Source organism: Ambystoma mexicanum, chromosome 11 (genome assembly GCF_040938575.1).
Source record: "Ambystoma mexicanum isolate Mex_15411 chromosome 11, UKY_AmexF1_1, whole genome shotgun sequence".
NCBI classification, from domain to species: domain Eukaryota; kingdom Metazoa; phylum Chordata; class Amphibia; order Caudata; family Ambystomatidae; genus Ambystoma; species Ambystoma mexicanum.
Window position 1 is genome coordinate 192,845,736 of NC_090934.1, and position 132,185 is coordinate 192,977,920.

The 132,185-nt window shown below is 45.1% G+C and overlaps 1 protein-coding gene across 1 annotated transcript; it reads left to right on the forward strand.

The window, feature by feature from the left end:
• The first annotated feature begins 55,493 nt into the window (after positions 1 to 55,493).
• Positions 55,494 to 116,824, forward strand: PDIK1L (PDLIM1 interacting kinase 1 like). Its single transcript, XM_069622805.1, has 3 exons — positions 55,494 to 55,633; positions 80,475 to 80,776; positions 113,334 to 116,824. Exons 2-3 carry the CDS (start codon positions 80,492 to 80,494, stop codon positions 114,072 to 114,074), a joined length of 1,026 nt encoding a protein of 341 aa, XP_069478906.1. The 5' UTR covers positions 55,494 to 55,633; positions 80,475 to 80,491; the 3' UTR covers positions 114,075 to 116,824.
• The last annotated feature ends 15,361 nt before the right edge of the window (positions 116,825 to 132,185 follow it).

A 132,185-nucleotide genomic window follows, 5' to 3' on the forward strand; every position in this document is an offset into this window, starting at 1 on the left:
TGGTTATGTGTGTCACGAGCCACAGCATGCAGGTTTTGGGAGAGTTTGAAATACATTGATTTTGGATTCAATCATATGGATGTGTAGTGCTATGGAGTACCTAAAATTAAGTGACTGATATTGGTTTGTCTGTGTGACACTTTGGTGACGCGCGATTATGCCGACATTATTGTTGTTCATTGTGGAGTGAAAATTGCACAGCATGTTACACAAGTTTCAGTGCCGTTTGCGATGAAGGAGGCACTTGCCCAGGTTATGCGTCTGTTTCCGATCTCCTGCATAACTTTCTATCGCATTACGCAAACACTGAGTTATTTTTCATTTGTTCCACAAATGGAGAAAGCATTGTACATTGCAAAGAAGCCTATTTGTGCCTTTCTATGACATGTGCCAATGGCGTACTTCACACATAGGAATATGACGTTTCACAGCACAAACAGTTTTCCCCACCAATAACATTCATCTTACTATTCCTGCCGCCCCGATTTCTGCACACCACATCCAAATTGCCTTGCTGCCCTTCTTGAAAGTAGTGGAAGCATTTTTGTAGTAAGTATTCCGCACTTAAACTCTTCAAAACGCTCTGCAACACGTAAAGAAACCTCTTTCTACAACGAACCACTTTCTACCTGATTACACTACAGTGTTTTGCACAGTGGCATGCCTCCCTTGATTTTGCGCACATTGTGTGCAGCGTATACGTGTGCTCCGCCCTGCATCCGTTCATTGGCAATTACATTGTTCATCTCTGAAAGGAGCTTTATTTATTTCCTTTTTTCCTTTCCCAGTTAATTTCTATTTATTTTGGACTTCTAACACACGCCACAGAAGGAACAGCAGGCAAAGCCTAGTAAGGAAGGGGCAGAACCTGCATGGATACCATAGGGGACGTGCCGAGAGACGGAAATATTGGGTGGCCCTCAACTACATAGGCGCCAGTCATTGTCAAGCTCCCGGACTGACCCATCCGACGCACTTCCAGGCACCTTCCCTGTTGAGTAGCGTGTTGCAGTACATGCACAATACAATGCCCTTTGCCGGGTAAGGGTCTGTAGCGCAGCATATGGTCTGCAAAGAGGTTTTAGAGCTCAGTTGCCCTACAGGAGTGCCCCTGTTGTTGGCCGCAGCAGATGTGCAAAATGCTGTACATTAAATTACCCTACTGCATTGTTGGAAGGGCAGTAGACTGCCCACCGGTCCCTTGTGTTTCCATTTCAGTAGTCGTTCAGTAGTCGTCAGTTGCTAGGTTTTCTTAGGGCAACTGAAGCATAACGCCCCTTCACCAACGTGTTTTCACGGAAGGTAGGCCTCTGTAACCAGACACTTCCTTTAGCATCGTTTTTTCAGTAAAGGGGATAGGTTTGATAGGTTTGTAGTAGTGCATTTTAAGCATAACGTCCCTTTAACAATGTTTTTTGTTAGTGAATATATATATATATATATATATATATATATATATATATATATATATATATATATATATATATATATATATATATAAAACAACTGATACGTCAAAAATAGTGCTCAGCCTTCACGTAGCTGGTGCTAGGGACAGAAATCTTGGCCGGATTTCTAAATATAAAAAAATACACATGTGAGAAGGAAAGTTGTAACACTTCAAAAAAAAAACAACCACAACATGTAGAAAATGAACCCTGCACACACGACCAAACCGCTTGCTACAAAAAACGTATTTTATTGCATTTCAAAAAGACTCGTGCAACCAACATTGCCAAATGGCTTAAAAGGGGCAGACATAATGACCATGCCTCCCTTGCTGACAATCAGGTAAAAAGAACACTCACCCCACCAGGATGGAAACCGCCACGCGTTCCGCTTGATTAACAAGCTTCCTCAGGCTATTAACTTCCCAAATACATGAAAACACATTACTTTTATAAACAGGAAACGGGTCAGCATCGGTATTAAGCTCCTCCCATTTGCTTTTAAGTAACCGATCATGTGATCGCAAAAGGCTGTGGTGGTAAACTCACAAATTTGCGGCCATCTTTGAAAGAATTCAAAGTGACTAAAAAGACGCATACCAGATGCTATACCCTATTTCCTGACAAAACATTAAAAACAATAATGATGTGTTGCTGAGCGCCAGTGCGCTAAAATATCATTAAATGGTTTGGTTTCATCTTACATGATGAAAACCGCAAACCATTACACTCCATGGTGCGGAGTGTCCTCTACCGAAGCCAGAGAAAAGTGCAGCGCATCCCTCTGTTCCCTCAAATTATGTAACATGACCTTCCTATACACGTAGCATCTGCTAAAAAAGAACTGCACGCTAGTGGTACACGAGCAGCTCAAACTGTAATAGTATTCAAAGAACTCAACTAATTTGACCTCACATGTGCAAAATAAATGCTTAAGTAAACAGCAAACCGGAAAGTGCATGGTGTATATCTAGCAGCAATGATTCCCCCCTTAAAAGGAGGAATACTCTTAATAAAGAGCCAGTACATCATGATAGAGTCACGACATGTCACATAAGCATGTTTAGTAGCCCAGGCCCACAATAAAAAAAAAAAATATATATATATATATAAACAATATATATATATAAGATTGAAAAGTGCATAGTGCATATTCAACAGCAATTACTCTGAGAACAGATCTTGCTTAGTAAAGAGCCAGTGCATCTTCATAGATTCAAACATATCACATGAGTGTACATAATAGCATCCATTAGTTCAAGAGCAAGCAGATGCAACAGTGTATCTACAAATGTCATAATATGTAGTTGTTATAAAAACACAAACATCTCCGGGTCAATGTTTAGTCCTAGGGGCCTCAGTGTGTCAAATTTACAGATTAATGTGGCTTCTAACTGCCGCAGTTTTAGCTCTCGATTCCCCAGTCTTTTGTGTACTGGGATATGGGCAAGCCCCACAAATGTCATAGCATTGACATCACCTTTATGTTTTTAAATAAAGTGCCCCGTAAGGGGATTAGTGAGGTCCCTGTTTTTGATAGCTCTATAGTGTTGAAGTATACGCAGTTTAAGGGCTCCTATAGTTGATCCAATGTAGTGTAACCCGCATTCACATGTGATTGCATAAACTACACATTTTGTAGTACAGGTAATTTTGTGTTTGTGTCTCCATTTCAGACCATTACAACTTATAAATGTTTTTTTTGCGACAAAATTGCACATTTTACAGTTAGCACATTTGCGGAACCCGCCAACCTCTTGTGTCATGAAATGACTTTCACTCATGTTAGTGTCTGTGATGACCATGCTAGGGGATAGAATGTTTTTGAGAGTGGGGGCTTTGCGATAAGCAACACTCGGGCCAGTACCTAATACTTTAGAAAGGTCTGGATCAGATAGAAGTACCTTCCAGTGTTTTCTCATTATCTGTTTGATATTATTAGCCTGATGGTTAAAATTGGTGATGAATCTAATATCATCATTCTTCTTGATTACTTGCTTTTTAAACAGATCAATTCTGTTGGTCTGTTTAGCTTTATCAAAGCAATCAGCTACAACGTTCCTTTTGTAACCCCGATTAACAAATCTTTGACCTATATGTAGGGCTTCTTCATTGTAGTTTAATTCTGTACTACAAGCTCTCTTCGGTCTCAAGAATTCTCCATAGGGAATTAAGTTCTTGAGGGTAGTAGGATGATGGCTCCGGGCATGGAGCGTGGAGTTGGAGCTAGTTTCTTTGCGAAAAAGTTTAGTGGTCAGTGTGTTGTTGATCACAGTAAATCTAACATCTTGGAAGACTAATTCCTTTTTGTTAACAACAGAAGTAAGTTCAAGATTCAAATTGTTCTTATTAAGTATATTAACATAGGTCAGTAGTAGATCTTCAGTCCCATCCCATATCAAGAAGAGATTGTCTATAAAGCGGTACCAAACCACTATATGTTCAGTGAATCTTTCTTTTTCTTCAGCCCATGCTAGCCTGCCGGCAAGCCTTACGGTACAGCAAAAAATGGACAAACTTGAAAAAATAAAGAAAAAAGAAATTTCCAAATGGTGGGAGGCAATGACACTTCAAACTTATTTGGAGGTCCAGCGCATTCCGAGAGGGCTGAGAATCCTCACGATCCCCACTTTTGAGGACATTGATCCTAGGCTGATAGAGGAATGGACACAACACACTAATCAGTGTGCCTTTAAGATGATTGAAAGCATTATGAAATATGCCAAATTGGACAGAATCAAGCTCCTGAAAGACATAGAAGAAATGGAAGAGCATCTCTTCTCATCAGAAGATGGAAATGAATGTAATGTACTTCGGTGACGTGAAAAAAGCATTTTTCAAGCTTTGCAAACAAGTGATGTTGACAGAGCTTGGTGAGGACTGAACGAACGTGCCTCACATGATCTTGTTCGGAGGCTGAGTATACTAAGATGTTGTCTATGTACACTAAGGCGCACACATCAATAAACTCCCTTAAGACGTCATTCATGAAATATTGTAATGCCGCAGGAGCATTGCATAACCCGTAGGGCATGACTTGATATTCAAACAAGCCGTACTTAGTACGGAAGGCGGTTTTCCATTCATCTCCTTTTCTGACTCGGACCAGGTGGTACACTCCTCGAAGGTCCAATTTGGTATAAATCTGGGCATCTTTAACTTGGTCTAGCATCTCAGGGATAAGTGGCAAGGGGTAGCGGTTCTTCACAGTGATCTGGTTAAATGCGCGGTAGTCAATACAGGTTCTCAAGTCTCCTTCCTTTTTCGGTACGAAGAACAAAGGACTGGCTGCGGGGGACTTCGAAGGACGGATAAATCTGTTTGCAAGGTACTGGTCTAAATAGGATTTCAAATGAAGGTTTTCTGGTTCTGTGAGACTGTAGATCCTGCCGCAAGGGATTTGTGCACCAGGAACAAGGTCGATCTGACAGTCATAGGGCCTGTGCAGTGGCAATGTATTGGCTTGGTCCATTCGGAAAACATCCTGAAAATCATGGTATTCACTTGGCAAGGTATTAGTTGCTCCCAGGGTTGATACTGTTGCTCTGGGAGTCATGGGGATACAGACGTCGGGTTTCTCCTCTTGGTAATAGCAGGCAGGGGAGCAGTCACCAGGGAAGGTTAATTTTCGTGCCCGCCAGTCTATCAAAGGGTTGTGAGCAACCAACCATGGCATCCCTAGTATTAGCCTGAACTGAGGTACCTTGATGAGGTACCTTGTCCATAGTTGGCTTAGAACACAAAGGAAGCCCCATCTCTGCTGCCAGTTCTTTATCAATATAATTTCCAACTGCTCCGCTATCGATGTATGCTTCAACGGCATGCGTTCTTGACGACTGTTGGTGGTTAATTAAGATCACTGGTATTGCAAAGTGCGAGGTCAGCAACTCTTTCTTCTCACTCAACAAACTGACCTCTACGTTTGTCGAGCTTGGTAGTTTTCCAATTCCTTAGCTTCATCCTTCTCTGTGGCCCCGACTGTTCTTCTTGGGGGTTTTACTGGACAGTGCTTCGGAAATGTCCTGGTTTCCCACAATACAAACAAAGCTGTTGTTGTCTTCTTTTGTCCCACTCTTGTTTTGTTAATGGAGGTCGTATCCCTCCAATCTGCATGGGTTCTACAGCATTTTCAGGTACACAGGGTGTGTTTTCCCTTGGTCGAACAGCCACGGTCCGAGGGTCCGTCTTAGACCGGTCTGCCTTTCGGTCCTGCAACCGGTGGTCTAGCTGCACTATCAGATTTATAAATTCTGCACAGTCTCTGGGTGGATCAACCACCTTGCTAAGACGTCCTTCAATTCACCTCGTAAGCCTCAATGGAATAACGTGGTTCTTTTGTTTTCTGGCCACCTAGCTTCAGAAACCAGTCTGTTGAAGGTAGCAATGTACGTTAACAAGTCCTGATTCCCCTGTCGGAGGGACAAGAGTTCATTGTCCACTGCTTGTTCCTGGGTATGGCGAGCAAAACTTTTTTCCATTTCTCTCTCAAACCCCCCAAAGCCATGTAATAGAGGATCGTCATGGGTTACCAACGACACCGACCAATCTGCTGCACTACCACTCAGGTATGATAAGACAAAAGCTACCCGAGCTTGGTCGTTTGGAAATGCTCCAGGCCTACTAAGAAAATGAAGGTGGCACTGATTGATGAATGCTGCATACTTCCATGGGTCGCCCGAGAACCTTTCTGGTGGTGCCATGGGCACTGTGTTGGGTGTTCTGACCCAAGTTTGGACTATTATGCTACAACATTTGGTGCTGTGGGCTTAGGAAATCCAAGATGGCCGAAAAAGCCCACATGTGCGCCAGAATGTATGTATGAAAACCGCGCAGTTGTGCGCACACCAAAATGGTCGCCTGACTTGCCACCCCCCGGTGCGGGTGTGCTGGGTCAGAAGAGCCATGAGTGAAATGGGGTGCCAAAGAGAAAAACAGCAGTGCCTGTTCGCTAGAAAATCACCCTTTGTTTCTCTGAAGGCAAGCTCAGAATGCCCATTTCAAACATTGCAGAATATCCAACAATCTCACTGAACACCAGCAGACATTTGACAGAATAAAGTCTTGTGGGCATACAAAATCTGGAAAGAGGATGAGCCTAAAATAATGTTCATAGCAAAACTGGCTGAGCTGTGGATTTCAGCAATTTAAGTAAATTTGGACTGAAAGACACTAAAAATCTAAATGTTTAAAAGAAATGAGTGACCTACTTTTGAGTGTCACATAGGTTGCAATTGTTTAAATGTCATAGTTAAACTAAGAATCAGCATTCTAGCTGCATGCGTAAAAATTGGAAGTTTGATTTGGACAGGAAAACTGGCAGCCAAAGAGACATTTAGCTGAGGCCTGGCTTAAAAAGAGAGGGAATTTTGCCCACCAGCTACCCCCGAAAGGAGTTGAGACTTGCACAACAGCTGTGTTCCCAGGCCTAGCTGCCTTTTGCTGTTCCCACCAAAAGGGATATGACACTTCTCTGATTGAATTACCTGGGCTCTGCAGGAAATTGAACAAAGCCCTGTCCTGACTCAGGCAAATGTTTTATTGGGGGGGCCGTAAAAGTGGCTTCCTCCTGGAAGGAAAGGGGAGGAGCACTGCCTGTGAGAGCAAGCTGGCTTGGCAGAAACTGGATAAACTGGTTTCTACAACATGTGACCTGGGAAACCACACCCCTTTGAGGCCGGATCATTCATAGAGCGGACTTGTGAAAATTTTATAAGTGATATCATTATTCTTGTGATTTTTCTGTGCACATTTGAAGACGTGATAGGACCCGGTGGTATGTTCAGGGGGGGTTTTAGCGGAAAAGAGGATATTACTCTAAATGTATGTATGTTAATGCCCACATGCTTTGCGAACATTTGTGTAAATGCGGGGACAAATCCAATATTGGTAACCCGACCAAAAAGTGAAATATGTTGCCATTTTTGAACCCAAGCTCCTAGAAACGACAGAATTGGAACAGGGGCTACCATCAGTAAATGCATGATGTGTGTATGCAATGCCAAACAACTGTCTATCGGGGAAGTATGTATTTGGATCAGATATAGATTTGGGTGTAAAGTTGACAGGGGTGGGTTCTCTGTCACATAAAAAGACCTCATCATGATGACACATCATTTCATTCCCCCAATCAAGGGGAAGAGGAGGAAGTGGCCAATGACAAGTGGAGAGGGGTAGGGCCTAGAAAGCTAGCCTCTCCACCCACTTTCAAAACACATAAAAGCAGACAGTCAGGACAGATAGGGACATTCTATTCCATCTGCTGCGGGACGCTCTGCCGGGAAAATCCATACTTTACCTCCATCAACCTCCAGAGAGCCAACATAGAGACTTCAATCTATCCACCTTCAGAGACCAAGACTTTACTTCAGAATTTGTAGCAGTGAGGTCAACTACAAGCTAAATCCCTCTTTAGCAGGCCTCAAATCATTGCAACTATTCACAGCCAGGCGAGCTGTTTGAATTCTTTGCAAGAACTCTTGCCATTTGCCAGAAAGCAGTGTTGTATCCAGAGAGAGACCAGCTGAACCGGAGACCGCTGTATCCGGACCCACAGTCCTGATCAGAACCAGGGACCCAGACCAGACCAGCAGAGTAGAGCTGACCCAGACGCTGTGTGCAGAGACCGTCCGTGGCGAGTGAAGAAAACCCACTGACCAGATCGTAACGAGGCCCAGTCCTTCTAAAAATTAGGAGTGAGTATCCGCCAAAACTGTGCAGAGCCAATCTCTTAGTTAAAATAATCTAATCCAAACTATTTTAATCTAACCAGAACTTCCTCCTAACTGTCACCTGTCATTTGCAAAGCTGTCACCTGTCATTTTCTAGCTGCAAGCTGTAACCTGTCGCTTTGAACTTTTAAAATTTCAAATCCGAAAAACTACCTTTATTTAATCGTCCGTATCTCTGGAACCGTTTGGGCTAGGAACTTGGTTTAACTTTCCTCTGAAAGCTTAGAACTCAGCTTTTCTACAAGCTTAGAACCGACTTGCTACTTTTGGTTAAAAATCCAGCCACGTGTGAAAACAGCAGCTTCATTGCTTTCCTTTGCCAAAAATGTGTTTAACCTGCTAGTTACTCCTAGATCTTTGCTAAAGTGAGCCTGAACTCATCCCAAGTATATTTCACTCACCCTGAACCTCCTGAAGGGAATTAAAAGCATTTTCAGCATATTTCTCACTGCATTGTCACCATATTCAAAGCCTTTTGCCTGTGTTTCAAAACTCCTATCTGTTGTATACGCTGCTGGGGGGGAATTGAACTGAATTCTATTTGATTGCATTCCTAAGAACTGTGTCATCTTCATCTCCTTACAGTGCATAAAAGGAGGGGTGAATTGTCCAAGAAAGTGATCACATTGTCTTTTGCTGAAATCCTATCAAGTTATTTTCTGTACTGCATTTGATTCCACATTGCATCCATTGAAACCATAAAAGTATTGTTGCTATCTTATCCATCCTATAACCACTCATCATTGATTATAAAGAAGTGTGCTAGTGCCAGACGATCCATTATTGATTACTGCTCAGATTAAGTGTGATATTCAATTATTAATTTATTATAAAGTGTGATATATATATATATATTGTTTAAATTATCAAATAAACCGTTTAAACTTGCAAAACAGAACTACTTCGTGGCTCAGTGGGGTCAGGGGGATTCCAAGAGAGGGGTGTTATATAGGAGTAGTCATCCAGACCTCATGAACTGGACGTAAAGATATATCAATAAGGGTTTCCATTCAGTATCCCAGACTAGGCATTGACTTAGCTGTAGTGTTGAATTGAATCCTCTTACAACTGTTCCAGGTAACGTGATCTCTACCGGAGTGGGTGGTATGGCGGGGTTTTGCATCGTTGGATTGCTTCCAGGTAGAGGCATCTGTCCTGCCTGTGATTGCAAGTATTGCCTGCTAATCTCTTCAGTGCATTCTTTGGTCACTATTAGGTCTCTCCGGAGGGCATTAGTCTCTTGTCGGGCAGAATGAACCTCAGCACGAAGCTCTCCTAGTAATTGGGCCAATTGGTCCATTTCTGATGTCACCATGGCGCCCAAGTGGATTTGTTATGGTAGGCTTTGCGTTCTGTCTCGCTCACCTGGTATCCACAGGGACGCCACCCAGTCGGGTTACTCGCTGGTATGCTTCTCAGCTTTGCTCTGATGTGGTCTGCGGGGCAGGTTCTGCCTGAAAATACAGGTGGACTGTGTTCAAGACTGACCAACTGGGGTAAGTATCCTCTCTCCACCCCCGTATGATTTCAGTCCCTTTGGCGCCCTCTCCTCACCTTGTGGTAGAATTAGGCATGCTCTCCGTCCTGCCTTCTTTGCAGGGGCGCGTTGTCTTACATGGGTGAGTGCTGTCCAGTTACTTCACTGACGCCGGCCCGTTTGATATTGTTCAGGTAGGTCTTATTGCTGTTCTTTAGTTTTGTTGCTATCCTGCATGCCTTTCTTTGTTTAAAATGTCTCTTTTTTCTCCATTAGGTATGCGGAACTTCAGCGCGAGGAACTGGCTTGGATGAGCCCCACTGGTAAATGATGGCGCATTAAGAGCACTATGATGCGGTAAGTAAGCACTATGCGCAGCGCTGCGAAGTCTTGCCTTTGCTAACCTGTGTTTTCCTTCCTTGTAGGTCGCGGTGTTCTTCAGCGCGAGTGGAATGTCCGGAGTGGTGCCAGCCGAGAGGCGACCAGCCAGCTAAGCCTTTTGAGCAGTTTGTAATTTGTAAATGTCGCTACTGCTTTCTTTAATGTTGCCTTTATCTTCTTCTTTCAGGTCATTCTGTCCGGGAGGCGTGCAGATTCGAGGAAGCTGTTCTCAGTAGCTGCGAGTGTTTAAAGATGAAGACTGCAGGTAAGATGCTGCTGCTAATGATGTTCCTTTTGTCTCCTTGCAGGTTCTGCTTCTCCGAGGTTCGAGGGAATAGCTGGACACGGTGAGCGTCACGTTGCAAGCTGCAAAGTAACGCGAAGCATGTTGTCTTGCTCGGGTGTGGTTTAAATAGCCCCAACAAAATAGTCCAGGTAAAGTAGTCCCTAGGCTACCACACCCAAAACATTAGACCGCATAGCTTGGTTCTTAGGAACCAAGCTATGTGGATGCCTCCATGTTGGCTGACAATACAATAAAGTAGTTCCCAAGCACATTGTTTTTCATGGTGTATGAGCCTGGCCCCATGAGGGCTTTTGAAGAGGATGCCAGGCTCTAGAGGCCCGAGTCCTGACTCCAACTGGCCAATGGGTTTGCCAGAGGGGGTTTTGGGCGAGGGTCGTGACAATAGTATGGGACTATTCCAATGATTCCTGTCACCAGCCAGAGGTCGGAAGGGGTCTCATCAACAGAAGCATGTGTTACTTCTCGAGTGCTGCTGGTATGTTCTCCTGTGAGAATGAGAACATTGGTCCTCAATATATAACCTTTTCAAAGCATATGGCATGTCTTTGTCAACCAGTGGCAATGACATTTTGTTTCACAATCTACAGGCTGCACTGAAGAGCCTATGGTAAGAATGTGAGCTGACGTACAAAACAATACTTATAAAAACTGCAAAAATGGTGTTTCTATGGAGCACCTTTAAAAAATAAATAAAAAAGGCTCTTTTCAGAGCTGTCACAACTAACAACGTCCCCTACCCTGGTTGAAAGTTATTCCCCCTCTCCCGAGCGCGCACAGCACGAACAGTCTGTGGTCATCGCGATAGTTACAGGGTTGCACGTGTTACATATGCCCTTTAGCAGATGACGGCCATAGGAATGGGCCTGTAGAAACTACGGGATTGGTCAATAAGGTTTCCGGGTGTGGTGTGTACGCTTAGATTGTGGTACACAGTGTATTTGTCGATAGAAATGCATTGGGTGCGATATGGTTATGTGTGTCATGAGCCACAGCATGCAGGTTTTGGGAGAGTTTGAAATACATTGATTTTGGATTCAATCATATGGATGTGTAGTGCTATGGAGTACCTAAAATTAAGTGACTGATATTGGTTTGTCTGTGTGACACTTTGGTGACGCGCGATTATGCCGACATTATTGTTGTTCATTGTGGAGTGAAAATTGCACAGCATGTTACACAAGTTTCAGTGCCGTTTGCGATGAAGGAGGCACTTGCCCAGGTTATGCGTCTGTTTCCGATCTCCTGCATAACTTTCTATCGCATTACGCAAACACTGAGTTATTTTTCATTTGTTCCGCAAATGGAGAAAGCATTGTACATTGCAAAGAAGCCTATTTGTGCCTTTCTATGACATGTGCCAATGGCGTACTTCACACATAGGAATATGACGTTTCACAGCACAAACAGTTTTCCCCACCAATAACATTCATCTTACTATTCCTGCCGTCCCGATTTCTGCACACCACATCCAAATTGCCTTGCTGCCCTTCTTGAAAGTAGTGGAAGCATTTTTGTAGTAAGTATTCCGCACTTAAACTCTTCAAAACGCTCTGCAACACGTAAAGAAACCTCTTTCTACAACGAACCACTTTCTACCTGATTACACTACAGTGTTTTGCACAGTGGCATGCCTCCCTTGATTTTGCGCACATTGTGTGCAGCGTATACGTGTGCTCCGCCCTGCATCCGTTCATTGGCAATTACATTGTTCATCTCTGAAAGGAGCTTTATTTATTTCCTTTTTTCCTTTCCCAGTTAATTTCTATTTATTTTGGACTTCTAACACACGCCACAGAAGGAACAGCAGGCAAAGCCTAGTAAGGAAGGGGCAGAACCTGCATGGATACCATAGGGGACGTGCCGAGAGACGGAAATATTGGGTGGCCCTCAACTACATAGGCGCCAGTCATTGTCATGCTCCCGGACTGACCCATCCGACGCACTTCCAGGCACCTTCCCTGTTGAGTAGCGTGTTGCAGTACATGCACAATACAAGGCCCTTTGCCGGGTAAGGGTCTGTAGCGCAGCATATGGTCTGCAAAGAGGTTTTAGAGCTCAGTTGCCCTACAGGAGTGCCCCTGTTGTTGGCCGCAGCAGATGTGCAAAATGATGTACATTAAATTACCCTACTGCATTGTTGGAAGGGCAGTAGACTGCCCACCGGTCCCTTGTGTTTCCATTTCAGTAGTCGTTCAGTAGTCGTCAGTTGCTAGGTTTTCTTAGGGCAACTGAAGCATAACGCCCCTTCACCAACGTGTTTTCACGGAAGGTAGGCCTCTGTAACCAGACACTTCCTTTAGCATCGTTTTTTTCAGTAAAGGGGATAGGTTTGATAGGTTTGTAGTAGTGCATTTTAAGCATAACGTCCCTTTAACAATGTTTTTTGTTAGTGAATATATATATATATACATATATATATATATATATATATATATATATATATATATATATATAAAACAACTGATATGTCAAAAATAGTGCTCAGCCTTCACGTAGCTGGTGCTAGGGACAGAAATCTTGGCCGGATTTCTAAATATAAAAAAATACACATGTGTGAAGGAAAGTTGTAACACTTCAAAAAAAAAACAACCACAACATGTAGAAAATAAACCCTGCACACACGACCAAACCGCTTGCTACAAAAAACGTATTTTATTGCATTTCAAAAAGACTCGTGCAACCAACATTGCCAAATGGCTTAAAAGGGGCAGACATAATGACCATGCCTCCCTTGCTGACAATCAGGTAAAAAGAACACTCACCCCACCAGGATGGAAACCGCCACGCGTTCCGCTTGATTAACAAGCTTCCTCAGGCTATTTACTTCCCAAATACATGAAAACACATTACTTTTATAAACAGGAAACGGGTCAGCATCGGTATTAAGCTCCTCCCATTTGCTTTTAAGTAACCGATCATGTGATCGCAAAAGGCTGTGGTGGTAAACTCACAAATTTGCGGCCATCTTTGAAAGAATTCAAAGTGACTAAAAAGACGCATACCAGATGCTATACCCTATTTCCTGACAAAACATTAAAAACAATAATGATGTGTTGCTGAGCGCCAGTGCGCTAAAATATCATTAAATGGTTTGGTTTCATCTTACATGATGAAAACCGCAAACCATTACACTCCATGGTGCGGAGTGTCCTCTACCGAAGCCAGAGAAAAGTGCAGCGCATCCCTCTGTTCCCTCAAATTATGTAACATGACCTTCCTATACACGTAGCATCTGCTAAAAAAGAACTGCACGCTAGTGGTACACGAGCAGCTCAAACTGTAATAGTATTCAAAGAACTCAACTAATTTGACCTCACATGTGCAAAATAAATGCCTAAGTAAACAGCAAACCGGAAAGTGCATGGTGTATATCTAGCAGCAATGATTCCCCCCTTAAAAGGAGGAATACTCTTAATAAAGAGCCAGTACATCATGATAGAGTCACGACATGTCACATAAGCATGTTTAGTAGCCCAGGCCCACAATAAAAAAAAAATATATATATATATATATATATATATATATATATATATATATATATATATAAACAATATATATATATAAGATTGAAAAGTGCATAGTGCATATTCAACAGCAATTACTCTGAGAACAGATCTTGCTTAGTAAAGAGCCAGTGCATCTTCATAGATTCAAACATATCACATGAGTGTACATAATAGCATCCATTAGTTCAAGAGCAAGCAGATGCAACAGTGTATCTACAAATGTCATAATATGTAGTTGTTATAAAAACACAAATATCTCTGGGTCAATGTTTAGTCCTAGGGGCCTCAGTGTGTCAAATTTACAGATTAATGTGGCTTCTAACTGCCGCAGTTTTAGCTCTCGATTCCCCAGTCTTTTGTGTACTGGGATATGGGCAAGCCCCACAAATGTCATAGCATTGACATCACCTTTATGTTTTTCAATAAAGTGCCCCGTAAGGGGATTAGTGAGGTCCCTGTTTTTGATAGCTCTATAGTGTTGAAGTATACGCAGTTTAAGGTCTCCTATAGTTGATCCAATGTAGTGTAACCCACATTCACATGTGATTGCATAAACTACAAATTTTGTAGTACAGGTAATTTTGTGTTTGTGTCTCCATTTCAGACCATTACAACTTATAAATGGTTTTTTTGCGACAAAATTGCACATTTTACAGTTAGCACATTTGCGGAACCCGCCAACCTCTTGCGTCATGAAATGACTTTCACTCATGTTAGTGTCTCTGATGACCATGCTAGGGGATAGAATGTTTTTGAGAGTGGGGGCTTTGCGGTAAGCAACACTCGGGCCAGTACCTAATACTTTAGAAAGGTCTGGATCAGATAGAAGTACCTTCCAGTGTTTTCTCATTATCTGTTTGATATTATTAGCCTGATGGTTAAAATTGGTGATGAATCTAATATCATCATTCTTCTTGATTACTTGCTTTTTAAACAGATCAATTCTGTTGGTCTGTTTAGCTTTATCAAAGCAATCAGCTACAACGTTCCTTTTGTAACCCCGATTAACAAATCTTTGACCTATATGTAGGGCTTCTTCATTGTAGTTTAATTCTGTACTACAAGCTCTCTTCGGTCTCAAGAATTCTCCATAGGGAATTAAGTTCTTGAGGGTAGTAGGATGATGGCTCCGGGCATGGAGCGTGGAGTTGGAGCTAGTTTCTTTGCGAAAAAGTTTAGTGGTCAGTGTGTTGTTGATCACAGTAAATCTAACATCTTGGAAGACTAATTCCTTTTTGTTAACAACAGAAGTAAGTTCAAGATTCAAATTGTTCTTATTAAGTATATTAACATAGGTCAGTAGTAGATCTTCAGTCCCATCCCATATCAAGAAGAGATTGTCTATAAAGCGGTACCAAACCACTATATGTTCAGTGAATCTTTCTTTTTCTTCAGCCCATGCTATCTGCGACTCCCACCACCCCATATATAGGTTGGCTTAGGTCGGTGCCATACATGAACCCATGGCCGTGCCTTCAGTTTGCTTATATATGGAGGCCTTGTGCAGAAAATAATTATGTTCTAAACAGAACCGCAGCATTTTCAAAAGCATATCATTATGTTGTTTATAACTGATGGATCTCGTGTCTAGGTAAAATTTACATGCCTGAATACCTGCCTCATGCTTGATAGACGTATACAATGAAACCACATCCAGGGATACCAGCAAATACCCTGGTTCCCAATTGATGTCATGTAGTTTCATAAGCAGGTCTGAGGTGTCATGTATATGTGAACTAAGGCTGATCACAAATGACTGCAAGAAATGGTCTAAAAATTTCGAGGTGTTTTCGAGAAGGCTACCCATTGAGGATACTATGGGACGTCCTGGGGGGTCTACAAGACTCTTATGAATTTTGGGATTAAAATACATTAATGGGGTAACTGATCAGTTCATCGTCACACCATTTACGTAACATAGAAAAGTATATGGTCTGTGTTTCCATTAATACTCGGTTATCTACCACCACATAGTTCTCAGTCATATTGAGTTGCCTATTGGCTTCTCTCTTATAGTTAACACTGTCCATGACAACTATTCCACCCCCCTTATCGGAGGGGCGTATGACTATGGAATGATCATTTTTCAAGGTCTCCAGTGCTTTATATTGCATGAATTTCAAATTTCTGGAGGCTGGCAGTATATTACCGGACAGTTTTTTCAAGTCTTGCATGACAAGATTCTCAAACGTGTCTATCGGTCCACATGCAATCTTAGGGCAGAAGATCGATCTAGGTTTGAGATGGCTGGGACAGGCCAGGTCCGTAGTTATCCCAAATTGCTCTTCCAATATAGAATTGCCGTAAATTTGTGTCATCTCTCTTTCCAGTCCCATTGGCTGTTCCAAGTCGGCTAGACAGATTAAACTGGCCATATCTTTACCTGTTAAAGGAGATGCTTCTTCTCTCGGCATGTCCTTATATCTAGGTCCCTCATTGACCCTGGTTGCATAAAATTTAGTCAGTTTAAGTTTTCTGAGGAATTTATAGAGGTACACCCTAGTGGCCGTATAGTCATAGCTGTATGTGGGGCTGAAGGAGAGGCCTAGAGATAGTACTGCTGTCTCATCCTTAGATAGAGTTCTGTTCGAGATGTTGAAGATCTTTATTTGTAGGCTTTCTGGCTTCTCGGCCTCCCCCTCGGTTTGTTTCCAGAACGCGAGATCATGCTGGGGGGGTTGTTTGTGTTGGCATCCCCTCCTTGTCTTGTTTTTCCTGCTTTGCCCATAGTACCTCTTCCTTGTCCGGACGGCTGGCCTCACCCTCTCTTTTCCATTCTGCTGCCTAGGTGCAGTAGTTTGAATTCTTCTAAAAAGTTGAGCCTTTTTGATGAAGACCCCTCTGTTTCTGAAATGTCCACATCGGAACTACTAGGTTTTTTGGTGCGATAGCTGGAGGATGGTTATTTGTAGCAATTTGTTCCAGTCTATTTTTGATGGGGGCATCAAAGCGTTTGGCAAACGTGTATATTCTACCTTGTTCATAGTCCAAACGGTCACGTTTAAATTTATGTTGCTTTCTCATCCGGATTTCCCCCTCATGCCTTTCCAAATTTTCTTCAACTCTAGACATACGTTTTTTACATTCATTTCCATCTTCTGATGAGAAGAGATGCTCTTCCATTTCTTCTATGTCTTTCAGGAGCTTGATTCTGTCCAATTTGGCATATTTCATAATGCTTTCAATCATCTTAAAGGCACACTGATTAGTGTGTTGCGTCCATTCCTCTATCAGCCTAGGATCAATGTCCTCAAAAGTGGGGATCGTGAGGATTCTCAGCCCTTTCGGAATGCGCTGGACCTCCAAATAAGTTTGAAGTGTCATTGCCTCCCACCATTTGGAAATTTCTTTTTTCTTTATTTTTTCAAGTTTGTCCATTTTTTGCTGTACCGTAAGGCTTGCCGGCGAGGATGGTTATTTGTAGCAATTTGTTCCAGTCTATTTTTGATGGGGGCATCAAAGCGTTGGCTTTAAGGCTTGCCGGCAGGCTAGCATGGGCTGAAGAAAAAGAAAGATTCACTGAACATATAGTGGTTTGGTACCGCTTTATAGACGATCTCTTCTTGATATGGGATGGGACTGAAGATCTACTACTGACCTATGTTAATATACTTAATAAGAACAATTTGAATCTTGAACTTACTTCTGTTGTTAAGAAAAAGGAATTAGTCTTCCTAGATGTTAGATTTACTGTGATCAACAGCACACTGACCACTAAACCTTTTCGCAAAGAAACTAGCTCCAACTCCACGCTCCATGCCCGGAGCCATCATCCTACTACCCTCAAGAACTCGATTCCCTATGGAGAATTCTTGAGAGCGAAGAGAGCTTGTAGTACAGAATTAAACTACAATGAAGAAGCCCTACATATAGGTCAAAGATTTGTTAATCAGGGTTACAAAAGGAAGGTTGTAGCTGATTGCTTTGATAAAGCTAAACAGACCAACAGAATTGATCTGTTTAAAAAGCAAGTAATCAAGAAGAATGATGATATTAGATTCATCACCAATTTTAACCATCAGGCTAATAATATCAAACAGATAATGAGAAAACACTGGAAGGTACTTCTATCAGATCCAGACCTTACTAAAGTATTAGGTACTGGCCCGAGTGTTGCTTATCGCAAAGCCCCCACTCTCAAAAACATTCTATCCCCTAGCATGGTCATCACAGACACTAACATGAGTGAAAGTCATTTCATGACACAAGAGGTTGGCGGGTTCCGCAAATGTGCTAACTGTAAAATGTGCAATTTTGTCGCAAAAAAAACATTTATAAGTTGTAATGGTCTGAAATGGAGACACAAACACAAAATTACCTGTAATACAAAATGTGTAGTTTATGCAATCACATGTGAATGCGGGTTACACTACATTGGATCAACTATAGGAGCCCTTAAACTGCGTATACTTCAACACTATAGAGCTATCAAAAACAGGGACCTCACTAATCCCCTTACGGGGCACTTTATTGAAAAACATAAAGGTGATGTCAATGCTATGACATTTGTGGGGCTTGCCCATATCCCAGTACACAAAAGACTGGGGAATCGAGAGCTAAAACTGCGGCAGTTAGAAGCCACATTAATCTGTAAATTTGACACACTGAGGCCCCTAGGACTAAACATTGACCCGGAGATGTTTGTGTTTTTATAACAACTACATATTATGACATTTGTAGATACACTGTTGCATCTGCTTGCTCTTGAACTAATGGATGCTATTATGTACACTCATGTGATATGTTTGAATCTATGACGATGCACTGGCACTTTACTAAGCAAGATCTGTTCTCAGAGTAATTGCTGTTGAATATGCACTATGCACTTTTCAATCTTATATATATATATATTGTTTATATATATATATTTTTTTTTATTGTGGGCCTGGGCTACTAAACATGCTTATGTGACATGTCGTGACTCTATCATGATGTCCTGGCTCTTTATTAAGAGTATTCGTCCTTTTAAGGGGGGGAATCATTGCTGCTAGATATGCACCATGCACTTTCCGGTTTGCTGTTTACTTAGGCATTTATTTTGCACACGTGAGGTCAAATTAGTTGAGTTCTTTGAATACTATTACAGTTTGAGCTGCTCGTGTATCACTAGCGTGCAGTTCTTTTTTAGCAAATGCTACGTGTATAGGAAGGTCATGTTACATAATTTGAGGGAACAGAGGGATGCGCTGCACTTTTCTCTGGCTTCGGTAGAGGACACTCCGCACCATGGAGTGTAATGTTTTGCGGTTTTCATCATGTAAGATGAAACCAAACCATTTAATGATATTTTAGCGCACTGGCGCTCAGCAACACATCATTATTGTTTTTAATGTTTTTAATGTTTTGTCAGGAAATAGGGTATAGCATCTGGTATGCGTCTTCTCCCGCGCTTTCCATTCATTTTCCATTATAGCATTAGCTGATATCGGATTAGCGCCACTTTAGTGACTTTGACTTTCAAAGATGGCCGCAAATTTGTGAGTTTACCACCACAGCCTTTTGCGATCACATGATCGGTTACTTAAAAGCAAATGGGAGGAGCTTAATACCGATGCTGACCCGTTTCCTGTTTATAAAAGTAATGTGTTTTCACGTATTTGGGAAGTAAATAGCCTGAGGAAGCTTGTTAATCAAGCGGAACGCGTGGCGGTTTCCACCCTGGTGGGGTGAGTGTTCTTTTTAACTGATTGTCAGCAAGGGAGGCATGGTCATTATGTCTGCCCCTTTTAAGACATTTGGCAGTGTTGGTTGCACAAGTCTTTTTGAAATGCAATAAAATACGTTTTTTGTAGCAAGCGGTTTGGTCGTGTGTGCAGGGTTTATTTTCTACATGTTGTGGTTGTTTTTTTTTTGAAGTGTTACAACTTTCCTTCACACATGTGTATATATATATATATATATATATATATATATATATATATATATATATATATATTTGTGAAAGTATGTTTGCATGTTCGGTGTTGACTCCAGCCTCATAACAGTTGGTGGGCTAAAAATGTGGCCCAAGGCCGGCACACCAGTCTGGGGTGCACTGGCGATGGTGAAATATGGCCAACACCACCCATAAACCCTGCACAGGGCAGGGTCAGGCCCTGTGGTATCAGTATAGGCAATTTAAGGAGGTTTTTTAAAATTAGGAAGTTATAACACAATAAAACATACATAAGGCTATAGCAGACCCCCACGTGCATGTCAGTGTCAGACCCGTGCAACACCGGGTGTTACCGCTAATACTTAATAATATCTGCTTGACTTTTGGCAATGCTTGCTTGACTCTTGGCAATGCTTGCTTGACAATTGGCAATGCTTGTTTGTCTCTTGTCTATACATTGCTTACTTCATTCAATTTAATGGCTTCTTTATATCTGCCTCTTTAACAGTTCTCGGCCCCTTTTCCTCTGACTTTAAATAGTTTTTTAGCTTTCTTTGTGAAATTGACATGCCCCAGGGTCCCTCTGCCTTCTAGGCACACTCACCGGTTTCCAGTCGTGTGCCTGTCGGCTCTGGTACAGCGCTAGAAACTCTCAGTCGGTACTCGTTGCTTTGCGCCACCATTCCACAGCCTCGAGTTCCTTTCAGAAGGACTTTTCTTCGTCCTGCTGCCTTCCTTGGAGCACCGGTAAGCACTGTCCTCACTGGTCTGCATCTGCGAACACCCAGGGAGCTGCCCTCTGCTCCCGGTGTCTCTGCAGCTTCCACAACGCCAGTTCCGCTTTCACTCGCTTACTCGTGAGTCTCGACAGGGCTTCTCTCTGGTTCGCTCTCCTCTACTGCTGCAGCTTCTCTGGGTCTCCAGGTCTCGTCCCGTGTCCCGCCATGTTCCAAAGAGGAAGGAGTTGCCTTCTTGCCCTCGAGTCTCCATTTTAAAGTTACTAGCATCAATTAAGGTTTTAGAAAGGCTAGACTGCTCCTTGTCAAACAAATAGTCTTTCTTCAGTGTTTGATGCCTCTTCCTCGACCCAGTACCTTTGTGTGTAAGAGTCAATAAAGAGAGGATGTATGTTTCTGGTGTGTCGCTTCCTCATCCCAGTACTTGACTGGTTTTTACTGGTGGATGTTTTACTGGAAAGTTAGGGAAAGGGCTAAGAATAAGCTACACCAGCCTGTGGGATACTGAGTTAATTAGAAAAGTGAAATGGGGGATACTGTGTCTCAACCAAGGGTGCCTCATCCCCACTCCCCAATTCTCCTCCACCCAGGTGATCCTCCCTCGCATATCCACCCCCAGGATCAGGATGTGATAGTGACAGCCTTCCCTGGACACCTGGCCACCTGGCAGGAGGATATATTGGGAAGTGAAGTGAGGATGCCCTCATATTCCTCACAGTGGCCATATTGATACATAGCTCCCTTAGGATCCACCTCCTAGAAGACCAGGATGGTAGGGCATTGCTGTTAACTGTGTACATCAAAGGAATAAAGGTATCATTGTTTAATACCTATGCACCGAACATCAATAACCTGTGGTTCTTTGATTGGTTACTAACCACTTGTCCCTGGTGCCGGATCCCGTTGTCCTCTGGGGGGGGGGACTTCAGTACCACGTTAAATGATGACATGGACAGGTACACGGGGGCATACACTGGCAATCTAGGGATGGTCGGAGGGTGATGGATAGCTGTACCCTCTATGATTTGGTGACTGTGTGGCAGGTGCAACATGCAGCGCAAAGGGACTATACATTCCATTCCTGGGTGCACACACGGCTTCCAGGATTGACCTTATTTTGATTTCCAGATTATCAAAAAGACACCTGCGGTCTTGCAAGGTTATGCCACGGACGCTATCGGACCACTCACCAGTGATGCTAGAGTGTTTCATTCAAGAGCCGAACTTCACTGGCCCTTATGAGCTTGTGTATGCAACACCCACCACAGTAAAAATACAACAAAGGATTGCATGGACTCACATTTCCGATGTCCGCAAGGTCACAAGCAGCACCACGGGAGGAGAAGAGAGAAATGCAACTTGATGGGAAGTATTACCCAATTATCATTAATATTTCATACAGCAATAAGCCTTTACAGAAAACACACAAGTGGGGAAGGAGGTGGGCAGGACACAAGTGGGGGTATTGTAAGTAAGTATTAACACGATGTGAAAACTATAGTGATAGGATTAATTTTGTCTCTTTCTTGTTTCTCTTATCTTCTTCTGGCTTCTATCGTATAAAGAACGTAGGGGTGTGCCCACTGACAATAGAAAGGGGGCATGTACTAAGAAATGTATATTTAGCACTGGGAAGTTTTATGACTCCATTGGGGAGAGGGAAGGCACTGCATCTGGAAACATATGGTATGACAAGATGAAAAGGGTGGGGCAAGAGAACACTAATGGCAGTTGCTATGTGTGCTGGCTAATCCTGCACGTTATAGGGACACCAAACCAATTCTTGCCACAAAAAGTATCAGCAGAGAAGGGGGGATGTCTGATGCACGTGTTCTTATGTGGAGCTCAGGCTTGTTTCAGGGGCATAGAGTAGAAGTACAATGGATAGACGAAGGGGAGGAGGTATATGCAGATAATTATATACTGCTTGAAAGCATGGCCTGGTAAGATGCAATAAAGCAAGTAATATTGGAATACAATATAGAAGGGGCACAAAGGGGGGAACAATTGGCCAGGACGAACAGGAGAATATATTGTAAAAACTGAACAAGCAATGATATTCTGTGGTGCCACACCAGAACCCTGATGTGGATAGGGGGTTCAGTGTTTCACGATGGGAATTGGAAACGGGATGGTGCAGTGCTGCACAGAAGGGCTGGTGGGATATGAGGAAGAGGTGGTAAAGAAAATAAACAACAAATGCAAGGGAATATGGAATGTCAATGTACATGCTTTGACATGGATAGACGAGAGACACCGTACAGTGTGCATAAAACCACTCACACAGCATTCCCTGTGTTTCAGAGCAACAGGGATGATCGTACTGTGGATGAACACTGGCTTTGAGAAGTCTATGAGCATGCCGGCGTCGAAGAAAGGGATTGCGGCAGAGGTGTACTACTGGTGGGCATGTGGATCCAAAGCTTATGTTCAGCTGTCTCCAGACTGGGGAGGGGTGTGCGCACATTGACCCCACACAACCCTGCTACATTTCAATGGACTTCCTACATGAACTTCCAACACAATGGCAGAGGAAGAAGGAATAAGAGCTGAAGGAGGTAAGAGACAAACAAAGGCAAGTGGTGAGAAAAAAAGGAGCAGTAATTATATCTCAGCCAAATCAACATATAGTTTGGACGCAATCCCTCAGCACTTAAGACTTTTTAACCAGGCATTGTTTTTCTTCACATCCCTACTACTTCCTGGGGTGCAAGCAGCCACAAATACCAAGTGGCTGCAGATTACACGCTACAAGGCACTACAATTGGCAAATGCAATAGAAGGGCCTGCCTGACCCTGTCCTCAAAGGTGCCTGACTCTCGCACGCCGGGCGGCACGAAAGCGAGGCTGATCCTCGCTTGTAGCAGTGTAAAACTGCACTCATCCGCCAGTAGGCGGAACCGCCGGTGGCCAGCATGAAGGCCACACAAAGGCCTGTTCCTACGCCTGTTTCGCGCATGGGAGCACGACGTGGCCACCCCCCCTGCTCAATTTAAACTTCCCTGACCGCCTTCCGCAAAGTCCGGAACCAAGTATCCAAATATCTCCATTCATACAAGGTGAACTTACTGTAAGTACTTTGCCCCTGTCCTTGTAAGCTACTCGTATTTGCTTAAATTACTGACATTGCAATGATACGACTCCCCCTCAGTCGGCATATATCGGTACTCCATTTACTACGTGGACCGTCATATCAAGGAGTATAATCACGCATGCCAGTACCGGGGACACTACTGTAAGCATGTACTCTGAGCCACTACTATTTGAATGTGTTTCAGGCCACCCTTGAAACTCTCGAACCTAAGCATATCATAAGTATTTTGTGCCTTATGGTCACTAGTAGACCACATCTTGATTGCGCTGTACCTTATGGTCACCAACAGACGACTTTTATGGCTGTGTGGTGCATTATGGCCACTAGTAGACCACCTTATAACTGTATTGTGCCTTATGGTCACTAGTAGACCACCTTATAACTGTATTGTGCCTTATGGTCACTAGTATACCACCTTATAACTGTATTGCGCATCATGGTCACTAGTAGACCACCTTATAACTGTATTGTGCCTTATGGTCACTAGTAGACCACCTTATAACTGTATTGTGCCTTATGGTCGCTTACAGACACCATTTCAATTGTGTTGTGCCTTAAGGTCGATGACACAGACCATTTCAATTGTGTTGGGCCTTAATGTCGCTTACAGACCATTTCAATTGTGTTGTGCCTTAAGGTCGCTTACAGACCATTTCAATTGTGTTGTGCCTTAAGGTCGCTTACAGACCATTTCAATTGTGTTGTGCCTTAAGGTCGCTTACAGACCATTTCAATTGTAATGTACCCTATGGTAGCCCACTGACCACTTCAACGGTGTTGTGCCTTAAGGGCGCTTCAAATTGTATTGTGCCGTGCCTGACTTGGGTCACGTATAATCTAGGTGTACCACTGCCCTGGGCGACAGCCTGTGATTACGCTAATCTAGGGCTGCCCTGACCTGTGCATTCCAGCCATTGGGTTATCCCTACCTAGGTGCCCAGGCTTCCAGCCATACCATAGCATCCTCACTCCCTTCCATTATCTCACCAGTCCCACTCAAGGAGACCCTATCTTGTCCCTGTCAACAAGCTCATAGGGAACCTATTCTGGCAGCCAGCACCACCATCATGCACATCAGCGTGCGCCTTCTACTGCACTACCTCCTAGCCACACACCTTGCCCTATTCACTCAACCACCCAAGTCAACAACTCCTACCTTTGAGGTTAATAACCTGGCCTGCCCTTACCTACGTGACCCATCGTCACCCACCATGACTTTGACACCCTCAACGAGTCCTTCAGCAACTACCGTTAACGCTCACCACCCCTGCAACCAGATTAACCAATAACTTAATGACCCAGCTCTCTGGCTCAAACACTTTGCCACAAAACCAACTCCTAACCAACCTTGCCCCCTCACTCTCAGGAACAAGAGACTAGGCACCAGATTCCGCATTTGTCCTTCCCGCACCAACACGACTAAGCAAGCCCCACGCACACCTCCCAGCCCGCCTTCGCCCACCACCACTTGCAAAACTAAGACCACAGGGGTTAAATTGCCTGTGTTCAAGGGTGCCCTCATCAATGCTAGATCTCTCACAGCACACGCTCTTCACATAGCCGACCTTATCACCACTGCCGACCTTGACTTCATTGCCATATCCGAAACCTGGCTACATGCCGCCTCTGGCCCTTCTCTATCCTTGGCCTTACCGCCTGACTATGGCATCACACGCTGTGACCGCTCCTCTGCCCATACTAGAGGTGGCGGCGTGGCATTCATCCGTAAAAACTCCCTTGACCTAAGAGTGGTATCCGACTCCAAACTTGAATCAGCTGAACTGCTGACAATAAAATTACTACTAACACCTAACCAAACGGCCACCCTTCACCTTATCTACAGGCCCCCAGGGCCGGCACCCACCTTTGTCAGTGAAATTCCCACTCTTCTTCTTGACAAAACAAAAAACAACTCCCAAACAATAATCTTAGGTGATTTCAATCTAGGTCGCGGCGACCCTAAGGATCCTGTAGCAACTGATCTGGAGTATGCTCTTACTGACCTTGGCCTCACCTTGTACATACAAGAACCGACCCATATTAAAGGCAGGACCATCGATTGGTTAGCCGGTTCTAATTGCAACATCCAGGTCCTCAATAACTCCCCATGCTTATGGTCTGACCATCACATCATAACATTTAACATTGAAGCTACCCCGCGAGCCCCAACACCCATAGCCCCAGCCCTCCCCACCCGCAATAAAAAAAATATAACAAGAGAACAACTCCTCCCACTGTTACTCCCCTCTCTTAATGCGGCGACCAACGCCTGCTCTGATGCCACCTCCCTAGCAGACATCTACAACCAAACGATGCTCACGGCTATTGACACTATAGCACCAATCAAACCTAGGAAGGCTAAACCACGAGCACATCTCAACTCATGGTTCACTCCACAGCTAAGAATCCTCCGCAAAGCCAAACGCTGCGCGGAAAACCGTTGGAAAAGCCACCCATCTGATGAGCATAAATACGGCTTCCTCCTCGCTTCCCTCACTTATAAAGACGCCATCATCACTGCTAAAAAAGAATCGCTTAATAATCGTATCATGCAAGCTGACTCTAATTCCAAGGAACTCCTTAGAGTCCTAAAAGAGCTCGAAACCCCAGTCTCCCCACCAGACACTTGCACGAAAGACAGCAAATGGTGTGCTAACATTCAAGCAGCCCTCCTAAACAAAATCTCTATGCTCCAATCTAAAATAAAAGAAAAGCAGGACTGCCTGAGGCGTGACAACAGCTCACTCTCCCCTACTAGGCCCACCCTCTCCAACTCTGCCAACATCAAACCTTTCACCTTTTCACCGCTCACTGTCATCGAAGTAGAAAACATCATCCTCAGGATGAAACCATCCAACTGCCAAGGTGACCCGTGCCCAGCTCCCATCATTAAGGACGCCGCCCATGACTTAGCCCCATTCATTACAGCCTTCATTAACTCATCCTTTGAAACAGGTATTGTCCCGGACAACCTTAAAGACGCCTGGGTGATCCCGCTACTAAAAAAACCTTCCCTTGACCCAAGCACACCCACGAACTTCCGACCTATTACTACAGTACCATTTCTGCTGAAGATACTGGACCGTGCAGCTTACCTGCAGATCCAAAACTACCTTGAATCAAACAATCTGTTAGGTCTACGACAATCCGGATTTCGGCCCAAACATGGGACCGAAACGGCTCTATTAGACCTAAAAACCCAGATCGAAGTCCTGAAGGACAAGGGCAAATTAGCAATGCTATTACTCCTCGACCTTTCCGCCGCATTTGATTTGGTTAACCACCAGATCCTTTGCAGGCACCTCCACTCTGCTGCCAACTTCTCTCCCTCCGCAGAGGCCTGGATCAAATCCTTCTTGAGCAACAGATCTATGAGGGTCTTTGCACCTTCCGCTGCCGCAGATCCCTCCCCTATTCATTGCGGTGTTCCTCAGGGTTCTTGCGTGTCACCTACTCTTTACAATATCTTTACGAAACGACTCTTTGATGTGCTTGATTATCTGGGTGTCTCCTACACCAACTATGCGGACGACACCCAGATACTCATTCCCATCTCTGGTGATTATCTTGCTGTCACCAAGGCCCTCAATGACGTCTACTTGGTCATCCAAGCCTGGATGGCCCATCACCAGCTATGTCTGAACGACAATAAGACGAAGCTACTTATCCTGGGTACATCACAACACCTGAGCAAACTTGAGCCATCCTATCAGTCATTCATCATAGACAGCAACTCCATACAAGTCTCAAAAGACACTAAAACACTAGGCTTTTACCTGGATTCCACCTTATCCTTGTCAAGACAAACTAATGCAGTCAGGTCCACCTCTGCCTACATGTGCAAACTCATTTCAGCCTGCAGACCAATCCTCACCACCCACAATAGCGTCACACTAGCAAGAACACTTATCATGGCAAAAATAGATTACTGCAGTGCTCTATACTTAGGCACCAGCCAAGAAAACCTGTCCAAACTCCAAACCACCCAGAACAATGCAATTCGAGCGGACCTGAACATCCCTCGTAACCACCACATCTCAGAAGCCAGAACTAGCCTAAAGTGGTTACCCGTGAAGCAGAGAATTTCCCTAAAAACGCTTGCCCTCACGCACAAATGCCTGGCCAACAAGGCTCCGATCTATCTCTGCAGTCGGCCTTCGCGCCACTCCACTGCCCGTCCACTAAGAACTGCTCAGACTCACTGCCTTACTAGCCCTAGGTTTAAGCTCCAAAAAGTGGGAGGCACTAGCTTCCCTGTCCTAGCCTCCAAACTTTGGAACACCCTCCCCGCTGCCATCAGAGCTGAAGACACCTTCAACACCTTCAAGAATAATACCAAATCTTGGCTCTTTGACCAGCAATAGTTGTGTTAGACATCTGTCCTACTTACTCAGCCCGCCTGTTCCCCAGCACGATTCCCGGTCTGCTACCTTCCCAACTACCTCAGGGATACTTCCTCTGTGGAGCCTAGGGACACTGTACCATGTGTAATATATGTAATTATTAAGATTGTTATTATGTTGTATTGGTATACTTTTATTATAATCTATCTGCCTGAATGTTCTTTTCTTGCAACCCTGTACAAATTGTGCCCTGATGCCCCCGGGCCTGATGGTCTGCGCGTTATAAATAAACAAATACAAATACAAATACAATGCAGTGTGTGCAGAGCTCTATGCCCTGCGCCTGGTGGCCCTTGAGAATAGATTTGTTCTTGATCTCATGGCTGAAATGGAGGGTGGGGTCTGCCATAGAATGGGGAGCAGCTGCTGCACAGCAATACCTGCCATTGATGCTGCCAATGGAACACTCATGGAAGCTGTTGAGGTGATACGTACACTACAAGAAAACATGATAAAAGAAACATATGATACCGCCTCGCACAATTGGCTGGACTCATTATTTGCCTGGGTACCAGAGTGGCCCATCTGTAGAACTGAATTGTCCCTAGTCTCAATCTGGCATGACCTCAAAAGCATTGTAGACACAGAAGGCTGTGCTGCACTTATCCTCCTCGACCTCTTGGTGGCCTTTGACATCTTCGACCACAGCACCCTCACCGACAGCCTACACTCACTCGGCATAAGGGTTGCAGCGCTAAGGTGGATTTCGTCATTCCTTGCTAAAAGATCACCATCCTTCATCCCCTCACCTCGGCACCGCCACCCTGTCACCAATGTGGTCCCACACAGCACCCCCTTTCACCCTACGCTTCAACCTCTGCATGAGCCCCCTTCCTGCCCTTATTTGCTCACATAACAGAGCCTGCTACAACTATGCAGACGACACACATATCATCTTCAAGATCCCTAAGGCCTCTTCCATCCTCAGACTGAACTTGCATCCTGCCTCACAGACATCGACCACTGGATGACGACTAACCACTTCCTCCTCAACCCAGGAAAAAACAAAATCATTATCCACAAGAAAACGGCTCTCATTCCCCAACCCACCCCTTGGCCATCCGGCCTAGCCCCGCCCCCACCGCATCCAATGCAAAAAAGAACCTTGAATGCACCATGGATGCTGATTTGACACTCTCATGCCACATTATCTCTGAGGCTCAATCTTACTATCTACACCCCCTCATTCTCAGATGCATCTTCCCTTACCTCTCCTACCCTCTCAGAGTCAATGCAATCATGGCCGCCTAGACTACAATTCCCTCTGCCTGGTGGGCCCCGCATATCAACGCAGAATGCTCCAACGGGTCCAAAACACTGCAGCTATGCTTCTCCTTGCCTTTGGTCCCAGAAAGCACATCATACCCACCCTCTGTGTCCAACACTGGTTCCCTGTTGGGCGACAGGCCACTTGCAAAGTCCTGTGCATCATCCACCGTGCTCTCCACAAGGCAGGCCCAGAATACCTTCAACAGAAACTCATCCACTACCAACCCAACAGAAACCTGTGATTAGGCACTGCAGTTATCTTTGTGATCCCTCCCTTCAAATCGACTGTAATAGGGGGATCCTCCTTCTCTGTCCAAGCGCCCTCAATCTGGTAACTCAATTCCCCTTAGCGTTCGACGCATAGAGGATCACCTTGTCTTCTGGAAGGCCCTGAAGGCCTGGCTTTTCCCCCCTGCATCCTTACAAATCCATGCTCCACTTCTGGTTATTTAACCACCTCTCAGGTAGGCCGGGCCGCAATGAACTCACCATGAAATGTACCGGACAATGGACAGAATAAACTCCAGCATACCACAGGACATAATCCACGCCACATCTACTAAACCAAGAAACCAGCCAGGGCACATGGATATGTATCACACTGCATGCTTATGGAAGATAGCCGAAGGCAATGCCACCCACTGCACGCAACAGCTATCACACACCACTTTTAAGACATATCGCACTACACCTCTGCCATAAGGATGCAGCTATCCCCCACGACAGACATGTGGTCTAGCTGGTCACATAATGAATCTCCTGTACTCGCATACTCTCCAAACAACCTCACCACACCCATCCACATGCCAGCTCGATATGGGCAGCTAGTAGGGACTTGGCCACCCCTACCCAACTTCATATTGGCTAAAATGCGCAAATACCTTAGACATCGGTCCCCCAAGGGCATTCACCTTACGCGCATTGAGACCATACGATGGGAAAAGGCACTAGACAAATGACAAATGACATTACATTTACCTTGCCATCAATTCGACACTGAGTGCAACAGTGCCTGGTACAACACCTGAATCCACTTCTGCACTACCAAACATATTTAAAGGAACAAATTCCTACCCATGCACATTTTTCAATGTGGCTGCCCTCACCATGCCTGATACCATCTCTGTGGGAAGGTTAAGTACTAGGGCCTAATTTTATGCTTCCTAATGCTGCAGGGATGTGGTTGTGTGCAATGCTGCTTTGCAAATGATTGAGATAGCAAGCTATCCAGCTACAATCCCCAGCTATCATGCTGGTTCTTACTCAAAATCAAAACCTGGCGTGTTGATTGTTAAATTCTACAATCTATGAGGCAGCACCATGTATGTAAAACAGGTGTTGGCTGATTGAAATGTAATACAGGTTATGTTATATGGCATCTGTATAGTGCCTACTGCCATTGATATGGCCTCAAAGCGCTGTGGGGATGAAAACCCTTTCCAAAACTGTAGTCAGAGATATGAGATGTGAAGGAAGGAATTCTAAAATGCTTGTGTGCATTTTTAGCCAGCATGAGGTAGGTTGGGCATGGCTAGGTCCCTAATAACAGCCCATAGATATCACATGAGAGGATGGGTGCTGTGACAGATTGTTAGGGGAGTAGATCAGTCACTTGACTGATTATGTGAAGGGCTGTACCACATTTTACTGTGGGACTCAGATGTATTGTATTGTTGTATTGAAAGTGGTTGTGTGTTAGGTTGGGTGAAGTAGAGCTGTGTCTATTGCAGGCATATGGATGTGTGTGGGCCATGCCCTAAGCATGATACAGCTAGGTTTCATTCTGATCAAGTGCTTGACGTTCAAGCAAGAAGGTTGACACCTAGGTATATGAAGACTTAGAGCTTATCATAAGACCTGACTGAGATTCATTCTGTGGGGGACGGGGGGGCAACCTTGTTGACTCCTCAGGCGCCCCTGCATATCTGTCAGGGTTGGGTAATTGTTCACCCAGAAGAATAACTAAGCTTGTGTGGATGCTGAAGGGAAGATCCAGGTTTTGATTGCCTTCCTGAAGGCTAGGTGATCTTCTATGCAGCGGATGGTGAATGGGATCGAGTTCCAGATGGTGGGGCCTTGGACTGAGAAAGAGGAGCCCCCTTTTCAATATTGACAGGCTATTATGTATGACAACTTTCCGGAGTTCCAACATCCCTGTAGACTGTGGGAGGTGTGGACAATAAAGATTATTTTGTACATTAAGGGGAGTGAGTAGATATGCATACTTCAGCGATACTGAGATGTCATCACATCTCCCCGATGGGGAGTCCCTTCCCATGAGGCCAGGGTGGTGAGCCCACTATCCGATAGTCCCCCTGGGGGTGGTGCACAGCATGAGGATCTCATGGGGAGAGACTCTCCTGTGGCCACAAGGGAAACATATCAGGGTAACGTGGTATGCCAACCCTCCACCCACACCCTATACACCTTGCTAATCCATAAAACCCAATTCCATATCCCATACCTCCATGTATGTCTTGTGAGGTTGACATCATGGAAGGAGACACATACAACAGATTCAATGTGTAACAAACATATTTTATTAAAGCAAATGTTAGGATGGTGTAAGGCCTAACTTCCCCTATGCTAAGGTGGGCGTTCCCTACCTAAAGAAACTAAGGGTAGTCTGTGTCATTGAGTTCAACTGAAAATTCTGTCTGTGTCCAAAACCTGTGCTTGCCCTCACAACTAGACAAAATAAATTGAAGGGATGACAACCATAAACTAAACAGTGTTCCAAAAGTAACGTTCTGAGCTATTTCCAGCTCAGGCTTAATCTTCAGCTTCCTTTCCCCAAATATCAACAAGTTCATCATAATGTTCAAATTACCTTCTCTTGGACTTAAAATAGTAAGGTTCCACACCTTAATAAATGTCAGAATGCCCTTCCCCAAATCCAATGCAATTCCATTTCAATATCAAAAAGATGGTACATAAGAAGTATCTTGAAGCTTTCTCTTTAAACTGCCTTTCAGCGCTTCTTCACAGCTCAGGGTTCCCTTGCCAAGTCTCACAGGCATCCATAGTAATTTTCCTCTCAACACAATAGCAGGTCTCCTTGTTCGCATATAGGGGTTCTCTGGTCTTGGTGTAATTGGTAGACCGCACAGTCTACCCATTATCGGTCCTTACATTATTTTCCAGCCTTTTATTATTCAACATACAGGAGTTTTTTTTGTGCAGTTCAAAATTCAATAATCAAGTAATTACTTATATGCTGCTTCTTGCTGTTTCATTCATTGCAATATTCAATAAGCAAGTTGTTTCTTTAAGGCAGCTTCTTGCTGTTTCATTCAATATGCAATAAACAAGTGGTTTCTTAAAGGCAGCTTCTTACTGTTTCATTAAGGTCAATATTCAAGATTAGTAGTTTATATATTTTCATACATTTTGGTATTCAAGATTAGCAGTTTGTTTATTCAGTTTGGTATTCAAGATTAGCAATTTGTTTATTTTCATTCAATTCAGTGTTCAAGATTAGCAGTTTGCTTATTTTCATTCAGTTTGGTGTTTCTTGGGGCATTTGCTCATACTACGCCTTTCACGTGGCTCCCCTGCTTACAAAAAAGGCTTTCTTTCTTTCCAGAGGCTTTTGAGAATGCATCTTTTGAAATGCTACCACTCTTTTACTTAGTATCACTTAGCCTTCTATTTTCATCATTTTTCATTCATTTAACATTGTTCTGAGATTAAGGACGTGTATATGTTCACACGCAGTTAGTCAGTTACATTGTATTCACTTGCGCCATTCACATACAGGTTTCCTATTAGTTGAATGTCACCGGTTGCGTTCTTGGCTTAACGCTGGAAACAAGTGAAGCGTCTTTTCCCTGCTGGGTCAGGGCCTCGCCTTCGGCCCCTCAGACACTCCTGGGCTCCCTTCTAAACCCAGGGGAAAAGAGCATTTCTCTGAACAACTTCACAAGGGATCACCACACCTTTGGGCTCCCTTCTCTGGACTTCTCCGGCTCCATAGAGACACGGCTCTCTTGCCACCTTTCTTCTCAGGGCCTCACTTTGTAAACTCTCTGCGTCTTGCGGACTCGTTCTCCAATCACTGGTCCTGGGTAACTCTGGCTTCTCAGCTGCTCCCCCAACTCACTTGTCTTCCTTCCAGTGACTACTTATACTTTCCTGAGACTTTCGTAGGTTGCAGGTGAGCATACTTTATTTCAATTGCCTGACTTTGCCTGAATCTATTAGTGGGACATGGCTCTTCAGTATACTGGTGTGCCTCTTTCATCATCTTCGTCCCAGTACCAAAGTGGTGAGAGTAAGTAGTGTTCATTACTCTCAGTGGTTTCTTCCTCGTCTCAGTACCAGAGTGGAGAAAGTGTGGATGGTGCATTCTTCTAAGTTGTTTCTTCATTGTCTCAATACTGACATGTACCCCAAGAGGAGAATACAGGGGAACTGTTCTAAAATGACCTCTAAATGTAAGCGTGGGGTTATGCTGGTTATTACAAGGATAAGGGGAATATTGTGTCTTGTCCCAAAGTACCTCATCCCCAATCTTTCTCCTCCTCTTCCTAACACATCTGTGGTGATAATATCTCTTGTTCAATTTAGGTCCAAGAGATGTAGAACAATATCCCATAACCACCTATGGTATAGGGGTTCCTTCCTGACAGTAGCGTGCCGAATACTGCGTCTTAACTAAGGGCATCCCAATTCCAAACTCCAAGGAACCTCCATCCAGGCGGCCCTCCCTCACTTGTCCACCCCCTTGGGCAGGATCCAAAAGCGATGGCCTTTCCCTGATCACCTGTATAGAGGATCCAAGGGGAGTAGATGTGAGAACGCCCTCAGATTTCTCACATACCCTTCCCCAATGCGGATTGGACCGCTTTGCTTCATGAGGAAACCGGGAAAGAAAGTCTTCATTACCTTGTTCTTGACCTCTCCAGTTTCCACTGTGGAGTAGTTTCTAACACGGTCCAAGGTAACCTGCATACCCCTTAAGCTGGTTTCCTTCCACGGAGATATTAGTGTCCCTTAACCATTAATGTTCTCCTTAGTTTTGGGGAACTATAATTTTCTTTTAGGAAACAATATCAGTTCCAATAGGGTTGGATTTTACTTGTGCAATCCGGAAAACCATTGATCAAAATGAGGTACCTCTGTTCCTAAGACTGCTCCTGTTGGGAATTACGGCCTCTACCAGATGGATCTCTTTACCAAGTATGGAAATGGTTATTTCGACTTCTGGGTAGGTTTCAACATGATCTCATTGTAATGTGGGCTAGTATTCCACTGCGCTGACCACAAAATAACCACAATAATTTGTTGAACCTGGCACTAATAGGCTGCAAAGAATGGGGAAGTGGAAGGCTTCAAGCCCAATGAAGCTGAAGAAATACAATATTAAACAACTTTTCCCATTTGCGCCAATGCCTGATTAGTATTTACCAACACACTAATAGTTTTTTTTAAACCATTTAAACTTTCTCTTGAGAATAACTTTAATTTTCAATATTCAAATATCAAGTGGACTTTGCTGACACGTGTTTCGACCTTCAAAAACAGAGGTCTTCCTCAGGGATTTTGCCACCACAACAATAATTATTAGTCATCAAAAACAGAAAATTATAATCAGAATTTATACAGACCATTGGTAAACCAGTGGTGTGTCGCAGCATTGTGGAGCGTGGAAGCAATACATGAGAGTCAAAAAATAAAAAATGTGGCCAAATAAGAGAAAAACAAATGCAATTCAGATATTTCTTGTAATTACATGTGCAATAAAATTGGAATAATCCATATTTTATTATGGTTCATCTTAAAAATATGTCTTGCACTTGGAACCACCAACAACACTTTAAGTAAATTAAAATAATCATGTTGCAAATACTAGTTGGAATTAGCCCAATAAATGAAATGAAGTTCCAAACATTTCTTTATGTATCACTTGATCAGAACTGTACCATATGGTTTCTCACCCAATATTTCCAACTGCAATCGTCTAGTGTACACTAATGTTCTTCACCAAGTCTTCTAGGTCTTGAAATCATAATCTAAAATGAAATAATTTCTTCACCAGACATGAATTCGAAAGCATTTTATCTTTCCTGATTCTATTGTACTAACATTTCGATGAGACATAATATTTCTTACCAAAATTGCTACGCGACCCCTTCTCCAAATAACCAATCCACTGACTTCCAAATAGTCACTACCCTTGCTTCTTTGTCATCAATCCTGGAAGCAGAAAAAATATGTTTTGTGTTTTTAAAAGTTTTGTTTATTCTTATACCAGTGTAGCACTTCTTCTCTTAACCACAGATGCAAATTACCTCAGCTCGAATCCTAATGCTCTTGTTACTTTGAACCATGGCATACGCTACAATTACGTTATATAATTAAACGACATGAGCTCCTCTACAATTACCACAACACCAATAACCAATAACCCAGAACACATACGTGAACCTTACCTGCTCTTATATGAAAGGTTACCTGTTGCTGTTGCTGCTATTCATAGATCACATCATTCCGTGTGGCGTGAGGGTGCATTTTGAATCCGGCCTCATTATAAAGGCATTCATGCAGCATGTGATACATTGACCACGCCCCTTAATTCCATATATAAATAAACTCACGAGCTATGCTTGTAATTCACCCTTAATCACTGCTTTGTTTTGCTGCCCCTCATTTTCCATGTATAAACATCCTAATGAACTGTACTCGTAATTCACCCTCGATCACTGCTTCCTTTGGCTTCAACCTGATACTTACTTCCCCTGCTAATCTTTATCATACTTGCGCCCCTGATTGGTACACTCAATGTAGTTTACATTATACTGGCTTATTAAAAAGAATGCTGTCCTCATTCTTTCTGTACCTAACCTCACATGTACCAGCCACAAAACACATGAGCCAACCTTGCCTACTCTTATATTCAATGTTACCTGTGAAGTTGCTGCTATTCATGAATCACGGCGTTCCGTGAGGTGCAAGGGCGCCATTTTGAATCCGGCCTCATTTTAAAGGCTCTCAGGCAGCGTGTCAACCATTGACCATGCCCCTCATTTCCATATATAAACAACCTCACAAACTCTGTTCGTGATTCACCCTTAATCACTGCTTCCTTTGGCTGCCCCTCATTTCCATATGTAGACATCCTAACGAACTGTACTCGTAATTCACCATTAATCAGTGTTTCCTTAATCAATGTTTCCTTTCTATTAATGTTGTTAATAGGGAAGGAAACACAGTAGTCACTGGTCCACCAAGAGAGGTGAAACAAGTCTCTGCTCTGTCTATGGTGGGGGGGAGGGTTAAACATCAAAATGATATATGAGGCAGAGCTCGAAGAGTCCATTAATGTAATGTTGATGATCATTTATGTAATGTTGAGGACCTTAATACTGTGAAATGAAGGACAGCTTGTTAGACAAGAAAATAGAAATAGACTTATTTAGTTTGACTTTGAAAAATCAGAATGCTCTATGTTAACAGTAATGGAACACTGAGATGAGTTTTGTAATTCCCATACAGCAAAAGAAACGATCCTTCAAATATAAAATGGATATGCCCTATTTTTGTATATCTAAATGATGATGGTCCATGCATACGAATGTAATGATACAATAATATCAAGCACTTGCCGTCTAAATAGAATGTGTTATCTCTTTGCACTGTATAATATTGATGACAATTATGTAGATACAAATGTAGATACAAATGGAGGCTTCTTCTGTAGTTCAACCACAATGATAAAAGTGTGGGATAACTTTGGCAGAATGTGTATAAGTACATTGCATTCCCCATAATGAATAGTATGATTCCTCCCAAGAGGTGCAACATAGAGAGTTATTCCACCCCTCCAATAGAGCTAGACATCCAAGTAGCGCAATGGCAGTATTTTTGACATCGTATAGAATTTATTTTTCTGGCCATGCTACTTCCTGAAATTTGCTATATAGGGATCTATATTGTACAATTCATGACCACGCCACTAATTAGGGCTCGATGTCCTGAAAATTACCTCGGATATGTCCAGATATTGGGCGTAAATTTAAATTTTTACTATTTCGGACAAACTATGTAGGATGTATAAACAGTTATTATTTTCCATTTTTGTCCAACTACAATAAAGCCTGCTGGCATAACACAAGCAATATACTACCCGGGTCAGCTATACTATTTACCAGCTTAAGATTGCCGAACTAATGTCGAAGCAAGACAACACTTCCTGCTTCTGAATGGGACCACGTACCGTTCCTATGGTTACACATAAACTCTAGCTGAGTAGCCGCGGCCCTTTTCACCAAAGCGCAGATCCTGCCTGCAGATTTTCGGTTCTCTGCGTACCATGTGGATGCTTCCATATTGATCTCAGAGGTACGTTTTTCCTAAGTAGATCGGACTTAAGTTTTTAATGCCTCGAAATAGGAAATGCCACAAGGCTTCGTCCTTCACAGTTATAATGTTTTATTTTAATCACAGACCTAGACTTGAGGAACCATTAGCTGCAGATGTACAGTGCCTATTCTGGCGGGATCAAATTACATGCACTAATAAGACCTGTTCAATACACTAGGCGGTAAGCCCGAGCTCTGTTAGATAGTAACACACATTCGGGTGTTTGTTTGGACTACGCTATACACTAAAGCTAATATCTTGCTGTGGCACACCAACTAACTATAACAGGTCACCTGTCTCAGTGTGGCTTTTACTTTCGCTCACTGTCCCAAATAAATACCTATATATGAACATCTTTATATATATATATTTGTTCATTTAATTATGTTCGCTCTAAGTTTCGAGCTTGACTTAACCATTAATGGGATATTTCCATGCCTTTCTATATGAACGACCCATGTGAATTATCAAGAACTTGTAGTAACGCTAATCCTATTCCATATAAGTCGGAATGACTCGTGTTTTGTGCCACTTGGGAGCTAACACCTTAGGGATTAAACCTAGCGGTTCTTCTCTTTCAGGGTAGGGGCTGCGGATTCCTGCCCTTATGGATGGAGATGTATAATGTATCCATCTTCCCTAATGGCTTCGTACCTTTGAGTAGAATGACAATTAAGGATGACCTCCTCTCTCTCCTTGACCATATCGTAATTAAGGACCTACAGGTGAGCCACTGTTTATACATATCCAAATGGATATTTATCCCCTTTTTGATGTAACTATTGAAAATGTTGAGCTGATTTTTAGCTCATTTGAAAAACACTCAAAGAGGTTTTTCATGTATTGGTTACAGGTGAAGAGCTATTCGGCAGCCTTTGCCAAGGGGAATATTCCACGTTGAGAGCCCCCAAAAGCACCACATAGGGAATATGACAAACGCAATTCGCTATAGATTTAGCTCCTCATTTGTCCCATTTTCTTTTAATCCATAGGTTGCATGGACAGACTACAACCTTCTTCTTACGAAGCAGTCGATTTTTTATATTGGGATTTTCGTAATATTGACTATCCTCCTGGTGAATGTTCTCTAAGTAATCCTATAAGAACAGAAACATGTCGAGACATTTTTCCTGGATTAGTACAGGGAAAGAGCAATCTATGTTATCTAACAGAGATTCGAAACTGATACAATACCAGATAGAGGTTGTATGTATCTGTCAATCTATGTTAATCAACCATTTGATTGTTAATAACGAAATCCTATGTTTTTATAAGGATCTAGAGAGATCCTTATACATGTATTCAACACTTGTATAATGAATGGTAATATTTATTATGTGTTTTACTAATTTCTTAATGTGTATTAAATTAAAATGTGTTTATTGATTCCTTTGGAATTTATTAAGCCATTCAACTTCTTTATCGAGCTCTGCCTTCTTTCTATTAATAACAAATAATTACATCTGCCATGCTTGCCTTTATCTTTATCATACATGCGCCCCTGATTGGCACAATCAATGTAATTGCCATTTTAATGGCTTATTAATTCTAACGTTGTGTCATATCCAGATTCTGCCAACAATCCATGTGGAACAGATGGCGAAGGATTAGTACAATTCTTCAGACCCCGTCTCAAGATGGCGTCCAATGCTCCACACACCAGTCTAGCTTTTTCTACCAACATGGCGCCTAGAATGTGGTGCAGTTGTCTAGTATTCAGGAAACCTCCGGTCTCCTGTTTGCTCCCGCCCACACCTAGAATCAACAATGTATTTATTCGAGGGTGAACTGAAGTTCAGTGCATCGCTACTCCCCAACACTGTTTTCCTTTACACGCTTTCCTGTGCTTCCCTCCTTATTCAAGTACTTATTCAAATCCACACTGACTCTCCTTTCACTCCTTAGCAACTACGGGAAGACGCTTCTGTCATCTCACTCCTGCACTTTACATCTCCGTTACGAGCAACCACTCAACCTGGTATGTTATAACACTTCATCCCAACATTGTCATATGCCACACATCCCGCTACCCAGTCACATACTCACCTGACTTCCTTTTCACCAGTACGCTTCCTACCCTTGCTCTCTCAGACAATTAAAGAAACGTACCCGAACCTGTAGCACCCCGCAAGAGAGTCACGTTATGTCTCTTTTCTTTAGAGTTTCATTACACTGTTGACTATCTTCAGGACTCATACTTACTTCTATTTCACGTTCTCCTTCAGCCGAGCAGCAGCATCCAATCATCCTTCTGCTTCTTGTGACGCGATCGTGCTCCCGAACAAGGACTGCTACAAAAACCTGCTCTGCAACCAACATGCCAGGGTTCTTTACCCTGGAGTGTTTCCCTGGAGCCCTTGTCTTCCCCCAGCAGGATCCATCTTGGACTGCAGAGGAATCAAAGGTTGCAGGGGGGGATTGTCTCTTGCCGCACGCTGTTGCATCACTTAAGGTCAGTGATTTCTTGTGGCTATAAGAAAGTTGTAGTTTGATCCCTGGTAGATGGCAGATAGCGATGCCCAAGGAGAAATAGCCATGGACCAGATGCAACAGTTAGTGTCGGCTGTGCAGTCTCTGACTATGGAGGTCCAAGGTTTAAAACAAGAGAACGCTTATTTAAGGCAATAAATGAACCGTCCACCTATAAGCCCTGAGTTACCTCCGGGACCACTTTCTGAATGCAAATTAGACGGGAATCCCTATAAACTAAAGGAATTCATAGAGGCATGTACAGTACAGTTTGCTTTCAAGGCAAACATTTTTCCAACAGACAGAGGCAAAGTGGGACATATGATTTAACAGTTAACTGGGGCTGCTTTAGCGTAGGCTACTCCGTTAGTGACCACTAATAACCCAATTTTGGATTCACATCCAGCCTTTGTGAACAGTCTGAAAGCGATGTTTGGTCATAAGAAAATCACAATCTCCTCACAAGAACACCTTTTGGATTACAAACAAGGGTCACAGGACCTTCTGACTTATATCACTAGGTTTAAAGAAATGGCTGCTGATACGGCTTGTCCCGATGATGCATTGATCACTCTATTTTGCAGAGGACTAACAGAGGAACTTAAGGATGAGTTTTCCTGAGTACTTCGTCCTGTTAACTTTGCCGAAATTATATCATTGGTAATGCAGTTAGACTATAGGATGCAAGAACGTCACGGGGAAAGAAGGAAGGGAAAACCTATAAAGGCATCCGTAGAACAGCCTCACTCCTCCCCTACAATGGCAGTTTCAGAGGAACCCATGCAGGTGAGAATGGCCCGTGGTCCTCTGTCTCCAGAAGAATGTACCTGTAGGCTCTCTATGGGATTCTGCATGTACTGTGGTTCTAAGAAATATCTTGTTCGCAGTTGCCCAGTGGCCCCTCCTAGGAAACAAAGAAATGCCAATTTCCGATCGTAGGGGGAACCACGATCTGGGAAGACATGTTTGGCTCCCCTGAGGCTAGCATGGACCCCACAAACACTCTTATGGGGATTGTGCAGGTGAAATGTGTCCTTTCGGACAAGGAACTACACAACGTTCCAGCAATGATAGATTGCGAGCGCAGCAGGTAATTTCATAGATGACCAATGGGCAGAGAGCAAGGGCATACCAGGGACAGTTAAGGGTGTGAGTATTGCAGTGGAAAGTGTAGGTGGCAGTCCATTGACATCCGGACCCATCAGAGAACAAACTCTCCCACTTCGGATTTCAATAACTTCCCATACCAAAAGGATCATTTTCGACATCATCAAAGCAGCCCATTATCCCATCATTTTAGGACTCCATTGGTTACGTCAACACAACCCTTACATCAATTGGACAGAGGGTACTATGTTTTTGGGGTCAGAACACTGTTTAAGGCATTGTCTCTCAGAAGGATTGGTGGGGTCATGCACATCCATTCCCCAGTTTAATATTCAAAACCCAGAAAATACTTACTCACATACAAGGGATTCCGAACGCATATCAGGAATACCAAGAGATCTTTTAGACTCCACTTTACGCAATCCTACCCCCACATCGTAGGGATGATTGTGTCATCAAATTACTCCAGGACCAGCCCATTCCGTTCAGAAGAATTTATATCCTCTGTGAGAAGGAAAAGAAGGTTTTGAAGGAGTACCTACTTTCCAATCTGAAAAACAGACTCATTACTGAATCTTCTTCTCCAGGCAGAGCCGCTCTTTTCTTTATTCCAAAGAAAAGCTCAGAGGAGCACCGCCTTGCATTGATTTTCGAGGCCCAAACAAGATCACCATCCCGGATGGATCGCCACTGCCTTTAATCCCTGACATTCTTGAGACCGTTAAGGGGACTTCCGTTTACACCAAACTCGATGTCCGAGGAGCTTACCATCTTATCCACATTAAAACAGGCGACGAGTGGAAGACGGCATTCCGAACACCCTTCGGTCATTACGAGTATAGTGTGATGCTCTTTGGACTATCCAATGCTGCAGCCATATTTCAACAATTTATGGATCATTTCTTTGCTGATGTCTTATTATATTGTGTTGTAGTTTATCTAGACAATATCTTAGTCTTCTCCTGCTTCTTGTCGGAACATATACGACACATCCAGGTCTTATTGAGTCGGCTCAAAGACAATCACGTCTACTGTAAATTGGAAAAGTGTGAGTTCAACCAGGGCCGGGTTACCTATCTGGGACACGTACTATTCACTCAAGGCATTTCGGTGGACCCTGCCAAGGTATCCGCAGTCAGGGATTGGCCTTCGCCATCAACGGTCAAAGAATTGCAAAGATTCCTGGGATTTGCTAACTTTTACCATAAATTAATTCCCCATTTTTCCCCGGACCATCCTTCCCCTTAACGGCGTGGACTGGTGGAGATGAAACTGCCCTTGGAGAATTGAAAACCTTACTTTCCTCGGCTCCCATTCTGCTTACCCTGGATCAGAACAAGGGTTTCATCGTTGAATCCGATGCCTCTCACTATGCTTTAGGGGCAGTCCTTATGAAACTGCCAGAAGAAAGTCAAGAATGTCCTGTGACTTATCTGTCCAAAACACTGTCTCCCTCAGAACAGAATTATTCTGTGCTAGAAAAAGAACTGCTAGACATCTACTTCTGGGCATCATATACCCGGTAGAAGTCCGGACAGATCACCAGAACTTAAAGAGCCTCCAATATGCCGAAACCCAGAACAGTAGACAAGCTCGATGGGCCCACTTCTTTTCACCATATAACGTTACTTTCTTCTACATCCCAGGAAGGGTCAATTTGAAATCCGATGTGCTATTCAGGATGGACTCCCATGTACTACCCCGATTCTGTTCCGAACAGATGTTCCCTAAGGCAACAATCATGCAGGTAGTTTCAGATTTCTTACTATATGTTCAGGAGGAAACTCAAAACCTGTATGACCAAAGCAAACTAATGTTAAAGAAATATGCTCTACAACCAGAAGTCACTCTTTAGCAACTATGGGAAGACGCTTCCGTAATCTCGCTCCTGCACTTTATATCTCCGCTATGAGCCACCGCTCACCCTGATATGTTATAACTCCTTATCCCAACATTGTTATATGCCACACATCCCACTACCCAGTCACATTCTCACCTGACTTCCTTTTCAGCAGTAGGCTTCTGACCCTTGCTCCCTTAGACAATTACAGAAACGTATCTGAACCTGTAGCACCCGTAAGAGATTCCTGGTATTGCGCTTTTCTTTAGAGTTCCATTACACTTTGGACTATCTTCTGAACTCAAACTTACTTCTATTTCTCGTTCTCCTTCAGCCTAGCAGCAGTATCTGATTATCTTTCTGCTTCTTGTGAGGCATGTGTGATCCCGAACAAGGACTGCGACAAAAACCTGCTCTGCAACCAACACACCAGGGTTTTTTCCCCAAGAGGTTTTCCCTGGAGCCCTTGTCTTCCCCCAGCAGGATCCATCTTGGACTGCAGGGGAATCAAGGGATATCGGAGGGCTTGTCCGTTGCCGCATACTGTTGCATCACTTAAGGTCAGTGATTTCTTGCAGCTATAAGAAAGTTGTAGTTTGATCCCTGGTAGATGACATGTTGTCCTCATTCTTTCTATAACTAACCTCACCGGGAAATATGATTGTGAATTAAATACAGACTCATTTTGGAATCATGCAAGTGTCATTTCTGTATGATTATTAATCATTTGATAAATCAAGAAATGAAGATTAAAAAAAATTCAGAATATTGTTGTGGACATCCCCAAACTAATTTTACAAATGTTTCTTCGCAAAATGATCCTAACTTTAACAATTTTGGAAACTGTCTCACATCTAAGTCGCGTGAAACCTCCAAACAACCAAACCTTTGCTTAATATTATGACCAATGAATGCCAATCCTTCCCACAGTCCTACTCCAAATAGTACACACAAAAAAAATGTCTGTGTCAGAATTTAATCCCTTCAACATCGTTCTGTGTTTTCAAATAGGTTTGGCCTCCAATTTCCTTGAGTCTTTCTGTCTATCGCCACCTGATTTTAACCATGTCGTCCATCTGATGATGAACCTTTCAATGTTCAGATAATGGCAATCTCATGTCTTCCTCGTGTAATGAGCTCACATGCTAACAGATTCTTACAAAGTTCCCCACTATCTCACCCCTGTTGATCATTATGGGAGAGGGAGATAATTTAGCAGAACAAATCTACAGGAGAGAAGGGGTAACGTTGTAAATTTCTCTCTCTGCATGGTATCATACGGATGGATATATTAGCTCGAAAATGTCTTTGTAAACCCAAAGATATCATGATCTTATCTCTCTCTGCATGAGACAATATTGGGGGACTCGAAGGGTTATAAGTATTTCCTTCCACCATTTCAGGAAAAATACCCTGTGGGGCTAAAGGATGAAAGGGGATCACCATTCTATAGTGTGGGTACTTGTGCATTTGGTTAGGTTCTTTCTTGTGGGCGAATAACTTTCTTTCTCTTGGAGGGATTATTTCATCCCTACTGCTACAGATATCAAATTCGATAGAGTCCTTTGTGGCTACTGAGGGATCTGAGGCTCTGCTATATCTTAGGGTGCCCCCACTTTTATCAGTTGAGCCACATCCCACTCCTGACAAAATGTATGAGGTTGGAATCATGGAAGAAAACATAGACAACAGATTCAAAGTATAACAAAAGTCTTTCCTTAAAGAAAATTTCAGGATGGTGTAAGGCCTAACTTGCCCTATCCCAAGGTGGGATTTCCCTACGTAACGAAACTGAGGAAAGTCTGTTGTATTGAGTTCAACTGAAAAGTCTGCCTGTGTCCAAATCCTATGCTTGTCCTCACAACTAAGACAAACAAATATGAAGGAATTTCAGCCATAAACTAAACAGTGTTCCAAAAGTAAAGTTCTGAGCTATTTCCAGCTCGGTCTTAATCTTCAGCTTCCTTTTCCCAAATGTCAACAAGTTAAATCACAATGTTCAAATGACCTTCTCTTGGACTAAATGTAGTAATGTTCCACACCTTTATAAATGTCAGGATGCCCTTCCCCAAGTTCAATGCAATTGCAGGGCAGCATGTTTGAGGGTTCCCTTCCCCAAGATGGATCAAAAGAAGTATCTTGAAGCTTGGTCTTTAAACTGACTTTACACACTTCCTCACAGATCAGGGTTCCCTTCCCCAAGTCTCGTAGGCATCCATAGTAGTTTTCCTCTCAACACAATAGCAGGTCTCCCTCTTAGTATATAGGGGTTATCTGGCCTTGGTGTAGTTGTTAAACCACATGGTCCACCCATTACAGGTCATGCAACCAGGAACCCTGAATTCCCTTCCAGCCATTTATTATTCAACATACAGGAGTTATTTTTGGGTAGTTCAATATTCAATAATCAAGTACTTTCTTAAAGGCAGCTTCTTGCTGTTTCATTCAATTCTATATTCAATAAACAAGTGGTTTCTTAAAGGCAGCTTCTTGCTGTTTCATTCAATTCATTGTTCAAGATTAGCAGTTTCCGTATTTTTATTCAGTAGTGTGTTTCTTGGGGATTTCTTTCATACTTCGCCTTTTGCGTGGCTTCCCTGCTTATAAAAAGGTTTCTTTCTTTGCACAGAAGCTTTAGAGAATTCATCTTTTGATTTGTTACTTAGTATCACTTAGCCTTCTATTTTCATCACTGTTCATGTGTTTAAAGTTGTATGGAGATTAAGGATGTGTATTTGTTCAGGTGCGGTTATTCAGTTACATTGTATTCACTTGCACCTTTCACATACCGGGTTTCCTATTAGTTGAAACTCACTGGTTGTGTTCTTGACTTCCCCACTGGAAACAAGTGAATATTCTTTTCCCTGCTGGGTCAAGGCCTCACCATCGGCCCTTCGGACACTCCTGTGCCCCCTTCTGAGCCCAGGGGGAATGAGCATTTCTCTGAACAACTTCACAAGGGATCAGCACGCTGTGAGAAACCTGACAGTATATTCCCACCCACTCCGTCGTGAACTTCCATTCGGGTGGCCTGGGAAGGGCCCTCGCTTTTGAATCCTGACCCTGGGGATGGACAAGCGAGAGTGGATCACCTGAGTGGAGGGTATTGTATTCACTTGTGCCTTTCACATACCGTGTTTCTTATTAGTTGAAACTCACCGGCTGTATTCTTGGCTTCCCACTGGAAACAGGTGAATATTCTTTTCTTTGATTGGTCAGGGCCTCGCCATCGGCCCCTCAGACACTCCTGTGCTCTCTTCACAGCCCAGGGGGAACCAACATTTCTCTGAACCACTTCACAAGGGATCAGCACACTGTAGGAAACCTGAAAGTATTCTCCCACCACTCCCTCAGGATCTTCCATTCAGGTGGCCAGGAAAGGGCCATCGCCTTTGGATCCTGAACCTCAGGGTGCACAAGCCAGGGCGGATCACCTGAGTGGAGGGTCACAAGGGATTAGGAGGAGGATACCCAAGGGTGAGACATGGTATTTCCACATCTCAAAACCTCCTCAACCTACTCTCCCTCAACCTTTATGGGGCATTTCCAATGTCACCCCAACTCCCCGCCTCCCGCCCATGTCCAACAAATACTGAGATGAGGAACAGGCAACTAAAATCAGTAAAGATTACCCATAGGAATAACATGGGGGAAATGAGCGAAGCCTATCATAGAAACAACTCAAGTTGTCCCACTAATAGTGTCAAGCAGGGTCAGGCATTTGATAGTAACCATTCACACTTGACTCCACTTGCCTGATCTTTTCATTATCAATGGTGTGGTCCGACAGAGATGTATGAGCGAGTCAGAGAGCAAGCAGGAAAGCAAGCAGAGAGGAGAATTGAGGGCCCAGAGTTGCCCAGGACTGGAGGCCAGGGACCGGGATCCCGAGATGCTGAGGAACTGTGATGCAAGAGAGCAGATGTGTGGCGAGGGAGTCGTGTCTCCAGGGAGCCAAGAAGGGTCCGCGTATGGGAGCCGAGAGGTGTGCTGGTCACCTGCAGAACCTGTGTATGCGAGTGCTCATGCCCCTGGGCCGGTGAGACAGCCCAGGAATGTCCAAGGGAAAGGCGGTGAGACCCTGACCGCAGAACGAAGTGCCCCATGGAGCCAAAGGGCAGAAGTCTGCCCGGGAGTCTGAAAGCATTGCAGAGCCGGGTTGTGAAGAGCGCAATAAGAGGACCGCGTTTGAGGTGGTGATTAATTGAAGCTAACGGGAAGATTTCAAGAGTGTAAAGACATTGATACAAGTAACAATGTAAAGTCTAAGCGCAAAACTGGGGAGACGCGCATGTGTGCAAGAATAAATAAAGTAAAAATGGACAGTGGAGTCATGTGAATGGAAAGGGGGCCAGATGCCCGTGGAAAAGGTGCAAGAGGCACAAAAGGAAAGGGTAATGCAAAAAGGGTGCGATTGATTTGGAAAGACAGAAAAAAGCCCAGGGGTGCGTGAAAAGTGGAAGAAGGGTGCAAGAGGCACAACAAACAAAAGGAGTAAAGGAGAGTGCAAGTGTGCATGACAAAGGGAAAGGAGCACATGGAAACAAAGAGAGAGGCAAGAGGGTCAGAGTGGTCATGCTGAGGAAATGAATATTTGAAAAAGGCACATCCTAAGCAGATACATTGGTGTTTGGAACTGGAGGGGCCTGAGCTTGGGGACTGGAACCCTGAGAGGCCTATTGGGAAACGAAGACGTTGTGTTTTATGTTGAAAGCTGCAAGAGGCTTGAGCTTGGGGAAGAGTGCACTGAGAGGTCTATTGAGAAAAGTAGACCTTGTGTTTTGTGTTGAAAGCTGGACGAGGCCTGACCTTGGGGAAGGCAACCCAGAGAGGCCCGTTGAGGAAAGTAAAGTGAACAAGTTGAAAGTTGGGTAAGGGAACCCCAAGCAACTCAAAGACATCAAAGGTATGGGAATTCACTGTAAGGGCCCTGTGGAGAATCTCTCTTTTGAGCAGCCCTGTTCATTGAGTACATTTTTGTGACTTTGACCAAATTGCACCTGGTGAGACCACTTGAAACTAAGTCTGGTTTTGCCATATTTGTTGAACCACTATTTTTCCTTTTCAAAAAGACTTCCTATCACATTTTTGTAAACCGTGAGGGCAAGCATAGGTTTAGACACAGACAGACTTTTGTTTTGGACTATTAGACAACGACAGCCATTAGAAACATCAGTTAAGGGAACCATCCCTTTAGAGTTAGGGCCAGTCAGGCATTCCACCAACCTAGGAACCTTAGTAAATAAAGGTTTTAAAATTAACACTTTTGAGTCTGTGTCTCTCTTGATACCATGCCTGCCTCATAACGCCTTCCGGCTCCCTTCTCTGAACGTCTGCGGCTCCATTGAGATACAGCTCCCTTGCCACATTTCTTCTCACTTCGTAGTCTCTCTGCTTCTCAGGGTCCTGTTCTCCACTGACTGGTCCTGGGTAACTCTGGCGTCTCAGCTGCTCTCCCAACTCGCTCGCCTTCCTTCCAGTGACTACTCCTTTTATACTTTCCTGAGACTTTCATTGGTTGCAGGTGGGCATAATTGATTTCAATTCCGTGGCTTTGCCTGAACCTATTAGTGGAACATGGCTGTTCAGTATACTGGTGTGCCTCTTTTGTCATCTTCTTCCTCCCAGTATCAAAGGAGTGAGAGTAAGTGATGTTCATTACTCGGTGGTTTCTTCCTCGTCTCAGAATCAGAGTGGAGAAAGTTCATTCTTCTAAGTTGTTTCTTCATCGTCTCAATACTGTCATGTACCCCAAGAGGGGAATAAAGGGGAACTGTTCTACAAAGACCCTTAAAGATTGGGGGAGGGTTGCTGGTTGTTACAAGGACAAGGGGAATACATTGTCTTGTCCCAAAGTACCCCATCCCCAATCTTTCTCCTCTTCCTAACACATCTAGGGTGATAATACAGGGATGCCATTTGGGGGACACTGGGGACGCAACTGTGACCCCTGAGTTCTCCCTTGCTACCCCTAAAAGAAAAAGAATAAATAAATGATTTTTCTTTTTTTTTAAGTCTTGCTCGGGTCTCTTTAAAAAGAATAGGGGGTTCCACAAGTGTAAGTGACCCTAAATGAGAAAGAATAGGAATAACAAATAGTCTTTCTGGAAATCTATACAATAACTGCTAGACTCATTAATGGTTTATTTTAGGCATACTTCACGAGATGAGTCACTGATTTAGTCTGTATTAGTCTGTTCTTAAACACCTCAAATTCACAATGCAGACAATGCAGACAAAAACTATATGGCTCAGGCTTCCCTGTCCTAGCTTCCAAGCTTTGGAATGCCCTCCCCTTCACCATTAGATCTGAAGAGTCCTTTAGCGCTTTCAAGGCCAAAACGAAAACCTGGCTCTTCAATCAGCCTTGAAATATGGCTTACATATGTACCTGGAGCCCTGTCCCAGTAGAGGGTCTGTTCTAACCTCTACTCTGTAAATTATGTATATTGATATACGTTCTGAATATTTTGTATATACACTCATCCTGTGTCTAAAGTATGTATATATCTATGCTCTTTATGCAACCCTGTTCAAGTTGCGCCCTGATGCCTCCGGGCCTGACGGCGCGTGTTACAAATAAAACAAATACAAATATAAAAATACAAATGTATTTTGCTTGTCGCACGTTGTAGTTATAGCATGTTTTTTATGATGTTGTCTCTGTTACTATGATCACAAGACATTCCATTTCGGTGTCCTCAGTCACTTGACAAACTCCTTGTGCCTAAAAGCTTGCATACAGTGTAGAAATGTTTGACCATAGCACACCAAGTGGGCCTTGATTTCATTGTGCCACAATGAATGCTTTGTTGTAATGTGTCTATTTTTTTACCTCCCTGGCATGCTGTTCAGGATGTGTGTTTGCATGTATGAGGTAACGAGTGCCCAGAGTACGGGATGCTGTGCGAGTCTGCTGCTTTCGCTGCGCTAATCTAAATTCTTTAATATGCAGTTACCCACCCAATGGTATGTATTTGCCAACCTCTGAAGCCTGAAAAGTAGATCCATGCAGGCTTGACATGTGGCCAAATTTGCACCAGACCTGCAGATGAACCGGCCTGCTGTTAAATCTCAGTTACCAGTTTATTGGTATCCACTACAGAGTGTAATTTGCTTCCTGACTTTGAGATAATTCAGACATGTAATTGCTCATTTTACTATAGCAGGTAAGATTGCTATAGCTGGTAAGATAGCTCAGTGGGTTGAGCGCTCGCTGCTGCAATGCGTGTTTGATCTGCAGGTTGCAGGTTCGAATCTCAGCAAGGCCAACTCAGCTTTTCATCCTTCTGAGGTCTATAAATGAGTACTGTGTTACATAGAAATAGGGAGGCCCCTATGGGCAGGCGTTGATGGAGGCAACATATAATAATCAACCAAAAAAATGACAACGCTGCTGACAACACTATGTGTTGTGTACATTTATAATTATTTATGACAATTTCTATCGTGCACAAAGGTCACGTAGACTATCTCAAGTTAGAATACATTTTAATGTAGAGAATTGAAGAGTACATATTTACATTGAGTATATTGAAGAACAAAACCCAAAAACAATGTTCTAGGGGGCTACATATAATACGATGACACAAATGACATAAAAAGAAGAACAAAGCCAGAATTAGAAACCAAACCAAAATCATAATAGTCATACATTGGTTAATGACAATTCATAATTGTGAACTACTACAAGGTATACTAGGTTTAGACGCGATTAATTAATAATTGTGCCATCAATCTGCCTACGTAAACGTGAAATATATAATGTTAATACAGTGCTCCTTTCTAGTTACTTGTCATTGATACACATTTCGGTGCGCCGTTGGTCATGGCATCCATGTAAAGCCTTCCTCAGGGCAAGAAATAAATGACCCTAAGGGGGACAGAGAAAAATATATTGTGTTGGAATAATACTAAAATATGAGATACTCGACAGTTAAATAAATTCACTGCCCATCAAGCTCTGAAAAAAAAACACATTCCACTTACCCTGTACTTCTCACAGGGGTGTGTGCGGTTAACTCCAAAATCACGGATTCCTCACATCTATGGGGCAACCCTTCTCTTGAGGTTTGTCAGCTGTGCCAACGAATGGCAGCTGAAAAGGGAGGACAGATGAACATATAAATGAGTAACAACACAAGTTGGATGATAGTGCATGTATATTTATTCTATATAAAGTGCGTGCTATATAATAACACATAATTATCATTTGGCCTTGGACATCTGCTTGCATTCACAGTAATTTGGTAATATGGGCCTAGACACACTGATATAAACAGCACATATGGTGATTCATTCTTGTATGAAATGTATATCACATTGATTACAGTGATATTGTAACCATATTCATCGTAGTATACTTAGGAACAATTGGTGTCCGGTCATCATTTCGAATTCAAAAGGATCAAATGCAATACATTTGGATCAAAAGGACCAGAAAAAAAAGACAGAATGCATTTTTTTTATGTTTTTACTTTTTGTGGGGTTTTGGTATAGGTAAAATGAGTGGTTTTTGGCCAAAAAACGGGGTGTTGGGGTGGTGACCCCCCCCCCAAAAAAAGTGCATTCGATTTTTTGTTTTTTTTTCCGGTCCTTTTGTTTCGAAAGTATTCCATTTCGAAACTTTGTATTCAAATCTTTAACTATAAACCGGAACAATTCTGTGTGATGCCACTTCCTGTTTTGTCAAGAGGTGAAATGTTGTGTTTCATCGCTTCCTGTGATGTCACTTCGGTCTGGTGTCAAATGACATCACTTCCTATGGTGTCCTCAGAGGGCAGGGTGGTGTGATGTCACTTCTGCTACCCATGGCATTTTGGTTAAATGACATGCCTGGGCTTTCTGGGGCAGCTTTTTGCTGAATGGCCGGTTGCACCATAGTAATAACAGAGATTACATTGTCTGCGCTGTTCTCTTTCTTCAGGACTAACCGGCCCCTTTTTTCCACCTATTGCATGGGCTCTGATGTGTCTTTTTCTCCTGGCTGTGTAAAGGGGTAACGCATAGGCAATTTACAGACTTCAAACTTTTTATGCTCATTCTTTCTTTTCCTTTGACTCTGCTCTATTTGGAGTGCTAATTCCATTAATTCTTTGACATCAACGGGCGGGGATGGACTTGTGTAATGACGTCCTTGATTTCTTCTTTTAACCCATGATAGAATAATGTGGTTTGGACATCTTCTCCCGATGTCACCTCCGCAAATAAGTATTTAAAGTTGGCGATGTAAGACATAAGGTCTTGGGAACCTTGTTTAATGTCCATAAATTCATGATATAGGGCTCTTGCATATATTTCTCACAAACATTTTCCTTAACGCACAGAGGAAGGCATCATAGTGTTATAGAATAGGATCTTGGTTATTGATCCATGGAGTAGCCTATGTAAGAGCGGGTCAGTCTAAATTCATCAATATGAATGTGACTTAAGCTTTGCTGGATCAGTAAACTCTGGGTCTGTTCATGAAATATAACATACATTGTGTCATGAATTTTTGGAACCCTTCTGGATGTCCTCTATATTTTGAAGGCATGGGTGGTGCAGGGATATGAGCCCCAGTCCCTCCATCTGGGGGTAAAGAGTATTTCTCATCAGTAAACTGGTTATCTATTCGAGAAGATACAATGAATGTGAGAAGCAAGGGGAGCTCCTGTTGGGGTGCAATGGAAAAACACTATGACTGCCAAGATTTATTCATTTAATAATATTAAATACGAAAAAGGAGCTAAAACACAGTCTCCTGTCACATAGTCTAGATGACAATAGACTTTGGGCAAGCTACATCGAGACTGAAGATAAGAACGTGCTCACACTCCCTTCTATTCTCAGGCGCAGTGATACTTTGCAAGGCCGAGTTCAAAGACAATTCGAATGGCATACAGCAGGAGTGATGATTGATGATGGGCTAATTAGGGTGGGAAGGCATGGTCAAGTCTACCCACAAGCATCTGGGGTACCAGCTTGCGTGCTGCTAGCGAGTGGAATATTCCAGAAGGGTACAAGCTTGCCAACCAATTGTAGAGGGCCACATAGCAAAGAGCCCTATAGTTTGAAAGCCAATGAAACGTTGTGTATTTGATGACAATGAAGATGACTTGCACTAGGGTTGGGCGTAAGTTGGCCACCTCATTATAGAGACCCAATCATAATCCTATCCCCTTAGAAAGTATATCTAGATGTTCCCCTTAGGCCAACCACAATCCCAGTTAAGTTTTTCTTACTTTGCAATGTAGTATGACGTCAATGATGACGTGTTTTATCTATAAATGTGTATTTTTTCCTGTAAAACATTGAGAGACTTGAGTGAACATCCGTTGATGTTTGGTGTACTGCCTGTTTTAGACAATTACAAATAAAACAGCTAAGTTTTGCCAACTTCCTGAGTCTGTCTTATTATTGATGTAAGAGTAAATTCTGCATCCCCATCCATCCAATAAATTGCTACCTCGCTTAAAGGGCCTACGGGTTCACAACTTTCTATGAGAACCAGACAGAAGTTCTCCTAACTGTTCCTATCTTAAGAAGTAACTTACTTGAGACCCAGTGCTGGGTTAGGAGACATGGCGGGAAGGAAGCACAAAGTGCTGCAGTTTGTGAAGACTGCACAGCAGTAAGTCCATCTAGGATTGTTGATCGGACGCCCGTTTCACTGGTTGTCCGATTTTTATGTAATTGTCCTGGAAGTAATTCAAGGACTTCCGGGTCTCCGTAGGTTCGCCTATGCACTTACAGACATTTTCTGGGCCTGGCGCCATCCTCATTGCTTCCATCTTGGGTACAGGTGCCAGGCTCTGGCATATTGCAGTCCGTTCTGCGCACCCCCAGGAGCGTGGCCACCCCTGACTCTCTGCAGCAACCTCAGAGCTACCTGAGCTTGGCACAGGGATCCCAGTGCTGCCTGGAACATTTGAACATGAATGTGGGCATCAATCGAGCAATGAGCCGGCCGCCGCGGCAACCTGGGATCCGAACTTGGTGAGTTTCTAACATTCAGACGCTTTTCCAAGCAGAAAGTGGGCGGGTAGATCTCTCTCCTCCACAGCCTTCTTCTGGAATGGCCTCTGTGCCCCTCTAAGACTTGAGCCAGATCTCGTTAAGTTTCAGAAGCTTCTCAAGCCCTTCCTTTTCTCTTCCTCCTTCCCTCCCCGTCCCCTGCTAATGCCCCATCTGCTTCTTGACTGGCTGCCCCTGGTTCCTTCAGATTCCTACAGGGCACCAGGCCCTCCTTGTCCAGTCTTCCCCTGCACTTGGTCTCCTAGGACACTCACCCTGCACTTGCCCTTCTGGGCCCCCTCCTCCCGCACTAGCCTGGCTGGCCAGCACCTCTTCCAGCCCCTCACTTAGTGTGTGGAATTTCCTTCCCTGCACTCTCTGCATTCCCCTTCCCTGTTCACCTGGCCTCCCCTGGCGCTCGCTTTCTCACAGGCCCTTCCGCCCTGACTAGCGCTCCCCATTGTCCCCCTTCTTGTTACTACACTTGCACAATCCGAATGTCACAAGGCCTAGTAGGACCATTGTTGTCAAATGCCTCCACCCCAATTGCCTTGTTGCGCGTTGAAACACATTGGGCCTCACTATAACTTCGGCGGTAGCCGTGCCGGTATAAACGGAAGGCTGCTGCCAGAGTTATGCTTTTTTTCCGGCGCCGGAAAAAGTAACTCCCCATTCCCATAGGACTTAATGGGAATGGGGAGGATGGATGCACCGGCACTGTGTGTAGCAGTGCCGGTGCATCCATCGAAGTCTGCGGGCGGGTGCCGTTCCGCCCGCCAGGTCAGACCTGGTGGGCGGGCCTCCCGGCCGCAAACTTGTACTTTCCTGTCCGGTAACAATGGTGCCGGTAAGCCTACCGGCACGGTTGTTACCAGACCGGCAATGTTATAATGAGGCCCATTGTGTATAGGTGCATTATAAATACTGTATAAATATAAAAAAGAACCTAACATTCTGAAGAATTTTTCAGTAGGAAAATAAAATAGAGCCCTGAAAACACTTTAAATGTGCACAAATTACATGATAAATGAAATCTAATTCGTGTAAGTCCCCCTACCACCCTACTCATAAAATGCGAGCTAGCACACAGGATGGCCATTTTTATTCCAAATGCTACTGGCTGCATAGGAAAGTGAGGGACTTCAAGGCTGCATATCCACCAGCATGGCGTCCAGCTCTGAGACAGTTTCTTGGGTGAAAGTTGGCCCTCTAGTTCTTTATTCGAACCCTGTGGTTTCCCATCTCTCACTTGTCGCACGATTAATGACGTAACACATCGGGAGCGCGCACAAAGAGTAAATTGTACTTGGCTTTGACTTCACGCATGCGCCGGCTAAGGTACCGGAGAAAGGAAAGGAGCGAGCTTCATTGTGGGGGCTGCAGGCGCGCACTCGTAGCCAGGGAGTGCTCGTGCGTCAAATGGCTGGTGCGTTAATACGAGAACACCGACGTGCGCGTGCGCAGACAATCACAGATTCCAGTGATCTTGCGCACAATGTCTCCGTTGGTGTACGAGCTTCAGCCTTAGCTGCTGGTTGGCTCAGAGCGGCTGTGAGCGCGCGATAGAGGGAGAAAGGAGCGCGAGAGCCCAAGGCAATGGCGGCAGCAGAGGAGCGAGGGGGGCCCCGTTGAGGTAGGTGTTATCTTCGGCTTGTGGGGGAGACGATCATATGTTCGGTTACGCTGGGAGCCGGTCCTGAGGTAGATTCCCTGACAGGAGCCAGAAGGGGCGAAGGCCTAAGGATATGTCAGAAGAGACCTGGGAGGTGCAGCGAAGGAGACCTTGGCTAGGGAGTTATACAAGAGGGAGGCGGTAGTCTAGGAAATAAAGGCCGTCTGTGCTCATGGTTGTGTTGTGGCCATATGGTTATGTCGGCGTAGCAGGAATTTTAGTGCTAGTGGAGAGATGGGTGGGCCTCTGGAGATCGAGGATGGCGATGTTGCTTTTGGGGACGTACATGGTGACGGGATGCGCAAGCATCTCTTCAGGACAAGAGGGGCAAGTCCTCTAATTTGTGGTCTTTGTAGTAATGTTGCAATGAGGCATGCCACACTGGGAGACGATTCTCGTGAAAACTGGGAGTATTGCGGTGCTTTGGGATGGTACTAGTTAGGGTGCTGCCATTGTATTGTTTACTGCGTGGCCTAGTCGGATAGCGAAGTGCTATTCCCTGGGAACTCGTTTGCTCAATGTTTCTAGTCACTCTCAATGTTTCTAGTCACTTCAACTGGCGTGTGTTGTCTTTTGCAGGGATTGAAATTGATTGGATAAGCAGGAGCTAAACGCATCTCCTGGGTATCCAGGCTTCCATTGGGGAACAAGGAGCTATAAATGTCCTAAATGCACAGTTAGATTTATGTATGTGTTTGGCATCAGTTGGCTTAGGAAGCCAAAAGTAACTCCTGGTATCTGTTGGTGTCAAGCTAAGCGTGACACCAACAGATTCTAAATGGCTCCCTTCAGTTATTCATTTTAAATGCCACTTTTACCCTAATGGGCCATTGAACCAATCAGTTCTGCAGATAACATTTTGAGGTGGGAGTATTATACTCTTCGTGATTTTAAGAGTAAAAATGACTTTCCTTTGAAAGAGTGAAATGTGTCAAATAGCTGACAAGTTCATAAACTGTATGGAAATCATTAATATGCAGCAGCTTTCTGCATGGTGACAGAATACACCTTCCATTATTTCTCTTAAGGTCTGGCCATTTTATATCTCCAGTATATATGTAAATGTTGAAAACAAAAAAACCTAGCTGATTACATAGTAAAGCGAGCATGAATTGTGTTATGAGGTTTGTTAGCAGAACTGTCTTTTGGTGTTTAATGAAAGTCCTCATTTCCTGGAGCAATTACTACCTCATGGTATGCCAATGTTATGATACAACAGTGCAGAGAAGCAAGGGCTCCATGCTAAATTCTTTATGTAATCTCATGGTCAAATGGTTATTTATATAGTGCTTTCGGCAAAGCACTGTAGATAGATGTTTATCACCAAACTGAAGTCAGTACTCCTTTATTGGCCTTGCTGTGATTCGAATCCGCAACCTACAGATCGTAGCAACGCGTGCTCAAGCGGCTGAGCTATCTTATTAGCTAACATCCTTCAGAGGTTGACCATCGACTGAGGTTTTATAACACAGTGCCTAGATGGTGGGTGGACTGTGTATGAAGCGCTACATAAAGTTAAATTCTGTACTGCACTTTCCTCTTCCCCCTTGCCTCCTGCACTTTCCTCTCTCCCCCGTCCCCCTCTCGCACTTGCGCTATCTGAATGACACCTGGCCTAGATCGTTGTCTGTCTTCCCTCTGTTCGCCCTCCCATGCCTCCTGGCACCTTGAAACACGGTTTTGGATGTTTTAATTGTAGTCTTGAAGATTTGAGAGGTTAGAACACCTGTGATTGGTGTAATGACAATCACTGACCCTTGAACAAAGTCTCTGCTACCACTGACCATTTATAGTATCAGGATGTGGAGTTTGTGGGGGTCATGTCATTATGAGAAGAGCTGGACCGAATGTGTTCTAGTTGAATGATGGTGTATAAGGGAGAGTACGCATAGTAGTGTGATACAGTGGTTTGTCAGTAAAGCACCTGCAATAAAGCACAAGGGCAGGGGGTGTACATTAGGCACAATTGCTTAGTTCAACAATAAGTGTGAGAAATGATCATTCACAAGTGCGGGATATGCTACAATCATATTCTATCTAGATGAGGCACATGCTATAATTTACCATTCTTTTCAGGCACGTGCTATCGTTCACAATTATATTCTATCATTTACATTACCAACTAAGTGAGGGATATGCTACCAATTATAGTTCTGTGTGGTTGAGGTACATGCAATCATTCACAAGTCTACCTAAGTGTGGCTCTTGGTAACATTGTTGCACCTGTCTTAGTGTGAGGCTGGCTAATCTTCCTCATTGTCTCTGGGACTGGCTTGTTAAGTATGTTATGCAGGACATTTACAGCCCAGCCTTGAATGGATTTAGCTTGGTGGTCAAATCTCTCGGGTGTACATGGTGAGTCTATGGCAGTTTACGTTAAGGAAAGATAAGGTAGAGTGGCGGCGGCTTTCTGGAGTAGAGTAATTGCTCTACACTCCTCCCATGCCACACTTAGTTTTCTTGGTGTCTGTTCACTGCTGGCTTCCCTGACGCCTGCAGGCACTTTCTGGAGCCGCCCTTTGCCTTGCGGTCCTTAGCCGCAGGGACTACCCTGGGAAGGTCAGTTATGACCAGGTGAATGTACCCTATCAGGACTGGTTGGAGCAGGGAGGGTGGGACTGGGAAAAGGCCAGACACAAACAAATCGCTACACCCCACAGACTGCACCCTTTGGATGCAGCCCAGCACAGAAAAACAGCCTCATAAGCCAAAACAAACACTAGACGGACACCAGATTAGCACACAGTGCTCACCCAAAAATATAAATACATAATAGGTTAAGTAAATAAAATTTGAAGAAGAAAAATTATAACTCGCACAACTCCAAAAGAGTGCATAAAGCTGATTCCAGACTGGTGTCCCTGCCACATCCTTCCACATGGCTCTACACAAAGCAAAAAAAAAAACCTCCAACCATTCATTACAGTGTGCATTTTATTTGTCTTCAGAGAAATACGTTCTGTTTCAGAGACTTTATCCATGGCTTGCAATTACGTCCATGTAGATGAAATTCGAAATAAGCCATCTGGTTTCTGTCAACCTGACCTTTGCACTGCATAATGTTAAAACCATGACTCTACTAGTATTTCCTGAATGGATTGTCTCGCATACTACTGGGAGATTTAATTACGGAATTTATAAATGACCAACCCAGAGGTATCAAAATGTTTTAATTCAATTCCCTTGGAAGGGTCTGGTGACTTCTCCAATTCCAGACAACTTTTCAGCAGCATGGAGGACACGGCCTCTTTGGAGACCCTGCCCTGCACAACGTTTGTGGGTTTTTTTTTTTTTTTTTTGAGGTTTCATTTTACACCCATGTCTGAAGCTTTTGTTTTGATATGAGCCAGCTTTGGTTTAGGCAGAAATTGTCGGCATGCTCTAATCCTTTTATTTTTGTTCTCTGATGTATTGGTGCGCGGGGTTCGGAACGGCTGGGAGCTATTTATCTTTTGCTTCTAGCCTAGGAGAAGTTGGTTAGCTTGAAACCAGTAGCCACTTAAGCTTCCGTGGCAAATGGTCTTTACATATGTTTGTGACATTGAATTTAAAAACATTTATAAAGAATGATTGGAACACATTTGGTTTCCATTTAAACATAATGGATCATACAATGGGAAAAAAGCTAATGGTTTCCTCTGTAGTAGAAGTACGTTTGAGGTGCACTGTTTCTTGATCCCGGTACACTAGCTGTAGCTCGGCCTACTCGGTGATGCCTGGCACACAGGAGCTGCCAGTCAGAAAAATAAGTGTGCAGAGTTCAAAAGTTTCAATGCGCCAGAGCTAAAACCATGCATGTTTGTACGGCGCCAGTTGGCATGGGGAGCATAAAATAGCTCCTGGTAGCTGTTGTTCTTAAGTAAACGGGCTCGCCTAGTCAGGCGCCAGGGCTAAATAGCTCCCAGCAATTTCGAACCCTGTGCATATGCAGCACCTTTTCCTTCTAAGATTCCTGTCGGTGACGAGTGGGCGACTTGTGGTTAGTCATACAGCAAATGCAACTCACGTAAAGAAAAAAGAAAATGTGCTATGCAGCTTTCATAGACTTATCGGGATGCATGAGCCTGTTAAGCATGCATAACGGCTCACTTCAAGTATGTCTCCATGACCGGTCCACTAGTCATTGGAGGCATACTTGAAGTGAGCCGGTTATGCATGCTTGAGAGGCAGCTTGGCTTAATAGTTGCAGCTATTGTTGTTTGGTATGCTTACTTTGTATCCTGCTGCTTGGTAATACAATTATTTTTAAGGCAGTAAAGGGTCTGGTTGCTGTAACACATTTTTTCCCCATCTATCATATTCACTTTTGGTTTACTGTTTTGTCCCTCTGCAAGGTAGATAACACAAATTTAGCGTTTTTCTTTGTAGCATGAATTGCCAGTGCAGGGTTCCAAATTGAGATTCGAAGAGCAGGAGCTAAAACCAGCTCCTGGGTGTCGGGCCTTGCCAGGTAGGCGGTAGCTGCTGCAGGGGCACCTGGAGCCACCAGAGATGTTCTTTTAATTTTGTCCATTTTTTATGAACCATTGCGTTCTAATATATATTAGATGTGTTGTAATTCTTCGACATTCTCAAATACTCTTAATGCCACATCTACATTTTTGGAAGGCACCAGTTGGCTTTAGCAGCCAAAAGTGGCTCCTGGTAACTCTTGGTTTCAAGCTAACCAGATTCTCCATTGCTAGAAGCAGGAGCTAAATGGCTCCCAGCTCCCCACAATTTCGAACCCTTGCTGTGTTGTGTACATCAACCTATCCATCCAGGAGTTGGACCCCTCCTAGCTATTTGTTGCCTGTTTATTTTTGGGAGTTCGAGGGTGGTATTTACTTAAGGTATTAAAACATGTAGGTAAGCATATTGTCTGGGTAGCTGACCAATCCTATATCTTGTAACGCACTCTGCTTCATTGATGAGTATATTTGACTTTGTATGAAGCTCTTATTTTGATTTTTGCATTTGTGAGTTTCATGTTGCCAAAACCATTTTGTCATGTGACCACTGGCTTTACATTTCTTAGCTACTGACTAAACCACATGAAAATAGTTTATAGCTGTGATGCTTTAGTACTTGTTGTTTGTACTGAAGGGAGCTCCTTGTAACCTAGTAGTGTGTACGTCCAACCATTAGCAATGGCCACTATAGTTTTTTTTTTAAATGGTTTTTATTGATTTTTAATAACTAACTAAAATAACCCCCTCACCATTATCCATTGTATCTTCTATGGCGGTTTCCTTCCTGTGTCTGTCGAGTCCCCGTCTCTTGGGCCGGTCTGAGCCGACTCAGTGTGACTACCAGAAGCCATCAATGCCTCCCCTAAATCATCCCCTCCTTTGTTGCTGCTAAGCTCCACACCTCTGTCTCTGTATCCACCCATTTCTGAAGGTCGTGCCACCACACTTCCACTCTGTCTATTGTCAGTTTTCCAGCCCATGGCCAATTCTGCGCTTGGCCTTTATTTAGGCCAAGTCCTTAAGTTTACTCGCATGCTTCATCCTGCGTAGCCTGGGAAACCATGCACGCCCATAAGTATTCCACTTCCAATTTAATCACCTTCTCATTTAAGCGTTGGGCCATCTCTTACCCCTCCCTCCCCCCCCCCCCCCCCCCTTTCCAAAATCTCCTTATTTCAGGACACGCAGAACATGTGTATCATCCCACATATACTTCCCCACATTCAGGACATGTTTGTATCCCAGCATTCTTGAACCGTGCAATCCTGACGGGTCTTGTACGCCCTGTGGGTAATATACAACTGGATTTGCTGTAATCTTGCGTTCCTAGACACTCTTGTATGATACCTGGACTCTTTCCCACAACCTGTCATTCATAGACTCCCCGGCTTCCTCTTCCCAGTCTCTTCTCAACTGGAGCACCTCCTTATCTACCCTGGACATGAGTAATTCATAAATACGGGAGACCTCGTGGCCCCCATCTGACACATCATAGATCATTTCTTTGGCCGTATCGGGTTGACCCTCCAGCACTATGCCCGCCCATGTCTTTTACCATCCACACTAGTCTGGTGTAAGTGATATATTGTCCCCGGTACAGACCGGTGTCTTCTACCAGCATGTCAAATTCCACTGCCTTCCCATCCTGCCAAATATCCCCTAGTGTTGAAATGCCATTTGGTTCCGAGTGTCTCTGGATTATTTGCCTCAGCTGCTCGCCCACCCCATTCAGTGCCACTAACGGTATCTGTGGGGACCACAGGGTCGGGTTCTCCACGGCCTGGCAAGCTCTCTACCGTAACTTCCATCCCAATTCTATAATTTCGTGCGCCCCCTCTGTTGTGACCTCGGCAACCATATCCATTCTTTCAGAAAAAATGGTGCACATTCCGCCTTCAGCAATCTGGACTCCGAAGTTGAGTCATCTGATAGCCACCTGGCAATGTATTGTAATTGACTAGCTAGGAAATAAATCTGTTTGGCAATGTTAATGCCCCCTCTATCGTATGTGTTCTGCAGTTTCTTTAGTGCTATCCTATTTCTAGTGTTGTGCCAAATGAATCCCTTGCGCAAGCTGTAAAGCTTGACAAAGAATCGCGTGGGTATCATGTATGGTATGTTTACGAAAAAAGTGCGACAACCTAGGGAGAACCACCATCTTTAACAATGGCGCTCTCCCCATCATAGTCAGGGGGAGATTGGCCCAAAACAGCATACTGCATTCAATGTTAGTCACGACTTCTGTTATGTTCGTATTCAGTCTTGGTTGTGTGATATACATCAATCCCCAGGTATCTAAAGGTCTCGGTCTCCCAGTGTATTTGGAGTATGGGCAGCTTCTCTCGTGGTATCCCTCTAGATCAGGGGTGCACAACTGATTTTGACAGAGGGCAGATACCTTACATGATGGCTTTAGTGGGCCGAAAAGTAAATGTGGGCGTGGCGGTAGGCAGGGCATGGCAGGAGGCTTTTTCAACCCCCCCAATTTATATTAAACACATGGAAAAGGAATGTTTTTGAGGGGTAACAATTTTTATTTGTATTTCAAACTTACATTTTGTACTACACATTTTCCATTGTTGTAATTTATTTCTATTTAGTTATTGTATATCGTCTGTTTAATTATATTTTATTGACCCTTGATTGGACATTCCGTTATTTTGGACTGCTATAGTTTGCTGTTTGGTTTGCCCAAGAGGAATATGGCCTTCGTTAGTCAGGTTTCCTCAAAAAGCAAAGGATGTACATCTTCTAACTGTACCTGTTTTAGCTTTATTATTGGAGTGCAACACTATGCACCATGGGCCCCCCAACCCAGCACACTCTCTTAAATATGCACCCATACAGACCCTGCATCTCAACATACACAGCACGTACACTCCAAAACAAACATTCATGCACACCCGACCCCCGCATCTCAATACATCACAAACATCAAACATACAAACATACAGTAGAACAGACCCGACACACAAACACAGACTACTTATCGGAGGCGCTGGAAGGCATGCTAGCTTGAATGCTGGCAAGGTCTCTGGCACTACGGCTGGCGTGGCAAGGCTGAAATGCCTTCTGGCATCAAGCCTTACTGGCCACGCCAGCTGTAGTGCTGGCACTCCATTGGTGCAGCACACACACTACGTGGCTCGTAGGAGCGACGTGGTGCGTGTGTGTGAGCGGAGCCAATGAGGGCCAGTGTTTTGTCCTGCCCAGAAGAAAAGAGTTTCAAATACTTTCCTAATGGAGGGCAGCCGATGCTGCTTGCGGGCCGTCCTCCATTAGAAAAGTCTTTGTGCCTCGCAGGCCGGACAAAATGCCACGGCGGGCCGCAACTGGCCTGCGGGCTGTATGTTGTCCACCCATGCTCTAGATCTCCCCAGGGGGAATATACATGACTTCTTGGGATTCACTGTTGGCCACGAAAATTAAATTCTCTTCAGGGTATCCAACAGCATGTCATCAGCGTACATTCATATATTAGATGTTGTCGTACTGATTTCCCCCCCTCACATCCCCTGTATTGTTGCCTCGGATATATCGCATGGGGTTCTAGTGCTAAAATGAACAGCATCTGGGAGCACTGACACCCCTTTCTGGTGCCCCTACTAAGTTGCCACCTTTCTGAGATAACCGCTCCAGTCTTAACTCGAGCCAGTGGTGCGCATAAACCTTTAAGGCCGCTTTCAACCAAGGCCTTTACTGCATCCAATGATATTATTGCAACCTCTTGTGGGTCCTTTTCCGTTTGTTCGATTGACATGATGGAGTCTCCTGAGGTTTCCGTTTGTTCGATTGACATGATGGAGTCTCCTGAGGTTATTTTCCTATGCGGGACATACCCGGCCTGATGGGGATGTAATAGCCGGTCTTGGCCTGTTCGCCAGTACTGCCGTAAGTATCTTGATGTCTTGGTTAAGCATGGACAGCGGCCTGTATGACCTGCACTCCATGCTTGGCTTGTTAGGCTTCAGTAGCGGGATGATAATTGCTTCCCTCAGGCTCGGGCAATACCCTTTTCTCCAATGCTTCAGTTAGCATTGCTAGTAACAGGGCTGCCGGGGGGGGGGGGCAGTTCCACCTTTGTTTTATAAAACTCATTAGGGAGCAAGTCCGCTCCCGTGGGCCTTGCTGGTAGGTAAAAGCTTGACCACCGCCTCTAGTTCATCTAAGGTAATTGGGACCTCTAGGTTCTCATTTTCTGCTTCTCATTTTCTGCTATCTCCAGTTTGGGAAGGCCAATATCTTCTAACATGTCTATTCTGTCTCTCCGCCTGTATCCTTGTACAGCTGCTGGTAAAATTCTACAAAGCCATTGTTCACTTCCTTTGGGGTAACGAGTGTTTGCCCATTTCTACCCCATATTGCCCTGATCAGTTGTCTGGGCATCTCACATTTGTATATCGAGGCCAACAACCTGCCTGGCTTGTCTCCCCCTGCATGCTGTCTTTCTACATATTTCTTATAATTCAAATTGCACAATCTCTCCCAGTATTCCTCACATTCTTGTTGCAATTGTCTTCCCAACTTCCTCAGGGGAATGCCCTCCCTTGTGCATAATTTCCTCCTAGTTTCTTCTCTGCTTCATGTAACTCCCTAGTAATCCCACCCTGTAGCCCTTTGGATTTAGATGTCGTCGCTCCCCTCACTACCACCTTAAATGCCTCCCATAGCGTGCCAGCTTACTCCACATTCCCAGTATTCTGTTCAAAGTATCTCTTTCCTCAGATCTTTTCTAAACACTGCGTCTTTTAAGGCCTCCGCCCTAAGTCTCCATGTCGGGGTCCGTGCTCTGGGTGGCATATACTGCCATTCTATGATCAATGGCGATTGGTCCGAAAGGACCCTTGCTTTATATTCTGAGCGTATTAGCTCTCCTGTCAGCTACGATGTGGCAAACACCTAGTCTAGCCGTGTGTATAGGTCTTGTGGGACCACGTAATGGGAATATTGCCCGTCTTGTGGATGGTGCATCCTCCATACATCCGCTAGATGAAAATCTCTATTTTTAGGGCCCTAGCCGCTGGGGTGGGCCTCACTATCTTCCTGTCAGATCTGTCTGCACTGGGATCCAACGTGCAATTAAAGTCCTCATCCCATATAACTGCCCCACCCATGTATGGACTGATCTTGCTGTATAAGGCCCTGAAGTATCCTACTGTGTCATGGTCTGGTGGTATGTGTTAATGATACACACGTCCATTTTTCCACCAGGCCCCTTATCGGTACCGCCGGCTCTATGGTAGACAGCTGATAGGAGGCATGCAGTGCTATCCACGTGATAACTTGTTGCGTACGCGGAGTACGTTGCTCCTATGGTGGTGCCCCTCCATTTTCTTCCCACTGTTAACTGCTTGTCTTTAGTTGGGTGAGTTTTCTGCAGTAAGGTGATATCAATTCTGTTGTTTCAGATACATCATGACCTTATTCCTCTTCAAATAACTATTGAGCCCCCTGACATTCCAGGTAACCATCTTCAGGTCTCCTATCCATATCCAGTCCCACCTCTCTCCTCATCCGTACCATGCGCAGTGCTGTGTAGGTGTAAGCTCGTTCACAATCCCAACTAATGCCCAGCTCCATCCCTGGATCTTCGGCTACCCCGCATCTAGCCCTTTCTCGGCTTCTGCCAGTACTCTGGACACAGCAGGGGGATACCACCCTATTGGTGATTCAACTAATCGAACTACTGCGGTTGAAGTTGCGCTTCCCTTGTATCTCCCGCATTAATGCTATAGTATGCTATGCAGCATGCCCTATGTCTGACATTGCTCATATGTATATTCTGGTCCGAAAAGTCCACCTGATGAATCTTGGTTGTATGCCCAGTGTAGGCCTTCCAGTTTCTACGCTTACATTAACCCTGTGTTAGCAGTCAGTAGTGAGATGCAGGTTCAACCATCCGGTCTTCCCCGTTCTGGGCCATCTGTATTCTCTGGGTAGTTTTTGGCATCCAACCAGCTCTCCGCCTCATCTGGTGTCTCGAAATAGAATGCTATGCTCTTCTGTAGGACCTTGATTTTCGCTGGATACAAAAGCATGTATTTGATGCCAGATGCTCTGCCTTTTCACAGCCACATAGTTGAAACGTTACCTTTGTACCAGCATGGTGTAATCTTGGTACTCAGTGACAGTTGCTGATGCTCTAATTATCGTTCCGCCCGTACAAAAATATTCCATGATCTTTTCCCCATACCTGTAGTTCAGTATTTTGACCATAATTGCTCAGGGAGGAGCTCCTGGCTGGGGCTTCCTGGTCTGGGCCCTATGTGCCATTTCGACTGTAAACCCTTGGGTGAGCACGCCAGCCCCTATTTCTTGGATCAGCATGTTCTCCCCATAATTTGTCGGGTCCAAGCCCTCTTCCCCTTCAGGTAGCCCCACCACTCTGATGTTGCTGCGTCTTTTCCGCCTCTTCTGCTCAGTTTTCCACGTGGCACACCTGTTGCAATATGTGAACCGCGTTGGCAGTACTGACGTCTGTTTGTTTTTTACTGCGCCTTCCAAGCCGCTCGTGCTCTCACATCCTGTCGTATGAGGTTGACGTCCACGCCAACCGCATCGAAGTTCAAGTGCCATCTTCAGTTCCGCTATGGCTGCATCAATCTTGATTTTTTTTTTTTTTTTTTTTTTTTTTTTTTTTTTTTTTTTTTTTTTTTTTTTTTTTTCCCCCCCCTGACCTCCCCTCACATGAAGATTTCAGCTCTGTTATGGCGTCTAGGATCAGATCGTTCCACAGCGAGGCTGTATCCCCCCTCCCTCCCTGTCATCTTTTGCCTGTGTGGACATGTTCCGGGATTGTGGTGGTTTGGTGAAGATGTCCATCGTGGGCTGTTTCCCTTTAGCTTTGCCACTTTTGAGCACCATTACTATTGTCCGCCGGCCAGGATTGCCTGCCTCAGTCATGTGGTACCATGCAGCATCAGTTCTTGTCTATTGGTCGCCGACCCTCCCGGTGAGGTGACCTGGGTAGGCTCCTACTGCTGCCTTTTATCCCAGGGTGGGGGGGGGGGGGGGGGGGTGGGTGTGTGTATTTCCTGTCACTGGTCCGCTTTGTGTACCCTGCAAGGGGTTCTTTCATGACCGTACCAGCTGGCAGTGCAACGGACCACCTTGCCTATGTCGGTGCCTGTATTTTGAGTAGCCGGTGACTGTCTATGGGGTTAATTGCCCCGCACTCTGTTTACGTGCTGGGCGGCATTCTCCTTTCCGAAGTCTGGTACCAACAGGTGATATGACCTTGTATGTTCTTCTTTACTTCAGTGGCCAACTACCTCTTCGCCATGAGTCTACTGCATTATCGCTTTAGTGCCGATATGATCATAGTTGGCTGTGTCTTGCTCACTCGCCTCATTGCCATTCGAGCCCCCATTTCACTTAGCAGCTCTTGCTTGTGCCCTTGTACACTTGCTCTTCACTACTGGCCTGTGCGACGCCGTCCGGGTTCAATTACGTGCCACTTCCCTCTGGGTCTCCGCTGTGGGCCCCCCACGGTAGTCTGAAGCCTAGGCAACGTGCAGTGTTTACTCCCTATTCAGGGCTTGTATGTCCAGTCTCTGAGGAAGTGCTCTAATCCTTTAAGTGTAAACCAGAGACCCCAGGCGCTATGCGCAGTGTTGTCTATTCAGGAGTCGGGGAGGGTGGGCGGGGGTGCCACGTTTCATTGTGATTATGTTGCCCGGGGCCCCATCCACACTCTGCTCCTTACTGTGTACTCTAGCGTCCTCCGGCTCCTTGGCTGCGTGTCCCTCCTACACCCCCCAGTTCACAGCAGTCTACTCCGCACTGCAACTGCAAGCGTGTTCCTCAGCAATGTCTTGGTGTACTCCGTATCACACGGCTTCAGTTTGACATGCGGGGCTTCCGAACTACAGTCGCTCTGTCCCTGCCTGTGCCAGTGTGCGTTTCACCTTTTGGGCGTCTTGTCCCTCTTGTCCTCCGCAGCTGTCACGCCAATGGTTACTGGCGTCCTTTGTTCGTGTCCCGACAGGCACAACCAACTCGTCCTCCATCCTCTTGCACATCGCTGCGTTTTCCACGCAAAGTTCTGGGGCAGTTAAGTGCATTGCTAATCTTGAGGCTTGTGCTTCGTGGCTCCTCTTCTATCAGGGACCCGCTGCGCTGCGTCCCCGTCTCTTTAGCTAGCCAGCATTCGTCAGCTCCTCATTGGTTCTGATTTTTGTATGGGCCTCACGTGCCTCCTGTCTTCGTGTCGGCGCTGGGTCGGCTCTCGTGTCGGGGCCACCTGGCAGTGTCCTCGAGCGCACTGCTGTGTTCTTCCTTCAGATTCCCGGTCCGCTGTGTCGGTCTGTTCCGACGCTTGAAAATATACTGCAGTTTCCTCAGCTGCTTTCTTCAAGCACACCGCAGTCCCTGTCTGGCTCTGTAATTGCAGTGTCTCCCTTTGTCTTTTTTGGCATCCACCATATCTACTGACTCAGGATCGATCCTTACTTCACAGCCTCTTAACTTCTGTTACTCCGTGTCTTTTAGATCTGGACCTTAATTATGTGCTCCGCACATTCTGATAACCGCCGGACCTTTTTACATTCTTTGACTTTTGTCTTTGCACATCACGTGCATCAGGATCCATATAGGGTGTACGGGAACACTTGGGGAAACACAGCCTACTCCACGGCTGCTAAGCCACGTCCCCATCGCAATGGCCACTATAGTTAATGATGAAGGATCGTGGTAGTTGTGAGCCATATCGGATCCGGCAGTAGGCAACGAGCTCTGCCAAATATCTATGGTGACATGCACTTTGTGTTTTTTGGGAATTGTAAGATCTATCTAGAACCAATCCTAAATGCCATAGATTTGGCATGTGTTCATGTGAACATTGTCTTTTGCAGCAGGCGTTGTACTAGATGCTCGTATCCAAAGATAAGGTAGCTCCTACCTACTAGGATCTGAGCTGCTTTTACCTCCTACTCATCAAATCTTTTAGATTTTCTGAGGCCAACTCTGTTCCAGCCGTGCTTAGCTTTAAGAGGTTAAACTTCGACCACAGCATTGGATCCTGAGTATATTGCGTTGTCTCCATGTGGTTTGAGTTTGATTGCATCGGCCTTGGAAGAATGAAGGACTGAGTCTGCCCTGTTTGAACTTGCCATGTGTAGGCTGATCCTATGCCAGATGAACACGTACCACATGAGCTTACACTACAGAGTGCCTAGATACGCACTGAGCACCAGTAAGTTCTATTAAAAAGCAATCATATAGAGTTCTTATTAACGGCAATATTGTAGGGTAAATGTCATTTCCAGACTATTTCTCCTAGCAAGAGCTCAATACGTTTCATCCACTACTTTCTTTTGCTTTTGAACTTCCAAGAAAAGTCCACCTTCATCATCCATCTGCTGCATGTCCCGTTAGACACTTGGCACTAAAGTCCCTGCCACAAAGACGGGACCCTGAATTCATATATTTTTATCGTGTGGTAAGATTTAAAGTGGCTTTGATATGCGTTTCCCAGCTTTCGGGGATGCTAATTTTGCTTTTGATACATATTATTGCAGGTTACAAACATTAACGAGGGATGGAGCCAAAATTCGGCCTTGATTGAGGCCTCTTTGTTTTCCTGAAAAATCGACCATATCCTGACTGCCCTTTTATGATAAATGAATTTAAGATTGACAGTTTAGTCCAGGCTAAGCAACCCTTTATCATTTTTCTCTAACATTTGCAACAGTCAGTATAAAAAATGCTGGTAATATCGAAAAATGCTATAAATAGCGGTAGATTTTTAAAAAAAAATCGTATATATTTTCTGCTTAATCAGGTTTTCTGGCTAGGGATTTCACCTGATTTTACAATGGTGCTGAATAAAGGCCAAAGGAACCCAGCACACAAATCAGATTGTTGACTAATATCAAAACTGGCTACACTGTGTGGACCCAGTGCCATGCGTTTGTATTTTGTTTATTTTTAAAGCGCACCAAGGCCTGGGGCATCTGGGTGCATTTCTTAAAGTTAGTTACATAAATACATTACAGGCTTGCATATCTACCTAATACATTACTTACAGATTACAGGGATTATCACTGAATATTGAACAAGATCAATTAACATATTTACAATAAACAAGAGTACAGTTACCCGCGAAGTCGGCCCGCCATTTCTTCATTCTTTAAGTAGCTAACTATTTGTGTCAGATTGCATCTAGCTTTAGGGTAAATTAAGTAAATCTGCATGCCCTAGAGGCATTCTCAGTAAAAGGTTACTCTCGTTTTTGATCGTGATGAGCATTTCTTCCCATTTAGACTGGGCGTTGACGTCTTTAACCTATTTTTGTGAATTTGCTATTTATTGTATTACACCAGCAGATGGTCTTCGTTGCTTAGCTTACTACATTTTGGTAAAGCAATGTCAAGACTTCATTTTTCTTGTTATAAATTTGGGGGGGGGGGGCCCTACTTATATTTGTCTATTGGTTGGTTGCTTGTTTTGGAACGACTCATTAAAATCGGAAGTCCAATTGGCTGTACCAGAATTTATATTACAATCTTCTCATCCTTCAAGTTCAGTAAGGACTTGTGTTGTGCGTATGAATAGAATTGAGCTGGAAAGTGACTTTTCGTTGCTGGTTACTAGCTGGCAACTGAGTTTTTGCTACCTGTACGTTTAGCATTCAATTTTCAATGGCAAATTTGCATTCTTGCTTGCGATCAGCTACGGCGATTTAGATCAGTTGCACAGAAATAATCAATGGCAGATTTTGTCTATTGATGGTAAAATCTGATTTTGTTGAATTCTCAAATTAATAGCTACTGACTGAAGGTGATTACAGGGTTATAAATTGCTGGGAGCTATTTGGCTCCTGCTTCTTTCTCAGTATTTCTCCCACACGAGCTATTTGGGCCTGAGGCAAACTGATGCCATTCAAACATAACGGTGGCGCTACGTTTCTGTATCTGAGAATGTGGATAAAGAACTATTGGATACATTTTAAGGCATAATTCATTTGCATCTTGTATAAAAATTTGGTTTGCGGCACGCTGTGTTGCTAGCTCCTGGTTCTGCCTACTAGTGATGGCCGGTACCCGGTCTAAACGCACATCTTGGTTCCAATTTTAAAGGTCCTCGCTCCTAGAACTGCTGAGAGCACTCTGATCCCACATTACTAGCCATATGGCTGTAGAATAATGTCAACATGATTATAGCAGATAGCACTACGAGAAAGGTATTAAATGATTGTTCTATGTAGTCCAGGACTGCTCGGCTTAAGTCTTGTGTTTTCTTTGCGTGGCCGAATGCATCTTGCTTTTATGGGAGTGTGTTTTTACGACATGTCAAGATGTTCATGGGTGCCTACAATAACACATGTGGGTTCCACACAAATGCTGGTTCCTCTTGAACTTTCTATTGAAATAGATTGCCTGCCTTTTGACAACACCTGGTTATTGTAGCATTTAAGAGTGCTTTTTAAATTGGAACCTAAATCTGTTACGATGAAGGTGCATTTGAAATTTGACGCTTGTGGATTGATTTATGAAAAACAATTTAAACTTGTCATTTTAGAGGCAAGTCGGACAAGGTTTTTCTATGCTATTGATTTAAATGTTTTTGTTGTATAGTTAGTCGATTGTTTAGGACCCAAAAAGCCAGTGGTACACTAATATTTTCCTGCGCTCTAACGGTGGAATGGCATTTCCTTTCTGAACGAAAGGTGCGACACCGACTGCTTTGAGCATCGGCTTTTAGGGAAGAGTGGCATACCCGATCTGCTTATTTTGGAAAGCATATTTGCCATCTGAACTTCCTCCGAGAGGCTTGCAGATTTTATGTATGCATCTTTCCAAGACGCTAAAGATGCATGTCCTAAAACAATTGCCTGCTATTTACTTTAAAATATTGCCATGAGCTGAATGTGATGCTGTTACTCGTTTATTTTTCATATGCGTGTAAACCAGCCACTGACTCACTACCAGACTTTAAAATAAAAAAAATCTTTATTGGTTTTTTCCAACAGCAAACGGTGCACATAATCCACCCCAACCATACCCACTTATCCCTCCCCCTTCTATATACAACGTTTCATGGCTTGTCTTACAATGTTCGTAGTCGCATCTCTCGGCAGTCCTTAGTCTCTCCTGACTTCCCTGTGGGTATTGCTACGTAGTGCCCGTCTCTGTGTGGTGTACCTGCATTACTGCCTGTTTTCCACGTCGCCAATGGGGAGTTGATCCCTTGGGGGTGACCTCTGACTGGCTGGCTCCGGTACACTAGGGTACTTATGGAGTCGTCGCTATGGGCAGCGCTTCCTGTTGCGCCTCCGAGTAGTAGTGACGCGGGGGGGAGGCAGTAATGAAATGGTCTGCTGGTTTCAGGGAGCATGGATGCAAATCTAGTTTCGCTAACACGTGTGCGTAGTTTCCAGCCATCCCTCATACGTGGGGGGGAGAGAGTTAACGTTTCCCCCAATTTCTCGCCACCGGTATCTGGCCGTGATGAGACATGCCAATTAGTTTCTGCTCTGTATGTGATCCTTCAGTGATTAGGGCTAGGAGCCATAGTCGTTGAGATCATAGTAGACATGGCTACTTGGATCTTCTCCCAGTAGGTGCTAATGCGAGGGCAGGACCAAGTCGCATGGTAAAAATCACTGGTTCTGTATCTTTTACAGAGGGGTGATCTGGCCGGGAACAGTGTGTAGCCTTAGGGGGTAGTAGTATACTTAGTACAGATATTTGTAGTGAATGTGCCTGAATAGGCAGTTTATAGACAATGTATGTGTAATCTTCCAGTGCTCTTCGCTTAGGTTTGCCAAGTGCTTCCTCCCAGCCCTTCTTTTGGGGATTCTCTTTTGTTGTCTTCCCTTCTCTGACCAACCTACATATAGTCAATACTAGTTTTTTGGTTTAACAGGCTAATTATGTACTGTTGTGCAGGGTGTGGCGAAGGATCCCGCGGGATTTTGGGCCATTTAGTTTCCAGTAGTTCCCTTCGTCTATAATATAGCAGTATGGCGACCATGTTATGATTCTCCCGTCCTGTATTATGTCTCCCAGGGCCTGCACTCCAAGGTTCTGGAAATGTACTATATAGGTCCTAGACCCCTTACCTTATATACACGGAGGCAGTATGACTCCGTCCCTGGGATCCGTCCAATTTTTTCACAGGCCCTGCAAGACACGGCTATGGATTGAACCTGGGTGTTGCACCTCTAGAGTGCCTTGGCTAAGTGTGTGTATGTGGGGTCTGCCCCGGGGTCTTTCCTTGTATTGGGCTTGGGCTACCAGGTAGTATAGGTACATATCTGGGTATTCCATCCCGCCCTTTTCATAAGGTCTCGTAAGAGTATTATATGCTATCCAGGGTTTTCTACCGGCCCAGAGTCAGGGGCATCATGCCTCAGACTTGTGCCCAGTACTGTGACAGGGCCCATATGGGGACATTATGTATAGTAATTTGGGGAGGATCACCTTTTTTTTTCCAGAGCTATACATGCAACTTGGGATAATGGGAGCAGGATCCATGCTTTCACCTGTTCGTTACATCTAGCACTATCTTTATGCGGATCTGATACCTTTGTGGATACTGATACCCAGGTAACGTATGCCCCCCCCCCCTCCGGGGGGCACCATCAGTACCCACATATATCTGCTGTGTCCTGAGGGTAAGGGGAGTACCTCAGATTTGGCCCAGTTGATCCTCCTTCCCGAGGGTTCCCCAAACCTAACTATCTCTTGGGTTAGAGGTGCAAGATTCTGTCTGGGATGTCTGAGGTACAGTAGAACGTCGCCGGCATAGAGTGTGAAAAGATGCGTGTGTACCCTTGTCGCTCAATGAGCGTGTAATTCTCGAATATGGCATGCCAGGGGCTCAATCACAAGAGCAGATAGGATTGGTGAGAAGGGGCAACCCTGAAGAGTGCCCCTTGAGGGATATATGTGGTCCTTTAGTCCCCTGTTGGTATATGCTGTGGCCCTGGGGGCCGTGTATAGTAATTTCACCCCGCAGAGGTATGTTAAACCGAATCCTGAGCGTCTGAGGACCTCAAAGGAAGGGCCACTCTACAGAGTCGAAGGCCGCCTCTGCATTGCCGCCGGTGTCTCTGGGTCTATATTGTGCATTAAGGTGAATAGTCAGTTGACCTGCTGTGAATGAAACTGGTCTGGTAGGACTAGTGCAGGCATGTGGGAAAGGATAAGTCGGCTAGCATCTTGGCGAGTATTTTATTATCAGTATTGATTAATGACAGTGGCCTGTACGATGCAGGCAACCGGGAATCCTTGTCTGGTTTGAGGAGCACTGTTACTAATGTCGATCTGGTAGACTCTGGAAGTGTGCCTTTTGACAGTGCATTTTCGTACATGCTCAAAGTCTTGGGGATAGTAGGTGTAGATAGGCTTTGTAGAATTCAGCATTCAACCAGTATAACCCTGGGGCTTTACCACTGGGGAGGGCCTGGATTGCCTTGCGGATTTCTTATTCAGTGATTGGGGCATTTTATTCTTTGTCGAACCAGCCCAGTGCCACCTCATCAAGATTGTCAGGACATTGTGCCCTAGGCCAGGCCTTGATGTGTACAGTTGGCTGTAGTAGTTTCAGAATGCAGTGTTAATCCCTTCAAGGTCTTTTATGAATCCCCTGTTTGAGTCTTCAATTTCCATAATGACTGTAGATTGTTGCTCTTGCTTGATGGCATAAGCGGGTGTTTTGCCAAACGTCATGGAGTCCATGGTATTCGGCAATAGTGAGCCAAGGTTTAGCGGCCCGTTTTGGGGGGGGGGGGTGTTGTCTGAAGAGTGGTTGTGGACCTGGTTGTGGACCTTTCTGAAGAGTGGTTGTGGACCTTTCTAAGTCTAGACCATGGGTGCACAACATAGGCCCGCCATGCCCTTTTGACCGGCCCGCGAGGAACAAAGACTTCCCTAATGGAGGGCGGCCCGCGGCCACCCTCCGTTAGGAATGTCTTTGTTGTCTTCCGGGCCGGTGAAAACACTGGCCCTCATTGGCTCAGCGCACACACCACGTCGCTCCTACGAGCCATGTAATGCGTGTGTGCTGCACCAATGGAGGGCCAGCACTACGGCTGGCGTGGTCCATAAGGCTTGATGCCGGAAGGCATTTCAGCCTTGGACCACGCCAGCTGTAGTACGATTCCAGCGTTCCAGTTTACCTGCCTTCCAGCACGTCTCCGGTAAGTGGTCTGTTTTTGTTTGTGTGTCGGGTTTGTTTTGCTTTGTTTGTGTGTATGTTGGGGGGGGGGGTGTCGGATGTGTATGGATGTGTATGAATGTTTGTATTTGAATGTATTTTGTGTGTATGTTGAGATGGGGGATGTGTATGAATGTTTGTATTTGAATGTATTTTGTGTGTATGTTGAGATGCCGGGGTGAGGGGGTGTCGGATGTGTATGACTGTTTTGACTTGAATGTTTTTTGTGTGCTGAGTTGGGGGGGGGGGGGGTGGGGGTTTGGGTCTGTATGGGTGCATGTTTGTGTGTGCGCGCTGAGTTGGGGGGGGGGGGGGGTTGGTTGGGGGTGAGGCCATGGGGTGGGGGGGGGGTTTGGTTGGAGGTGAGGGGGCCATGGGGCATAGTGTATCTAGGGTCAATAAAATATATATAAGTTAATTAAACAGGCGAGATACAATAACTAAATAGAAATAAATTAGAACAATGGAAAATGTGTAGTACAAAATGTAAGTTTGAAATGCAAATAAAAATCGTTACCCCTCAAACATTCTTTTTCCATGTGGTTAGTACAAATTGAGGGTTTAAAAAGCCTCCTGCTCTGCCCCGCCCACATTTACTTTTCGGCCCACTATAGCCCTCATGTAAGGTACTTTCGGCCCTCAGTCTAGACCAGGGGTGCACAACTGGTTTTGACAAAGAGCCTTGTATCCCCCACCCATATGATTTCATACCCGGGGAAATGTATGTCTGGCAGACTGAAGGAAGAATTCTGGGGAGTCAAGGTTAGGAGCATAAGCATTTATCTGGAGGAATTTTAAGCTGTGTACCTCTCAGGATAAGGTATCTGCCCATGTCGTCTTTGATTTGATCGTGCAGCTTGTATTGTATGGTGCCATGGATCTAGACTGCCACTCGGGAGTGTGTGGTATGGGAGGATTTGGGCTCACTACCAGACTTGTACCCAAAATGAGGGTCTGGCCCCATCTAATCTGGGGAGGCGTGGGTGGGTCTCTATTGTCAATTTGTCAATTTCTGGCAGTGCATTGCTCTGCTTTTCTGGCAATTGCGTGGCCATATTTCTTGGACCACTACACGGAAACGGGCGGCCTTTTCTGCAAGCCATATATTTTTTTTTTTTTGGATTCCGTTTTTGTGGTATAGGTCTACCCTTGCCACTGGATATCATGGTACCCCTTAGGCCCAAACTACCTGTCTGGTAAACTATGGTACCTTCCTGCGAACAAGTTTATAGTTGAGCACAAAGTGTGCGTACACTGTTTCAGGCAGTTGTAAGCTACTGGCCAGCCATAAGAAAGTCATTTGCTGCCTCAATTACATACATACACCTGCACAGGACCCCATTTCTTAATCTCACAGGAGTGAAATATCGCTACCCAGTGACTAGTGCAAATGTGTCTCTCTGTGCTTAATCTCCAAAACCTGTAGAAGGTACTGCCTACTTGTCTAAATTCCACACACTGCACATATGAAGGCTCTCCTGTAGCGAGTTTTCAATCTGGGTGCACAATCGTGCCATTATCCATGTTAAGCATAAATGCCACAATGCACACATGTACCACAAAATGTATTGCTAACGCTGTATCCTGAAGGGCTGGAGTGACCCTGTGAGGAACTTTCTACCTGCTTATTCCGAGTGCTTCTAGAAACTCAATTTGTTCCACCCGTCCATTGCATCATGAGCACGCACATTAGTCCGTGCTTTCTCCTAGGTGGGCCGACTGGTCCTGCGAGCACCCATTAACTAGTACCGTGACTTTCAATTGTTATTGGAAGCATACCCTTTAGTGCCCATGATGCCCAAAAAGCACTGGCAAACCTCTAAAATACTTTGGAGGCATGCACGGTTATATAATGAAGTTATAGACTTGTGGCATGTGCATTCGCTCCTCGTGCCCGGAGATCCTGCTTATGGAGTGTTTGCTTCTTTTTTATATTTATGCGATGATCATCGATCAGAAATACCATAGTCAAGAATGGAGAGACGAGACAGTCCTGTGGTAAGGAGTCTATTCTATTATAGCTTTGTTGGATTCTGAGATCTATTTTACACACACCGGGCGGGTGGGCATGGATGGGTACATAACTGGGACTAGAGGACTTTACAACTGCATTCAGATGAGAGCCTTGGGTCCGTATTTGCAGTACTACAAATATTTCCGAAGTCAGAATGCATGTCGAGGGGAAGGGGATAGTGAGGTTGGGATATGGAGGCTCTTCCATTGCTCGGAGGTCTAGTTTGAGCTTCGAAGTTGACTTTGCCGGCAAATGCATTCCATGGAGTGGGGCAAGTAGGGAAAAGGAAAGTGGGTGCAGAGGCTTGGGTGCGGGGGGTGGGGGGGTTATGGTAGGTATTTCAATCTCTGCAAATTGGGTTTTCTCTAGAATTTAAGGTGCGAGCAATTCTTCGTTGACTTAGATTCCGAAGTGCAAACCTCCAATGGTCAAATGTTTTTTGCTATTGAGTCTGTTTTAGAGGCTAGTCCAGCAAAGGAGGACCTGCCCTGGCTGGAATATTTGTCTAAAGTATACACCACTTAAACTTACTTTTTTTTTGTGCTCCTTTTATGGCTGTACACCTGCCCTCTTGTGTGTTTGTTTAACCCCCACCTTGCCATACAGAAGGTAAAAAATGGTGGTCTACCTTTGTTGCCTGTGGCCAGTTTCCAAGAATTGGCTATGGGGTTATGTTGACACAGCCTAACCAGTATACCTCATTTGCCTCTTTTGGTAGCACAGGCTTTTACATTTCCAATTCAGGGCCTATTAAAAGTAGGGACTTTTAATTCGATGGTTGCAGTGGTTGTGCGAGTCACCCTGTTGGAAAAACACACTTGATATTAATAGGGACTCTGGCATGATAAATGGGGTGGTTGGAAGTCACTGTTCAAGGATATTTAAAAGTTAAAAGGGAGGTTAAGTCCATATGGTCCAAAAGGTCTCTCCATATATATCTAGATCTTGTCTTTGAGGCCTAAGCAGCGTGGAGACTGGCTTCAACTTGCCTGTCGGCAATTTGCGCCACTGTTGAGACTACGGAATTGTGCAGCCCCAATGAGCAGTTTGTTCGATGTGCTGGTTCCTGTTGGAGTCAAGCTGTATGGTGGCCAAGTTGGCAGCAAAACAATGCTATGCAGTCTCGGCCAGCATTGATGATGGCGAGTCAGATTTCCACCACATTGAGTCTGTTATTCAGTTGCTGCCATGGACTCCAGCTGGAGATTGGGTTCATTCGATGCTGTAATGGGTCGAGCCAGCGTCTGGATGGCTCAAAGAGCCGGTCAGCGAGTGCCAAAAGCATCACTGGGTCCTTATGGGGGGGGGGGGGTGCAAAACGAGCTTCATGCAGACGTGGCGTCAAACTGGTTTCCTAGCTGCTTCTGGGTTGCTGGGAGGCCCAATGAAGGATTTCCAGTGACCAGAGGGGGGGTCCTTTCTTCTGCCCTTCCACTCCACTGAGTGCCTTAAATTCTAACCGGATTCTGGTTCCAGTGCAGAGTCCTTCGTCCACAGCACTGCCTTTGATTCGCAAGTTCCCAGGGACCTTCTGGGGAATGTTCCTGCGTCCTAGGAGTAAGGTGTTCGTCTTCTGCTGGGTAATCCGAGGCAGCTTCTTAGCCATTGCCCCACATGGCTGTTGAGACCTCTATGCTATGCTAGGCATCTAATATACATCAGCACTGTCATGGCTGGAGCACTGATCACCAAACTGTTATAAGGATATATTCCATGGCTGTATAATTGTGACCCGAGTAGGCACTGTGCCACAACCAGATTTTTTTTGATTTGGTTTTGATGTGCCCCCAGGCCCTGATTGGGTACACAATTCTGTTTTAAAACGTGGGTGCAGAAGATTAAAAAGCCATCTCTGCCTTTTGGAACGTGTTCATCAGCTGTCATGAATGCATATGCAACTTTTTAAACTTGTTTAACCTATCCTGCTGCCACAAAGGAGCAGTTTATTTTAATGTCAAAGTAGCACAGCAAAAGGTGTGTAATAATAAGTGCAGTATGCTTTTGGCATGGAGCTTAGTGGAAGGCTGGGGCGTGGGTAGTTCTGATTCGGAGATCTCCTTACAGAAATAATTGCCCACATTTTATTCATTAAAAACCCGAAAAGCTTGGGCTTTCCCAGCTGCACGAGATGCCATTCTGTTGCAGAAAAAAATGACAGGTTACTAGCCAGGCATACATTCAGTTGCCGCCTCCATTCTGCACATACTCTGCACACAATTTATTACTTAAACAGAGTCCTTAATCGCTAGCCAATGGTTTCATTGTTAAGGTCTGTGTGTGTGTGCACACGTACGAAGATGTTTTATCCCAGGCCTGTATGAAGTGGTACAAATGTTAAGCAGCTATCCAAGCAGTCACTCATCCAACTTTCATGGGTACTGCGGATAACTCTGCAAGAGTTAATTATTGCTTGCCAATGTTATTTGCGCGTGCACATTGAGGCCTGAAAATAAAAATTGCAAGATGCTCATGTGTATATGCAAAACCCCACGACTAGCTCAACCCTGTTGCCTAATCTGAATGTTTAGCGAGGTTCAACAACTGTAAAGGAATGGCAGATCTTTGTATCTCTAAAGCGACTGAACTCTGTACTTTGGGCAATTATCCAGTCCAAGATAGAATAAGACTCGGTGATGGAGGGGTGGGCTTTGAAGTAGTAAAAATACCGAAGCTCATGTAGGCAGGTGATGTGGACCCCACCCTCACGCACAGTCTGTATATTATCCAGTATGTGACCTCCCATTGTGTACATGAATGCCATGGCAATGTAAACTGGTGTCCAAACTCGCCCAGGCATTTTTCAACACTTTTTTTTCATTCGGTTGAATGACAGCCATTGACAACTACTTCAAATGAAACTGCATCCGAAACAATATTGGCACAGACCCACAGAATACTGTGTTCTGCATCAATTTGTAAAGATCGCGGCTTGTGGGTCGTGGCATGGACTACTATACCAGAAGACTTGGTGTTGCGTTTTAAACTATTATTATTGTGGATAATTGGCCACATTACACCCACCCTAAGGTGGCTGAGTGCTTCTCCAACGGTGCACTGATTTTGCAATTAAATAAAGGGAGCTGAGAACCCTGGGATTGTCGGACAAAGGTGTAGGTGATGTGTAAAAGGAGCTGGCAGCCTTGAACAATAATGATTACTTTTTTTTCATTTCTAGGAACTCTGACCTTGAAGATGGTGAGTAGCCAGCCAAAGTACGACCTAATTCGAGAGGTTGGTCGTGGCAGCTATGGTGTAGTGTATGAAGCTATTGTCCGCAAGACCTCTGCACGGGTGGCAGTGAAAAAAATCCGCTGCCATGCCCCCGAAAATGTGGAACTGGCCTTGCGAGAGTTCTGGGCTCTCAGCAGCATCCAAAGTCAGCACCCGAATGTGATCCACCTTGAGGAATGTATCCTACAGAAGGACGGCATGGTGCAGAGAATGTCTCATGGCTCCAGCTCCTCACTTTACTTGCAGGTGTGTGATCTTCAGTACAGTTGTTGGGTGGGGGGGGGCAGATGGTGTAGTGACAAACTGCTAACCTTTGAAAAAGTAGACTGAAGTTTCATTTCCATGGTATTACACTCAATTTATCTCAATGTGCCTCAAAACTATTTAAATGACCGTCTACATTGTTGTCAATACTTCCATCTCTAATTCATTTTCAACTGCTGCACCTTTCTACGTCCAACTCCAAGGTATAAATGTTTGTTTTGTTTTTTTGTATAATGCGCCAAATACCGTTCGGTTTCTAATTGCGGATCTTGGATTCGGTCCTCTGCTCTGCGTGGTCTTGCTTCCAAGACCAGTGCGTTGCCCCTGTGCTAGTCTCTGTTCACTGGTTCCGGGAAAATAGCTCAGCGGCAACATGCTTGCCTTAGAAGCAAGACTATACGAAGCAATACAGGTTCGATCCCCGGGTCCGCGCTTAGAATCCTCTGGGTATTTAAGCGTGTTATAAATACGCAACGCAGACAACACAACAATTGCAACAAAAAAACATTCCTGTAACGGCGCCTTGATCCGCGGGCTGAATGAGTGCTTTAAAAATGCTAAAATAAAAATACATTTTGCCTTGGAGCAGGGTTGGTCTTATCCCATCCATCTTCCCCTTCCCTCCTCCTACCCTTCTCCATCACTACCTATCCCCCTCGGTTAATTTCTCTGTTTACTGTTTTGTCAATTGATTCATAATGTATTTGCTTCAACCGTTATGTTTATGTATTATGTTGTTCCACTTTGGTAAGGCGCTTTATAAAGCAATAAATACAAATACACCCTTCCAACCGCCAATGCATTATTTTGACCTTGGGATATCCCCGTCAAATCTACTGTAATGTCTTGTCTGGTGAAGGTTCCTAATGCCACACATTTATGAGTGGCATATATTGAAGAAATCTGAGATCTGTGGCAGAAGGGCGGTAGTCTTACTTTTGAGCTGTTCTGAAAATATCGTTCCGTGTTTTGACACAATGCCACGTAAACCTAACTTGGTAATTCGTGTTGAGATGGGAATAACTGGCTTGCATGTGTTAAACTAGAACCCCCATAATGGACCCCTGCCTTGGTTGCCCCTTAAATATTTTTCACCTTATTCATACTGCACTCTGCCTTTCCTCCCCGGGTCCCCTGCTCATGTTTTACTTTATGCCTCTGCCACCTATCGGCACTAAACCTGCCTTCTTTCTCTGCATTGCGTCCTGGCCAAAAGCTTTAACCAGAGGGGAATGTTGACCATTCTAAAACTGCAGTTGGCGTCCATGTTTACGAGAATGGGTTTGAGGAAGGAATGATTTAGTGCGATGGTGATGGGGGACGTGTAAGAAACACTCCCTTTGTTGTTGCCCCCTCGTCCCCACCACCGTCTTTTCTCCTCTCGCCACTTACCAAACGCCCCCCCCCCCCCCCCCGCTTATTCTGATTAAATGATGTCCACTCTCATATGTTGAAATTCAGTATAGGAAAGCGACCGAATGTGGCCATTACTGTAGTTTTCACTCTTTAAAAGAAAAAGGTGCTCGGCTATTCACAGGTTTGTTTCTTTATTACATTTTATGTTCCTGATTAAAACAATTTAGGTTGGCAGTAACATTTTTCAAAATTAAAGGATCTTGCATCAGTTTGCAGGGTATTTTCTTCAACTCAAGTACATTTAAATTGCATAACCAGACAATTCAGTTTCGATCTTTTTAAATGGTTCATAATTAAAACGAAGTGGCTAAAGGTATTTTTGTTAATTGTACACTGAGCTGGCATCTCCAGTGTAAGCAAAGCTGCCGATTTTCCTGACTTGTTGGTCAATGTGAAAACCCCCTTCTCGGTTACTAGAGTGCGTGTTTGTTCTTTTGTAAAGTTATAATGCCATGCGGTTAAGTCTAGCTAAAATGTTTTTGTGCTAAGCCCAGATTTGAGAGTATGCCTCACTAGTCTAAGCTTTGCGAAATACGTTTCCAAAGGGTTGCAATTAAGAGCATATTCCGGCCACCTTCTCTCTGCAAAAGATTCCTCCTCTAACCTTTTTGTCATTACCTCATTTTTTAAACACTTTTGGGCCCCTCATTGAGGCACTTTTTTATTTGTACAGGCAGTGATTGCATGTTAAACCTATGGTGCAACACACTCCCCAAAGTATTAATATTTTTATGTAAAGACTCCATTGGAAAACCTAATGGTCTTTATTCAGTGTGGATCATTATCAGTTACACTTTATTTCAGTCTTGTTTTAAAATGTATCCTGAAAGTGTTGGTTTATGCTTTTTGTAATATTTTGTGTGGCACATTGCTGGCTGTTGAGATGGATTTCCAAAATCGACACTGGTGGGAGGATTTTGCGAGGCCAACCCATTTATGGTAAATGAGGTTAGCCAAACTCCATGTAAGGTAAAGTCGAGGCTTAGTCTGAGGAAAAGTGAGTGGTCTGGGGCTACAAGGAGTACACACAGAGCAACACCAATGATTCATGTTGTGCTAAGCTTAAACATACAGATATTTATCAGGCCTTCAGTTACACAAAAAGCATATATAAAAAAAAAAAAATCACTGCGAAGTATTCACACAACTATATATATATATATATATATATATATATATATATATATATATATATATATATATATATATATATATATATATATATTCACATTATGTTTTATACCGCTAACACCCCCAAGGGCACTATTTGAGTAGTCCATAAATCCATCAACACAATGTGCCGGGGGAGTTCCCTCTAGTATACTTCCAGAATCTGAGGGGCAGTAGGGTGTGAACCTTTAGTGATTCATGGTGTTTGCGTAGTTTTTGGCTAGCCCTTAAGTGTAGTGGCGTGTTGGAGCAGGAAGGGGCCATGGGTTGGTAAATCGGTCTGTTTTGGTGAAGCTTCTGGTGTGTCTTTGGTTGATGCTTAATGGTATCTACCTCTCTAGGTCAGCTGGCTGATTTCGCTCTGGGTTATGGTGGCTATTGGGTGGTTGTACTTTGTGTTCCAGGTTGCTTGTTCAGGTTAGTCGTGGGGGGTAGGGTGTCTAATGTGAGTTGGAGATAGAGGCGTCCGGGGTTCTCAAACAGGCTGCCATAGTTGTCGTGGGCAGGTTGGGTGATGCTTGGGTTTTAATGGTTTACCTGACTGATTTTCCTTGACGCATGATTGGATGTTATTCCCAAGTCCTCCCTTTGGTTGGGTGGCCGGCCTTCTCTTCGTTGATCACACTAGTTGTTGCGCATGGTTGTGCAGTGTGATGATATTTTAAGGTATTGCCATTGTTAATTTAGTGCATTTCTTTTTTGTCTGCAATGTTTTTGCGTCTGAATAAAGGTTTTGAGGAGCCTGAAGGTGCTCTGGTCTTCTGTAGTTCTAATTTCTTTGGGCATGGTGTTCCAAAGGTTAGCAATTGGACGTGAGCAGGTGGTTTTCTGAATTTCTTTTTTTGTATTTTGTCTCTTAATTTGTAGGTTGATCTTAGGGGCTGGTTTGGCTGGTAGCGGCTGATCATGGCTTGGAGGAATTTGGCTTCTTGCCTATGTAAGGCTTGTGGGCGATGCACATTTTAATGCATTTTTGTTCCACTAGTAGCCAGTGTAGGTGCTTGAAAGCTGGAGTGATGTGGTCTCTTGTTTAGTCTTTGCAAAATCCTGCCTGACGTCCTTTTTCATTGAGGAAAGGTATGGGAGCAGCCATTTAAGTAGTCTTGGGAAGTATTTTTTGTGGATTGCGTTGACTTTGTTGTTCCAGGGAAAGCTGCTGTCCATGAGTATTCCATGTTTATTTACTACGTTGGTAGTCTCCAGTTGTGTTCCCCAGCCGGCCAGTCAATATTTTTTTTAGTTTGATTTGTGGGTGAGAGCATCATTTCCCCGTTTTTGCCAGATTCAATTTGAGGTTGTTCATTGTCATTCAGTTGTATGTCTGAGGCAGTTGTTGAGGAAGTTATGCCTGGGCTGGGGCCGATTTTACTACCAGTTGTCTGCATAATTGTAGGCGGTTAGTCCATGGGTTTGGATGATTTTCATCAGGGTAGGGGTTGTGGGGTGGCACATGTAGATGTTGAAAAGTAAGGGGCACAGGCTGGATCCCTGTTACTCTGCAGTAGATATCTTAGGTGTTTCAGATGAATGGTGGTAAGTAGGTTCGTTTGGTTTTGTGCAGAGCGAGGTGAACCACTTTAGTGTGGATTCTGGTATGCCACATTCCAATATTTGTATTGGTGTTGCATGGCTGATTGTGTCGTAAGCTGCCGATCTTTCCAATAGTATGAGGACTGATTGAGCGGCGTTGTCTGCATTTATTTTCGGGTCGTCCTATATTGATGTAAGCACTGGTTCGGTTCCTCTCATTGTTCTGAAGCCAACTAGTGCCGGTCGAGTATTCGGTTTGTTTCGGAGACTGGAATAGCATTTGAATTACTAGTGCCATACAAGTAAATGGGCAAAACCAACACAAGAACAGTTTCCCCTCATATGTCCAAATAGCCTTTTTTAGGTACATTTATCCAGAAATGGTTATGCTTTTCAAAAAGTATTTAGTGAGTACAAGTTGGTACTCGACTTATCGTCACTCGGGGATGCATAGGAAAGGATCCTTTAATGCAGGTTCCACCACTGAGGTCTGGGTGAGTTAGGGTCTGGACTTTGCACCCAATGTTACCCTATGGAGGGCAGAAAAGTTCACTTTGCTTCCTGGCTCTGATTCTTCCAGATAATATAATTGGTTATTTATAACACGCTTAATACCCAGAGGGTTCTAAGCGCGGACACGAGATCGAACCTGTGTTGCTCTGCGTCGTCTTATTTCCAAGGCAAGCACCTTGCCCTGGAGCTATCCTCCCGATACCACTGCAGGTCTTGTGGAGTCTGTTGGACATAATCTTATGCACTTGGTTCGGCCGAGGAATGCCCAGGAGTGGCGGAGATCACTTGTGGGAGTCTTAAGTTGCACAGCAAACTTTTCCATCGTTATTAAGGTCTTTCCCCTCTTTCATTCGGGAGCACCTTCTCTACGTAGGGCCACTTCTCTCTTCTCCACTTGATTCACGATTCACCGCCTATTGTAATTCCTATATGCACGCTTCACTCCGTCCTTTATATTCTGTAGTCGCTTAGCGTTTGTACTTACCCTGTAGCTGAGCCTCTGCCTTTTGTGTCTTTGATTGCATAATTGCACATGTACTTACCCTGTAGCTGAACTTCTGCCTTTAGAGTCACTGATTGCATAATTGCACATGTACTTACCTAACAAGCTGCACTTGGACTGCCACTTCTTGGCCGATTCTACCTCCGCCTAGCCCACAACTCCTCCACGTCCACTCCTGTGCGCACTTTCACTACCGCACCGACGGAGGGTTTATCATTGCCATAACCCTCTACCCCTACACTCCTCCCAGCACCGTTATGACCGACCCTCATCACCCTACTTTTCACCATACTGCAATGCCCCTGAGTAACCCATACCTCAATGACCCTGCCCTCTGGCTTCATCACTTTGCCACTAAACCCATTCCTAACCAACCTTGCACACTCCAAGTCAGGAATCTTAGACTTGGATCCAGACTTCCTCGTGCCCACTGCACTCAGCACACTCACGTCACCACTACCTCACAGAAGTCACCGTCATCCCACAGCTCTATCGCTGCCAAAGAACTCAAGGGTGCCCTCATTAACGCCAGATCTATTACGGCCCAAGCACTGGACATCTCTGACCTCATCACCACGATTTTGTGGCCATCACCGAAACTTGGTTACACGCAGCCTCCGGCCCACTTCTCTCCCTCGCTATCCCCAACGGTTACTCTATCCTCAGAGCTGACCGACAATCAACATCCAAAGGAGGTGGAGTCGCATTCATACATAGAAATAACATCACACTTAGAATCATCCCCAACACAGAGCTCAGCTGCGCAGAATCCCTCTCCGTGAAACTCACCTTATCTCCAACCAACACTGCTACCCTCCACCTCATCTATAGACCCCCAGGACCACTCAGCTCCTTCATAGATGAGATCACAGCCATTCTGACTGTCAATACGAAACCCAACTCTCAGGTACTGCTTCTAGGTGACTTCAACCTTGGTTTACATGACACTAAGGATCACTTGGCCTCTGAATTCGCTATCACATTAGCTAACTTAGGACTCCAACAGCGCATTGACAAACCTACCCATATCAAAGGTAGAACGCTTGATTGGATCTATGATCTCAACTGCAACACTACCATAAGTTCCAACCACGCTTGTGCCTGGTCCGACCACCACATCATCATTTTCCACCTTCCAGCGACCAACCCTCTTACCACTCCCACGATAGCTCCAGCCATTCCGACAAGGAACAAAAAAGACATCACCAGGGATAAACTTCTCCCACTCATCCTTCCTTTATTGAACAAATGTGTGTCACAACACAACGACCCTACAGTCTTAGTAGACATCTTCAATCAAACACTTCTCAAAGCCATTGATAATATAGCTCCGCTTAAATTACGGAAAGCTAAACAACAAGCCCATTTGAATTCCTGGTTCACCCCGCAGTTACGAGCCTTACGCAAAGAAAAACGCAAGGCTGAATCACTTTGGATGAGCCACCCTTGCGACCCTAACAAAGAACGCCTCATCATCTCCACCCATAACTACAAGGAAGCAATCCTACAGGCAAAAAAGGAGACTTACAACCAACGTATCACACAAGCAGAATCCAACACTAAGGAGCTGTTTAAAATCCTTAAAGAATTGGAAGCCCCCTCCCCCATCCCTGATACCTGCACTAAAGACAGCCAATGGTGCAATAACATCCAAAACTCTCTCCTCAACAAAATCACCACCCTGCAATCAAAAATTAACGCCAAACAAACTACTCTACTCACCAACCCCCCCATTAAACCCCCCACTACGCCAACGGCCTCCTCTACTCATACCCCTTTCAGCTTCACCCCTCTCACCATCCTCGAGGTCGAAAACATCATTCGCAACCTAAAACCCTCGAACTGTCAAGGTGACTCCTGCCCAGCACCTATCATTAAGGAAGCGGCACAGGACCTTGCTCCTTTTATAACCTCCTTCATCAACTCTTCATTCCTAACAGGAACGGTACCCAACAATTTAAAAGACGCTTGGGTTATCCCTCTCCTAAAAAAAAAAACTAATCTGGACCCTGAAATACCAACTAACTACAGACCTATTACTACTGTACCTTTCTTACTTAAAATACTTGACAGAGCAGCATACCTGCAGATTCAGAACTACCTAGAAACTAATAACCTCCTCGGCTCAAGACAATCTGGCTTCAGACCCAAACATGGGACCGAAACAGCTCTTCTTGACCTCAAATTGAGGACCTTAAAGACAACGGTAAACTGGCCCTTCTTCTACTACTGGACTTATCCGCCGCTTTCGACTTGGTCAACCACCAAATACTATGTCGGCACCTAAAGTCCGCTGCTCACTTCTCTGACAATGCATCCAACTGGATCAGGTCATTCCTCGACAACAGGCACATGAGTTTTCTCACCTACCGCATCGGCCGACCCTACACCAGTCCCGTGTGGAGTCCCGCAAGGGTCCTGTGTCTCCCCTACTCTCTATAATGTCTTCACCAAACCACTATTTGATGTGCTTGACTATCTGGGCGACACCTACACGAACTATGCCGATGACACCCAGATACTCATACCTATTACTGGTGACTACATTGTTGACTCCAAAGCCCTCAATGACATTTACCTTGTCATTCAAGCTTGGATGGCCCAGCACGAGTTGTGCCTCAATGATGACAAGACTGAGCTTCTCATCCTAGGCACGCAACAGAGACTTAACAAGTCCCCTCTTCGGCTCCTTTAACATTGACGGCAATCTAATTAAAGTATCTAAAGACACCAAAACTTTGGGTATTTACCTGGATGCCTCCTTGAATCTCACCCGACAAACCAATGCAGTGGCTGCTGCATCTGCCTACGCCTGCAAATTGATCTCAGCCTGTCGCCCATTCCTTACCGCCCAGAATTGCATCACCTTGGCCAGGACCTTGGTCATGTCCAAACTGTACTATTGTAATGCACTGTACCAAGGCACTAACCAGAGTAACCTTAACAAATTACAGACTACCCAGAACAGCGCCATTAGAGCGGCTCTCAATATCCCCCGATCTGCCCACATCTCAGAAACCAGAAAGAACCTCAACTGGCTCTCAGTCGCCCAAAGGATTTCACTGAAAGCACTCACCCTTACATACAAATGTGTTAACCACCAGGCCCCCACATATCTAGCCTCTCGATTCACTCAACATATTCCAACGCGAGTACTCGGATCCGCACAGTCCCACGGTCTCGAAATCCCCAGATTCAAGCTTCATACAGCTGGGGGTGCTAGCTTCCCTGTCCTGGCAGCCAAGCTTTGGAACACGGTACCACTTACCATCAGATCCTTACCATCACTTAACCTATTCAAACACAAGGCCAAGCTCTGGCTAGTTACTTCTCATTAACAACTGCCCTCTGACCCTGACGGGCTAGCTGCGACTTAGCTTTGCCCTGGCACCTTTGCCGCTTGTTGCCCTGTTTTGTAACGTCAACTGTATTTGGTAACGTCAATTGTATAATCTGTATCTTTATATTGTATATATTGTATATGTTGTTCGCAATTTGTTGATACCAATGTGATGATATGTTCTACCTGTAACCTCTGCCAAGATATGCGCCCGGTTGCCTCAGGGCCTGGTTTGCGCTATATAAATAAAATAAACATAAACATCTTCCAGAAGAAGACACAAAATGAAGAAAGATGAAGGACTTTTGTGGTGCATATTTCCTCCGCTCACCTCACAGGATTGGAGTGTTCCAACTAAGATCACCATGGTCCGGTGCCGACAGATTGTTTAGTAGTGAAAATAAAGGGAGCTCCGGCACAGCTTCTCGAAGTGAGACTGCTGGAAATGGGACACATGCAACTTTGATCAGTAGAGGCATTACTCTGAACGAAGACTGCTGCTGCAAGGTAGCCCAGGAGAGAGCTGGGCAGTGGTCCCGGGACACTTCTGAAGGCGCAGATCCTTGTCTTTGTAGAAGTCTTACTCCAACAGTGATCTGATGGCCTGTTATTCCCCCCCCCCCCGTGTTTTTTTTTTTTTGTAGCTATTTGCAGTAAAAACAACTATAAGAGTAAAATCAGTTACCACCAAGCACATTGCCAAAGTAACGAAAAATAATTATACAAAAATTTAGGATACATTTCACTGTGGTGCAATTGAAACCAATGCAAGAAATCGTAAAGGTCTGCTCTCTGTAAGAATGAGCAAAACCGGCAAGGAAAGAAAGCATAAGACTTTACTTGTTTTGAACCCCGTCCAAACTTTCTAGCTAGTAAAAAGACTGGTGTCCCATATAATATTGTGGGAAAAGTGTTAGGAAAGATTAACACTGTCCAAATACGCCAGAATTCTCCCAGTAGTCCACTTTTTCAGTTACTGGAATTGTAGATTAATGTCTAATGCTGTTGTGGTAAACTGTTATCTTGGCTATTTGGCGGTGGGTGCTAATGGTGGATAGTGGTGCAGATATTTCTGATAATCCGCTTGCCGAGACAAGTTTGGAAAGACTTGGCCACAGATTAGCTTGTACTTTGGTTGCTGATCATGTGTCCAGGGTAGCCTGAAAGTAGAACCACCTTAAAGGCTGCACACCTTTGTAAGGTTCCTAGCTAGGGGAAATTGGTTGTGCATGTCGACAAGTACAACATGCTTGAAATAACTGTAAACACTTGGTTATAGCCTTACTCTTCTTTTCAATGCCGAAACTGAACAAGGCAATACAGCTTTTTGTATAAACTGCTTACATGAGTTGTTTAAAAACAGTTTGATCTAGAATTCTGAAGTGACAAGATTGCTGAACTGCCTACCTAAACATGTTATTTCATTGTACTGATAGCAATTTGATGCATGTAATACTGTGGACTTGGATGTTATCTAAATTTAAATGACAGTATTTTTAAGTTTACTTATTTTGGTTCCCACAAAGCATACATTTGTATAAGAGGTGCGATATAATCGATACCAAAAATGTGGCCTGAAAGATGGAATAAAGATTAAAACATTAAGTTGTATTTGGTTTTAATAAAATTTCAAAAAATGTTGGCATATTTTAATTGTTGAGAATACTTTTTGTGTTCAGACTTAGGACAGTATTAATTTTTATGATATGCAGTTATCTACCATAAAGCGTTCATCTTGATTTTTCTTTATTTCTGTATGTATTTTCCAGTAGAGACTAAAGTAAGCATAATGATGCAAATTGGATACACTAAATCAACGATTCTATGGTAGTCAAGAGACAAAATTGTTAAATTTTGGTCCTAGCTGAAAAGTAAGCGCGAACAGTTATGGGGCCTTTAGGATTAAGCGATGCAAAATCTCATTGGGTTTTTTTTTTCTTTGATATATCAAACTGCATTGCTTTCTTCAAATTGTGGTGTAGAAATTCAGTTTAATTTTTGTTATGTCTTGTTCTGGTCATTTCTGCTTAAATGAGCAGACTTGTCCATATTGGCTGTTAACTTTCTCAGTTAATTCAAGCATGTTACATTTACTGTGTGCATACATAGCGTTGATGTGTCATGCTATGTTAAATGTAATCTTTGAAATCTTATTTAACACTAGTTTAATTGATGTTGCACATTGAGTTTTAAGTGCATGTTTTCAGGGAGCAGGCCAGTGCACACTGGCATTTAATGGTCCTCGTGCAACCGTGTAGAATTGTTATTCAACTTTGATGCATATCTCTAAGTACAAAGGATGGGTACAAATCCGCTTTAGGGTTATATGCAGTGCTCCCGATAAGATTTTGAGGGAGTATTTTACTCCCTATTTTTAAACTGAGAGTAAATGTGATTTCAGTAGTAAAATGTTCTCTTGCAAGAGAAATGTATGACCTCATGTATGCGACAACCAACCGATGTGTGCAAAATCTGCATGGAAATCCTTACCATGCAGCAGCTTTCTGCATTGTGACAGAATACCCCTTATTATTTTTCTAAATTCTGGCAATTTTCTCTCCTGTTATTTAAATATTGAAAACGCAAAAACCTAGCCAATTGCATAGTAAAGCAAACCTGAACTGCATTGAGGTTCGATAGAATTGTCTTTTTGATGTTTAATGAAAGTCCTAATTTCCTGAAACTATTAATACCTAATGGTATGCCAATGTTATGATACCACAGTGCAGCGAGGCAAGGACTCCATGCTAAATTCTAAACCTAATGGTCAAATCATTTGGCAAGTGGGTACTCCTTATTGACATCAAAGGATGAAAGGCTGAGTTGGCCATGCCAGGATTCAAATCTGCAGCCTTCAGATTGCACAGATCACAACAATGAGCACTAACCAGCTGAATTATTTCATTGGCTAACATTCTTCAGAGGTCTGTAAACTGAGCATTGAATGAGGTGTAATCAGTGCCTAGATGTTGTACAAAACCTGCATGAAGGGCGACATACATTAAAATGCTGATCTGGATTATCACGGACAGGTTTTGCAGAGTTTCTATTTCAATTACAAATGTAGCTTTCACTTATTGAACGGTGCTTTCACTTCCTGGAGTCAGGTTTTGGATGTTTTAATTGCAGTCTTGAAGATTTGACAGGATAACACCTGTGATTGGTGTAATGCAAGACATACATTGTTTTCAAAATTGTATTAGCTAATGTTCTTTTGATTAGTGATTGTACTAATGTTACAGAAGTTATTTGTACTCATTACATGAAATGAGCAACAATACAGCAGTTTTACGAACCACTGAAATGACATTGGAGAGGTCGGGCCTTGCGACTTCTTTAAACTTCAACTAGACCTGCAGGTTGGGTAACTTAGTTTACTCATTCGACCTAAGATACGCACTCGACCGATGGCAACGGATGACAACAAATGTAAAATGCAATTTATGTAAAATGGTGCATGTCGCTATAAAACCACTTTATTTGGCACACTGCCAGACAGTCACAGTGAAACTTGTATTTGACATTTACTGCAAGCAAATGTTAAATGAGTTTCAAACTTCTCTTGTAAATTTTACAAGCCATAGAGGAGTGTCTGTATAGTGTAAAAGGTTGCTGCATGAATGGACTCCAATAAATGGGTATGATTAAGCCTCTGCAAACAGTTTGGCCAGCTGAATGAAAAAGTAAAACATTCTTGCCTAGCACTCCCACGCATGCCTTTGGCACTAGGAGTGGAAGAGATGATTACTGCTGCACTTTCTCCCCATTAGCACTCTTTAAGTGAACAGAGAAATGAGTGAAGAGAGCAGAGGGCAAACTAGGAATACAAGGCGAGGTCTGCTTGCATTTAAGAGGGTAATTTGTGCTAACTTTGCTATACAAGCATCCATTTTGATTAGCAAACCTACAGAATTGTGTAGAAAACTATGTGACGCTACTTATTTTATGCATTGTAATGACAATCACTCACCCTTAATCAAAGACTGCTGCCACTGGCCCTTTATAGTAATGTACCACATTGACTGCAAGGTTCAATGGATGTAAACTAGACTGTGCATATTCATAATTTTACAGAGTTTATATAATTAGTGTACATTAAATTCAGTGTAAAATTAATCAGGCACACTGAAATAGAAGTTGAATACTGGGTTGCTTTCACTGGGGGACTACAACGCATAATTTGTTTAGGATTCATTCTGAATTGCAACTTGTTTTCCATTTTAATCTACAATCCTGAAATGTCAGGAAAATACACATGCACAGTGCTTCTCTTTGCTCCACGAGCATCTACACACAAGACACAGTAGAAGCTGAACAGAAAGAAGCCATTCTGCTGTTTTCCTTTTAAAAGGCTTCAGAGAAAACTGTTTCAGATGCTTTTCTGCATGGCTTGCAATTACATCCATTTGGTTAAAAATCAAAGTAAGTGTTCTGGTTTCTGTCAAGTAAGCTTTCGTATTTACAAGATTTTCATTGAGGTAAAATGCCTGGTACGACACTTATCTGGTGTCCCGATTATAGTAGTGGTTCTTGAGGGAGCATCGTTGTCAACTATTTACCGTTCTCTATTGCAACATTTACAATGTCACATAATGGTACCTGCCCGAAAAACAAATAACTGTATTGCACATACAGTTTTGTTGAGAATGTCGTTCAGAGATGTCATTCCTAACGGAACATAATGGTGTGTTCACAGGGTGGCTGTACAGTGGGCAACCTCAAATGACTTCTGCTGGTTAAATTTTTTTTTTTTCTTTTATCTTTGTGATTTTACTTAAGTTGTCAAACCTTCTAGGTACACCCTTACGCCATGCTTGCAAAAACTACAGTGTAGGCTGATGGATTTTCTCTCGATCTGAGAGGGGATTAAGGGTCTTGCACATTCTAGTTGCTTTTGGTCTTAAATTTGTTGATAAAATTGCACTGGTGGGGATGAAGGGCCTTGTAGGGTGCCCATACTAAACCTCAAGTGGTCCTAGCCCTCTTTTCCTGCATAGGGTGGGTGCTTCAGATATTAATAACCCGATGGGAAGGGCATCTGACTGCTTTTAACTGTTTCCTGTCCTAGTTTAGCAAGTTTTTCCCAATTACCCATTCTTCCTGTTTCCCCAGTGATTGGGGGGCGGGGGGGTTGATGTACATTATGCTGTACATTATGCTGTACATTATGCTGTACATTATGCTGTACATTATGCTGTACATTATGCTGTACATTATGCTGTACATTATGCTGTACATTATTACCTGTCGGAAGCCCCTTCAAATTATTGCCATTAATGCTAACCGCTATCCAAATCGCTGTAGAACATCAATGACCAGAATGTAGCATTTGAATGGGTAGAAGTGTAACCCTGTAGAAAGTCTGAGAATGCGTCCATTAATATATGAAGTTCTTGCAAATTACAGCAAGGGAGTTGCAGGGGCTTCATCAGAGGTTCATAAATCCACCATAAGGAGGTGGATGTTCTCCTTGGCAACCAGGGATCGTCTACCACATTATTATATAACCTCTTTTGCAAGCTCTTGTGCTAGCTTGACGAACTCTGGGACAAAACCAATATTTATTCAGTCTTTCATCCCTCTCTTGGCAGACATTGGCTTGTCTGCTTTTGCTTCCTCACCTTTTGTAATTGTATATCTGTGGGGCGACCAACCAACCCTGAATGTTCATTTTCTTATCCCTTGAGGGGGCATTTTCCTGTTTTTGGGCCAGTTATGTTTTGTAGAGGGATGGTTCTGGGCAAACCTTTACTGGAAGAATGTACTCCTAATTGATTTTGCAGGCTCTGATTAGCCGCACACTTTATGGCTTTCTTTTTTGCAAGTATAATCTTATCTAAAAGTGCCTTGACATACTGTTTTCAAGAGGGGAAACCTGTGGATGTTAGAATCTACTCCAACCTCATGTTAAACCAATTCACTGGCTACCCCAAATGCAGAACTGAAAATCGATCTAATTATGAACTGACTGTTGAGAGCCTCCTGCTCGACACCACCTCCCCAAGTGTGCGTATCCCACCACCAGTTTTCCATTTTGCTCCTGGTAACCATACCCATTTACAAAGTAAATCATGCACCTGCCATCAGTAGATGGTGGGCACAGCACTGAGCATCGGGTCAAGGTAATGTTTGAAAATGTAGAAGGCGCGAATCATATGAACTGGCACAGGATACATAGGAGTCCTTGTATTGAGCAGTAGAAGGGCAACTGAATGTGATTCAGCAGTATCGAGGGGTTGTGCTAAGGAAATATTGTTGTACCACAAGTGCAGCTGCAGGAAAGACTGCACGCAAGGTGGCATTCCTGCACCAACTGGATCTAGTTCTTTACCTTAATAGTGTTTGATCTGTGTTTGGGTCAAGATAGCTAGAGAACCTAGTTTTTCCTGTGGCAGTAAAAGGTGAGCCCTTTCATAATCTGGCGGACTAAGGGTTGGAGCCGCTACAAAAATTTTATACTGGTAAAAGTCCCTGTAATAGCTCTACAGTAGCAGCCCTGCTGTAGCATTGTAAATGATTTGCAATCTCAGCATAACCTAAAATCCATGGTCTCTGGTAATATGCCCAAAGATGCTACCTGGGTGACTTGCTGGGGTTTCATGATTTTATACACTGCCTTCTTCTGGGAAGGCTCTATTATCTGGTGTCCCATTGTAATGTCCTACCCCCCAAATAGTGTACCCTCTGTCTACACAATGTTGCTTCTGTTGATGCTTTGATCTTTCTCAGCTAATGCCGTTGATAGTATTTGGGTATCCTGTTTACAATCTTCATACAAAGGCGAGGCAATTGGTGAAAGCCATGCATTTCACTGACTGTAAAGGGAATTCAATGTCTTGTGTCCTTTAACTGTTGGGAAAATGTGGTAAGGTACTGTGTAGCCTGGTCCGTGCGTAAACGATTTCCCAAAGCAAACAAATGCTGACTGTCCTGTATGGCGGCTGAAGAAGCTGAACATAATTCCTCTGTGCTGCAATGTTTGGCGTGTGTGGGGCGTGGGGGAGATTGTACAAGGTAGAATAGTAGCAGGGTTGGGCACAATGTGGAATTGTTAACACTGCTGCGTAATGTGTCTTGGATCTTGCACAAATTACATGTACTTTTCCCTGGTCTTTTTGAGGCAATATCCAAGTGTTGCAAGGGCTGGTAGTAGGAACAATGGTTATGTGGAGTGACTCAATTGCAGATGTGATGCCTTGCTCTGCTTCTGGTTTTAGTGGGTATTGCGGGGGGGGGGGGGGGGGAGAATATGGGTAGTTTAAAAGGGACCATTATTTTAGGAGGTTTGTCATTATGAAAGTAACCCAGCTCACTTGTATGTGATGATCGCAAGAACGCTGGTAGATAATTCTTAGTATGTGAGCTCTTGACTGCTCTTCTGAGCACTGTTCTTCTGGGGGAAGCTAAAACACTTGGCACTATTTGGGGGGGGGGCGTGTGTGTGTGTGTGTGTGTGTGTAATGTGCAAGAACTCCCCATCCGGGAAGCAATCTGTAGTGCAGTGCTGCTTACAGTCCATCCCTCCCAAACTGGTTAATTGGCTGAACGACAGATGTGGAAGGCCATGTGTATTGGTTATAGGACCAGTGTAATTGTGAATGGGTATAATACCAGGGTGTTAAAACTGCCCTTACTGGACAACTGTCCACCTGTAAAGCTGACTTCCTAGCACCTCTATCCAATAAACATGGCCTAGATCTTCCATCTGTAATACATTGTACCTATGGACCTTAATGCTCTATTGGTACCAAAGTTCTTTGAGGAACTTGCTTTCCTAATTTTTGGGAAAATGGGTCTTGATCAAATGGAGGAATAAAAGGGTGACCGGAATGCAGGCAGGAGCGCTTTAACATTCTGGAAAGGATCGCAGAGTAATGGCACTCGATCTTTCAGTGGCCAACCTGATTTTAGTACTTGGCACGATAGGGGTCTATCTTGCATGCTGTTCAGACCTGGTTACCTGCAGTCCCGCTTGCACTGGCCATAGTGTTAACTCTACCTCTGACCTCTCCCATACCCACTCCCCCACCAGACTTGTATTTTGCACCTGTCCCTCTAGCTTCTGCTATTGTTGGGCCATCAGTTTGTTCTTTGGTCTCCTGCTACCAACATGCCACACACTGATGCGCAACTGCCACCTAGCTCCGATAAGGGGTTTTTCTGCCACACTATGCAGTCTTTAATTGGGCTTGAATTGGGTTTCATTGATCACTTTGTGATCATTTCTTCGAAGTGTTACTTTAAATATAAAAAAGAAATGTGTGTGGGGTCCCCCATCTCCCCTTCATTACTATCCTTACAACCCCAACTCATATTTGTCAAAGTATTACTTTGTAGTAAGTTACCACAAAGTGATTCCGGTCGAGGAAGCAACTGGCTACAGTTGAATCTTTAACGGTTCAGGTTAAATTTGCTATGGACTCTTGGGTAGTGTCATGTCATTACCAGAATGTTCGGTAAACACTACTTCAATCCTGCATGTAGTCACTGGTGATTCTCCCCTGTCTTGCTTACAGTTCACCATCTGTGCAGTCTTTCTATGGCAAATTGCTGTCATTGTATCGCTCAAGCCGTCCCTAGCTTGGCCGAGGAAGTTTGCCTGTGCCCCGATCTGTCGTCATCCATGCTGTGAGCTGCCACAACACCTGTCTGTATCGCGGTCATCTGCTGACTCCTGTCCGTCCAAGCATGGTTTTTAAGCACAGTGAGCACTTTCTCAATGAGCCATTGCTGTTCATCTCGAATACTAGTTTCTGGCCAGGCTTTGTAAATTACCAGTTCTCCACAAAATATGGACCGTAAACTCGGGGTTGTTTCCTCCTCTGTGGGTACCCGGCATCTGTGTGTCGCCTGAAGGATGGTTTTATCTCCCCTCACCGACTCAGAATAAGAGGGAGACTCGAAGCCTAATGGGACCTACTTTTTCATTGTTATATTTGCCTTCACTCCCATGTTCCCTCCCTGTTGGCGCTTTGAAACGCAATTTACTTGGGTGAATTAAGCGCCTTACAAAGGCACAATGAATAAATAAAATAAATGTGTGGAAACCCTACCTAGTTTTCGAATTCTATAGGAAACTATTTTTCATGGCTGATCCCTGGACTGGGTAGATGTCTTGAACAGCCAGATCACCATCACTTAAAATGCCTCATGCCCTTGGTCGGGCCTTCACATCATGTGCTTCATATCCCCCTTACTGAAGCAGCCCACAGCCACCCCTAGCCTGCCACCTAATTCACCTAATTGCCCGTAGTTCCTGGAACATTTCCAGATTGCCAAATCTATTGCGCTCGCCTCTGTACCGGGAACACAGATTCTAGCAGACCTTTACACACGTTCCCTAACCAAAGCATGATATTTGGTAGCGCCCCTTCTCCCCAGAAAAGTAAAACCAACCAGCCTTATCAATTCCTGGTTTACTTCAGACCTCCTGGCCTTGCGATCCAAAAAGACAGGCGGAAGCCATCTGGAAGAAATACCAGACACAGTAAAACCACATTCACCATTATAGCTAAAAAAAAAATATAAGCAGGCCATCACTGATGCAAAAGCGGAAGTCTACAATTCAAGAATAGCCAGGGCCAATGCAAACTCGCACAAGTTATTTAAATTTCTTATAGAATTGGACACCGTTCCTGCCTCCTACCACCATCTCCAAGGACAAGACTTGGTGTAGCATTTGGAATGCTATGCATTTTTTTTTTTTGGCAATCTCCCTACAGCAGAAAATTGAAAAATAAACTGCGGTTGGTCCCATCCACTTGCCCGCCAACACGTTGATGGCACACTCCAACCCAGCTTTCCACTTCAGAGCAGTGTTGGAAGTAGAAACCGCTACCATCCAGGTGCAAATGGGACGTATGCCTAGCCACCTTAATCGAAGATTGTGCGAAAACTGTAGTCCCTTTCATTGCGAGATTCATTAACTCCTTTTCATCAATTTTTTTTGTCCCAGCCTAAAAGAATCTGGTTACTCGTTCCCCATCCCCCCCCCGATAACCACCAAAAAAAATCCCTTCTTTGGACCCATTATCTCCCGACAACTATTGGCCTATCACCACAGTACTGTTCCTTTTTAAAGATTCTTTACAGGGCAGCATACATCCCCATACAGTCCCATCTCGAAACTAACCACATCCTATGGATGCGCCATTTGGCTTCTGCCCGGGTCACGGCACGGAATCTGTGCTTTTCGACTTAAAAATCCAACTCGATGCTTTCAAAGGTGAGTGCAAACCAGCCGTCGTCCTAACACATTATGCCTCCGCTAACTTATTCTTCGAAGCCACTTCCTTGGATATGATATGGCATTTATAATGTGCCTATACACAAGTGTTTCGAGGCGTGATGAGACTGGGGAAGGGGCATAAAGGTAAGCCGAGACAAGTGTTACCAGGCCAGGTGAGAGAGTGTGCAGGGAAGGGGGGGGGAGAAGGGGGCAGTGGGCAGTGCAATACATAGTATCAATAGTTAAGTGTGGCACGTACAGGGGTAAGTGCAAACATCGGGTGTCAAGAGCTGCTGGGGACTCTTTACAGAAACGGCACCCAAGTGTAGGGGTTGCCAGGGAGGCAGTGCAGGTAACTGGTGGGGGAGGGGACCTGGGCTCTAGATCAGAGGGTGGTCAGGTGACCAGTGCAGTTTCAGTCAGGAGTTCAGCGGGGCAGAAAAAGCGAACCAAAGAGGAAGGTCTTGAGGTGCTCCCTTAACTGGAGATGGGTCTCCTCAAGTTGCAGGGTGTCTGTCCCAGAGGGAGGCCCCGGCAGATCAGATGTACCACAAACTCGTTGCTTGGAGAAGTGACTTAACCGGAGGGAGTTGGAGGCGGTTGAGTCAAGAGCTTGAGGGAAGATATTTAGGAAGAGAGTTGAGGGTATTTATGCCCCAGAAGTCTTGTGGACAATGCCGAGGGGTTTGAACGTCATCTTTGCTGCCACTGGGAGCCAGTGCAGAGACTGCAGTCCTGGAGAGATGATCCCTGGGCTTGAGGCCAAAGACAAGTCTCTCAGCCCTGTTCTGAATGAGTTGCAGAGGGTGGAGTAGAAGCAGGCAGATTTAGAAAGAGGATGTTGCAGTAGTCCGGCCTGGAGAGAACCAGAGCTCTGGTGACAGCTTCTGGGGGAAGGAAAGGAAGAATGCCTCTGAGGTGCAGCAACTGGTAGTGTGACTTCTTAGATGTCATATGTGAGGCGGGAAAAGGAGAGTGGAGTCGAAGATAACCCCATGGTTTTTAGCATCACAGGTAGGAGAGGGAAGAGGGCCAAGAAAGGCTGGCCAGAGCGATGGGAAAGGAGGGAGCAGGTGTGCCAATGAGAATTTGTCATACTGGCATGAAGTCAGATCATTGGTGGCACACCACTACTGGATGGCGGAAAGGCAGTCGGATGAGAGAAGAGGTGGCGGAAAGGATCCTGAAAATGAGCTGAGCGTCATCTGCATAGCCCTGAAAGTGGGCAGAGCGGCAATGCGTGGGCATAAAGTGGCAGGTATTGGTTGAACAGCCAGGGAGAGGTTAGACCCTTGGGGAACAGCACAGGTAGGGATAGAGGAAGGACCCATGTTGTACCTAGGCGGGTCTGTCGGAGAGGAAAGGTGTCAACCAAGCCAGTGCCTAATATACCCAGGTCATCACTGAGATGGTTGAGCAGGATGGCATGGTTGACCATGTCAAAGGCAGAAGGGAAATCAATCAAGTAGGATGAGGTCACGGGGTATTGGAGTCATGGTTTGAGAGCAGGTCTTCATGGATGTTCAGGAGAGCAGTTTCCGTGCTTCTGGCAGCTCTGAAGCCAGATTGATAGTCCTGGAGACAACAAACAAATTCAGTGTGAAGATTAAGCTGGGAGATGTCCAGCTTTTCAGGAGTTTGCCCAGGAAAGGAGTGATTGAGATTGGGTGGTAGTTAGCAGGGCAGGAGGGGCTCAGCTGAGAGTTTCTTAAGGGTGAGTGGAAAGCTCAAGTGGCGAAGGAGGGGTTGCATACGTCAGCCAAAGCAGGAGCCAGGGTGTCCTTGATGGTTTTAGAGGAACGGGGAGAACCTGTTTTGACTTTCATAGATCGGCCTTGTCTGGGGGGAAAAGGCAGAGGAGGCGTTGCCACAGAAGGGCCAGAGGAAGAGCATGGTGTAGAGGGAGGAGAGGCAGAGAGGACAGGATGTCCTGAGTTTTAGAGATGAAATGAGAAGCCAGGCTGTGCAGAGGGCCTGTCAGGGGAGAGGTAACTGCAGCAGGATTGGCCAGCTCCTTGCAGATTTGAAAGAGTTCGGCCGAGTTGTTGGATGCCGCAGAAACGCAGGCTTGGATGAGGGCTCTGCAGACAGAGCCGGTATTGCCTTTGGAGCAGGCTGCAGGCCAGTTTGTCAGAGGATGTACCTGAAGCATGCCATTTCCTCTCAGCCACCATGCACGTGCCTTTAATGGTGACGAGGTCTGAGTTGTACCAGAGTTGTTCTTGGCTTTGGGCTTCAAGCGGATCCTCATGACCGGGGCAAGAACATCAAACATCAAGAGTATCAGATATAGCAGAGTGGAGCATAGAAAGGGCTTTCATGGTGTGAGTCAGCCGAAAGGGGACGGGGGTGGAGGGGGGGGTTAAAAGGTGGCGAGGAAAGCCTCAACTGACACCCACTTCATGGGTCTGATAACCAAGAAGGTATGTGGTAGTGCTGGGATAGGCTTGGCCTGAGGGGTGTAGTGAGCTGGGAGGAAAGGAGAAAGTGATCTCTCCGGGAGAGCGGAGTGGTGAGAGGCATAGAAAGGGGAAGGTCTGTAGAGATCAGAACATCCAGAGTGTGCCGTGCAGAACGAGTCTGGCCAGAGGGGAGGATAGAGAGTGAGTCAGAGGTCACGAAAGAGTCCAGAGGAAGGACTGGAAGCATCCAGGTGGATGGTAAAGGTCTCCAAGAAGGAGTTGAGTGGTTGAGACCAGGAGGGAAGAGAAAAGAGATCTGTCCATGTGGCCGATAGTAAGGGAATGGCTAGGAGAGGGAGAGAGCGAGCTTGCAGACAAGGCCTTCGAAAGAGTAGGCCTGCGTAGGAATGAGAGGCAGGAATCCACTCAGAAGATCAGGGCTACAACCGCTCCTGTAACGATTGAACCTGGGCAGAGAGGATCTTGTAGCTGTGAAGTTGGAGTGTCAAAGCTTGTGACAGAGCTGGCCATGAACAATATCTCTGCGAGACCGAGCAAATCGAGACCAGGGTCATGTCTGAGGCTTTGACAGCTGAGCGAGAGTTTAGAGTGGAAATATGGAGAAGGTTGCCGTCCTTGAAAGACTTCCGGAGAGGGATACAGATTGGAGGTATGTCCTGCAGAGGTTTAGAAGAAGCCCGAGGAGGGTGAAAGGGGGGCGGCAGAAGAAAGGGCAGGATAGCCATGGAGGAGACGGCAGGGGGAGGCAAGGAAGCTGTGGAGGGAAGAGGGGACAGCAGGAGAAGGAAGGAAATTGATGAGGCATGTGAAGTCTATCAAAGAGGGTTGGCCTGAGGGCCTTGGAGCAAGATGGTACCACAGGTAATGAGGATGTGAGGGAAGCTGGGCAGGCAGCCACAAAGTTAACAATTCTGGTCCAAAACAGAGGCCCAGGAGGGTCAAGGACCAACACAACTCGCCTGTGCAGGCTGGATTGCCTCATTCCTGGAAAACAGATCTGAGTTTTCTCAGGCCATGGCAGCGCCATCCCCCATACCCTGTGGCGTTCCTCAAGCTTCCTGTGTCCCTCAGTCTATATCTTCACCAAGCCCTTATTCAACCTCCTTGACACAATCCATCTCCTACACCAATCTTGCTGATGACGCCCAAATTCACCTCCCGTCTGGCTCCTACCATGAAGACTCTTTACCATCCACAAAAGACAGTCGACTGTCCAGAGCTGGATTGCCTCTAACCACCTGTGCTTGAATAACAAGATTGAGATCTTCTTAGTTGGCTCCCCTGCTATGCTCAATAAACTCTGTGCTGAATTCACCTCCTTCACCATGGCCAGATTTCAGATACCTGTCTCCTCTTCGGGTGTCCACTTAGATGCTACCCTCTCGCTCACCAAGTAAACCTGGTCACCTCCTTGGCCGCAGACAGTGAAACCTATCAACGCTGCTAGACATTTCCTTTCACTGGTCAGCTGCTGAACCATCACCAGCGCAATCATCGGAGTGAGACTGGACTAATGTTCTCTTTGCAGGTACCACCAAACGGAACCTTAATAAAGTACAGGTTATCCAAAACAATGCCCTCCAAGTAGCCTGAACATTCTGGAAAGAGACCACATCTCAGCCAACAGAAAAAAAGCTCACTGGTTACTGGGACAGGATTATCTTCAAAACATTGCCCATTACGCACAAGTGCCTGTCCAAAACGGCTCCCCAATACTTGACCCAGAAACTTGCGAGATCCAAATCCACCAGACTGGTCGGGTCTGCTCATTCCCACCACCTGGCCTTACCGAAGGCAAGAGGACCAGCTTCCCCACAGTACTGTAAACCATGGGAATGCCCACTGGAAGGCCTTAAAAATGTGGCTTTTCGGTTAAGTGGGCTCACAGGCAACACAGTCTGATCAATAATGTACTTTTTGATCCATGATACCAAGAGCAGCATTTACTACTGCTATGTATGTATGTTGATTGTAGCAGTTTCATCCCTGCCTCTTGCAACAGCGCCCTTATGATTGGATTTCTAGCATAGACTGATTTTCTCTTGCAAGATCATGAACAGGTTGACCTCTTCACAGGACATAACGAACTGCAACAGCCTGACGTGTCTGGATCTCCATGTTGGGACTGATGAACCTACCAGGGACCTTCTAAATTTGCGGACTTGGTCTTCTGTGGTGGGAACAGGACGCTTGCTTCCGAACCCTTCCTCAATAGTCCATTGTTCTCGGGTGACTGATACCCAAGGGATCCCTTCTACTTGCTGGCGCTGGGAGGGTTTACTAACCCTACCTCTCATGACTCCTATACCCGCGCACGATCCATTTGTGAATTTTGGTTGGTATTGCAGTTGTATTCTGAAGTCCTGGCAGCAGCTTTTAGTGGCAGTCCAGACATCTTCAGGCCAACCTAAACCAGCATTGTCAAAGCCAATTGCTCAAGCACTATTAAGACGCAATGGGCTGAGTCTGCTGGTGAAGAAAAGACTGATGGAGGATACATGGATGTACATCACATTTGCTCTGAACCTTTGGACAATAATCCTAAACAAACGTTTTTCACCTACAGCTATGTATATTATCCTGAGCAAAGCGTATCCTCTGTATTGGTCACAGGTTTCTAGATTCCCAACTTTAGCCCCCAACAAATGGTGTAATCCCACAATTGCCCATACCAATAGTGAGACCAACTAAACTTGTGTAGAATTTGGGCGGCCTGGTCTTGTAGCATATTCGGTTCATATTACCAATGCTCTTAGATTTTGGAACCATTTGGATAACCTTCGATGAAAGTACTTGAAGTAATACTAGGTCCTGTTCCAACAAAATACTAATTGGGCGTCCCTTTCTTTTATCGTCCTGCTTTTCCTAGTTCATCTCCATAGAACTGAATCCTCGATTCAGTGTTGATGGCTCTCGAATGCTTTGTAAAGCTGTCATCTTCTGGCATATTGTGTGGTGCGTTTTTTTTTTTTGTTTTTTTTTTTTATTAAATGTTACTTTCATTTGTAACTTCCTTCTAGGCGTGTGTATTTTTATGTTGAGTACATTTGCGCATTTGGCACGGTATAGAAGCGATATACAGCTGGTTCCCGAAGAGCACTAAGCTGAAGGTGGTTGTGATGGATGGTGTCATGAAATTAGACTCAAACTGTACACTGAGGAGCATAGATTCCATTTTAGAAGCTCACTTCCTCATGCTCCCGAACATAAATCCCAGATGCAATCGTCTGCTCAATTACGAACATTCCACTGTATTAAACACACAATGCTTGCTTAGCCAACCCATATAATGTCTATTGTAAGAACCCAAGAGTGTACATTATCACTGAATCGTCCTGAAGAAAGTTAGTTTTGGACAGTGACACGGCTTGTCGCGTGCGTGTTCGTTCGGGATTCCACCCGTTTATGGGTAGCTAGTTGCGACCGAAGCGTTCAACGTGTTATGGGAAAGCTAGTATGCATTTAGTCTACAGTTGTCCTGGAATTTGGGCAGCTGCAGACGTCACTTTTCAAGCTGGATTGAATTTAAAGTCTGCATGAGCTTGACATTTCCGCTTTGCTAGTCAACAGATGTATTTCACTGAACAGTACATGCCATATGTCGTAGCGCAAATTTGGGTTTACTATTCAAATTGCGGTTTCATTTTTAACCCAATTAGCATTGTATTAAATCCACACGGCCTCTAAACTTGTTCGCTCTCATTTTGTTCGCATTTTTAATGCGAAATGGTCTTGTATAGCATACCCTGTTGGGTGGTGTAAGGAATTTTACTCATCTTTTTTTTTTTACAAATAAGAGATGCACGAGTTCTTATCAAATAGCAATGTAGTAGAGCTCCTGTGGCACCGGCTTATTTCTACCGCTGATTCAAACCTATCCATAGCGGTGTGGAAGCCGTGGGGATCGTGTGATTTCCTTCCGTGTTAGGAGCTTTGGCTGTCTTTTGGTAGCGCCGATACTGGGTTTGGCTAACCTCTGCCATTTTGGGAGCCTTGTGTGTGTGGCGCTACAAGGAGAGGATGGATGGGGTTTGGGTTGGGAGGCAGGTGCGAAGCCTGATAATTCGGAGTCCTGATTGTGGCTCTATAGGTGTGACAAGGACACGCCGGCATTTCCGCATCTGTTCCTCCACGGAGGAACGGCTTCAGAATCATTACGATGATCGACACTACTGCGAGCTGTTCTTTGAACATTTCTGTTTGCGCTGTACATTGTTTGATTATGCCGTGCGACCCTATTCTACAGTGCTGAGTTTTCTCACCAAACTAAAAACTCCTCTACTAAAATGAGCCTTTTTGGAGGGTGAAGTCGAGGCAACACTTTCTTCCTGTGAAAGGAATGTGCCTTCCTTCTTTGGGTGTTGGCGAGTTATTCTCATGTTACGTCATTTGTAAGGGTTTCTGTGCTGTATGAAAATCGTTGGATTTTTTTTTTTTAAGGGGGATCCTCGAAGTCTCTCTGATGGAGAACGCTGTTTGTGTAGTTGCTGTCGAGTGCGCTTAGTCTTCTAATAAAGGAGCGCCGTATCCCTCCCCAGAGCTCGTTTTAGTACTTTGTTCCTATGTTCAATAGAAGCCAGCATAGCTACATTTCCTGAAGGCGGGACGCTGACCCGTGCCTGGTTGAGTGCCAACTTCGGTTGCTAGCTTACTTGCGATTTGTTGTGGTGCAGGGTGGAGCAGACTGAGATGGAAAGCATGAACACGGAGCTTTTTTTCAAAAATCGGCTTGCAGGTTTCTGGCACCGAGTGCAAGACGGAGGACTGGGGGGGGTGGGGGGGTGGAGTAGGGAGGGAAAGGGGGTAGGGGCAGTGTTACCCTAGGCTAGGAAGATTTTGACCACGGTGAAAAAGCGTTTAGACCGTTTTGGGCGACGCGGATTGTTGCGTACACATAGGTCCCGTTTAGGAGCACTTCGTATTTCTCACATGCTTGTTGCTTACGTTTCTTAACCACCCAGTACGGGCGTCTTTCCGATTCAGGTTTCCAGAAAGTTGTCAATTTGTGCTCCAGATGCAATGACGAGTCGGGTGTAGGTTGCATGTTAACGTTTTCGATACCTGTAGAAACAATGCTGCATTTGTTGGCAAGTCCTCGCCGGATAAGGTTCATGTTCTTTAACACTGGCCCTTCCTGTTCTGTCAAGATTTATTTTCGTGCCCATCCATCAGTTGGAAGACTTTTGATTACTTGCCACATATGTCTGCCATTGAGGTGAAGGAGTTCTCCAAGACAGACACGCTCTGCTCACTCTAGAGCACATTGTGGGTGTACTGCTGCTGAAGCAAGACCTGCCTCTGCCACCTAAACTGGTACCCAGTACCTCACTGGAGGAAAAAGAACTGTTAGCTGGAATCTCGTGGGTTGGAAGGAGGAGCAAAGGCTCATCTTATTCCTGCCCCTTCCCCGGGATTCACCTTCACTAAAGAAGCCGAGCTGCTGGTCTCCTCTGTCCAACCACATTTAACATTGCTGGCCACATTGAAAGTAAAAACCTGTAGTTCTGCATTTGGCATTTCTCCACACTCTTGAACTATTGCTGCATCCTCAAACCAGTTTGTCACTGCACTGGCTTGAGTGCATTGTTGCCTTGAACAAGTAGCTTGCTTCGTGGAAGAATTTGCACCAGTGTCTCGACCAAGCACCTTGGGGCTCCGCAGCTTCAGTTGATGATATACATCATATTGACCCTGGTGGTTCCATTGACCTGCTTCATTAGAATGTTGCATCCAACTGCCAGAAGCCTCGCGTTGAAATGCTGTCATGTCTGATCTGTGCGATTCAACCATCCAAACCTGGTTAGATGGTGTACCAATAACTGTTCTGTTGGAAGGCTCCAGCCCCACTTGTCCATGCGTTGGAATTGAAGACTAAGTCCTGCTTGTTTTTCGTCAAGAAGTGCATCCTTTTGAACAGTTTGACTTTTTTGTTTGTTTGTTTGGTGGCGTTAGCCTCCCGGAACGGGGAGGGGGCGGCGGGGGCGATAGAAGGCATTAGCACCGGGGTTCCCAAAAACATTTGATTTTCCTTCCTACAACGGGGCGCGTGGTGTCCACTGTAGGAAATAAAATCCTTTTCCAAGATGGCTGCCATTGAATGGGGAGGCAGTGCTCCGTACGGAGCCCCTCTTCCCTTTGCATGGCGGCCTGCAGGCGCTGAAGGTAAAGACTGGCTGTGGCGGCGGCACCAACTGTAGCAGAAATAAGTAGGGTGGAGAAAAAAAGAAATGGGATGGGACGGAGGGTGGGGGGGAGCCGGCTGTCGGGCGGCTTGGAACGCAGGCTTGTACCGGCAGTGCAAGCCAGCGTTCCTAGCCATTGGATTGGTTCCCCTCTGCCCGAGTGCTAATGCCATTTTCCTCCTGGTTAAGGATCCAGAGTACTTGCTGAAACTTGCATGTCTTCGTGTGGGATTTTGTAAATTTTTTCTAATGTTCTTGTCTTTCCCCAACTCTTAACATTTATACAAAACACCTTTTTCGATTACCTGGATGTCCTCCGCATCTCTTACTCGAACTATACCGATGATGCCCAAATTCTCCTTTCCCCCGTTCAGGCTCTTCCCACCAAGACACTGCTAACAACAACTCGTCTACATCGTCCAAAACTGGATGGCAACACACCTATGCTTAAATGACGATAACATCGAGATTCTAATTGTTGGCTCCCCACCACTCTCCAACTTGGATCAGGCCTACAAAACCTTCAACATCGACTGCAATCTAATCCCCATCTCACCCACCACCAAAACTCTGGGTATCTGGATGCTTCACTTGACCTACATCGCATCCACTGCCATCCACGCAGCCAGACTGATCGCCAGTATGCCTTTCCTCTCCGTACCCAATCGCCAGAGCCATTACTACAGCCAAATTGGACTACTGCAAAGGTCTTTTTGCTGGCACCTCAGAACGCAACGTGAAAAATTGCAAATCATCCAAAACAATGCCTTCCGAGCTGCCCTCGGCTTTACCAACACACCCACACCTCAGAAGCCAGACAAGCCACAATTGGCTACTGATCAAGAGTGAAACTTCAAGATCCTCATCGTTCAGAAGTGCCTCTCTGAAACTGCACCAGCATACCTTTCTCAGCATGTGGGGGGAAAAAAATACACCCTTCTTATCCACTAAGATCCTCACACGACCACTTGCTCAAAGTGCCCAGCGTCAATCGCCAAACTGCAGGCGGATCAAGCTTCCCTGTGGTTGCTGCCAAGCTGTGGAACAAAATCCCCATGTTCTTGAGAATGGAACCCTCCAATTGGACCTTTAGGAGAAACTTGGCTTTTCGGCTAAGCTCCTTGGAGCCAAGACACTATCACTGCTGAATATCTTTAAATTATACCTCCTGCCTTCCCTGTAGACACCCTTTCCTTAAGACAACTAGCGCCTACATACCTGAGGGTTCAGTGCGCTGCTACAAATGCACATTTTTTTTTTGTTTTTTTTTTGTTTGTTACATTTAGGCGTTTAATCGAACCTTGATTGGACACATTATTTTGTACTTTTGCTGTTAGGTGAGTATAGGCTGACCTCCACCTACGTTTCCACAAAAGGCGCAGAGGGGATATCTTGCCTGGCTGTTTCACCTTTGATAGGTAATCGCCCTTGTTTTGTAGAATTGAGAGGGCAGAGTGGTACTTAAGCCATGGCTTTTCATTGTACTCTTGCGGGGCTGAAGTAGTTCCACAATTGCTATATTACTAGGGCTGGGAATCCTCCTTTCAGGGATTTTATGTGGCTCCTGATCGCAACGTAATAGAACTCCACAAGCTACTTAGCTGGTGCTACTCTGTTGGCCATTTTGAATTTCCATAAATATGCCTCTTAATTGCATTTCCATTGTGAATGTTTTAACTCTATTACAAGCCACCATATGCTCTTTAAAATGTGCAATACGAATGGGCTTTGATCATAGGAATAATGCTGAGCATATATGCATTAATTCACGGTTTTTACTGTGCACCTCAAAGATTTCTCTCTGGGTGAATTTATGTGATTGCTGAATCCTTGAACTGTTGAGTTGTATATAGAATGGGTACTTTTTGCTGTTTTATAAACTGATTCTGTAGACCGATATCACTCCAATAGTGTAGGTCGTTCTGACAGCTTATCACGATGTGCTTTGCACCCTGAAGTAAACTGCACTCAGAATAGCGTGTGGCTGTCTGATATACCCTGGAGCAGACGTTGAAGGGGATGGGCGGAGACAAGAGTTGGAGTGCTGCTGCATACTGGGACCTTGTGCTCTTCCCCACCTGTCTCTCGCCCTGGCGTGGTGCAGTTGTTGAGCTGCAAATATCTCAAACTGTGCATCCTAGGGCCTTTCTTTGTTACTCGCATGGAGACCATTCGGTCCTTCTACGACCAAATTGATGTTTTGCCAATCTTCTCCTGTGTGTAGGTGCTGAATACCGGGGAAAGGGGTGGGGGTGTCCAAATGTCATGTAGCCAGTGGGTAACTATGCAATTTTTGGTGAAATGTTAATGTTAAAGGACATTTGTACCGCGCACTATCACCGCCGTAGTGGTCCCTTGGTGCTCTGGCGGCTCTGAAAGAGGGGGGGAGGTTGAGTTAGTGGGAGGAAGCAGGAAAAGTGCAAGAGAGCAGTGATGTGCTGTTGGCGGCCTCAGTCTGGTGGGTCCGTTTGCTGGGCCAGGGGTGTTTGCGGCTGGTAGTCGTCGTGTACTGTTGTGCAAGGATATGTGTGGTTTTGTTTTGTTGCAATGTAGTGAAGTTTGTGCGGTTTGTTGTGCTGTAGGTTTTGTTTGGGAGTTTGAGAGGTGTATGCAGAAAGGAAAATTGTTAGTAGGGTTGGTTAGTTTGCGTCTCTATCCTGAATTGAAGCGCTCGGCTTGCGTAGCCTCCCTTGTTGCGAATCTGTCCTGATCTGGGTCTGACTGGCATACAGGTTCCATTCTCCTCTAGTCCCCGCCTCTAACATGCTCTCTGATAGCACCCCTTATCCGCCATTTAGACTCTAGTGGCCAGTGCATCTGCCAATGATAGCTCCCCTTATCCTCCATTTAGACTCTAGTGGCCAGTGCATCTGCCAATGACATGCTAACATTCACAATTCCATCTAGATGCGACGCAGGCTAATGTTCCCAGTTCTATTTAAGTGTGGACATGCTAGTATTATGGCACTCTGTTATTGGGAGGTAAAATAGAGTGGCAGGGGTTTTCTGGAGTAGAGTGATTGCTCTACTCCCCCCCCCCCCCCATGTCACACTCACGGTTTTTGTTGGTGTCTGTTGGCTTCCTTGGCGTCCCCTGCAGACACATCTTGGAGCCGCCAATGTCAGAGCCGCCCTTGGCCTTGGGGCCCTTAGCCGCAGGGCCAATGTCGGGCAGAGGGCTGCCCTGGAAAGGGTCATGATATGTGGCCAGGAGACCAATCGGGGTGCCGGGAGGAGGGTTGGGAGGCGGGATTTGGGCTGAGGAAGGGGCGCGGTGGAATGCTTTTTAAACACTTTTACAGTGTTTAAAATGGTAGATGCGCATCTGGGGGCCAACTCACCGTGGCCAGCCTCATGGATAGTGGTGGTGGCGAGGACGCCACGCTCCCGAGTTGGTTTCCTTTTTTTGTGGAATTGTGTATGGTAAAATGCATGTTCACCATGCCACATTCAAACTCGCTTTCCTTTTATAAATCTAGATAGTGCTAGCCTCAGAAAATTAATCCTATCCTTTCGAAGTAAAAATACAAGCATTTAGCTTGCATGCTGACAGTGCATTTCTCTGTGGCTGTAAATCAGAGGTGCATTTGCAGGTGTGGCTACTTGGGTGGTGGTGCTTTTTAACCGAGAATCCTTTTTACTCCTACCATTTAAAATAAAAGGGTGAGGGGTGGGGGGTGGGATTGTTGAAGGTTTAATCCCACCCTAATGTAGATCGGTTTTTGGTTTATAAAAGGAAGACCCACCCATCCTACACCCCCCCCCCAGCCAGCATCTGTCCATAGTTGATTAACTGTTGCTAGCAGCTGTACTCAACGTGTTTCATAAACTGATACCTTGCTAAGGTTTATAGTGAATATTTCGAATTCCAAAATGTCAATGTTACCAAAAGAAAATATTTGAATCTTTTTTTTTTGTTTTGTTTGAAATGGGGGGGGGTTCCCACAACCCCCCTTATTTTTTTAACCCTTATTTTTAACTCCCGAAACAAACATGTAAATGAGAAAATATATTTTTTTGGTAACATTTTTTCGACATTTTTGTCATTCGAATTTTTTTGTTCCCGACATATTAACTGGATACTCCTTGATAAGGTGATACGTTTCCCAGAGTCGTCAATATATCTTCAATTTGCCTATTGTATTACTTCTCCAAGATTGCTATGTTCTGTTGTGACCACTGCAAGTACTATGTTGTATACTCCATTAAACGAGCACCCATTTTGAATTCCGACTTGTAATGGGCAATTTCTATACTTTCCCTTTTGTTCAGGGGAAACCTTGTTGGGGCTGGGGTGCCAGGGTTCAAATATACTTTTTGGGACATCTTGAGTGGTTTTCATGTTTTTCCACTGGCTAGCCACACCTGATTGCAATATCCCATCTTTATTCCTTAATCTAGTGAAGTGATCGCACAGCATCTTTTTATGCAGGGAATTCTTTTGACTTTAACTGCTTTTTGTATTGCTCTTAGTTTCTTCATCACACATTTGAGAAACCATAAACATGCGATAGACAGTATGTGTATTGGAAGAACGCAGGTTATTTATGGCCATTCGACTAAGAGTACAACACAAGGAGTTTTCGCAGTAATCCAAAAATCCGATTTGCTGTCGGTATGATAGTTACAATCTGCCAACAGACAAAGTCCACCCGAAACGCCATGAAGTTGTTCAGTAATCTGACGTTTTAGGCCATTAAATCGGGTTCGGGGTGTAGCACTATTACTGATGAAGAAAGCAGCATTACATTGTTTTGGTAACGTTGCAAGATCTTTAGTAATTGCCAACCTAATCTTGGCTACACTACTTTTACGGTCCATTCTAGAGAAAGGCCCTCTTCTTGCCCAGGTTACTTGTAACACCGGTTTTAGTGCTTAAATTGATTTCATGCCTTACACCGGACATCATTGCCCTAATGTGGTAGGTGATTAATACATTAATTTGCATGATTTCTCGTGCAGAATGTCCAGTTTAATCAATTATGAATGTCGGATAGCTTCTTTGTCTAGGCCACACTTTAATTTCTTCAAAACGTACAGCCCTCAGATTAAACGACTAAAGCATGCCCATTATAAACTGCACAAACGGTGTTATGGTATTGCTTTTTTTGTGATTTGGAGTTTATGCAAGATAACATTTTCATGACTTAGATTAGAACATGTTAAAGCAAGTAAACGTTTTTAATAGTTTCATTTACTACAAGTTGGTTGAATCTTTTTTTTTTTCTTTCAAAGTTGGTGGAATCTTCGTTGAAGGGCGAGATCGTGTTTGACCCCCGCAGCACGTACTACCTGTGGTTTGTGATGGATTTCTGTGATGGTGGAGATATGAATGAGTACTTACTGTCTCGCAAGCCTAGCCGAAAAACAAACACAAGTTTTATGCTGCAGCTTAGCAGTGCGCTGGCATTCCTGCACAAAAACCAGATCATCCACCGCGACTTGAAACCCGACAACATCCTCATCTCAAAGGGCAGAATCGGTGCAAATGACCTGGAGCCCACCCTGAAGGTGGCGGACTTTGGCCTGAGCAAGGTGTGTTGCACATCAGGGCTGAACCCTGAAGAGCCTGTAAGTGTGAACAAGTGCTTCCTCTCTACGGCCTGTGGCACAGACTTCTACATGGCGCCCGAGGTGTGGGAGGGCCACTACACTGCCAAAGCTGACATTTTTGCTCTTGGGATTATTATATGGGCCATGCTGGAGCGCATCACCATTGTTGACACAGAGACCAAGAAAGAGTTGCTAGGCAGCTATGTGAAGCAGGGCAGCACAATTGTCCCTGTTGGGGAGGCCCTACTGGAGAACCCCAAAATGGAGTTGCTCATTCCCTTCAAGAAGAAGTCGATGAATGCACGAATGAAACAACTGATCAGGGAAATGCTGGCCGTCAACCCACAGGACCGGCCGGATGCATTCGATCTTGAACTACGACTGGTGAGAATGGCTTTCAGAGACTTCTGCTGGGACACGTGACGTTTAAGGAGACGCCCCAGTTTCCGCCTGGGGTGTGACGATCAGCACACGCTCGTGCGAGACGAGGTAGATGAACTCTGCCCAGATGAAGCGTTGGGGAGGGGGACATACCAGTTAAACTTATAACACTTTGCTTAAGTTGCTTTGAGGTGTAAACCAATATTTAGCGCTCTGCTGGTGTTTTGTGAAGTGAACGCAGAAGTATGCGTGAGACCTGACCACTTCACTCATAATTCCCTCGCAACCTGTCTGGACCCCCCTCTTAATGAGCGTATTTCAACGTTTCTGGGAGTAGGTGATTTGCATGCTGGAAGTGCAGATCCTGTCGTGAGATGGCTGAAGAATGTGTTTGTTGGTAGTTGTAAGTGTGAGGGTGTGCGTTTGACAGTGTTTCCATTTCACGCACTGATCCTTTATTTGTTTTGTGCTGCTCCAGTAGGAAGCAGGTCTAAAGGTTGTTTTCGCATAAGGAAGAAGTTGATGGAAAGACTTCCCAGTCCAGAGGTTCTGAGCTACATTTTGCACAGAGGCTATGCCCTATATATTTTTGTTTTTTGTTTAAAAAGCTGCTGAAACCTGCTTTACCTGGCAGGGAAGTTTGGAACTAGGTTGTAAGTAACTGCTTAGCACGTAGGCTTTACGGATTTCCTTTCCTTAAGTTTGTAGTGTAACGCAGTGTCTGCTCTATGGCATACCACAGCAGGGTGGGGCTGGCGTAGACCACTTTGGCTGGTAATCTTACCGCCCCCTCCCCCTGGTTAAACTTGCCTCAATCTTGAATTGCTTCCGCTGACCCATCAACCCAATCCTTTGGCTGTCGTTCAGGGTGGCCTGTCCTTAGAACAACTCTTAAAACTGGCTCCTATTGCCTACAGAGCACTCCTGTTATATCATGGGTATATCATTGAGCCCATCTGGCCAAGTGTCAACCACACAAACGATTAATTATTAACTGTTAATTCAGTTGTTACTTTTACAGACCAAACTGCACTTTCATTGGGAGTGTGATGTTTACAGGTGTTGGGTAATAATTTAATGTCTGACTATATATTCTGTGGTTACTGAGGCTGGCAGTCAGTTTGAGATCTACTGCAGCCTGGAATGGTTTTCTGACCACTCTTTCACGCCGAACATTATGGTGCCTGTCAATGGGCAGAGGCCTCGTGCCAGCATTGTCCGATGAATAAAGAATCTGATGTTGCAAGCGGAAGCTGCAACACTCAAATTCCCACAACCCCCACTTGAAAGCTGGCTGTTTTTCAGCTTTTTTGACTATCTGATTCCTAACCTTACCAAACGCCTGTCTTTGCTTTGTGGCTGAAGTTAGTTACTCAACCCGCTGGTGTTGATTCGTCTGGGAGGACGACTATCTTGGTGTTCTTGGATAAATCGTCCCCTTTCTTCACCAAGCAGTCTGAATCACCCAAGGTATTTCTCTGCCTGCATGCTCCTGTTACTCTGCTGCTCTGTTGGTTAGTGATGCAGCGGAATGCAGTCCAGTTTCTGACCTACCGCGTGGCTGACGTTTCTTTGGGACCGTGTACCTCGGAGCGTTCATGTGTACGAGATGCCAGCTTTGCACTATGGCGGAGTGCCAGTGGTTTTGTGTACAGCTTTTCGCAAGTGTTTTGGGTTGTTGTGGGATACGGTTGGCATGAATTGCTGTGCGGAATGCAGAGCTTTTGTTCGGTAGCTTAAAACTGGGCACCTGTTTGGAGTCCCATGTTAAATGGGGCTACACACATGTATCTTACTCGTACCATTTGTATATTCTCATTAGGCTTGGCCTTCAGTGCTACTCTAAACGAATCCCACCCCTCACATTCTGATCTGGACATTTGCACTCACAGCTGCTTGGGTCTCCCACGTTATGCTGAATCGGCACCCGGTCAGTATGGTGGGTTGAATTGTTTGGTGCTAAATTGTGCATATTTAGAACTATGTGCACTTTTTAGGCTAGATCAAGTATTGTATTTAAGTTTTAGTGGGACACAAAGGGAAGTAAAATGCACCTCATTGGATCTCGGTAAGAGGCATGCAATTGCTCAAAACTTTGCCAGTGATCCTGGATTGCTGTGAAATTCTGCAAACTGGGCACTTTCGCTACAAGGCCTGGTTTCCATGCCTTTCTATGCAAAACTCCAAGCTTTCTGCCATGCATCCCATTTCTACCCTGTATATTTGCAAATCGTTTTGTTTTGCCTTTATTTCTTTGACCCAACTTTCCCACACCCAACCCCCTAAAAATCTTTAAGAATGTCAGCTGGTTTGAGCCCCGACCATCATTTAAGACCTATTCTGGAACATGTAATCCAGCGTTGATGCTTTTTCCACATTTCTGACGTTCAGGGTGAGCTGGGAGTGATGCATTGCACCTCGTGGAAGGTGTCTTCTTGGCCGTTAAACTCCTTTTGCCCTGCTACGCACTGCATCAGCCTGAGGTCATTTGCTCAAATGTGCTTTCCTATCTTAATGCTGCATCCTTTCCCTTTCAGTACTTCAGAGCTCTTGCGGCGGGGTTTGGACAATCCTTTATATAAAGAATTCTGGGACAATTACACACCGATCACCTGCGCAGACCATTCCAACTAACTTGGGAGGCCAATGTTATCCACAAAGCTACGAGATACTTTTTTTTTTTTGTACACGGCAAAAATTGTAAACTATATTTTATGAAAAAATGTAAGAGGGACGTTGATTGTGTAATTTATTTGTTCAGGTCCTGAGTAAGATTAAACTCTGACTCCAAATGAAGACTCTTGTGGTTTGTCGAGCTGTTGTGATATTGTGGGTGTGTGAATGATGAAGGCTTTGATCTACCTGCACACTTTATCCTGCTCCAACACTGGCAAGCAGTCCTTATCGCAAGTACAAAGCAGGCAAGGGCACAACTAAACATTGCTCCTCCGTTTTCTGTTTGAAATGTTGCCTCACCAAATCTATGCTACTCTTGACCTGTAATGGCGGACAGCTTTATGTGTATGATTAGAAACTGCGAAGTCACAAACCGTCACCCATTCAAAATCTAGAAGTAAACAAACTTTGTGAAAATGGGAGGAACGGGCAGGGGGAGCTTCACAGGGGCGGAGTGGTGCCAGGGACAGAGGCAGGAGGAGCTTCACAGGGGCGGAGTGGTGCCAGGGACAGAGGCAGGAGGAGCTTCACAGGGGCGGAGTGGTGCCAGGGACAGAGGCAGGAGGAGCTTCACAGGGGCGGAGTGGTGCCGGGGACAGAGGCAGGAGGAGCTTCACAGGGGCGGAGTGGTGCCAGGGACAGAGGCAGGAGGAGTTTCACAGGGGCGGAGTGGTGCCAGGGACAGAGGCAGGAGGAGCTTCACAGGGGCGGAGTGGTGCCAGGGACAGAGGCAGGAGGAGCTTCACAGGGGCGGAGTGGTGCCAGGGACAGAGGCAGGAGGAGTTTCACAGGGGCGGAGTGGTTCCGGGGACAGAATTCAGACTGGCAGTATCTCTTCTGTCCAGAAGTGTAAAAGTACACCACTCGGGATGCGTCTTTTGTATGAGCGCTCACCTCATGGGTTTCTTCCTTTTTAGATCTGACTGTGGATGATGGTTGCTGGATCTCACACCAGTTAAGTCTCTTCTCTTCGGTTATCCTAATGGGCTTTTCTTACTCGTGCAATGTCACTTCTGTGTCATTCTGCTGGTCCAAGTACAGTTAAGTAACCACAAGCAGATGAGGCAATTGGCCGGCCATTTAAATGCAGAGTTGGAGGATATATTTTCTACAACTCCATGCAGTTGTACAATGTGCCCTGTAATGGACACAAGGAGTAACTCATGGGCATATATTTTTGTGGTGTGAGGGGCGGGTGCGCTAGTGAGGGATAGCAACAAAACTGTACTGTCCCTTTAATGGTTTCGGCTCCCAAAGACCCTAAGCCAAAGGAAAGGCCTAGACTCTGATCATGCAGATGAGACGCAACTCTTCAAGCTCCCCTCTTCCCCCTCTATCATCCCTGACTGGCTGTCTACTATTCAGTCTTGGTGCACCTGCAGTGTTCTGTCTCGATGCCAGCAAGACCGAGATCCTTCCTATTGGGACACCTGCACCCTATTTCCCTCCTGCATTCTGGCTGTCCTGTATGGGCTCACCACCCTCTCCGTCCGCTGGGGCCTGAAACTTGGTCATCTCCCCCTCTCGCTCCCACTCTCGTTGTAGAAGCGCCTTATAAATATCAAATGGCAATTATCTCCAAGCATGCAAGTGGTTTTGTATAACACCCTTCTACCACATTTGGTGGCCTCGCTACACGTGGCTCTAAAAGGAATGTGCTGGGAGCTCCATTGGTGGGAAGCAACATGTAAAACCAGTGGTAAATGCTAGTTGAAGTATCCGGCTTGTGTTCGTACTGCTTTCTGAGGGTTTGCAGAAATGAAGGATGCTAAAGCAAGAATGATATCGGTGGAACTGTATGGGACAGACATAGGGTCACAAAGTTGCCCCACTTTCCCAGATACACTATACGTCTCATGGTTAAGGGTCCGTAATAATGCAGCTGTCAAGCTTCCCTCGCCATGACCAATCAGACTTCAACCTGCACTTCCACAGATGCTTCTGCAGGCTCCATTGACGACTGATGCACTCCACATTGTACTAAACCCATTCCAGTCACTTCCTATCTTGCACCAAACTTTTATTTTTTTCCCCCCTAACTTTTTATTGGTATTTGGGAAATGGAACAATAAATGTACAGCAGGTGCCTGTCCATAGCATAGGCTTCTTGCATTAATGGATCCTTTGATTAATTGGCGTAAGGGATCAGGTTCGAAGATGCCAGAAATTACAATTATACATGGTATGGTGAGTTAACTGGGCAATTACGACTAACGCTGAAGAGATCTGCTATCATTGTTAAGGGTGCCTTCTGAGTTGTATGGCTCCCTACACCGTTGTTGTCCTATCCGTCTCATGGTTCACTGTGGTTAATTGTAATATCTCTTCCTGGTCTGTGGATAGATATAGTTAAGCTGAGTAAGTTCCACAGGAAACCTGAAAATTCAATGATTAACTTTTCATTCGGATGACTGTGATTTGGCTGATTCTGTATTTGTCAAATTTGAACTTCACCAACTTTTTTTTTTCTTTTCTCCTTCCAGCGAAGTTTTTCAGTGAAAATATAAGACCCGATCGTTGCAACACAACCCTGGAACTTCAGCAAAAGTGTGGAAAGTGATGATAATCTTGACTGGTTGTCTTGGCGTTAGGATGGCTGTCTCTACACTTACTGAATTTCCTTATTTTTTGCAACCAATCTTAACGTAAAGATTCTCTCAATTTCATCTTGGCCCTGGCCACTATACATGTTCCACCGATATTAAAATGGATGGACAATCTAGGCATGACTCGCATCACCCTGCCTAGTAATATAACCAATACCAACAGCCATGTCCTTCAGCTGTGGTCACTTTTCACATGCTAAAAAGGTTTATCGGTTTGCTAGAGCCTGAATGCCAAATGTATCCATGTACCCAGAGAAGGGGTCCTAGAGACTGCTCTATGGCTGTTTGTCCGGATTATTTGCCTATGCGTTCTCCCACAGCAATAACTCCTCTACTGCACAAAATTACATGGCAAATCTTATTTGTTTCAATGTAGCCACTACTCCTATGTCCTGTCCACTTTCCTCTGTACTTGTGGAACAACCATCCTTCAGGACGTAACCGTGGCACTTTTGTAAAAAAAAAAACATCAAATGATTTTTTTTTTTGTTTGTCCTTTCATTTTTACACGGGGCCAACACATGTGGCCGTAAAACCGTCTTTCTGAGCTCTGCCCTGGCATCACCCTTCAGTCCTTTTCTCTGCGGGGTCGGACGCACTTGCATCACTGAATTTTTCTTTTGTTCCCTTGTCCTTCATTCCTGCTCCATTTCCACGGTCATCTTGCCCTCCGTCTATGCCAGAGCATCTGGGGATTCGTGTCCTGTTATTCCTGTGAAAGTAGTTTCGCGAGGGCAGGTCCCCACTCTTTGCCTGAAGTGTTTAGGCCCAGAATACCATTGGAACTCGTGCTTCTATTGCGACTCCCTCTCCATCCGTACACTCTAGCGTCGGCTTGTCTGGTCGGAGAAGGGGGGTTCAATGTGTTCCTCCACCTCACTTACAGCTCTTCATTGATGAGAAAACGAAACCATCAGTAAGTGGTATATTTTTTTTATTTTTTTTAAGGACACCCTGGCTTGGGGGTACTCCTTTCCGGGGTCTTCCAGGTTCAGATGGGGCTGAAGTAGCTCTACTACCAGGGATTTCCCTGAGGTGTCCCGCAATGGGCCTAACGGGCGCACCAGAGCTCACTGCGAGGACCCCCACATGGGGCTGCCAAAAACTGGTTCTTCCGAGGCTCCCTGGAAACCTCAGGGCAAACCCTGGTACCAAGAGCCACAGAAGAACTGGGCCCAACTTTAGCCCCTAAACTCATCAAGATCTAATTGCACTGAGTCTCAGCTCAAGGCCCCTCCCAAGGTGGCTAAACTTATCTGGGTTACCCCTGAGGGTCCCCTTCTTGGGGCAATTGTCAACTCCAGGAGAATTGAAGGACCCCCTTTGAGGGTCCTGGCTGTAGGGCGCGACTCTCCGCCTGCCCACACTTAGGCTTGTGGCGACACCAGTTCTGCTCACGGGACACAGAAGGCAGTCTCGCACCATAGGCCTTACAGGTTTGGCTCTGCCGAGTGTCCCCTTCTTTGGGCTAATTGTTCAGCAGTCCCTAAGGTGTTGAGTACACAACCTAGATCTGAGAGTACCGGCTCTGCCGGGGTTCCTTGCTCCAAGGGTAGGATGTCACACAAGACCCCTGACTCCCCTGAGGTGACTATGGCCTCACTCCTGTGACACAGTTCGCCTCAGGTGTTGACAAAATGGTGGCCCAACCCCCGTGGACCATGGCAGCCATTTTGACTAATTCTCTTACACCAACATTTACCATGGCTGGTGCTGAGGGGCCTCCTTTTGGGGCTGAGCAGCCTTTTCCACATTTTGTGGAGAGTAAACTTGGTTCGCCCTCCAATGGAGTGGCGTTCTCGGGCACTGCTACCGCTAACTGTGGATCCAATTAAGGGGGGTGGGTATATGCCCCTTCCGAGCGCCTTTGCCCACTCAGCGCCTATACCTTTGTCCGAGTATGCATTTTTTGGGGCAGTTTCAGATGCTTATACATTATGATACCAACATTCTCCTAGGCCCGCCTGTACCGCCTCCTGCTCCTGCTGATCCTACGCAGGCCCCTGTGCTGTCTCCGCCACCTCTTCCTGCAGTATCTCCACTTCCTCGTCTCCCTCTGATTTCTCCGGTAGAAAAAACATCCGGTGCTCTGCCAGACAACATTTAAGTCCCTGAAGCGCCACGTGCAGCGGATCAGTCATCTGGTCCAGCTTAACTGGATGAGGACCAGGACAGTGATGAGCCACCCTGCTCTATTAGAGCATTTCGCAACCGGGTGCTGGACATGATGGCGCTGCTAGACATGCCAGTACCCGAGGCCCCAGCTCCACAGTAGGGGGTGCTTTCTGGAGCCTTCACTCTGTCGACACAGGAGCGCACCGGCCTGTTCTTCCAGAAGGACGTCTTGGCTGAGGCCTGCAAGGTCTGGGAAAAGCCTAATTCCAGGCAGCATCTAAACAAGATTGACGCTCAATATAAGCTTCATGCATCTGAGGACCTATCTTTGTCTGCATGCCTGCTTCCCTAGTCGACGGTGGTGGTGGCAGCAGCTACGCTCCAGTCCAAGCCAGCCTCTATCCTCCACTGCAGCGTCCCAGATCCTCTCTGAGGACAAGCTTCTTGACGCTATTGGGGAAAAGGTCTTTTCAATTAGGCTCTTCAGCTGCATCAGGGTAACACCAAGCTCATAATGGCGGCTGCCAATGTCAAGCTGTGGAAGGAGCTAGCCGAGTTCCAGGAATGTATTCCTGCTGATAGGTTTGAGGACTTCAAAGGTGGATTGGTGGATGCCAGAGTTCTGGCGCGGTAATGTACTTGAGGCTGCGTCCCGTCATTTAAACGCCTCTGCTTGAGGCATCATGGTCGGGGCAGACATCCCCCGCCAAGTGTGGCTGCACGCTGCAAAGTTCTCCAATGAAGTTCAGGACAAGGTGCTTGATCTCCCCTTAAAAGGTAAAGAACTGTTCCACTCCTCCACAGACGAGCAAGTAACGAAGACCAAGGCTAGCACTCAACCGCCAAGTCTTTGTCGGTCCTTGCGAAAATACCAGCAGAGGCATCTTATACTCGGGAGGTTGGGGGGGTCTCAAAAATGTCTTTCTCTGGGTGTTCAGGTCCACCGTGCATGCCGATCAGATGGTCTCACTGGTGGGCCCCGAAGGCCACGGCAAGGTGGCTGGTTTCTCTCTCAGCCAACACCCTCCTGCCTGGAATGGGTGATCGCCCGCCGATAAAGCATTGCAATTATATTTTCTGTCGGTCGCGCGAGACTCTGGTGGGAGGACAAATTGTCTCATCTGGAGGTGTAGCAGACCAGATGGGTTTTGTCAGTCGCTCAGACTTCTGCTTGCCCCTCCCCTTCAATCCTCCCTTCCAGCAGACTCTGGTCGCCCTCCCTCAGAGCCGAGGTACAGAAACTTCTAGACCTCAGAGCAGTGGAACCTGTTCCCCTTGGGTAGCAAGGGGAGAGCTACGACTCAATCTGTGTACAGTTCCCAAACACAACCAGGCTGGCCTGCACACTATCCTCGACCTTTCCAAGTTCAATCTTTTTCTCCCCCAAGACAAATTGAAGATTATGCCCTGCCAGATAGTCCTCTCTCCGGAAGGACGATTGGCTCAGCGTAGTGGACCTTCAGGAGTCGTATATGCATATCTGCAGTTCTCTGTGGGAGTGGAACACTCACAGGATAGTGTACTCCTTTTTGGTCTCGGCTCAGCCCTGTCTCTTTACAAAGATGTCAGTCATTGCAGCATTCCTCAGACTACAGGGGCTCCATCTATATCCCTACTTAAACAATTTGGCTCCTGCACAGTCCTTGCCCACAGACTGCTACGACCAATCTTCAGTCACTCCTGCTCCTGTTCCCTCTTGGGCTGTCGTTGAACGGGCGCAAATGGTCCATGACAGTCTCTCACGACCTGATCTTTCTGCGTTTCCGTTGGGATACAATCAGTATCAGTGTTTTCCTGACGGAGTACAGGTTTGCGGTCCTGTCGACCACGTGCCAACTTTTCCTCCATTCCTCTCACATGGCGGCTTGGTGGTTCCGGAGAGACTGGGGCCTTCATGGCTTCTTGTGTTAGTGCTACCTCCAGCGCAACTGAAGATGAGACTATTTTAGCTTGCTCTTTGAGACAGCTGGTCCCAGGCTACGGAACCAGATTCCAAGATTGATTCCCGTTCCTATTGCATGATGTTGGATCTTCATGGACTGTTGAGCAAAATACCCTTTGGGAACACCACACACAATTAAGACTACAAGCTGCCCTATAGATAAGGGGAGTATCGGCCACTTTTACTCCCTAAAAATTGGCAAATACTTCCACAAAATTAATATAGGGGGTAAAAATAGTCCCAACAAAAAATAGGAAACGGGCCTGTAGAATCTTCTGACCATGCTTTCACCCTCAGAGCTCCATGGATATGTTTGGACCAGTAGTACTACTGGAAGAAACTATTACTGCCTGATTGTAAGAAGTAAACGTGCATCTTTCGATGTGCATGAAAAACTAGGTGCAAAAAAAGTAAATGAGAAACCTTTCTTTTTTTCAGTCAAATCATATTTTACTTGATTATAAAACACTCTCATTGGGAACTGAACTTACATGTTTACTACCCAAAAAAAAAAAATTATTTTACCACAACTTTAAAAAATAGGAAGTAAAATACTCCGACTTCCAAATCTTATCTGGAGCACTGACTACAAATGCAGGTAAAAATTCACCTTTGGTACAAGCCTGTACTACACAGTAAAGTGGTAGCGATGGCTGAGCAGCCAGACTTATCTCAAGAGTAAAGTGAGCAGTATCAGAAGTTACACAAAGGACAGCAATTACTGTGGTTCAAACAAACACCTTTATTTACACCATCAGTTGTAAAACAGTTAACTAATATAAAGCAGCAGAAAATAACAATCTTGATACACTACACCACACCCAATCAATTCCGGACAAGTTAAGCTAAAAATGAATTGAGCAAAATTGCACTCCAGCAATTTAAAAAGGAAGGGAACAAGGAAGAACAAGGTTATCAAAAAATGAACCCTAACCAGTGATAAAGTGGGGCAATCGAGAAAAGACATACTAAAACTAGGATTAAAATCAATATGCCTGGGCCAATGTTAATGGTTCAGAGTCTTTGCATAGGATCACACAGTTCAGAGGAGTTTGCGGTTAAGTCTTTGCCAAGAGTTCAAAACAAAGTTGGTCGGAGGAAAAGTTATTCAAAAGAGTAGAGAAGGGCAAGCCTTCGGAGAGACGAAAGATTTAAAACACTTTGACCGCGGTCGGACAGAACGACCGACCGGATTTGAACAGTACCTTGGATGAAGAATGCTGTAGCTTTGGCGGTAGTTCCTGCAGGCTCAGGTTCCTGAAGCGACTGTCTGACTGACAGGAGGAAGACTGGAGGGTCCTGCGCTGCCCAGGGAAGAAGCCATCAGCAGAGCGAGGCGTGGAATAAAAGGTGCGCTCCTTAAAAGCACAAAGAGATGCTCTCACTGGCTATCCGGTTTTCTGTAGCACACCAAATTCAAACAGGCTGAAGAGGATGTCCAGGGGCTTTGTGCTGGTTGGTCCCACCAGGGTCAAGGGGAGAAGACTTGCAGATCTTCACTGTCACCAGTTTCAAGTGATTCGGACTTGCAGCAGGGCTTCACTGGGATGTCCAGTAGTTGCAGCAGTCTTTCTTCAGCTCCTCGTTGGTTCTCTTGTTCCAGTGGCAACTCTGCCTTCCAAGTCCCAGAGACCTGGATTCTAAGCAGTTTCCCCCCATTCACACAGCCTGGCTGTGAATCACACAGCAGGGTGGCTGTCCTGGCCGGATAGTCACCTAGCCAATAAAACTAGAGTGCGGCTTGGGTCTCCAAGGAGACCCTGTGCAGGGGGCCTCAAACACTTCCCTCACATCCTGTCTGCTCACTCAGGCACCTAAGGAGGGCTTCTGTGCAGAAGTCTGCAAAGGGATGGCAAACAAAGGAACCAAACCTGGTTTGGCGTGCAGAGTAAAACACGAGAAAGACCTTTACAAAAAAAGGCAAACCCAACTGGAACCAAATGAAATTAAAGGGGTCCAGCAGATTAAAGTTTGAGGCTATGGTGGTAGCCTCAAACAGTACCGAGGCTATTTTCATAGCTCGCGGTAAAATAAAAATGGTAGATGCCACTACCCAAACCTTGGAGAAAGGGGAACGAAATAATGTTCCATGAGAAAAGGACAAAAAGGGATAACCATTAACCCTTCCAGTACTCTTAGGAAGATAATTTGTACTGGGTCTGTACATTTTAAAAGACTAAGTCAATGGCAACTTTACATGTTCTGGGAGACCGTAGTCGGTCCCAGAAAATTGAGTTTAATAGTGGAAAGTCTAAAGACAACCCTGTGTCACTGCACTAAAGGTGCTGTGTGACACACAGTAAAAAGAGGATGCCTATGGAGTAGGTGAGACTCCATATTCAATGAGCACAATGTACAACACATCGCCAAAAACACATGTAAGGGGGGGGGGGGGGGGGAGGCTTGCACTTTTACCAGGTGAAAAAATAAATCCTAGATATCCAGCAAAACTGCCAAGGGACTCAGTAGGTAAGGGAAATTTAGCAATTCTGGAGAATTCTCCCTAACGGGGACGTTCGCCCTCAGAAACAACATGAAGGCTTATGCTTTTCCTCCATTACCACAGATTCATCTCACTCTGCAAACTCACGAGCGCGTCAAACTGCACACTCCTCTTCATGCCCCTTGGTGGCCTGCCAGGTTTTGTTTTTGGGAAGTGCAGCACCTGTCGGCTCCCCGCACCCCAACAACCCCCAAACAGGTTGCAGTTTGCCTCAGATTCCAGATCTTCTTCACCATAAAAATCTCCAGCTGTTGCACCCCTCTCCACAATCGTTCAGCTTAGCGGCCGGGTGCCCGAGTTCAGATCTTTAGCACAGTGCAATCTGTCAAAGGACAAAATGCGCATAACCAAGCAGCCAGGAAACCTTCCACAAGGGCTCAATAGAGGAGCAAGTGGCTCTGTTTTTGCCATTGGTGTTGGACCAAAGATCTCAATCCCAGGCATGCTTTTATCAACGTGGTTCTCTTTCGTATCTGACCTGGCTGCCTCTGGCATACATGTCCTGGTTGTGCAGGACTTATTTGTCCACCATTGCGGCCTGTCTACAGACGGATGTTCTTTTTCATTGACTAATCCAGTCATTAAGAGACACTTTGTGGGTCATCTTCATCTTTTCCCACCGGTTCGGACTCCTCATCCCAAATGGGATCTGAACGTAGTGCTTACCCCCTTACTCTGCAAGCATGTTGAACCCATGGCCACTACGATCTTAAGTACCTTTCTTGGAAAGTTGCCTTTCCGATTGCAATAACATCGGCAAGGCGAGTAAGCGAGCTCCAAGCTCGTTCTGTGGAACATTTGTTCCTCAATTTCCACAAGGATAAGGTTGTGCTCAACACTCATCCTTCCTAAGGTGGTTACTGGTTTCCATTTAAACCAGTCCATCTCTTTCAGTCTTCTTCCCGAACCTGGCCTCTTATTTCTAGATGTCGGACGAGCCCTGAAGTTTTAGAACGTGTGAACTCAGAAGCTCCTCACAACTTGTCCCATTCGGGGACCCGAAAGGGAGACTGGCCTCGAAGGCATCCATCTCCACTGGATAGCCTTGTTTATCTCTTGAGGCTTATAAGATTCAAGGCATTCAACCTCGAAGGGCATCTGGTCTGTGGAAAAGCGGCTGTTGTTGCCTTCCAAAAGAATGTCCCTTGGGAGTCCATCGCCAGGGCAGCTACATGGGCCTACCCATCAGCTTTTTGCAAGAATTACTGTTTAGACCGGAGCTCCGGGACTGATGTCGCTATTCAGCCAGGCAGTTCTCAAGAATTTGTTCCAATAAGGGGAAACTGCATCCACCCGTAATACCTATGGTCCGTGCTTGGGAATCTTCCACAAGTATGGAGGAAAGGGGATGGGCCATAGGAGTATGACAGTTACTCACTGTAGTGACTACCTTACTCCTAGTCCATAGTCACCCTTTCCTCCATATGCCTGCCCACCGTCCCTTAAGAATCCTCTATTGTTAAATGGTCTCAGACCTGGCAATGCAAAGGACTGAAGGGCGATGTGTGGGGCAGAGCTCAGGAAGGCAGGATTGCGGTCACATGCGGTGGCCCTGCATAAAAAAGGACAAATAATTAAATGTTTACTTTCTTACAAAAGTGCTCTGGTCCTGTCCCCAAGGACGGAATGGCCCACAAGTATGGAGGAAAGGGGACTATGGACTAGTATAGGCACTAGAGTGAGTAACTTTGTCACTTATGAGGATGGCTTTCAACCTCTCATTAAGCTACATCCAATACAATAAACAGCTAGCACATCTAACACACCCATTCATGCAAACCAATCTTGCAACATGGCTCCTGAAGTCAAAGTTTGGACACTTGCGAGAAGCACTAGACCATGTAAAGTGTATTAACCAGTAGATATTGTGATATCCCACCTATAATTGCTAGACTCTGGTTTAGTTTTGTACTCTAATGGTCCATCTGGAACTACCCACAGACTACACTGTCTCAATATATCCTGGTGGCAAGCATCTGTCGAGGCTTTTAGAAGTTATTTGAGGATTCACGCACCTGTTGCTCTCCTGCCTCTTGGACAGGATCTTATGAATCGTACAAAGACTCATGGGAGCCTCTCTTGAGGCAGTGTATGAAGCCTCACTAAGGACATTTTTCTACAAGATGGCTTTCCAGATGGCCTTCACAGCCATTAGAATTGGTAGACTGCAGGCTTTTTATCACAGGAAAGGTTCACTAGTCATAAACCAAGAGCTTCTCATTTCAATGAATTGCTTTTCTCCTGCAGATTCCTCATCTCATCCAGCTTCGGAAAACTTTTCCCGGTAATCGTCGGCTCCGGACGTGACGTTAGGCGTTGTATAGAAACTGTCTCTACGCCCCATAACTGTTCCTTTTTTCCACGCGCTTGTCATGCTTCTTGGAAACAGCCAAGTCTTCGACTTATTCAACTTCTGATTTTTTTTTTTTTTTAATTCCTTGATGCGAAATGTCTGCCTTGGTTCAAGTGGTGTACAATTGTCACACCAAGATGTCCATCAATGACCTGCATAGGGTGTGCGTTGTGCAGCAAAATCTTGCACTATCATGCTGCTAAGCTTGTGCAGGGTTGACCACCCATCTCTGGTGTGGTTAACTGTCTGGTCCTCGGAGGCTAAAACTGATGGGAATATTATGCGAAAGAAGAAAAGTTAAAACTCGAGGAGCCTTTCTTCCTCGTCCCATATGCGTCCACACCATCGTCTAGACTCTTTCAATGGAAAAAGGTAAGGCGTCAGCAGGGCCTTCCACTCACCAGGAGGATTTCGAAACCTCCATGCTCTAAAAGGTTGAGCATGCTGCTGTATTTGCGGGGGGGGGGGGGGTGGGAGCGGGATATGACATGACTGATATTCTAGACGAAGGTCTGGTTATGGAGTGCAACATGCCTCATAACCCTGCAATTGTCAATCCTCTGATCTCTGTGGCAGCACCCTTGTTCTATTCTTCTGGTCAGTTCCGCTGTATCTGGGAAGTATAGACCGGGCAGAGGGGACATCATTCCTCTTCTCCCTTCTCCAGAACGGCTTGTTATACAAGCGGCTACAGCCTCCTCCAGACCAGCTTCTACTTTCACTCCTCCACCCGAAGAGAAGGTTAATGCCTTGACTAAAAAACGCTTTCATGTCGGGCAGCATGGCCCATATAGCTATGGATGTGGCTAGTGGCTTTGCCGTCCAAATAACATATTTTGCAGTCGAGAAAGCAGCACTTTACACCCCAGGGAAGGGTGGAGGGGGGGTGAATGCACAAGGGCTTCCTACAGCTGGTGGAGGATGGGAAGGAGGTGACCAGGCAGGTGCTGTGAATGGGCCTGGACATCAGCGACTGCATGGGCCAATCTATGGCGCCTGCTAGAACACTGAGGCAGGCCTACTTAGAATCTTCAGGCTTTTCGCTTGATGTCTGGAGAAAATGGCTGGACCTGCCATTTGATGGAGATTTTCCTGTTTGGTCAAAAGCTGAAAATTCCATAGAGAAATTTAAGGAATTGGATATCTCTGCTAGTTCGCTGGGCCTCACTGTGCAGCCGGCCAAGCCTGCCTTCAGTTTCGCCTCTAGGGCAAGGTGGTACAGGCTATATACGCCTTACAGCAGGAAAATGCAGCTCCCACCGGCCAGGCAAGGGCAGAAGCGTTTCTCGCACTCCAGTGGGCTTCTAAGGGCCAGCAAGCAGAGGTGACCAGCCTCCTAACCTGCTTTGATTTGCTGGTTAGTGGGCGGTTGGCAGCACTGGCTCCATTGGCTGGGAATTACCTTGTTTGGTGGAGATATTGTCTGTCCTTAAGAAAACCACCGGACAGATTGTATCCCCCCACCCTGCACCAGGACAGGAGCTCTCAGGAAGAACTGCAAGCCTGTTGAAGTGTGCCATGGAAGAGGTACCCCCTGAACATAATATTGGGTTGGTATTTCCTAGTACCCAAGAAGGGAGGTCTCTAGCCCATTTTGTACGTTGGGGCCTTGAACAAGAGGAAAGATCAATTCAGGATGGTGACGTTGAGAGATTCTCCACGCTCTCAAGCTACAGTACTGCCTGGTGGCCATAGATCTGCAGGATGCTTATGTCCGTGTGCCAATGCGTGGAAAGCACTGGAAGTTCCTGAGAATGGCATAATCAGTTCAATATGCTCCCCTACCCCCCTTGGTCTGACCTCTACTTCAAGGGTCTTCACTAAGCTCATGGTGGTAGTCGCTCAGATCTGGGGTCTGTATATTCTCGTACCTGGATGACTGATTCGACGGAAGTCAGGCAGGGTTTGTCCCACCCGGAGGACACCTGCTTGCTACTGCACATGCTGGACTTCTCTTGAAGTCTCATCCGTCACCAGTCCAATGGGCCCAATGCTTCAGACCAGTCCTAGACACCTGGGTTGGGGGAGGCCTTCCCGAGCAGAGTCAACAGGATGGCACAGATGGTTGACTTGCCTGGAACCACGCAACTCTACCAGCGACTTCCTTCCTCTGCCTCTTGGGTCGCATGGCCACCTGTTTTTTCCTAGTGCCGGAGAGCAGGCTGCGCATGATATCCCTACATTGGCTTGTAAGGGTTCAGTGGTCACAGCACCTCAGAGCTCTCGGATCCCTTCAAGGTATCCACGTGTGTTCAACGACTTCATCTGGTGGACAAACTATAGCAATCTCATGGCGGGAAACCCTTCTGACCTCAGGCCCGAGTGGTCATGGAATGCATCTCTGAAGGTTTGGAGCGCTGACTACAATGACTTGCCAGTGAGTGTTTGGTCAGCAACGAAAGTCAGGTGGAACTACAGGCTGGAGTTGCGAGACATCCGGATAGCCCTGAAGGCATTCCCTCTCCCTCTGGAGAGGAAGCATTGCCCGATTTTGACAGACAACAGAGTGGCCATGCACTACCTCCCCTTTCTACAGAGGTGAAGCAATTTTGGTTATTGGGGAACCGGATCTCAGTCTCTGCAGTTCATCTGGCCGGGACAGAACAGTTTGACGGATGCTCTGAACAGGCAGAGCACGGTCTCACATGAGTGGGAACTGTGCCAGGAAGTCCTAGAGGAGGTGTTCTTTTGCTGGGGTACCAAAACGTTGGACCAGTTTGCCACGGAATCCAACTGTAAGTGCAGACTGTTTAGCTTGAGGGAATTCCCAGCAAATGGTGTGCTAGCACAGGTTTCTGGTGGCCTGGACCTTCCCCTCTCTACTACGCCTTCCCTCTGATTCCTGTCATTCCTTGCGTTCGCGAGAGGTTCAAATGGTTCAGAGAATCCCTGAACTCGCTAGACTGGACAGTCATTGTACTAGTTTTTTCTGGATATGACCATTTGCCCACCCCTCCGGTTGCCTCAGCGGCCAGTTCGCCTAACCCAGTTGGAAGGTTTGGTGCACCACCTGCACCCAGAATCCCTCAACCGAAATGTGTGGCTCTTGAGGATGACTGGGACCTATCAAAGGAGGTTCTTGAGGTGTTGCTTGCAGACACAAGATCCTTATGCATGCTTGTGGAGAAGATTTGAGGCGTGGTGCAGGGAAACACAAGATTGACTATCTCTTGCCCCACCACTATAGTGATGCCTTTTCGCACTGGCCTCAGGCCTTCATGTGATCAAAGGATATTTGGTGGCCTTGTATCTGGATCAAAATTCATATTTTACAATACCAGGTATGACATAATTCCAGAAGGCCCTTGTAAATCTATTTCCTTTGCCTCAGATTGGGATCTTCATCTGGTGTTGGCGGCTCCCTTTGAGTCGATACACTCTTGCTCTTTGTGACTCCAATCCTTAAAGACAGCCTTTCTAGTGGCAATTTCATCTGCTAGGTAGCTGAATGGATTGCAAGGCTTATGTTGCAAACCGCCCTTCCTGTGTTTAAATTTTTTGTGAGGGCGTCTCACTCCATATTTTTTCCCAAAAGTTGTCTGAATTTCAACCTTTCACAGTCCATAGACCTACCAGTCTTCTACCCACCACCGCACCCTTCTAAGGAAGAGGAGCATTTCCATTGCCTGCATCTAAAATTGCTCTAAGCTTCTGCAAGGATGTCTTAAGTGTAGAAGAACTGACCAACTCTTCATGGCTTTCTCCTTGGCCCGTAAGGACCTAGCGATAACGAAACCAACATTGTCCCACTGGATCATCTTCTGCATAGCGGAATGGTAGCAGTTCGCAGTCGGAATTGCTGTCTGGCATCGGGGCAAATTTGACATGTGGGGGGGGGGAGAGGGAGTTCCTCTGCGTTGACTGCATTACAAAGGGTATTTGCCATATGGCAACATGGTCCTCTCTTCATACTTTTACTAACCACTATAGTTTAGATGTTTGCATAGCTGAAGCATGT

Coding starts and splice junctions, on each gene's coding strand:
- PDIK1L (XM_069622805.1), top strand. CDS start 80,492: ATGGTGAGTAGCCAGCCAAAGTACGACCTAATTCGAGAGGTTGGTCGT. Junction 80,777..113,333: donor GCTCCTCACTTTACTTGCAG/GTGTGTGATCTT, acceptor TTTCTTTCAAAG/TTGGTGGAATCTTCGTTGAA.